This window comes from Mustela erminea, chromosome 9 (genome assembly GCF_009829155.1).
Source record: "Mustela erminea isolate mMusErm1 chromosome 9, mMusErm1.Pri, whole genome shotgun sequence".
In the NCBI taxonomy this organism is placed as follows: Eukaryota; Metazoa; Chordata; class Mammalia; order Carnivora; family Mustelidae; genus Mustela; species Mustela erminea.
In genome coordinates this window covers 60068468-60212646 of record NC_045622.1, presented here as the reverse complement: position 1 = coordinate 60212646, position 144179 = coordinate 60068468, and the positions used below count along the sequence as shown (strand labels likewise).

The 144179-nt window shown below is 40.8% G+C and overlaps 8 protein-coding genes across 18 annotated transcripts; 2 read left to right on the top strand and 6 right to left on the bottom strand.

Moving 5' to 3' along the window:
* Positions 1-1497: 1497 nt before the first annotated feature.
* Positions 1498-14190, bottom strand: TRIM22 (tripartite motif containing 22). 2 transcript variants are annotated; one of them, XM_032360381.1, is made up of 8 exons: positions 13979-14190; positions 9388-9859; positions 8522-8617; positions 7649-7879; positions 4969-4991; positions 3681-3781; positions 3365-3391; positions 1498-3114 (listed from the first exon to the last, which is right to left on the bottom strand). In XM_032360381.1, exons 2-8 carry the CDS (start codon positions 9796-9798, stop codon positions 2519-2521), a joined length of 1485 nt encoding a protein of 494 aa, XP_032216272.1. In that variant the 5' UTR covers positions 9799-9859; positions 13979-14190; the 3' UTR covers positions 1498-2518. The 2 variants fall into 2 exon arrangements, with proteins under 2 accessions (XP_032216272.1, XP_032216273.1); XM_032360382.1 differs by lacking the exon at positions 7649-7879.
* Positions 14191-21435: 7245 nt separating this feature from the next.
* Positions 21436-41874, bottom strand: LOC116600255 (tripartite motif-containing protein 5-like). 5 transcript variants are annotated; one of them, XM_032360394.1, is made up of 7 exons: positions 39534-41874; positions 31256-31742; positions 30276-30371; positions 29413-29643; positions 24484-24506; positions 22969-23069; positions 21436-21471 (listed from the first exon to the last, which is right to left on the bottom strand). In XM_032360394.1, exons 2-7 carry the CDS (start codon positions 31679-31681, stop codon positions 21458-21460), a joined length of 891 nt encoding a protein of 296 aa, XP_032216285.1. In that variant the 5' UTR covers positions 31682-31742; positions 39534-41874; the 3' UTR covers positions 21436-21457. The 5 variants fall into 5 exon arrangements, with proteins under 5 accessions (XP_032216285.1, XP_032216283.1, XP_032216284.1 ...); XM_032360392.1 differs by having other exon boundaries at positions 39563-41874; XM_032360393.1 differs by lacking the exon at positions 39534-41874 and having other exon boundaries at positions 31256-32890.
* Positions 41875-42945: 1071 nt separating this feature from the next.
* LOC116600251 (tripartite motif-containing protein 34-like) lies at positions 42946-60796 on the bottom strand. 6 transcript variants are annotated; one of them, XM_032360383.1, is made up of 8 exons: positions 60648-60795; positions 54522-55101; positions 53366-53461; positions 52283-52513; positions 46529-46551; positions 45201-45301; positions 44869-44895; positions 42946-44577 (listed from the first exon to the last, which is right to left on the bottom strand). In XM_032360383.1, exons 2-8 carry the CDS (start codon positions 54939-54941, stop codon positions 44012-44014), a joined length of 1464 nt encoding a protein of 487 aa, XP_032216274.1. In that variant the 5' UTR covers positions 54942-55101; positions 60648-60795; the 3' UTR covers positions 42946-44011. The 6 variants fall into 6 exon arrangements, with proteins under 6 accessions (XP_032216274.1, XP_032216275.1, XP_032216276.1 ...); XM_032360384.1 differs by having other exon boundaries at positions 54522-55010; XM_032360385.1 differs by lacking the exon at positions 60648-60795 and adding an exon at positions 60449-60630.
* Positions 60797-71244: 10448 nt separating this feature from the next.
* LOC116600254 (olfactory receptor 52B4-like) lies at positions 71245-72437 on the bottom strand. Its single transcript, XM_032360390.1, has one exon. It carries the CDS (start codon positions 72435-72437, stop codon positions 71475-71477), a length of 963 nt encoding a protein of 320 aa, XP_032216281.1. The 3' UTR covers positions 71245-71474.
* Positions 72438-84570: 12133 nt separating this feature from the next.
* Positions 84571-100382, bottom strand: TRIM6 (tripartite motif containing 6). The gene is given in 11 exon segments (XM_032360389.1): positions 84571-86162; positions 86164-86203; positions 86206-86229; positions 86232-86369; positions 86585-86611; positions 86889-86989; positions 88287-88309; positions 90800-91030; positions 91698-91793; positions 92270-92759; positions 100208-100382. Coding segments are annotated over 10 exon segments (1452 nt in total). The 5' UTR covers positions 92693-92759; positions 100208-100382; the 3' UTR covers positions 84571-85813.
* A 9715-nt stretch (positions 100383-110097) lies between these two features.
* Positions 110098-113408, bottom strand: LOC116599803 (olfactory receptor 52B6). The gene is given in 5 exon segments (XM_032359776.1): positions 110098-110246; positions 110249-110479; positions 110482-110499; positions 110502-111075; positions 113385-113408. Coding segments are annotated over 5 exon segments (996 nt in total).
* Positions 113409-126894: 13486 nt separating this feature from the next.
* Positions 126895-127845, top strand: LOC116599678 (olfactory receptor 52H1-like). The gene has a single exon (XM_032359663.1). It carries the CDS (start codon positions 126895-126897, stop codon positions 127843-127845), a length of 951 nt encoding a protein of 316 aa, XP_032215554.1.
* A 12527-nt stretch (positions 127846-140372) lies between these two features.
* On the top strand, positions 140373-141314 carry LOC116599537 (olfactory receptor 52H1-like). The gene has a single exon (XM_032359424.1). The coding sequence runs from the start codon at positions 140373-140375 to the stop codon at positions 141312-141314; it is 942 nt and encodes a 313-aa protein (XP_032215315.1).
* Positions 141315-144179: the final 2865 nt, after the last annotated feature.

The following is a 144179-nucleotide window of genomic DNA, read 5'->3' as shown; positions in this document are numbered from 1 at the left end:
CACAACATCCCCATCTGGTAAGTTTTAATATTTTTATTTATTTTATACAGGAGAAATTGAATCCCACAGAACTTATTTAATTTGATAAGGGCCGCAAAGGAGCTATATCATCATTATACAAAATTTGATCTGTTTTCAGCGTCCCGCCTTAGGACCTCCAATGCCAATGTTTACCATCTATACAAAGGGCAGGGATATTTTCTTCATGTCATCTGCAGTAACACGCTAACCATGAAGAAGCTCACCATAATATCGTCTATGGTTATGACCTACTTCTGTCTCATTTAGGCTAGATGCACTGAGCATATCAAATTGCATTTCATGGCACCTCCGGTTTTCCCTAAGATTCACCAAGCTTCCCCTACAGGTAACATTTCCAGGCTCTCCCTTCTTCCCCACACCTTGGGAGTCAGACTGCTGCCTTCTCTGTGGTGTGCTGCACAGGAGAGCCACAGGTGCTGGAGTAACACACAACTGATACTAATTCTGCCTCTCCTACTCATTAGCTGTTGGAACATAGGAGAAAATTTTAATGGCTTATAAACTCCTTTTTTTTTTCAGTTTATAAATTATTTTAATCTCCTGATATAAATTTCTCCCTCTTAGGATATTTGTTAGGATTAACCAGGATAACGTTAATATATGTTCATGTATTTACACAAATGACTCTATGTATATATACCCATATGTATATATGTACACCACATAGATAGACATGCAAAGATATGGACATTGCTCCCATGCCAGACATACTCATTTTCATGCAGCATGGCCAAGATTCTCATTTTTCTGTCATGTCCTGTAAATCTTGATTCAAATTTTGCATAGTGGCCTAGCCTGTCCTAATTTATAAAACGTGCTTCTCAAAGAACAATCTGTGTTTTCACTCTCCTAGGTAGTTCTATCGTTCATTCATATTCTCTAATGAAGGAGAAGGAGGAGAAGATGGAGGAGGAGAAGGGGGAGAAGGAATAGAAGAGGGAGAAGGAGTAGGGGGAGAAGGAGGTAATGGGGGAAAGGGAAAGGAGAAAGGGGGTGAGAAGGGAGAAGGAGGAGGAGGAGAGGGGAAGGGGGGGGAGAAGGAGAAGTGAGAGAAGGCAGAGAAGCAGGCGAAAGGTGCAGAGGGAGGTAAATGCAGTGGCATATTCATGTTTTGCTCCACGAGGAAAAAGACTGAGCACCAGAAGGCTGTCCTCATAAGGACAGATGAGTCTAGTCCTGACCCTCTCTATAGGACACATCATGAAAACTCATACTGTCTGCATGGGATTTGGGGACCTGACAAATGAGACTTCAATAGAGTCAATTATCATTTATTAAAGCAAGACCAAACCCAAACCCCCCCCCCAAAAAAATCCTCATCAATACAGCTTATATTTTTCCAGCAATAACAGATATTTATTCTTACATATAAGACTCTTAGGTAAGTGCTTCACCTCTTATAAAATTTGATTTCTCAATGTGACTCTACGAAATAGGTACAATCTTTAACATGAATTTTTTTTTTTAGGAAAATGAGACCAAGAGGTGCTAAGAGACTTGTTCAAAATTACACAACTTATAAGTAAAGAGACAAGATTTGACCTTAGAAACTCTGAGTACCAAAAATCTACTCTTACTATATATTTTACTTATGCACTTCTGCTTTAACTCTGTGATACATAAAGGGGTGTTATTGGTAAAGCAACACACTCTGAAGGATTCATTACCTACTGACAGATTCCTATGCACTCTTCTATGTCCCATGCACTTTGATAGAATTTATAATTTTTCCTTTGTTAATTCCCTTAAACAGAAGGAATGTGGATAGGAGATGTCCAAGGAGGTACAGCAATACTGCTCTTTCTATAAAAGGGATTAGATGTGTTCCCTTTGCAAGTAAACATTCTCTCCTAATACTAAGCAAAAACTAATAAGGAAAAAGAAAGCATTCTCCCCTAATGAAGACAAAATATTAGGAAGGAAAACCTCAAGCTTTCACTGCATGGTAGGGATGTATAAAAGACTGTTAAGTTGACTTGTGTTCCACCCAAATTCCTGTGTTACAATCCTAACCCCCAATACTTGAGAATGTGACTTTTTGGAAATAGGTTCTTTACAGGGTGACTAAATTAAAATGATGTAATTAGGGTGGGTCCTTTTCCAATCTGACTGGTGTCCTTAGAAAAAGAGAGATTTGGGAACATAAAAATACACATTGGGAAGATGAGAAGATAGGCGTCTACAAGGTGAGGAATATACTCTTCCCTCACAGCCCTCAGAAAAAACCAACTCTGCTGACACCTTGGTCTTAGACTTCCAGCCTCCAGAACTGTGAGACAAGAAATTTCTGTTGTTTGAGCCTCCCATTCTGCGGTATTTTGTGACAGCAGTCCTAGCAGACTATCTCAAAAACATTCTAAAATGAAAGATGGAGAAAAGAAGGAAGACATGTTCAGAATGGTGCAGATGAGCTCAGTTGTAGATGAACCCCAGGAGAAGGGGTGCTACACAGAAGTGGGTGAGGGATTGAGAAAGTTTAGGAACTCGGTGGGCACAAGGTGATGGGGCGTTGACAATTCCAAGGATTAAAATATGGATAAGCAGTATGAGAAAACTGACAATTAGAAAACCTGTAGATGAGTGACCCATGGTTTGTGACATTGAAAAATGAGACAATACGTGCTTCATAGTCAAGGAAAACCCCAATACGACAGGGAGGAACAGGTATGAAAAGAGTCAAGATCCTGGGATCAGACGTGGAAGACTCCTCAAAGACCTTATACTCAGATTCATTCTGTAAACCAATAACCCAGTAGCCAAACTGAGGTTTGTATCTGGAGTAAACATCTGGACGATTTACATTTGGATCAAAAACAAACCCAGAGCTCTCTTTTCTCTTGAGGTTTCTTGCTTTACTGTACACCCCAAGGATCCAGGCAATCTTTTCAGACACATCTACTTCCCAGTAATACTTCCCTGAGGAAAAATGTTGGTAGCCCAAGACATCAAAAGCCGAGAAATCACCTATAAATACATTTTTAAGAGAGAAGTTGTGCACAGTTGTCATTTGTCTTTTATCAGCAGAAATGGCAATATTCGAAATAGCATTGACTGGCTTCAGCAACACGTCCACTGTAAGAAAAAATGAGAGGGTCAGGTGATGGATATGGAGTAGGTGTGTCTTGTGACATTGTGAGGTAGGATGTAAGGAATGGACTGGGGGGAACTTATGTGGTGGGTCAGAGATGAGTAAAACACTTACGAACTGTCGTATGTTTGGGGAGGAATACATGAGGCTAAGACCACAGGACCTCATAGTACCCACAATGTCTAAAAAGGGATCATAATATGGTGATTTGAAGAACCTGTAACTCCTTCTTACCCCAGTAGCGTTGGACCTCTGTCAGCTCTGAAATGACAAAAGTTTCAATGATGTTCTTAGAAACAAAGGAGTAAACACTGATACCTATCTTCTCACTAGGATGAGGGTAGGGAGGGGAGTTCTGTGATGCTATGAACTGGTAAATGAACCAGACACCTTGCCCATTCCCCCTTAGGTCTTTCAGCATAAGAGATCTAGCTCTCCTTCTCAGGCCTCCATCTTCTCTCATCTAAAAACATCCTCCCCCTTATTGTGCCTTATTTTGCTTGATACTACAAGAATTCCACACCTACAATCTTCCTCTGATTCCCCTTACCTTTAAACACTTGCAGCATCCCACTCAGATCTGGAATTCGGAATGTACTCTTCAGTTTCTTGGGAACAATATTTGGCTTCTTCAAGGTCCACCTCTCACTCCTAGAGAAGACAAAAATTGATCACCCCATACTGCTGACCTTAAATCTCAGCAAGACCGATTCCCTCACTTTTTGCTCCACTGATGCACTTGAATCTCTTCCACTGGAGATCCGGGGAAGGGGGTTTGGGGAGATCCCAGATGCTGCACCCAGAGGGAATATGCTCATGTCTACCTTTCCATTTACCCTCTGTGTGATCTTCAGAGGGTCTTCACCTCAAAGAAACTCATGTTCTTCCTCCTAAAATGGAAAAATTAACCACATACTCTGTCTTTTCATAATAAAGCTAGATGAAATAATGGTGCCTTTATGAGGTATTGATACTCCTAAAAAAATTATTTGATATATGAAGAAGTCATTGCCATGTAGTGGTTCTACCAGGGACAGGCCAGAGATGTGAGTTCCCAGACATGTGATCAGTAAGAAGCTCCAGAGCTTGGCTACAGAAGGATTTAGGTTATCAAGTATGGAGCTCCTGTATTAAAAGTGTGAAGGGTCTCCAAAGCCTTTTATCCCAGTACAGATGTCCAGATAATAAATAATATTTAAGGTTATATTCTCTGGGGAAAATTACAAACATCTGGAAAAGAAGAAGATATGACAACCATCTGAATTTCATGTGTTTAGGAAGACCTTGATGTCACCAAGTGGGTAGGCAACATTAGACAGAAAAATGTATTTTCTACAAGATGTTAATGTATGTAAGCAAGAAGAGATTAATTATTGGCATTAGGATGAAGCCACTGTTCCCCAAGACTAGAGACTTTTTTTTTGGAAGTGCAAATAAAACCACTAGAAAGACCTTGTTTCTTCTAATATCAGGAAGAAAATAAATGCAGAGGAGCTGTCCTTGTGGAAAATTTGGGGGCTTGACAGAGGGAGGATAGGGTCTTCTCTGAAATAAGATAGGCACCCATGAAATATGGAAACAAACTGCAGCAGAGACAGGTTTGACCAGAATGAGTGAAATCATGATCTCATTGGCCCTAGCTCTGTGACCTCCCACCACCCCAATTCCACTGAAAATCTTCATCCGTGATCAAAAATTTGTAATGATATAATTCCCAAATTCCCCAGCTCGGTGACTTTTTTTTTTTATTATTATTCTGATTGATCCCAAGATAACTCTCACGGCTATAATTCTGTCTTCACATAAAAAAAGGACCATACCTGGTCTCCTACACATACCTTTTCATGACATTAATCATATCCTGGGGAGAAGAGAGAAAATATGAGTCATGTATAGGATTGCCATATTTAGAAAATAAAAATGGCTAATTAAAATTTAATTTAAGATACTTTAGTTTAAGTACACCTCCTGCAATATTTAGGATACCAGAATACCCTTCTACTATAAGAAAACAACTTATTATTTATCTGAAATTAAAATTTAATTATGCATCCTGTATTTTGTCTCACAACCCTCCAAGAGTTATAAGATCTCCTAAATTAAAACGTTTTCTCCACCTTAGACCCCTAAAGCTCCTTGGTATGAGGTGAATAAATAGATTATCAGAGTATGAAGAACAAAATATAGAGATAAGACTGAGATCAACCATCCCAAGGGCTCATGTAAGGATGTTAGAAAGATGATTTCGAGTACTTGGAGGTGTGATACATTTAACAAGTAGATAAGAGACTTTGACATTACAAAAAATACATTCATGAGGAGACCTCATTAATTCATCATGATTTTATGTATTCTAGAGAGAAATAAAGGTGAAACCCATATTAGCCAGACATCATTCCAGGCTCTGGAGAGTCAAAGATAATAAATTAATAATAATAGTTCTCCAAAAGTATATTTTCTTTCACTGCAGGTACAAGTAATAAAGAACTTCAAACAAATGTTTCTCTGGCTTCCCTCTACTCATTCTATATATGTCCTCTATGTTGCCGACAGTTACTCTCTCCAGTTTTTAAGCATGAAATAAGCCACAGGAACCAGAACCCTAGGAAGTCTAAAATGTAGGTTACTATTTCCCAACTATTTACATCCCACTGTCCAAAATGATACCAATGTCTACTCAGTCACTGCTTTAGAAATTATAATATTCTACTCTGAATTCTAATATTGTATTAAGCCAGTCCAGCTTATATCCTCAAAATCTTTTAGCCATCTTTTTATTCACAGCATAGCCGTTATTTGCCTAATTTGTTGAACAGAAATGTACCAATATATTTGGTTTCCCTCTCTCCAGCCTAACCCATTTATACCAACAAAGTCTTGACCATCAGTTGGCTCTAGGTCCTCAGATAAAGTTTTATTCTCTGTATTAGGCTTTTTTTTTTTGTTATTGTCTATGACTAAAACTGGTTTAAAGTTAAAAGAAAGAAGAATCATATTGCATGGAGCACTGGGTGTGATGCATAAACAATGAATGCTGCAACACTAAAAAGAAATAAAATAAAATAAAATGGAAAAAAAGAAAAGAAGAATAAATTCTGGGGCAGGTGTAACTTTAGTCATAGCTAGGTTTTTAAATGAAAATCTTGTCATCCGAATCTTTTCTTCTCAAATTCTATTTTCCACCTGCAATATTGGCTTTCTTTTTAGACTCTGTATGGAGTTAACTTGAATCTCCTGCTTTAAATGATAATATCTGATATATTACTTGCTGGAAAAGGGAACTTCTCTTTCTAGTCATGATAGTAAAATTCTAAGGCATAAAAGTCATTGACCTAAATTGGGTCAGGTCCCTATCTTAAAATAAGTACTGCATCATTGGTAAGCATATGGGAATCTCATATTCTGATTTACCTTGAATTGAGAGACACATACATGCCTGATGCTACTGATTTTATAAACCCTAACCAACTCCATGGACTGAGGATGAGGATGGTTCTTAATGGGTCAATCAAGAGGTTGTTACCAAGAAAAAAAAATGAATTAATTGAATTAAGATTGGACAGATGTCCCATACAACCCATTTCTTCACTGTCATCTCCTCTCCCTTTTTACCAAATTATTTCTCCCTAAAAAGGCTGAATATAATACAACAGTTACAATAATATTAAACATGGATGACTAATATCACATATAAATTATGATGTAAGAGCAATTAAAGATCTAAACTTAAGATCTGAAAGTATAACACTGAAGAAAAGAAAAAGAAAAATCTTCACAATATTGGATCTGTAATGATTTCTTGGATATGACAGGAAGAAAAGGACAGGGAATAAAAGAAAAATAATTAAGTTGGACCACACCAAAGTTAAAAATTTCTGTGCATCAAAGGATACCAGGAAGACAGTGAAGAGACAATGTACAAAAAGGGATAAGATATTTGCAAATCATATATCTGATAAGGTATTAGTATAGAGAACATACAACAAACTTCTACAACTCAACAATAAAAAGCAAACAACCCAATTGGAAAAATGGGGAAAGAATTTGAATAGATATTTCTCCAAAGAAGATATACAAATCTCCAATAAACCGCATGGAAAGATGTTCAACGTTATTGGTCTACACTTGGAAATGCAAATCAAAACCACAGGTTTTGCACAGTCTGGACTCAACAACAACAAGAAAATCAAACATAAACAAAGATTTGTGGTATTTGATTAAACTTAGTGAAGAGATGCCTTACAAATGCAAGAAGAAAGATAATGGGAGCTTATAAAGAATTTCTCTCCAAATTTTTTGCACTGCCTTTCATAAATTACAAACAATGGCAATTTCCTTTGTCATTCATACTTTGAATTATCCCTATGACCCTTGAAATGACACAGAAGGTATACTGAGGGGCCCAAGAGCCTTGAATGTCTCCATGAGGAAGCAAGTTTGGGGACCCAGCAGAGAAGAAAATATTCTCTCTCTGTTTACCCTGAATCTCATCATGTGGAGCTCCAACCCAAGCCTTACCTGCACTGTGTCTACTGATGACCGCCATATCTGATGTTCAATATCTGAGATGAGCTCCCTTAAGCACTGCTTCTGCTGGGCCAGTTGGTCTCTGGCCACTACCAAGTTATCCAGCACATTCACTTCATCTTCCTCCAGCTTTTGTAGCACCCTCTTCTCCTCGCTGTCCAGGGTTGCTCTCATGTCATTAAACCCTTTCAGAATCCTTTGTCTCTCAGTCTGCATATGATTCTTTGGGGATGAGAAGAGAAAGAGGCAGTCAGTCTGTCTGGCCAAGAGCTAACATTATCTGGGCCTGGGTGCCAAGACAAGAACTATTTTCTTCAGGGACTTCTCAAAGAGAAGGGAACAGTCAGAGAACAACTACTGAGAAAACCATTTCCCCACTCTTTTCTCCTGAGTTTCTCCCAAAGGAATATATTAAAGTATGCTTTAACGAGGCCCACCCCAAGACAAAAAGCAACACCTGGATGAGGCTAGGATTGCAGACACCTGTCCTGGGTAATCATGCCACACTGCCTAGGAACCCTTTCCACCCACAGCTCCTAAATAGGGAACACAGGGCTTTCCTTGGTGTGTTTTCTGGAAGTATTCGTGCCTCAGACATGATGATGGATACTGGACATGGGATTCATGAGTCATTTTTACATTGCTTTCCTCCATGTCTTCACCTCCAAATATTTGGTTTCACTTGTGATATGTATCCTCTCTGGTACCCAACCCTCAACAGGAAAGGAGCCAAATCAGGACCAGTTGAGAAGCCCCCAAACTCATTAATCTGAGGTAACAAAGAGGAAGAGGCCTGCTTGTGACTGGACTGAGGTGCTGCCAGTTTTCTGTCTCAGTACTCCCTCAGGAAATATCTCTTCCTGCCTTCCAGGAAGCTTTCTCCTCTCTGATGCTAGCTTCCAACTCCTCCACTTTCGGCTGCTCCTTCCTCAGTTTCTTCAGTGCTGCCTGGAGCTTTTCCTGTGAGAAAAGAATCACCAGAGTTAAGCTATGAGCTTTTGTAACACCTGGATAGAGGGAAGAAATCAGACTCATCTCAGAAGAGAACAGGTTACAGAAATGAAACTGGTGATTAGAATCTAAGATGTAGACAAAAATCTGAAGAGGTTAATATACTCTGCATCCCTGGATGATGCAAGCAACCATCCCTTGATCAAGAGTAACCTGAATCTCTCTCTTCTGAGAGGAAGAATTGATCCTGCAGCAAGGAAAGTCCTTTCATCTCATTGACAGGTTCCCCTCATCCAACCAACCATGTTCTCCAGAAACCCTTCTGCTCAAAGGAGAAATCAGATTCATCTTGGGGAGTATTTCTCCATTCATCCAAGTTCTCTTTGTAGCCTAGACTTATTTTTTTTTTTTTTTTTTTTATTTGACAGAGAGAAATTACAAGTAGATGGAGAGGCAGGCAGAGAGAGAGAGAGGGAAGCAGGCTCCCTGCTGAGCAGAGAGCCCGATGCGGGACCCGATCCCAGGACCCTGAGATCATGACCTGAGCCGAAGGCAGCGGCTTAAACCACTGAGCCACCCAGGCGCCCCGCCTAGACTTATTTCTGATCAAAAAATAGAGTGCACAAAAATTTCCTTTAAATCTCAGAAGCTAAACAAGGATATGGAAAGAGATCGCAGAGCTCAGTTCTACGATGACAAAGGGAAGAAAATAATTTTAAAAAGTGAAGGATTCACTTGAGGTAATTTTCTGCCACATCTACTTTCTCCTTTGGGCCTACCTGATAGTCCTTGGCCACCTTCTCCATGAAGAATATTTGATGACCACTGTGCTCCAGAGACTGGGCACAGTGCTGGCAAATGAATTTCCCATCCTCCTTACAGAAGATCAGGAGTTTTTCTCCATGGTGCTCACAGAGCTTTTTCTGCCATGGGCTCATGTTCTCTTTGACTTTCTTCACTATGTTGGCCAGGGGCTGATTAGGTCGGAGATTCCAAAACTGGTATTTGCACTGGCACACCGGGCAGTTGCTTTCCCCTCCTTGGTGGACCCCTGAATCCTGACTCTTTGCAGTGATGCAAGCTTGGCAGAAGCTGTGGCCACAGTCCAGACTCAGGGGCATTGTCAGAAGATCCAGGCAGATGGGGCAGGTCACTTCCATCTGTATGTTCATCTGTGCTGGAAAATTCATTGCAGTGCTCCCCTCCTTTCTTCTTGTCCTGACCGTGGAGTCCTGTCTTGCTCACAGACTCCTGCAGGGCAGAGAATGTTGAAAGCAGCATGATAAGAAAGGCAGAAATAGAAAGGATACTGATTATGTAGAGATTCCGAATGGGCAAAACATTAATATACAATAAAGGAAAGAAAACAAACAAGAGGAATAGGTCAGTATCAGAATGAAAAGGGCTCTTAGTAATAATTGCAAATACTTTCCTCTCATTTAATGTTTCATGACAAATTTCACCCCACCAGGGCAAGCTTGCTAGTTTCTCTTCTCCTCCTGGTATTGAAGCCCTTCCTACCAAGAATCTTGTGTAACCCATCAATTTTTTTCTGTCTTTTTTTCCCCACCCCAAACACATCCTCTCTGCTAAATATACTAAACCCACTATGGCCCCTGGGTTTTTGCACTGTTCTTCTCCTGTGTGGGTGATCCTACCCCTGATATTTGCATGATTCACCTTTTTTTTTTTTAATTAACATATAATGTATTATTTGCCCCAGGGGTCTGTGAATCATCAGGCTTACACATTTCACAGCACTCAGAATAGCCCATACTCTCTCCAATGTCCATAACCCAGCCACCCTATCCCTACCCTCCCACCCCCCTGCAATCCTCAGTTTGCTTTGTGAGGTTGAGTCTCTTACGGTTTGGCATGACTCACCTTTTAAAAACAACTTTATTGTCAATCGGAGAAAGATAATTATAATATGATCTCCCTGATATGAGGAAGTAGAGAAGCAACGTGGGGAGTTTGGCGGGTAGGAAGGTAATAAATGAAACAAGATGGGATCGGGAAGGAGACAAAACATAAGAGACTCCTAATCTCACAAAACAAACTGAGGGTTGTGGGGGGTGGGGGCGGTTTATGGACATTGGGGAAGGTATGTGCTATGTGAGTACTGTGAACTGTGTAAACCTGGTGATTCATAGGCCTATACCCCTGGGGTTAATAATACATTATATGTTTATTAAAAAATTAAATTTTTTTAAATGTTAATTCACCAACCAAAAAAAAACCAAAAATAAAAACAACTTTATCAAGTTATGTTTATATCAAATGCGTTCATTTTAAGGGTACAATACAATGATTCTAGCAAACTTAGGGAACTGTATAACTTTCCCCACAGTCCAATTTCAGAACATTTCCATGTTCTGAAACATGGTTTTCACTTGAAAACCAACTGAATGCCATTAGCGGTCATCCCCATTCTGAACCTGAGCCTTGGGGAACCATTGATCATATGTTTTTATAGATTTGCCTTTTCTGGTCAATTTGCATAAGTAGAATTATAATGTGATCTTTTGAGACTGAATTCTTTCACCTAGGATACTGCTATTGAGCTTCATCTAACCTGCCTTTCTTTCCACCGCTCTCCCATCTCAGCATGACTCACTCTTTTGTTTCATCAATCTCTTCTTCAGCCCTCTTATCAGGACCTGCTTTGACTTCTCTATAGCAAAACTGCTGATACTATTGCTTGCGGTACATTTGCTATATTTCTCTTATTTTTGCTATGTAATACATAGCATCTTTAAATGTCTGCCTCTTCCTCCTAAAAAGCAATCCATGCATACATCAGGCATGGTTTTGTGCACTGACGGAGCCTCAATACCTAGAACAGTGCATCATACACAGGAACACAGTGTCATGAATATATAAAGTTAGAATCTCCTTATCCCTCTGTACATGCTTAGACCTTTCTCATCAGCTTTTCATCTTTTCTTTCTATCTATTAGCAGTTCTCTAATGGTCCAGAAGAATTTATCTCCCAATTCACCTGTTCCACCCAGAGCCTTTCCATGTCCTCAAATTCAATCCCCAGAGACACCTACAGACACAGCAAGGGCCACAATCAGGAGGTAATTTCATCACTAACAATTTTATAATCAGTTGCAATTTACAAATCACTTAGACCTATTTATCCCTTATATAAAAATCCTTGAGAAATAAGAGTACTCCCTTTCTTCAAATGTAGAAATAGAATCAAATGACCTACAGATCATTCTTTTAGAGTTCATAAGGTATGGTAGGCTCATCCTTGTCTGTCTCAAATTAGATCTCATCCACCTGAGTCTTTTACCTGAATTCCAGGAAACGGTCCCCCACCAGTTTCCCTGATACTGTCATTCATCTCATACAATCTGCTCTCATCACTGTTCACACCACCAGCAAGAATGATTTTTTTTTTTTTTTTAAGCATCCATTAATCTTACTATTTCTCCAGTCAAATACATGTCGTTCAATTTGAGTCACTCTTTATCATGGTCAGCTTAGGTCCACATTATACATTCCCTCTGTTGCGTCATCCCCTCAGCCCAGCTCCTACTCCTTCCACACCCACACTGGCTGCCTTATGCGTTCCTTGATCACTACGGGGGGAAAAAATCCATCTTAAATCCATCAATTCCTTGAAAACTCAGCTGAAAATCACCTTCCCACACTGAGACCTAGCCTGAAAACTATTTTAAATTGCAAAGCCTGCACAGGTGTTACCTGTGACTAGTGAATCACTGAATCAAATATTCATGATGTACTGTATGTTGGCTAAACAAACATAATAATAGTTAAAAAAAAAAAAACTACAAAGCACTTTACCAGGGTACACCATAAATACTAAGCCCTGTGATGGGTCTTTTTCCTTTTTTAATGCTATTATTTCTTTATTTTTGTCTTTTCTTATACTGCATCATTCTTTTATTTTACTTTCTCTCCACTCACCCAGATTATAATCCTTTATAGATGCTTAATATTTACTGACTGTTCAGTAGGTGTTAATACAATTTTTTTTCATCACAGTTATATGCTTTTGCTCTTGTGAATTTAATCAAAAGTGTTTTAAAAAATTTAAAGCCCATTTTCTCCCATCCATTGGACACTGTACTAGTCCCCTGAGTAAACAATTAATATGCACCAGATATGAAACTTGTCTAGACATAAGAGACAGACCAATGACTTTTGAAAAGGGAGAAGAAAGGAAAGTACACATCAAAATATTATGTAACACAGAGATATGATACAAGGTGTTCAGAGGTAAGATTAAGATGGAGTCCTTTCTGAGAAATTACCGACTCCTTTCCTTAGCTCTGTGCAGAGAAAATGGAGTGAGGAGTTTAGCAATGGAAAAGTAAGGAGTTTAGCAATGGAAAAGTATATCTAAGATGATGGAGGACAAGTTCTAAATCAGGAGTGGACATCAGAGTGTCGTCGGGTGCTGCTGAGGTGAGAGTAAGCTATGTTCACTCAGAAGAGAACAAATTCCCTGTATCTGGAGCCCCAGAGAGACAAGTGATTGTGTGGGAGCTGGAGAGGTGGACATCAGTCTGATCATCCAGCCTCTCTCATCAGGCTAACCAAAAGTGGTGATTTATCAGGAAAGTTCTGGACAACTTTTCAGAAATTATCAGGACAAGAAGAGTAATAGGAGGAGTTACAAGAGTGTCTTCTCCTTGGCACAGGCCCTAAGATTCCTTTCCCTCCCACAAGTCCAGATAAGGACTCTTGTCTCTACTGGCTCTCTCAAGGAGCTTGGGCTTTTTTTTTTTTTTTTTTTAAGATTTTATTTATTTATTTGACAGAGAGGGAGATCGCAAGTAGACATAGAGGCAGGCAGAGAGAGAGATGGGGAAGCAGGCTCCCTGTTGAGCAGAGAGCCCGATGCAGGGCTCAATTCCAGGATGCTGAGATCATGACCTGAGCCTAAGGCAGAGGCTTTAACCCACTGAGCCACCCTGGTGCCCCGGAGCTTGGGCTTTTATGAAAAGGGAAAACAGGGCCCCATCTCACACACTTCACTGGAGGAAAAGAAAAAAAGATTTTTCTATTTCTGAAAAAAAAAGTTACTCTGGCTCACCTTAGCAAGGTAGAAAAGTCAAAACCTCAGAATAGAAAGAAGATGCGAGTAATTCAGCCTAAGAAATAATGATGATCCCTCCAAGAAGCAAACAAGTGTCTCAGTGTTCTTAAGTCTTCCTTTTTCAGCTGTCATGCCATCCCCAAACTCAATATATCTCTCTTCTGCAGAAAACATACAAGCAGTCTCTCTCCTTTAAGAGCAGCTTCAGAACCACAAATTAAATTTATCCAAATACATTCACTCTGTTCCTCCCAAACTTCCTGCCCTTTGCCTTCACAAACTGCCCCACAGACCTTTAGGCTGAAGTGGAGAAGTCTTTGCTCCGTGGAGATCAGAAGCAGGTATGGGCAAGATTGACTTACCAAGCCAGAAAACTGATAACTGAAAACAAGGAAGTTTCTGTTTAGGAACTGGGTAGAAATGAAACTTAAAATCTGAGAAGGGGAAATGAAAGAAAGGAAGCAGAATGGAAACTTAAAAAATAGCAGCGAGAAGACACCACAAGGGTGTCAGGAAAGGGTGTGTTCTAGGACCTGCACCAGCCAGGCACCCAGTCACTACATTCTTACTCCTACCCCAGCTTACTCCAGCATGAATATTTGAGTAAGAAAACAATGAGAAGTAAAATGATACAGCCTGAATACTCAGCATTTCAGTTCAATCCTATAATTATTTGTTGAGCTTATGCTATATTCAAGCCCCAGTCAAGCCAGGAAAGATAAAATAATCATCTGGAAAGGCTTGGCCCCTGAACTCTTGCAATGCAGACTGCAACGGGAAAGATAATCAGTCATAAAGCTCTGTAAATATGGGCAGACATAGTTACTATTAGCAGGTGATGAGTGAGCAGGAGGCTGGCTGAATATAGAGCAAGGGCTGGCACCTTGCACCCCCTCTCCATCTGCTCCCCCTCAGTAATATGTGTAGCATTCCTCAGGCACCCCTGACTGCCATAAACAATAAACAATCCTGCAAGACAGGAATCTCCCTTGCTCTACAGATGTCTTAGAGATCTACAAACAGGGAGGTTACCTTATCAATAGCACAAATTTCCATAAGCAAATAACTCTCCATTCCTTAAGCCCTAATATCTCCCTCTCCATCATAAATGAAACTGGAGGAGGCTGAGGTAGAAGGGAATGTAAATGATAGCAGGATCATAACATCCCACCAAGAATCTCCCAACTAACTATCTTGATGTTAATGGCTGGCCTAAAGACAACATTGATCAAGCCACAAGGGCAAGCCCTCCTCCTGGCACCTTTGTAGGCCCTCTTTAACATATGAAAACTCTGTTGAAACCTCCCTTCCCCTCACCTTCCCCCAACCTCAAGGTGTATAACCTGCCATCCCTCACAACCCGGGGCAGCAGCTCTTCCTGACCACGGGTCCTGTCCCCATGCTTTAATAAACCACCATTTTGCACCAAAGATGGCTCAAGAATTCTTTCTTGGTCACCGGCTCTGGACCTCAGCCCACTGAACCTCACCTAGGTTCTAGAACTTCATCACAGGCATCATTGTGGATAGTAAAAATCAAATTTAAAAGCTTCTTCAGTGTGAGCCGATGGAGAAAATTTTTCTAAAATGTCATTGAATCTTAGGAGTATACCAGTTAACTACCAGTTTCTATTTCTTATGCAGACAGGTCTGAAAAGGAAGACTTGCAGAAATTAACCATAGTAGAACCAAGTCAGTGTCTTGTAACCCAACAGCTAGGAGGCAGGTGAGAACATGGAGGTTAATACATGGCAGTATTCAAGCATAATCTTTTACTGAGTAACACACCTCCATAATTTTTCTTTCTTTACTTCCTTTGGGAAAAATTTGCCCTTTTAATCTCAGTCAGAGGCAGGACTGGAACATCTTGTATTTCCTACATGCACTTTTGTGCCATCATCTATCTTGTTCTGATGACATGTTCTAGATGGGGAATTGCATGGTGGTGGAAGCTCCACCATGGACCCTGACTGGCAGAATGGCAGAGCACAGCAAACTTCACACAAGAGCCAACATGAGACCCCGCAGGGCAAATTAGAAACCCAGCTTGGAAAATTAAAGCACAGATATTTTGGCATTGTTTGTAACCCACAGAAATGTAAGGTCATCGTGGCTTAGAAACTCTTTTTGAATCACTTAGAGCTATGAGGCAGGAACTGAAAATCATGCAAGCAGAATTACTGAGCCATACTGAAGTAAGTTTTTCATAATAATGAATAAACGTGTGATGCTTTTCAAGTGCAATCATAATCATCTAAATTTTGGACAAATTACATTCTGAAAGCTGGCATTTTTTAATCACCTTTGTCTTATGATCCTATCATCAAGTATCCTTCCTGCAGCCCCGCACCCAAACAACAGTACGTTTTATGAAGGCAGGAAGGGAATTTTCTATGTTGTTCCTTTTTGTCTCAGTTCTATTACAAGGCGCTGAACACAGGGAATGATTTTTCTTTTTATTAACATATAATGTATTATTCATTTCAGGGGTACAGGTCTGTGCTTCATCAGTCTTACACAATTCACAGCACTCACCATAGCACAGACCCTCCCCATCCCTCCTGCCCCAGTCCCTTCCAGCAAACCTCAGTTTGCTTCCTGAGATTAAGAGTCTCTTATGGTTTGTCTCCCTCTCTGGTTTCATCTTATTTCATTTTTCCCTTCCTTCCCCTATGATCTTGTTTGAATTTGCTTGTTTCTTGAATTCCTCATGTCAGTGAGATCATATAATACTTGTCTTTACCTGACTGACTTATTTCACTTAGCATAATACCCTCTAGTTCCATTCATGTCGTCGCAAATGGCAAGATTTGGGGGTGTTTTGTTTTGTTTTGTTTTGCTTTTGATGGCTGCATAGTAAGGAATGATATTTGAATAGAAAAACACACAGTTATACAGCTCTAGTATTTTTCTTTTTATTTGACAGACAGAGATCACAAGTAGGCAGAGAGGCAGAGAGAGAGAGAGGAGGAAGCAGGCTCCCTGCAGAGCAAAGAGCCCGATATGGGGCTCAATCCCAGAACCCTGGGATCATGACCTGAGCCGAAAGCAGAGGCTTTAACCCACTGAGCCACCCAGGCGCCCCCAGCTCTAGTATTTTAATTGCATTGAACTTGCTAACAATAATCATGGTTCTGTTCCACTGTTACTCTTGTAGCCAACTTAATTGCTGTGGTGCATGTGAATTCTGGTATGAACCCTGGTATCGGTTCCTGTGCAGAACATTAACAATTTTTCCTGTCTTCTCTGTTTTGTTTTTAAAGCGTACTCAGATACTTCTCAATTCCTGTTGTTTACCCATTCTGTACCAGCGCAATTGAACCACATTACTTCCTGTGGCCTGTGTTTGGTTTGGTTTTGTTTTTCAGACTGAAAACAGTTGAAATTCATGGGCCCAAAGTGGGAGAGCTTTCATTTAGATTCTTTCCCAGCAGGAGATATAGGAAATGGAGGGGGACACAAAGCCCTAAAGAGGACTTTTTATTCCCTGATCCCCGAGAGCATAGTAAACTGGAATGTGGATCACAGCAATGCGCTGAGCTCCAGAGAAAGACTTTGGGTGGTAGGAGAAGGTGGTTCATTCAGGTTTCCAACCACAAGCCCATGTTTCCTTGTACCCGCAAGCTCTGATTTCTTCACTGATTTCTACCACCTGAATCTCGCGTCTTACAGGTGGTTCCCAGGACATCCTCCAGAGCCATCGTCCTACCCTCCTACCCTTCCACCCGCTCATCTTCTCTTGGGTCTCCGCGTCCCTCCCACATTTTCCAGATGAATTTTTTGTTAACTCTCTCAGACAAGCTCAAAATCATCGGGTCCTCTGTGTACGTGTAATTTTCAAATTACAGACTGAGCCAAGGCTTTACAGCACAAAGCTACCCTATCTCAACTTAAGCAGAAATGTGTAACAGGTACTGGGATTTGGGTTTTAGAAGTAAGGGAGTTCTGGAGAGCTGAAGAGAAGAGATCCTTTTACACCCTGTACTGCCAAAAATCTCTTTCTTCACATTTCAGAAACTCTTGCCCTCACACAAACTTCTCACATGAAGTCTGGAGGGAAAGCTTAGGTGTTTGGGGCTAGGATATGAGGTCAAATCAGAGATTCAAAAGGAATAAAAGGATGGATATGGGATTTATAGGAGGCATGAGAAAGGAAGAAGTATTCGGAACTCATCTTTTTGGTCCTTGCAATCAGCTCACCTACCCTGTCCCTGTTCACACCCCATAAATATACACACACTTGGAGCCCTGCACTCCCCTCTAATTGTCAGCAAGATTTACAGAGCAAAAATAGACTATCCCAAAGTCAAATCTACTGTACATCTCTACTTTCGCCATGACATACGATATCATCCTTTCTCTTTTCTCATCTCTGATAATGAAAAAAGGGACAACCACTTTGAAAAACATGTGGCAGTTTGTTATGACATAAAATATGCATTAATTCTAAAAACCAGGAAATCAATTTACAGTATTCACTCAGAAGGGATGATTGGTTTGGATTTTTCGAGGAGTCAACAGATTCCATTCAAGCCTGCATGAGGAACCACTGCAGAACCAATTCTGGAAGAAAGGGAGAACCTGCTTTTATTCATTCCTGAGGAATATCAGAGTCCATCAGCTCCCTGGGAAGAATGAGGCAAACCAGGAGACATCGAAGTTTGGTCTAGGACATTGCTGAGAAATCCCATAAAGTACTCTGGACTCTTCCCATATAGTCATGAACAATAATTGAGTAAAGCCAGGCAGACAGAAGGAGATTTCTAGAGAAAAAGAATTACTGCAGAAACAGGGGAGGATATTAACTTTTCATTAGTATATTCAGTTGAAGAGGCTATTATAATTATGAAATAAGACTGGGCAGCTATGAAAGCAATAAGAAAAAACTCTTATAATGCTAAAATATTTATTTTGCAATCAGATGAAGTTCTTTAAAAAATCTGTAAGTATGTAAGCAAGTTATTCTATTAGTTACGACAAAGCAAAGGCAGGGGTGCCTGGGTGTCTCAGTGGGTTAAAGCCTCTGCCTTCGGCTCAGGTCATGATCCCAAGGTCCTGGGATTGAGCCCCGCTTTGGGCTTTCTGCTCAGTGGGGAGCCTGCTTCCCCCCCCCCCCCCGCCTATCTCGTTGCATACTTGTGATCTCTATCTGTCAAATAATAAATAAAAATCTAAAAAAAAAAAAAATGAAAAGAATTTGTTTAAAAACAAAGACAAAGCAAAGGCAATAATTTTGAAAGTAAACTAATATGTGTTTTTTAAATAATTTATTTCCAAGTCACAGGTAAAGGGAATGTGAAAACTAACGGACATCATTCTAAATCACTGCTCATATGTTACAAAATAATAACAATTATTTAAAATATTCTGTTACTTAATTTTAACCATAACTCATCAAGTGATTTTCATTGTTTTGTTTTGTTTTTTAAATGAGAAAGCGTATCTCATAAAATTTAGTTTATTTGATAAGGGTCAGTATGTGGCAACACCAGAATTATAATAAAAGTCCACCTGTGATATAGAGAAATACCGCATGATCTCACTTATATGCAGGATCTGCAACAGTTACACTGGGAACTAGATATTAGAATGGTGGTGGTCCAGGCTGAGCAGAGAAGGAAATGGGGAGACACACACACACACACACACACACACACACACACAGTGATAGCCATGTAGAAGTGATGCATATGTTTATTAGCCTGATTATGATGATCATTTCACAACATAAACATGTATTCAACCATCAAGTTGTATACCTTAAATATTTATAACTTTTATATAGCAAGGTTTTATATAGCAAAGCTGTTAAAAACCTGAAAATAAGTCTTCCTATAAGGGTGTGTGTGTATATCAAAAATAGAACTGGAATAATCTTGACAGTGGTGCCAAGGATCTGAAAAATGAGGGAAGTTGAGGAAAGTATACAAGGCATGTCTCTGTATTATTTCTTACAAATGTATGTGAAGTTACAGTTATCTTTTATTTTTTAAAAATGTAGACAATTTTGGAAATTCTTCTCTAGGGTGCAAGCTTTCCTTTGGTTTTGCATCCTTGGCTGAGCTTTGTTTCCAGGTGGCAGACAGGGCCTGGGCAGAAGCGTTGAGTATTCAGAAACCTATGGGTTTTTCAAGAGAACTGGGCATGGGACTCAAGAAAGACAAGTGAAGAGAGGAAAGGCTGCAGAACTGGGCAGGGACCCTGTCATCAAGCCTGCTTTACACAGGTGAAGGGCACTGGGAATTTCTCCATAGGATCACAAACACACTGTATATTTACAAGTACAAGAAGCAAATGGATTGGCTTTCCTAGATCCCTCCGGCTTTGAGATTATGGAGTCTCCTCATTTCCCTCTCCCTCCTGAGACAGGGCAGACAGGGGTATCATCTGCTATCCCTAACTACTACAGAAGTGACCCAGATGCTGAACTATCAAAAGGAGCACTGCCTCGTGTACTTTGGACACGTCTCATTTCATAATTTTGCACACTTTCATTATTACGATCCTGTCACATTTTCTGCTACTTCTAGAGGACATTTTTATATTCCTCAAATTATTCATTGTAGCGATGGGGTAGCAGGAAGGCAGAGGTCAAAGGGAAAATTTAGAAGATCAATTTCCTCCAGTTTCCATGGATGAGTCCTGAGATATAGGGGAGCTGTGTGTGCACACACACACAGTGTACACACACAAATTCTAGAAATATTCACCTTGGAATCCTTTGCGTCATCAAAGGTCATCCAAAGATGAGGCCCATAGGGTTCTGGAGACAAGCAGGAGTGAGAGCAGATACTGTTTAACCAGGCAGCCCACTTTTTTTCTCCTAGCTCTGAATATAATTAAAGAAGAGTTGAGAATAAAAATGCTGAAAGACATAGGGATGTCTTTTATGAACAAGCCCCAAATGAACATCCATTGTAGTGATAACACGGCTCCAATCTCACTGAAGGAGGAGAGTAAGTTTCCTCTACCTTCCTGAGAACTTCCAAGTCACTGCAAAAGGAAAGCTGATCACGCAAGCAAAACACTTTCCTACACCACTGTTAAATCCCACGATCACACCTCTTACTGTATCACTGTGAATAATAACCTTTAAAGCTGGGCAAACTGCCCAAATCGAAATTCAATTTCAATGAAATAGAATTACTGCAGAAAAATTAAAAAAAAAAACAAAAAAAACAGGCAGCTATAGAAATACATTAGCTAAAATTTAAAGAAAATTGTAATTCTTTAACCCAGTTATTTTATTTCTTAACACAAAACAAGAGTACCAAGGGTCTTAACACAAAACAAGAATGTAAGAACTTATATTCTTAATGTAAGAATACATTAAGCTAATATGTATTCTTGAAATCATTTGTTTTAGTCAGAATGAGAGGGGGCAAAAAACAGACACCTACTAGATCCCTTCTTATGTGCTAGAAGACATTCTGCTGGTTAATTTTCATAATTCTACATCAGGTACATTTTTTTTTCTTTCTTTTCTATTTCTTTCTTCCTTTCTTTCTTTTTTTTTAACAAATGAGAAAACTGAATCCCATAGAATTTCATGAGACACTGACACAGCTTGTATTTTTTAGTAGCAAATATTTATTAATAAATCAAGATACTCAGGGGTGCATGGTGGCTTAGTAGGTTAAGCATCTGCCTTCAGCTCAGGTCACAATCTTGGAGTCCTGGGGTGGAGCCTCATGTCGGGCTCCCTGGTCAGTGAGGAGTCTGCTTCTCTCTCTCCCTCTGCCCATCCTCCTGTTCTCTCTCTCTTGCTCTTGTTCACAAAACTAAATCTTTTACAAAAATAAAAAATAAAAACACTTAGATGTTTATAATGACATTTATTTTCTTACAGTAATCCTAAATATGCTGCAGTTTTCACACCAAGATGATTTTAAGAAAATAAACACAGCATTCATGTACATTATTCAAGATTCCACTGAATTGTGTGGAGAGACAGGACAGGAACCCAGACACTCTGGACACAAAACTATCACTCTTAGTTATTAATTTTGATATCTCCTCCGAATGAAGGGTGTTCAAATGGAGGGAAGGAAGGCAGCAAGGAAAAGATGGTGAGAATGGTGCAGATAAGCTTGAAGCATCAGCTGCACCCAAGGCAACAGGCACTACAAGGAAATTAGCAGGGGTGTAAGAAGGTTCAAGAGCTTGGTGAGCACAGACTACAGGTGTCACAGACTACATGTGTCATTACATTTCACAGGGTTGAAAAACGGAAAAGCTTCCTGAGAAAAGGAACCTGAAGAGAATTTATAGATGAGAAACCTGTGGTTTGTGACACTCAAAAATGAGACAGTGCCAGCCTCATAGTCTAGGAAAGCTGCAACACATTGGGGAGGGACAAACAGGGCCAGGATTAAGATGAAGGGATCAGAGAAGGATGACTCCTCAAAAGCATTATATTCAAGTTGATGTGTCACCTTTTAATGCAGTAATCACATGTGGTAGAAACACAGAATGAAGATGTTGATCATTTTAATCACGTCTATCATGAAATTTCACATTGGGTTCTGGGCATTTTCCTTCCTATACCTCCAGGATCTACCTCCCAGTAATGTTTCCCAAAACCCAATAACCAGGGAGCCCAGGACAAATTAATTGTTATTATATCCATTATTCAGTTTCCAACAGTGCATACGTCTCATTTGTCTTTTATCTGTAGAAACAGGCAGTATATGTTGTATTTTCGAGATGATTTGGAGTCATGTGAGCTGCAGAAAAATTGGGGCTGGGTGAAAGACATGACATAGCTTTATTCGTGACACTGTGAGAGGGATTTTGGGAATAACTTGAGTGAGAACTTGGAAGAATTCTGTTCTGTTCTTGTTCTTCTCAGAGACAGAATATGTATGTATGTGTTAGAAAGGAAAACATGGGTGTCGGAACATGAGACCTACTAGGAATGAAAAATTCTGAAAGGTGATGACAACAAGGTGGCTTGATGACACTGATTTCTCTTCACCTCAGCAGCACTACATATTGTCAGCTCTCAAATAATAAAAAAAATATAATCAAGATAAGCAAAGGAGGCAGCCCTGAAATCTCTTTCCCCTAAAGTATAGGGGAAGGACTGGGGACTATGGCGAGGTAGTGAACCGATGAAGGAGATTATGCCCCAGACACCTGGCCACTCCCCATCAAATATGACCATATCATCATGTGATGTCCTTTGTGTTCTCTCTCCATACCTAGAAATTGTACCCTTTTCTCCCTTAGGCCCCTGCCCACAAGACTCCCACAGCCACTTACCATGCTCTAGCATTCCTCACCTATAAACATTTGCATTATCTCTTTCAGATCAGGAATTCCGGACACTTTCTTTTGTTCCTTGAGAAAAGCTTTTTGTTTCTTCAGAGACAAGTTCTTACTCCTAAAGATGACAAAAATTGAAACCCACACTTATGAATTTTTGTCCTTCCAAAATGACTGACTTCCTATTCACCCCATTGAAGAGTTTGAACCCTCCTCTCCAGAGACCCTGAGAAAGAGGACAGCAGACTCCTGACCTTGGAGCCAGAAGAAATGTGTTTATGTCTACATTCCCAGTCTCCCTTTGTGTGACCTTAGGAAAGTCTTGAGGTCTCAGAGACACAGTTTCTTCCTTCAAAAATTAAATCAACCTCTCCCTCTCGATCTCCTAGAAGTTTACGAAATAATGGATATAACAAAACAAAACTTTGGTACCTTGAAAAAAACTTAATGTATGGAAAAGTCACTGCACGGATGTGGATTCCCAGAGCAGATTATCAGAAAGTGAGGTTGCAGAACCTGACTCCTGAGTGTCTGGAACATACCACGTGTGGAATATTATCTGGGGAGAACCAAGCTCTTTAAACTCTGCCCAGTAGGGAAGCCCTCAGAATAACACCTGAGCTTTTAAGTTTTCTGGGAAAATTTGCAAACACTCAGAACAGAGGACACAAACACCAAACTAATGATGGCCTGAATTTCAGGTGTTAGAAAAAAGCTTGATGCTGTGAGGTAGGTGTGCAAATTTAGACAAAAGGATGTTACCTTTCCATTCTGCCTTCTAAAGTATATGACCAAGATGGATCACTTGTGTGTACTAAAGCCAAAATATTCCCTGAGAGTCAAGTCTGTTTTTGGAGATCTAAACAGAGCCATATAGAAGGTCTCTTCAATTCCCAGGGCAGAAGTTTAAATATAAGGAAATTTTCTCCAATTTCAGGTGCTTGGCAGGTGAAACAGACATAAACTTACCACGATAAGACAAACAGCTATGAAATAAAAGTACCTGAGTTACATACGGGCATAGAGGTGGATAAAATTTAAGAGATCTGCCACCTCTTACCCCCTGTAATGCTACTGACCCACACTGTGATTTCCCACTACCCACATTCCCTCCTATAGTACCTGGTCCATTCTCAATAGTTACAGAACACTCAAACCATGATTTGTGAACAGAAATTTGGCATATAGGAGCGCCTGGATGGCTCAGTGGGTTAAAGCCTCTGCCTTAGGCTCAGGTCATGATCCCAGGGTCCTGGGATCGAGCCCCGCATTGGGCTTTCTGCTCAGCAGGGAGCCTGCTTCCTCCTCTCTCTCTGCCTGTTTCTCTGCCTACTTGTGATCTCCATCTGTCAAATAAATAAATAAAATCTTTAAAAAAAAAAAAAAAACAAAGAAAGAAATTTGGCATATAACTACACCCAAATTGTCTTGCCCTGAGAGATGTTTTATTCTAACTGATCATCACAAAACTCTAATGACTTTAAACCTCTTTTTACTGCACGAAAGGACCATCTCTGATTCCCCCCACATACCTTTCCATGACGGAATGCACATCCTAGGGAGAAAAGGAAAGACGTGAGTCAAGAGGTAATAGAAACTCCCCCTTACAAAGCTTTATCACATCCTCACCAACCCCATGGTAGGAGTAAAGATGGTCCCAATGTGAGAGCAAATAAGTAAAAATAAGATCCAGGCTAATCATTCCAGAAGACTCATTTGAGGTTTTCAGATTTTCTAAAAGGTAGAAACAGCTTTGAGCCTTGCAGAATTATAGCATGAAGTTTCTAGTATTTAGAAATGAGACTTATTGATGAGGAAAACAACAGTTCTGTAATTTTTTCCTAAATGCATGAGATGGTTTGAATAATTCATTTACTCAGTAGAAATGTAAAGTGATACACTATTATTTGCCAAACATCAGGACAGACTCTGGAGACTCAAAGATGAGTAAAAAAAGAAAAGAAAAGAGTAAATAACTGTAGTATCCCTCAAGAAGTTTAAATGGCTTTGAGGAGGATACAAGCAAATATATTGTTAGGTGTTTTCCAATTTTCAATTATCTCCTCATTTTAAACACTATCTACAGTTGACCTTGTCCAGTCTCTTAAATTCAACACACACATATGTGCACTTATTTCCAACTCTTTGCAAGTCTCTTAGATACTTGTTAACATAGGCAGTAGTAAAGAAGCCACAGGAATTAGTAGGTTAGGATGTCTAATATGTAACTTACCACTCACCTACCAAATCATCTCCTCTTATACTCCATTGTTCATAATGTTACCAATATCCACTCAACCACTGTCCTAAAATTACAATTTTTACCTGCACTTCAGTCTCTACTGAGCAATTTAATCCACGTTCTTTTTTTTTGTTATTGTTTTAATTTTGTGAAGTTTTTATTTAAAATTCCAGTTAGTTAACAATGTAGTATTAGTTCAGTTTAGTGCACATTCTTAACAGTTTTTAGCTATCTGATTTTCTTTATCCTCACAGGTATTGTTTTGGTTGTTTGAACATATATCTACCAATATATTTGGTTTCCTTTACCTCAGCCTTACTTCTTTCATGTCACCAAAAATAGGCCAATAGGTGGGTCAATAAGTGAAAAAAAAAAAATTGCTCTCTGTATTAGGGCTTTTATGTTGTATATGCCAAAAAAGAAAACCAGATTAAGTGGAGAAAAGGATTTGGGAGGGCAGCTATAACTTTAATCAAAGATGAATTTTGAACCTCAAATCCTATCATCATGATCTGGTCTATGTCCTCCAAATTTTATTTATTCCCTCTATATTGACTCTCCGTCCATGAAGGAAACCTGCATCTCCTGACATAAACTCCAGAAGAAAAGAGAACTTCTCTTCCCAGTTAAAAACAGTAACAATAAACAATAAGAATAAAAACAACAACAAAACACAAACAGAAAACAAAAACCAAAAAACTCTTATGCCTGCATGCCATTGCTCTGCATTGATTAGGTACCCATATTAAATTATGCCTGTGTTGGAGCTGGAAGGAAATGAAGCAATGTTGGAGGTGAGTTTCTGTATCTTACTGAAATTAATTTAGTATTAATCTGAAGTAGACCACGAGAGAGTAAGATGCATACCGTAATCACTAGAACCACCACTAGGGAAGGAAAAAAAAAAATGAAAAAAACAAACAACAACAACAACAAAAACCCCCACAGAAATAGGAAAACTTAACATTTTATACTCAAGCAAAGCAAATTAAGGAGAAAGGACAGTGGAAGCTACAGGTGACACATGGGGAAAAAAAACCAGCAATATGAAACATGTAAATACAGCTACATCAACATTAGCACTAAATGTTACTGTCTTAACACCCCCATTTAAAGGCAATGATTGTTGGACTGGATAAAAAGCAAGATTCAACTACTGTGATCTGTAAGAGATGATTTTGGATCCAAAGACACAAATATGGCCAAACTAAAAAGATAGGAAAATATACACAATGCAAGCAGTAATCATAAAATAGCTCAAGTGCCTATATTAATATTATAGAAAATAGACTTAAAGACAATAAATACTATGAGAGAATGAGAGGATAATTTCAGAATGATAAAAGGTTCAGTAAATCAAGAAGGGATGTAACAATTACAAATGTAAATGTACACAACAGTAGAGCTTCAAAATACACAAAGCAAAATCGAAAGGATTAAAAAGAAAAATAGAAAACTCAGTAGTTGTAGATTTCAATAGCTCACTCGAAATAATTGATAGAACCGTGTGTATGAAAATCATCAAAGATACAGAAGACATGGATGATACTATTAACTAATTTGACAAAACAGACATCTCTAGACTATTTAATCTAACAAATACAGAATACACATTCTTCTCAATTCACATAGGAAAATTTTCTGGACATATAATATTTTCGTCCATAAAACAAGTATCAATATATTTAAATACTGAAAAAATATGTGTTTTCAGATTATGAAGAAATTATATTTGAAATACACATTAGAAGAAAAAGTAAGAAATCAAGTATTGTTAAATTGAACTGCACACTTTATAGGTATTTAACCAAAGAATACAAAAATACTAATTCAGGGTGCCTGGGTGGCTCAGTGGGTTAAGCCGCTGCCTTCGGCTCAGGTCATGATCTCAGGGTCCTGGAATCGAGTACCTCATCGGGCTCTCTGCTCAGCAGGGAGCCTGCTTCCCTTCCTCTCTCTCTGCCTGCCTCTCTGCCTACTTGTGATCTCTCTCTGTCAAATAAATAAATAAAATCTTTTAAAAAAATACTAATTCAAAGGGATATATGCACCCCAATGTTTCCAGCAGTATTATCTACAATGTCCAAATTATGGAAATGGCACAAGTGTCCATCAGCTGACAAATGATAAAGAAGATGTGTTGTATATATATTATAATATATAATAATTTATTTATATATTTTATATATATGAGGCTATGGTATATATTTGTGTGGGGGACATGCATAGATAGATAGATGATAGATGACAGATAGATAGATAAAGATACATATGCCATGGAATATTACTTAGCTATACAAAAGAATGAAATCTTGCCATTTGCAACAACATGAATGGAACTAGAGAGTATTATGCTGAGTGAAATAAATCAGTCAGAGAAAGACAAGTATCATATGATTTCACTCATTTGTCTTCAAATTTAAAAAACACAACAAATGAGGAAAGAGAGAGAGAGAGAGACAAACCAAGAAAGAGACACTTAACCATAGAGAACAAACTGATGGTCAGCAGAAGGGAGGTGAGTGGGGGATGGGTTAAATAAGTGATGGGTTAAATAAGGGATTCAGGAGGGCACTTGTGATGAGCACCTGGTAATGTATGAAGTGCTGAATCACTATATTGTATATCTGACACTGATATTACACTATATGTTAATTAACTGGAATTTAAATAAGTAAATAATATAAAATTTTAAAATATATGGAATATATCTAAATCACTGCATTTATATCACTAAATACTGTATCAGAAATGATGGTCTCAAATAAGTAATCAAAGTTTTCTCTTTAAGAATCTAGGGAAAAGGGCGTCTGGGTGGCTCAGTGGGTTAAGCCGCTGCCTTCGGCTCAGGTCATGATCTCAGAGTCCTGGGATCGAGTCCCGCATCGGGTTCTCTGCTCCGCGGGGAGCCTGCTTCCTCCTCTCTCTCTCTCTGCCTGCCTCTCTGCCGACTTGTGATCTCTCTGTGTCAAATGAATAAATAAAATCTTAAAAAAAAAAAAAAATCTAGGGAAAAAATGGCAAACTAATCCTAATATACACACACACTTTTGTTCATATGTGTACACACTCATGTTCATGTATGCATACAGTCTCATGTTCGTACATTCATATACACATTCACTCACAAAGTAAACAATAAAGATGAGACCAGACACAAATGAAATAGAAATGTTTAAAAAAAAAAAAAAAAAAAGCGGGGTGCTTGGGAGGCTCAGTTGGCTGAGCAGCAGCCTTTGGCTGAGATGGTGATCTCAAGGCTCGGGGATCGAGCCCCTGTTGGTCTCCCTGCTCAGTGAGGAATCCACTTCTCCCTCTCCTCTGCCCCTCACCCCACTCAAATAAATAAAGTCTCTCCCTCTCAAATAAATAAAGTCTTCAAGGAAAAAAAAAAAGAAAAAAAGATTTAAAAAGTCAATGAAATAATGAAGTTTATTCTTGAAGAAAATTTAAAAAAAAAATTGACCAAAGACAACTAAACTGTCCGAGAAAAAGCACATCATCAAAATCAGTACTAAAAGAGGGGACATTCATGTGTGTGCTGTAGAAACCGGAGGGATTATAAGAGATTATTATGACTACCTTTATGTCTCCAGATCAGGCAACTTTAGAGTGGACAAATCCCTACAAAGACATTTATTATCAAAATCTGACTTAATAACGGTAAAATATATAAGTAATCCTAATACATATTTTTAAATATTGTTTTAACCCTTTTGAAAAAGCAATAGGATGAGATGGCTTCACTGGTGAATTCAATTGAATATTTAAAGACAAAATAATACTAGTACTTCACACTTTTTTGTTTGTTTTCCAGGAAATGGAAAAAAAAGGGAGAAAAATCTCAGTTTATTCTATGAGGGGGAAAAATAGGGTCTTAGAATGTGACATTCACTTGTTTGTGATCAAGCTGATTCATGAAGAGGTACCTGAGAAGTCCTTAGCACTAGATCACTGAACACAGAGGCCTCTAGACTATCCCTGGATACCATGCAAATTCAGCCTGTCAGATTTCTGCACTGCACTTGATAAATAAATATGAGACTGTCCCTTGTTATTTATTCCTATAACCTCTGTCACAGATACAGGAAAGGGGATACTGCAAGGCCAAAGGAACCTTAGTGTTATCATCAGGAAGTGCAAAGAAACGGGAGAGAAGGAAACTCGGTCTTCATTTTTTCTCAAATCTCAGATGCTGGGGCTTCTTCTTGAGTCTTACCTGCAGCATGCCTACTGTTGACCCCTGAAGCCGATGCTCTAGTTCTGAAATCAGGTCTTTCACTATCTGGCTGTGCTGGGCCACCTCATCCTCCACTGAGACAAAGGAATTGAGAATAGTTTCCTCCTCGTTGTCCAGCATCTGCACTATATTCTTCTCCTCACGCTCCAGCATAGTCTTCAGTTTTTTAAACTTTGTATGGATATACTTTTTCTCATTTTGCATATGATTCTTCAGGAATGAGAAAGAGAGAGTGGTAGTCAGGCTATCAGCCAGAGACTGGGAGCCAGAAAGAGAACTATTTTCTTTAGAAACTTCTTACTGGGAAATGAGAGAGAAGCAAGGGAGCAATTCTTGGGGATCCTGACTTTTCCCATTATTTTTTTCTCCATCACATTCCAAAATAATGGCCTCAAGTTTACATTATTGAGGCTAACCTGAGCCCAAAGAGGATCCTTGGGTGTGGCTCTGCTTTCACACAGCTGTCCAGGACAACCAAGTTCTCTTTGCTTTACTCCCTGACTCCATCCCCTCACCCTCAGCTGGAAGTTGAACAATACAGACAGAACCCTGAGTCACTGCTAACAGTCTTCCCCCAGGAGGGTCAAAGACTCAAAATCACAACAGGAATTTAACACAGAACTCACCAGTCATCCTCTATGTGAATACCTCTCTTTAAATGTCTGTGTTCATTTGTAACATGTTCATTTTTCAGTCCCTACCTTTATCAGGGAAAAGAGAAGGGACTAACCAAATGACTTTTGGATATATTGACTATCAGGAAACAAAAAGGAAGGGAGCTCCTTGTGACTAACACCCAAGGTCCTGTCTATATTTTTGTCTCAGGAAGGATCTCTCCCTACCTTCCAGGAGGTTCTCTGTTCTCTGAGGTTGGCATTCAACATCTCTGCTTCCTGCTGCTCCTTTCTCACCTTCTGCAGAGCTGTCTGGAGCTTCTCCTATGGAGAGGAGTCACCAGAGTCAAGCTGTCAGATTTCTAAGTATCAGCATAGAGGATAAATGGAGAAAATATTAGGCCAATGTCCAAAGAGACTAGAGTTTACAGAATCAGTGAGAACAGCAATTAGAAACTATGACCTGGAAGAAAACTTGACGTGATAAATGTGTTCTTTAAGACCCAGGTGATGAGCACTGGGTGTTATTTGCAAATAATGAATCACTGAACACTACATCAAAAACTAGTGATGTACCGTACTATATGTTAGCTAACTAAACATAATAATTAAAAAAATATTTTCAGCATCTACAGAAATAATCATTTTATATATAAATGTATCAATTATATTAAAAAAATTGCATTCTATTCAGAAAACTATATTAAAAGATTTTCCAATATTTAATTATTGTGTTTAAAAAAATAAACCAAAATTAATCAAGAGGGGAAAAAAAAGACCCAGGTGATAGACATCACCAACCCTCATCAAAAAGAGGGGATGATTCTGTTTGTATCAGGGCAACTATTAGAACAAACCAAGCCTTCCAGCAAAGAACGAAGTTACATCTCCTTCTACCTTCCTGTTCAACTCAGTGATGAGGGTCTCTCTTGGGCACTACATTTCCGCCCATCTAGCACAAGGTACAAAGTATCTACTTTTGACTAAATCTGTACCATAGGTTTATCCTTTTGTAATTTAATAGAATGCACAAAAATGTCCTTCAGACAAAAAAAAATTTTTTTTTTAATGTTCATCAGCCCTTTAGAAGGTAAGACATCAGAGGTCTCAGATCTATGATGACAAGGTAATGAAAGTTGAATGCAAAGTGGAGATTTCTCATCAAGTTCTATTTTCCGCCCTATATTTCCTCTATTCTGGTCTCTTACCTGGTACTCTTGGACAGCTTCATCCATGGGGACCGTTTGGTGACCACGGTGCTCCTGAGACCGCTCGCAAACCCAGCAAAGGACCTTCCCATCCTTCTTACAGAAGAGCAAGAGCTTCTCTTCATGGCGTTCACAGAGATTTCTCTTTTGCCCTTCCTCAGAGCTCACCTTGACCTCTCGGAACCTCTCCACTATGTTGGCCACATGCCAGTTAGGGCGCAGCTCCTTAGCACAGTAATGGAATTGGCACACAGGGCAACTGGTGCTCTTCTCTTCCTGGCTTGTCTTGGACTCCTTGTTTGCTGCAGTAATGCAGGCTTTGCAGAAGCTGTGGCCACAGCCCAGGCTCAGGGGTTCCTTCAAGAGGTCCAGGCAGATGGGGCAGGTCACCTCCTCCTTTATGTCTGTCAGGAGTTTAGAAGCCATAGTAGCTGCTCCCTTGCTCCTATCTCTCCTGACCTCAGTGGTTCCTCTTGATCACAGATGCCTGCATGATTGGGAAGGTTAAAAGGGGACAGAGTTGGAAAGGTAAGAATAAAATTACACTAATTGTGTAGAAATTAAGGACAAGCCCAAATCATAATATTGAAGGACAAGAAAGAAAAGGTAGAGAAGGGAGGAGTAGGGGACTCCATTTCAACCAGTTCCCTGAATTTAGCTGGATATCTACCAAACCATTCTGAACAACTGCAAAATCAGCCTGAGATATAAGAATGTACTGGGATCTCTGCAAGCAGAAAAGCAGGGCCTGTCACAAGGTGGGAAGGGCAGAGTCATGACTTGTGACTCTGTGGGAAGATGTCAGAAGATAAGCAGAAGGGGGCAGAAACCACCATAAGCTGGCTTCTGGAAAGAGATATAATACTGGAGCACAAAAGCATAGTGCGCCAGGGTCAGCAAAAACTTTCATAGCAGTAGCAGCTCAGAAGGGGCTTTAGAGCAGTGCCCAGACATGATCCAGGAGCTGAGGGTGCATGCACAAGCCCACAGCTCCTTGACATTTTAGAAGTACAAAGGGCAGGGACATGCAGGGGCCCCTAGGATGACCTCTGGGAGAGTCACTGTGGACATGCACCACAGGAGACTGCAGTTCTCAGCAGCACATACAGAAACAGAGACTCTGTCCTGGAGGGCTCCATGAAGAGCAGACTGCTATTTCTCTGTTCTGGGACAGAGGTTTAGATGCAGCCATTTTTTGCTCTGACCCTCTGAAAAGGTACAGAAAGCCATCAGAGAACAAAAGCTCAAATAAAAACAAAAGCTCCAGTGAGCCCATCCCATCAGGGGCAGCTCAACTCCTCCTAAGCAGGATTGCCTGAGAAACAGCATGGCAGGACCCTCCCCCCAGAAGACAGGATGGAAGAACAAAGGGACGACACCACTATGGATCTCATAAGATTGTAAAATCCCAGTATCAGGGGAAAATATATTAAGCTCCAGGCATTGCCTCAAAGCTTATTTATTTTCCAAATACAACTCTCTATTTTTTGTTATTCTTTCTCTTACACTTGTTTTTTCTTTTTACCTTTTTTTCATTTCAACCAGCTCTTTAATACAACAACTTGTATTTCATAGCAGTTGTTACTTTTTAAAAAGATTTTACTTATTCATTTAACAGAAATAGCACAAGTAGGCAGAGTAGCAGGCAGAGGGAGAGGGAGAAACAGGCCTCCTGCTGAGCAGGTAGCCTGACATGGGACTTGATCCCAGGACCCTGGGATCACAACCTGAGTTGAAGGCAGATGCTTAGCTGACTGAGCCACCTAGGCACCCCTCATAGTAGCTTTTTAACCTGTACTTGTTCACACCTATATTTTTTATATGCTTCATTGTAGTCCTTTTTTTTCCCTATTCAATATCACACACACACACACACACACACACACGTTATACTTTCCCTGTAATTTTGAGAAGTAGTGTCCTCTAACAAACAAACCAAAATATGCCCAGGTACAAATGAAACACCCTACTTTGTCCACACTGAGCGATCATAGCCCTCCTTCCCCTCACCCCACTTTAAAAAAAAAAAAAAAATTATTGTTTTAAAAAACATTTAATTTTATAAATTTTATTCTTGTGTTTCATTTTGGCTTTGTTTATTTGGTGGTGGCTTCCAACTGCTCTGGAGCTTCCTAGGGTGCATCTTTCTAGGGTCATGGTTGATATTTTGGATTCTGTACATTCTCTCAACCATCCCTCAACAGAATGAGTATGAGGAGGAACTCCCAACAAAGAAAAGAACCAGAGACAATGTCCCCTGCCACATATCTAATGGATATAAGCAAGATGTCAGAGATAGACTTCAGGGTAGCAATCATGAAGTCAATAGCTAAGCTTAAAAAAAGTATTAATGAAAATACAGAAACTCTAAGGGCAGAAATGAGATCTAATCAGGCTGAACTTAAAAATACTACGAATGAGGTGCAGTGAAAACTGGATTTTCTAACAGCCAAGGAAAATGAGTCAGAAGAATGAATTACTAATCTAGAAGATAGGCTGATAGGAGGGAAGGAAGCCAAGGAGGATAGGAATAGGCAGCTGGAAGCCCATGAGAACTGACTTAGAGAGATGAAGGATGCCATAAATGTTCCAGTGTCAGAATTACTGGTATCCCTGAGGAGGTGGAGAAAGAGAGAGGACTAGTAGGTGTATTTGACCAAATCATAGCTGAGAACTTCCCTAATCTAGGGAAGGAGATAAGCATCCATGTCTAAGAGGCAGAGAGGACCCCTTCCAAGATTAGTCATATAATAGTGGAACCAAGACCCAGTCATATAATAGTGGAACTTGCAAATCTTAGAGACAAGGAAGCTATGCTGAGAGCAGCTAGGGGAAGAGATTTCTTATGTATGGAGGGAGGAATACCAGAGTAATCTGAGACCTGTCCACAGAGACCTGGCAGGCCAGAAAGGGCTGGCAAAACATATTCAAGGTACTAAGTGAGATGAACATGTACCCAAGAATATTTTATCCAGCAAGGCTGTCATTCAGAATGGATGGAGAGACAAAGAGCTTCCAGGACCAGCTGAACATGAAAGAAGATGTGAAACATGAAAGAATATGACCACCAAGTCAGCCCTGCAAGAAATATTAAGGGGAATTCTATAAAAGAAGACCCCAAGAGTAATATAGATCAGAAATTTACAGAGTCAATCTGTAGAAACAAGGACTTTAGAAGCAGAATAATGGCACTAAATTTGTATCTTTCAATAGTTACTCTCAATGTGAATGGCCTAAATGCTCCAATGAAATGGCACAGGATTTCAGATTGATAAAAAGACAGTACCCACCCATATGCCCTCTACAAGAGGCTCACTTTGAACCTAAAGACACCCCCAGATTGAAAGTGAGGTGATGGAGAACCATTTATCATGCCAAGAGACCTCAAAAGAAAGCTGGAGTAGCAATTCTCCTATCAGACAAACTAGACTTTAAACCAAAGACTGTAGTAAGAGATGTAAAGGGACACTGTATATACTTAAAGGGTCTATCCAACAAGAAGATCTAACAACTGTAAATATCTATGCCCCCAAGTGGAAGCAGCCAACTACATAAACCAGCTATTAAACAAAATAAAGAATCATATTGATAATGACATATTAATAATAGGAGACCTGAGCACTCCACTCTCAGCAATGAACAGATTATCTAAGCAGAAAATCAATAAAAAACAAGACCTCTGAATGACACATTGGATCAGATGGACTTCATAGATAATTACAGAACATCCCACCCTAAAAAAAAACAGAACACTCATTCTTCCTGAGTGCACATGGAACTTTCTCCAGAATAGACCACACACTGGGTCACAAATCAGGTCTCAACTGATACCAAAAGATTGAGATTATTCCCTGCATGTTATCAGACCACAATGCTTTGAAACTTGAACTCAATCACAAGAAAAAAAAAAATGGAAGATTTCAAACATTTGGGAGCTAAAGAACATTCTGCTAAAGAATGATTGGGTCAACTAGGCAATTAAAGAACTTAAACAATTCATGGAATATAATGAGAATGAATACACATCAGTCCAAAACCTATGGGATACTGTAAGGTGGTCCTAAGGGGGAAATACATAGGCATCCAAACCTCTCTCATAAAATTAGAAAAACAAATGCACAAGCTAACCTTACACCTAAAGGACCTGGAGAAAGAACAGCAAATAAAACCTAAATCAAGCAAGAGAAGAGAAATAATAAAGATTGGAGCAGAGATCAATGAAATAGAAACCAGATGAACAGTAAAACAGATCAACAAAAGTAGAAGCTGGTTCTTTGAAAGAATTAATAAGATCAGAAACCTCTGATGAGACTTATCCAAAGAAAAAGAGAAAGGACCCAAATTCATAAAATCATAAATGAAAGGGGAGAGATCATGACCAACACCAAGGAAATAGAAACAATTATTAGAAATTATTACCAGAAACTATATGCCAACAAATTAAGCAACCTGGAAGAAATGGATGCCTTTCTGAAAACTTAAAACCACCAAGACTGAAACAGGAAGAAATAGATAATCTGAATAGTCCAATAACCAGTAATGAAATTGAAGCAGTAATCAAAGACCTCCCAAAAAACAAGAGTCCAGAACCAGGTGGTTTCTCAGGGAAATTCTACCAAACATTTAAAGAAAAAATAGTACCTATTCTACTGAAGCTGCTTCAAAAAATAGAAACAGATGGAAAACTTCCAAACTCATTTTCTTAATTGATGCAGAAAAAGCATTTGACAAAATACAACATCCTTTCCTGATTTACACTCTTCAGAGTGCAGGGATAGAGGGAATATTCCTCAATACCATAAAAACCATCTATGAAAAGCCCACAACAAGTATCATCCTCAATGGGGAAAATCTGAGAGCTTTTCCCCTAAGGTTAGGAACATGGCAGGGCTATTCACTATCACCACTGCTATTCAACATAGTACTACAAGTTCTAGTATCAGCAATCAGACAACAAAAAAGAAAAAAAAAAGGCATTCAAATTGGCAAAGAAGTCAAACTCACTCTCTTCACAGATGACATGATATTTTATGTGGAAAACCCAAAAAAGACTCTACCCTCAAATTACTAGAACTCATAGAGCAATTCAGTAATGTGGCAGGATACAAAATCAATGCACAGAAATCAATTGTTTTTCTATACACTAACAGTGTAACTGTAGAAAGAAATCGATTCCATTTATAACAGCACAAAACCCAAAACAAAACAAAAAACAAACAAGCAAACAAACAACAATGTAAGATACCCAGGAATAAACCTAACCAAAGAGGTAAAGGATCTATATCTAGAAATTACAGAACACTTACAAAAGAAATTGAGGAAGACACAAATGAGAAGACACAGATGAGAAAACATTCCATGCTCATGGACTGGAAGAATAAACATTGTTAAAATGTCATCCTACCCAGAGGAATCAACACTTCCAATGCCATCCCTATTAAAATACCATTGACATTTTTCAAGAATCTGGAACAAACAATTCTAAAATTTGTATGGAGCCAGAAAAGACCCCAAATCACCAAGGGAATATTGAAAAAGAAAAACAAAGCTAGAGGCATCATGTTGTCTGACTTCAATCTATATTACAAAACTGTGATCACCAAGGCAGCATAGTATTGGCACAAAAACAGAATCACAGACAAATGGAACAGAATAGAGATGCCAGAAATGGATCCTCAATTCTATGGTCAATTAATCTTTGACAAATCAGGGGGAAAAAATTGAAAAAAGACAGTCTCTTCAATAAGTGGTGCTGGGAAAGTTGGACAGCTACATACAGAAGAATGAAACTGGACCATTCTCTTACATTAAACACAAAGATAAACTCAAGATGGATGAAAGACTTAAATGTGAATGAAACAGGAATCCATCAAACTCCTAGAGGAGAACATATGCAATAACCTCTTTGACATCAGCCACAGCAACTTCTTTCAAGGCACATTTCCAAAGGAACATTTGGGACTTCACCAAGATAGAAAGATTCTGCATAGTAAAGAAAACAGTCAACAAAACTTAAGAGGCAACCTATGGAATGGGAGAAGATATTTGCTAATGACATTACAGATAAAGCGCAGGTTTCCAACATCTATAAAGAACTCCTCAAACCCAACACACACAAAACAGATAATCACGCCAAAAAATGGGCAGAAGACATGAGCAGACACTTCTCCAAAGACGACATACAAATGCCTAACTAGACACATGAAAAAAATATTCAACATCACTAGCCATCAGGGAAATACAAATCAAAATCATAATGAGATACCACATTACACCAGTTACAATGGCAAAAATTAACAAGGCAAGAAATAACAAATATTGGCAAGGATGTGGAGAAAGGGGATCCCTCTTATGCTGTCAGTGGGAGGGCAAGCTGCTATAGCTGTTGGGCTGGCAGGAAGGCCTACTAAAGATGGCGAAAGTTCCCGCCACAAGACCTGAACTCGGACAGGAGAACAAAGGCCCAAGATGGTGAAAGTTCCTGCCACAAGACCTGAACTCTGACAGGAGAACAAAGGCCCAAGATGGTGAAAGTTCCCGCCACAAGACCTGAACTCGGACAGGAGAACAAAGGCCCAAGATGGCAAAAGTTCCCACCACAAGACCTGAACTCGGACAGGAGAACAAAGGCCCAAGATGACAAAAGTTCCTGCCACAAGACCTGAGCTCGGACAGGAGACCAAAGGCCCAAGCAGGAATCCGAGACCCCCCGCCCTGGGCTCCTGTGGACCAATGGGATCTCGACGAGCAGGCGGGATATCTGAATAAGGGAAACTTGCCAAAAGACCCCTGAGCTTTCCCCAAGACCCCCTAAAAGCCCCCCACCCCTGCCTTGGGTGCGACTTCCCCCACTCTGCTTTCCAGAGTTGCAGAACCTCGCCCAAGAGTGCCCACCTCCTCCCGGTGCAACTCCCGGTGCAACTTTCCCGGCTCCCCTTCACCTGGGCCCTGAAACTTCACCGGAGAGAACCTTTAATAAACCTTGCCTTATACCCACTTCGCCTGGTGGTGTGTTTATTTCGTCGGAAAAAACTTTACAATAGCCACTCTGCAAAATCGTGTGGAGGCTCCTCAAGACATTAAAAATCAAGCTACCCTACAACCCAGCAATTGCACTACTAAGTATTTACCTCAAAGATACAGATGTAGTGAAAAGAACCCCAATGTTCATAGCAGCAATGTCCACAATAACCAAACTGTGGAAGGAGCCAAGATGCCCTTCAGATGATGAATGGATAAAGAAGATGTGGTTCATGTATATAATGGAATATTCCTCACCCATCAGAAAGGATAAATACCCACCATTTGCACTGACATGGATGAAACTGAAGGGGATTATGCTAAGTGAAATAAGTCAAGCAGAGAAAGTCAATTATCATATGGTTTCACTCATATGTGGAACATAAGGAATAGTATAGAGGACCATGAGGAAGGGAGGGAAAACTGAAGAAGGATCAGAGAAGGGGTGGAACCATGACAGACTATGGACTCTGGGAAACAAACTGAAGGTTTTAGAGGGGAGGAGGATGGGGAATGGGGTAACAGGGTAATAATGGGTATTAAGGAGAGCACATGTTGTGATGAGCACTGGATGTTATATGTAACTAAGGAATCACTGGACACTACATCAGAAACTAATGTTGTACTATATAGTGGCTAACTGAACATTACAAAGTAAGATTAAATTAAATTAAATTTAGAAAAGATACCACATTTGTAAAGTTATTCCTTTGCCCCTCATCTCTCGGGTAGCCAATATGGCCCTGGCAGAGGATGAGTAAGGTTAGTGACTTGGGCTTGCCAACTGTCACCCATCAAACTCCTAAGCATGGCCAAACCAAAGTGATGAGAATTTATCTCGAGTCATGCAGAAACGCTACAGTGTTACCGAGCGGGCACTAAAATGTTAGGATTCAAAGATCCCCTCTGCCTTTGTTCTTGCTGTGGAGAGAAGGAACTTTCTACCTCTGAAAAACAGAGAATTCTGGTTGGTCCTCAGCGACATGCAATTCAGAATTATAGAATGAGAAGGAGAATCTCCAGGGTAGATTCAACCTCTAGAAATAATGGTAACTCCAGAAAAGCACAAAGCCTTTCAAGCCATCAAACTTCCCTTCTTTGAGGACTGCCCTTCCCCCAACTTCCCCAGGCCTCTTCACACCCACCCACCCCCACACTCTTAGCAGGAAGCTTGCAAGCTGGTTGTTGTCCCCACCCACCCTTCACCGCAGCTGCTTGAACACACATTAAACTCACTCCAAAATTCAGTTCTCCCCACCTCTGCCTTCAGCAAACCAGTCCACACACCTTCAGGGACCAGGTGAGAAGTCGTGGCTCCTTGGGGAAAGCGTGGAGGCAGGCCAGTGTGGTCAGGATTCTCTCAGCAAACTAGGGGCCAATCTCCACCAAGCTCTTGAAGTGCTAAGTGAAAATGAAAATTAAATTCTCCCGGACTGGCAGGAGAGGAGGAGAGACACCACAGACCAATGGGAGGCCTGCGCATGGGACTCCAGGAAGTGACAAGACGCTCTGCCCAGGGCTAGTCCGATGAACCAGTGGTGGAACTCCTTGTCTGTTCCTCTCTTAGAGGATGCTCTCCTGTCTTTTCAAGGTAATCAGTCCTTTGGAGCACTAGGCTTACTTGAACAATATAATTTCACACAAATCCGCCTAACTTTTTATCCGAGAAATGGGCTTTCCTGTAGAGGGGAATAAAATTCCTCCTTTACCACAAGGAGGGACCCACGCTGAGGGTTGCCCTAAGGCAACCCTGTGGACATGCTCTCTACTCATATATATTCACCTAAGGTAAATTAATCCTATTAGGCATGTGAGAGGGAAGGGCTAAGGGACGCTAAAATTTCCTCCAGGGGACAGTCAGGCACCATCCCAAACTGGCAGCACAGTGAGGCTGACCTTCAGGATTTGGATTCAGTACTGCCAAAATAACCCTTCTGCTAAAGATGCTGGGAAGATCAAACTGTAGGCAGTGTCATTTGCTGGGCAATGCCATCTACTATTATTTAACAATCTTTATAATCTTAGCATAATAAAAAGTAATCAGGAAAATCATTGTGGAGTGGTGAGGAACAGAAGGCTGGCTGAGGACAAAGCAGAAGCTGACATCCTCCAACCTTCCCCCACCACCACTCCTGGTGGGACATATGTGACCTTCTCTAGGAAATCTCCCATCCACTAATACCTTGCTGGAGGGCAAAACGACCTTGGCAATGGCAAGGCCTTTGGTATCCAGTATCTTGTAGGTCCTCTTTAGAATACAAAAGTTCTGTTGAAATCTCCCTTTCCCTTACCTTCCCCCAACTCCATGGTATATAACCCTGGGGCAGGAGCTCTTTCTGCCCTCGGGTCTTGTCCCCATGCTTTAATAAACCATTTTGCACCAAAGGTATCTCAGGAATTCTCTCTTGGTCATCAGCTCCAGACCTCACCTATATTCTAGAACTTCATCATTAGGATCTTGTTATCATGCTACTACTTCTGAGGTCTCTTCGTATTATTAACAACAAGCATGCACCTCATTTTGTTGGTGGTGGTGGTCCTTGAGCCCTGAGATCAAGACCTGAACTAAAATCAAGGGTGGAATGTTCAACCTGCTGAGCCACCCAGATGCCCCTCCTTTTATTAAAAGTTGTCAAGACGTTCCTTATGGAAATTCTTCCTATGTGGTCTTCTGGCTGATCCCCCAGGTGAGGTCAGCTTCTGGGAGGCAGAAATGGCCCGAGGAGGAGGAGAAGGAGCAAGGTTAGCGTATTCGTTGTTGTTTTTTTCGTCTGCTGTAGATCCCTCAGTTTCAACTTGGAAAGCTTCTAAGACTAGGAAACACCAAATAAACTGCAAAGCAGAGTAACCATCACCCCATTAAGGCTTCCAAACCCAAGTAGGACAGGGTGTTAGGAATTTTTGTGGAGAGTCATGCTGAAATCCTACATTATTATACTGAGTCATTAAATTGGTAAGCTTCAAAAAACTTTGACTTTCCTCTGTTGTCTTCCTCAAAGTACCTTTTTCATCCCTGAGCAGAGCCAGGCTAGTTCTCTTCTCTTCTGCTCTCAGTGCAGAACCGATCCAGTAGCCTGGGATGTGGCCCACAGACACTCCATAGGCGCTTTGTCTAGGGCTTCCCCTGTTAAAATTTTTCTGGGAAATCATTGCCAAAACTAGGATTACTCTTAGAGGTGAGGACTCAGTCACTATTCTTCAATTAGAAATGAAAATGCATGAGTGGAAGGCAAGAAAGAGACGTGCATGGGAAACCTAGTGTTATTACTGATCTTATCAGTGGTAATCATCCCTACCTCACATTGTACCCCTAACTGTAAGTTTCATGAGGTCAGGGAGGGACTTTCTCTATTCTGTTGCTTGTTGCCTCAAATCTAATAGAAGCTATTGCATATAAGGATTGATAGATATGCAGATATGTAACTATGAAAATCTTTATAAATGAATGGAACATCTTGATGCTAATCATACATTCTTGCTATGAACACAGTTGCTGTCACATCATGTAATTCAGTTATTCTCGAGACACCTAGGTGGCTCAGTCATTTAAGCACCTGCCTTTGACTCAGGTCATGATCCCAGGGTCCTGAGATTGAGTCCTGCACTGGGCTCTCTGCTCCCCAGGGAGCCTGCTTCTCCCTCCCCCCGCTTTCTGCCTGTGCTCACTCTTTCTCTGTCAAATAAATAAAATCCTTTTTAAAAATTCAGTTATTCTTCTGGTATCAATAACATACATATAATTCCCCTTTGATACTTTTTTAATTTAAGTATAATTAACATACATTAGTTTAGGTATATGACATACTGATTCAACATTTGTATACATGGTGAAATGTTCACCACAGTAAATCAAGTTATCTATCACCATAGGAGGTCATGAGAAAAATATTTTTCCTGTGATGAGAACATTCAAGATTTACTTTTGTAGCAACTTTCAAATTTGCAATACAATACTATTTGCTACAGTCACCATGCTATGCATTATATCTCCATGACTTATTTTATAACTGGAAGCCTTTACTTCTTGATCCTCTTCACCGATTTTGCTAACCCCTAAACCCTGGCCTTTAGCAACCACCAATCTGATCTCTGTATCAGTGAGTTTTGTGTTGTTATTTTTGTGTTGTTAAGTACCAGACAGAGAAGAGGTCTTTGGCTAAGAAGTGCCTTCCTTCTGATCACTACAATCAATACCACTATGCTGTCCTCATCAGACAGTCGGACTCTGTGCTCTCTGATCCCCTTCAATTTCAACCAAATATACCGAAAAATACATCTATTCTTAGTATCTCTGCATTGACCACCCAACTGTATGCCATCATTGTTCCCTTCCGAATTTGTGGTAATCCAAAACGGTATAATCACTGAATAAAATCTATCAGTTTGTGTTAACAAAAAAGGAAAAAAAAAAAAACCACTAGAATTCAGCAACTGAACTTACAGCTTAAAATATCCAAAGCAAGCAAAGCTGAAGTTCTGTTTCCATAAATGGAGGTATTTATTTCAACAAAACAGCAGCTATACCTATAACCTACAGATCAACACTATAGACCATGAACAATTGTAAAAATGAAGCAAACAAACAAAAACATGAAGGCACTAGAGACTGACAAAACACTTAGAATCTAGGGTGTAACAGACAATTGGAGAAGGGAATACTACTGGACAAGTTTTCTGGTTTTATAGCTTTTTATTTGAAAGCAGAACTCAATTGGTAATGAGTGGGACAGTTAAAACTCAGCAGCATACAGATTTACTAGCTTGACGAGCAAGAATGATGATTTGTGGCTATCCCAACAGCTGAAAAATGGTAGGAAAATGTAAAGAGAGATGAAGTTATACATACACACTGACCAACTCTTTGAACTACATGTTTGACACAGATACCAAGCAGCCTAAATGGAGCTGAAGGAACTGACCAGAGATTTCAGCTTCTGCAAAATGCATGAGAGAATTTTGAATCTGATTTCAACCAAAGGCTTGAAAAAAAATATTCTTCAGAAAAATGAACAGAATCCAAAGTCTTTACATCTCATTCACAATTCTCCTGGGGGAATTTTAGATATATGTTAAAATTGTTTAACACACAAAGAAATTAATGAGGCCCCTACTCAAGAACAAAGGCAATCAATCAATGGAGATCAGCTCCAAAATAACGCAGATGTCGTATTTATGACAAGGATTTACAACAAGAAGACAAGACTTGAGAGCAGCTATCATATCCAGGGTAAATACTATGAAAGAAAATATGTTTATAATAAGCAGCAAATAGGAAATGTCAAAAAACAAAAATAGTTTCGTTGATTGAAATGCTAAAACTAAAAGTTATAGTCACTCAAAAAAATTATCTAGGACTGGCTTAAGAGAAATTCAGGATCACAAAAGAAAGACTAAGTGAACATAAAGATTAGATTAAGGGTAATTAACCTGTATTAAAATAAGGAACAGAACCTCAGTCATCTGTGGGGGGCGGGAAATCAAGGTACTAACAACATAGGCTTAACCACAGACTGACTACTAAACTACAATGATAACAAAACTATAAAGGTAGTTGAATTAGACGGAGAAAAGTTGCATGTTCATTTCAATACATGCAGAAAAGCATTGCACAAAGCCGTTCTGTAATGAGACAGAGAAAGGAAGGAAGAGGTGTTCAAAAGGGTGCAGGTAAGCTACGTGTAGGTGAGCCCCAGGAAAAGAGGCTCTACACAGAAGTGGGTGAGGTGCTAAAAAGGTTCAGGAATGTGGTGGGCACAGGATGATGGGGCCTGGACAGTTCCAAGGATTGAAGTATGGATAAGCAGTCTGAGAGAAGCAACATTTAGAAAATTTGTAGATGAGTGACCCATGGTTTGTAACATCGAAAAATGAGACAATGCCAGCATCATAGTCTAGGAAAACTCCAATACGATGGGGAGGAACAGCCATGGAGAGAGTCAAGACCATGGGTTGAGATGTGGAAGACTCCTCAAACGCCTTATACCCAAATTCATTCTGTAACCCAATAACCCAGTAGCCACACTGAGGTCTGTATCTAGAGTAAGCACTTTGATGATTTGTGCCTTGTCTAACACCAGACTTTTTATTATGGAAACGTTTTCTACAGTATACCCCCAGAATCCAGGCACACTTCTTGGACACATCTATTTCCCAATAGTGTTTCCCTGAGGAGAAATATTGGGACCCCAAGATACCAAAATTAGTACAGTCCACAGGCCAAATTGGCACAGACATCACTTGTCTCTGATCTTCTGAAAGGACAAGGTTTAAATTTAAGTTGATTGGATTCAGTGTGATGTCCACTGCAAGAAAAAAAAAAAAATTAAGATCAGGTGATTAAATATGGAGCAGGTTTATCTGGTGACATTGTGAAGAGGGAACATGGGAAGTGGCTAGGTAGAGCTTGTACTGATGGATTGGGAAGGGGGTGAAACACTGGGGAATGTATTTCATATACATACACACACACATAAATATATATATGAAATTTATGTATGTATATGTATTATATGTAAAGGCATGGACCTAAGATCATGACATCACACCGAAATCACAAGTTTCTGAAAAGACATTAGAAACACAGGGCTTCTTACCCCAGTAGCACTGGACATGTGTTAGCTCTGAAATGATAAGAAGATTCAATGATGTTGATTGGAAGCAAATGATTAAGCACCAATACCTATCTCTTCTCCGGAGTAGGGCCAGCAAAGGGGAGCCCTGTGAGGCTATGAACTGGTCAATGAGATGATGTACTAGGCACCTTGCCATTCCCCCTTAGATAGAACCACAGCTCTCACAGTAATATCCCTCCTTCTCTGAATACACTCCTCCTTTCTATCCTCTCTTTGCAACTATACCAGCTCCCCAGGTTAGTTGCTGACGTCACAGCAATCTCACTTCCGCCCTCCTGTCCTGCTCTCCTCACCTCTACACGTGCGCAGCACTGTGCTCAGATCTGGAGCATGGAATACACTCGTCAGTCTTTTGGAAACAGTTTTTGGCTTCTTCAGTGTCCAGATCTCACTCCTAGGCATGACAAAAAATGTTGACCCTACATCTCTTACCTTGTATTCTTCCAATACAACTACCTTTCTCTCTCCTTCCATGCCACAGATGCACATGAACCTTCCTCCCTGAGAAGCCTGAGCCGGGGAGTAGGGAGAGTTCTGATGCTGAAGCCAGAAGAAATGTGCTCATGTCGATCTTCTCATTTACTATCTGTGTAATCTTGGGAAGGTCTTTACCTCAACGAAACAGTTTCTTCAAAAAATGGAGTAATTAACCTTTTTCTTGATACCTCATGGACATAGTAGAAAATTTGATAAAATAACATGCAGAAAAAGCTTTTGCTACCCCTAAAAAAGATATGTAATATATGGGCAAGTCAATTACAGTGGGTCTTTCATGGCGGCCATATGTGTGTCTTCCCAGGCAGATGGATTAGTACTGAGGCTGCAGTTCCTAGCTATAATGTGAGATCCATAAGTCTCTTTTTGAGAGCCTGTGAGCTTGTGCTCTAGTCCAAAACCTAAACCCCACTGGTGAGCCCTGCGAATAACATTCGAGATTTCAGTCGCCCTTGAAAAAAGTTAGAAAACACTTGGCAAAGGAGAAGTTATGGCCACGGAAGTACAAATGGTTAGAATTCCATGCATTTCTAAGGAACTTAATTGTCAGATGGGTTAGCAACTTAAGCCACAAGAACTACAGTTTCCCATGTAGGTTTCTAACACGTGACTAGAAAGAGATTAGTTATGGCACCAAGGTCAATGTCACTAACCCTGAGGTTCAGGTTTTGTTTTTAGAAATCTAAACAGAACACTGTAGAATGACCTAGTCTTTTGTATTTCCATGTAAATGAAATAAATATAAAGGAGCTGACCCTATAACCTATTTTGGGGCCTGATGAAAACTTCCATGTGATAGCACAGGCACCTATAGAATACAGGAATGAGCACAAGGGCAAAGTCAAGTCACAAGAGTCTAATAGTTGAAATCCCTGGTCCCTATTACCCTTACTGTCCCTAATTCCATGAACCCCAACCACTGAATTTACTAGCACAGATTCTGATCTACTCTCCATAGATAGGGAACACTCAAATCATTGCCCATGACCAGCGATTTAAAAGAATACTACAACCAAATATATCTGATTTGGAGTATTTTTCATTCTGATTGACCATCAGAACACTCTTATGGCTACAAACCTTTCTTCATAACACACAAGCACCACTCTTGGTCACCCAAACGTACCATTTCATGATTCCACTCATGTCCTAGGAAGAAGAGAGAAAACACGAGTCAAAGCGTATATAAAAATTAGAGCAAGATTAATGAAATAAAGAACAAAAAAGACTAGAGAAAATCAGAAAAATCTAAAGTGAACTATTTAAAAATATCAACAACTGACAAGTTTTTATGCAGACATACCATGAAAAAAACAGAAAATACAAATTATTAAAATCAGGAATGAGGGCACTTGGGTGCTTCAGTAGATTAAATATCTGCTTTAGGCTCAGACATGAGCCTCAGGTCATAATCCCAGGGTCCTGGGATCGAGTGCCACCTCAGGCTCACTGCTCAACAGGCAATTGTCTTCTCCTTCTGTCCCTCTCCCTGCTCGTAAACTCTTTTTCTCTCTCTCAAAAATAAATTTAAAAAAAATCTTATAATAAGGAATGAAAGTGAAGACTTTACTGCCTACTTTTACAAAAATTAATAGGAATATAAAGCCTATGAACAATTGTATGCCAACAAATTAGATAATCCACATGAAATGGACAAATTCCTAGAAACACAGAAACTACCAATACTGATTCAAAAAATAATAGAAATTCTAAGTAGTCCTAAAAACATGTCATGATTAGACTGGAAATCAAGAACTCCCTGGAAAGAAGTCAGGCCCAGATGGCTTCACTACTGAATTCTGCTAAAGGTTTAAGGAGGAAATAACAGAAATACTTTACAAATACTCAAAAAAAAAAAAAAAACCCAAACACCAGAAAAGGAGGTTAGAGTGCCCAACTCATTCTATGAGGCCAGTACTACTCTGATGCTAAAATAAGACAAAGACATCACAAGAAAAGTGAACTACCAGCAACTATAGATGTAAACTTCAACAAAATACTAAAAAACTGAATCCAGCACAATATGAAAGAATATATATATATATACACCATAGTCAAGTGGGACTTATCCCAGAACTGTAAGGTTGGTTTAACATAAGAAAAGCAGTTAATGTAATTCACTGTGTTAACAGAATAAAGGTAAAAACCACATGACAATTTTAATAAACACAAGGAAAAAATTGACAAAATTCAGTATCCCTTCATGATTGGGGGAAAAAAAAATAAAAAAGGAGTAACAACAGAAATAGAGGGGGACAGAGGAGAACTTTCTCAGGCTGATAAAAGGCATCAAACTCGTGGCTAACATCATCCTTATGATGAAAAACTGAATTTTCCCCCCTTAGATTAGGTATAAGACAAGGATGCCTACTCTTACTACTTCTATTTAAAGTGGTTCTATTTAAAGAGGTTCTAGTCAAGGCAACTAGGCAAGAAAATAAAAGGCATTTATATTGGAAGGAAGTAAAACTGTATTTATTTACAGAATACATAGTTTATATATAACAAAGCTCTGCTCCAAACACTACTTTTAGGTAACCTCTTCCACTCCAGAAATTTCAGCTCACACTTTCCACATCTTTAACTTCTTTTGGTTAGGCTGCATTTCCACATCACCACCACTGTGGATTTATTTGTTTTTAACAATATATACCAATATTACTTGGCCTTACTCTTAAATGCAACCAGCTGGATTTACAATCAAAACAAAGGAATGGTTTTGCTTCTCTGTATTAGTATAGTTTGGTTGTACATGAAAAAGAAGCCAACTAACACTGCCTTAAACTACCCCCCCCCCACACTTGCCACCCCCTCTAAAAAAACCCATCTGGCCAGAGAAATACTATTTCAGTCACGGATGGATCTGGACAGGGATTTTCTTCCCTGTCTGTTGCCTTTATTCTCAGGCTTTAATTGATAGCAACTTGAAAATCTCCTGGTTTAAATTATTTTCACTGATGTAATTCACATGCAAAAGGAAAATTTTCTTCAATGTAGTGACAATACAATTCTGATGCCTCAAGCCACTGACCAAAATTGTGTCATACGCCCAACTTTTAATGCCCAACTGTGTAGTTTGTGGAAATACAGGAATTAGGTAAACTAATTTATGTAAGATTAACCTATCCATCTTCCATAATGCTGATTATCTCAGCCCCAAACAAGTACATGGATAAAAAAAGACATGCTCCGTTTCCTCAGAAAGAAATCCCAGGTGTTGTTACCAGGACAAGAGTGAATGGACACTGAGCAGATAAAAATAATTGGTGCCATCCTCACTCCATCATTTAACTGCCTATTGTCATTCACTCGTGTCATGATACAAAATCTGAAAAACAAAAATGGCCCAATGTAATAAAACTGTTACAAAAACATTAGTAGCAGAAGTGCCTCCTTCCTAAGGTAAATAACCTAAAATCTCATCTAAGTTTTTATCCATTTTCAAGTTTGGCATTTCTCTGTTAGCTCTTTCTTCCCAGTCAGTGTTGAGTGTAGCCTTCATGCAAACAGCCGCCCCTCTAGCAAACAAAAAGCCTATGATAAAATGACCCACCCCAATCACTACAGTGAAGATCCAGATAAAAGAAAAGCTGTTTAGGAACTCTTGGGAGAAGGTTAAGGGACACCACTACTATCAACAGCATGTATCTTTAGAAGTTGGAAAGGAACAGCCAAACGCCCTAATCTAGTTAAAGAGTAAGTCCCTTGGTTTAGCCCATTTGTCATTCTTTGAAGCTGTTACCTAAATAGGGGAGGCTAATCCCACAAAATTTGTAACATTTATCTACTGAGCACAGTTTTTATTACAAGTAACCAGTTACCAACTTAAGCTGGCTTAGTGGAACAGATGCTTGGAAAAGTGACATAAACACAAGAGTCTTCGTGAAGTTGACAATTCAAAGAGTTGTGAAGAGCCTGTGGATGTTCTACAAACCAGGCACAAGGAATAAGCCTGCAAAGTTTTTGTTTTTTACTCAGATATAATAAAATATATAAAAAAAAATGACCTAGCACTATAAAGTGCACAATTTAGTAGGTTTTAGTATATTTACAATGTACATTTACCATCAGCACTATTTTATTTCAGAACATTTTTATTATTGTAAGAAAGAAAGAAACCTTACCCTCAGTAGCAATCATTTCCTATTGCCTCCTCTCCAGTCCCTGGCAATTCACTAATCTAATGTCTGCATCTATGGATTTATCAATTACAGACTTCGTATAAATGGAATTGTACAATAAGGGCTTTTTGTGTCTGCCCTCTTTCACTTATATTTTCATATGGTAGCATCTATTAGTGCTAATTTCTTTTTAGAGCCAAAAAATATTGTATTATTTGTAATATATACATTATCTTGACTCTTCAGTAATGGACAATTGCCTTATTTCCACTTTTGGGTTTTTATGAACAATGCTGCCATGAACTTTTGTTTACAAGTTTAAGTGTGGACATGTTTTCATTTCCAGGAATGGAATTGCTGGGCCATATGGTAACTCTAACTTTTTGAGGAACTGCTGAAACAGCTTCATCATTTTACAACTTCACTAGCAATACACGGGAGTTCTAATTCCTGACATCTTTGTCAACTCTTGGTATTGTCCATTTTCCTGATAGTATTATCACCGTGGTTTTGATTTTACATTTCCCTGGTAGGTATCAATCATCTTTTCAGGTGCTTATTTACTATTTATGGATCTTCTCTGGCGAGACAGCTATTCAAGTCCTTTTTAAAAGAAGATTTATTTATTTATTTGAGACAGAGCAAGTGAGTGGGGAGAGGGGCAAGGAGAGGGAATCCCAAGTAGAATCCACCCTGAGTGTGGAGCCTGACTCAGGGCTTAATCTTTTGACCCATGAGATCACAACCTAAGCCAAAATCACAAGTGAAAGCTTAACAGTGTGAGCCACCCAGGCACCCCTCAAGTCCTTTATCTATTTTTAAATTAGGTTGACTTTTTACTGTTTGTTGTTTTTTTTTTTAAGTTATGTTTGAGAGAAAGAGCAGAGGCAATGGCAAGCCAGGAGGAGGGGGTGGGGAAGGAGCAGGGAGAAGGCCAAGCTAACTGCTGTGAGCACAGAGTTAGATGTGGTGCTTGGATCCAAGACACTGAGATCATTGACCTGAGGTGAAACCAAGAGTCAGATGCTCAAATGACTGAGCCACCAGGAGCCCCAGGTTGTCTTTTTATTGTTCAGTTGTGAAAGGTTTTCTATATATCATGAACACTAAACCTTAACCAATATATGATTTGAAAATATTGTCTCCCATTCTGTGAGATGTTCTTTTCACTTCTACATGGTTTCCTTTGATGTACAACAGTTCTGAACTCTGATGAGCTCCAATTTATTTTATTTTTGGTTGCTTTTTGGTGTTTTTTTGGTGCCCTATCTGTAAAGCCTAATGCTAAGTCACAAAGATTGATTATCTATGCTTTCTCCTAAGAGTCTTAGAATTTTTGACTTTTAACTTACACTTAGGTTTTTGATCTACCTTTGAGTTAATTTTTATATGCAGTGTCAAATAGGAGTCTACCAGCATTTTTTGGCATGTGGATCTTGTTTTCGTAGCCCAATTTGTTGAAAAGACCTATTGTAGTTTTTATTAAAGTATTTGGTGTTATAACCACTTAGAGATCCTGGTTTAAAAAAAAATGCCAAAAGCTATGTTACTACAATGTGTCTTAGGACTTCAGGTTTTTATAGTACTCCAGGTGATTTTGATACCAAAAAAAAAATAGATTTTGTGACCTCTATCCCAAAGTAATCTGAAATAAAAAAAAAAAAAAAGGAAAAGAGTAAAGGGAACTGAAAAAAAAAAAAGAGAAAAGGGAAAAACTTAAGATACAAGCATCAGAGACAAAGGAAAGCAGCCAACATGTGAAATCAATTATCCTGCTTTCTGCTTGACATCAAGAAAAAAAAACAAAAACAGCATTTGGAAATCCAGAAAAGAAAAGGGAGAAGACAGATAATCAAGCAAAAAATATAAAAAATCCGGAATTCTCTACCATGCCTCAGGATCATAGTCACAATATTAAGGCTTAAAAAAAAAAAAAAGAGAAAACCTGTATGAATTTAAATTGTTCCTTCAAGTGTCTATAGATTTGCACTAGCATGCTTTCCTGACACCAGCGGACTTTCTGGCACACACACTCACATACACACTTGCAGACTCTCTCACCTCTCAAGTATAATGCCTCCTATCTATATATTTGCCCATCCTAAGAAAAGACTCAATGTTCTATCTTTCCATGTTTTAAAAAAAATCTAACAAGAGAAGTTTATAATAATAAATACAGATTTGGGGCGCCTGGGTGGCTCAGTGGGTTAAGCCATTGCCTTCGGCTCAGGTCATGATCTCAGGGTCCTGGGATCGAGTCCCACATTGGGTCTCTGCTCAGGAGGGGCCTGCTTCCCTTCTCTCTCTGCCTGCCTCTCTGCCTACTTGTGATCTCTGTCAAATAAATAAATAAAATTCTTAAAAATAATAATAATAACAACACATATTTTTAATTTTTTTAAAGGATACATTTCTTATACCTGAAAATGCATGTATTTGCCTGTGGCTAAGATGAATGAAAAGAACGTGACAACTGTCCAACATTGATTGAATCACAGATAACAGGGATCCAGCAAATATCACTGGATACCATGGATCTTCTCTCCACGTATTCCCTTACTTCATTAAATAATAAAGTAGAACACTCCCCTGGAATGTTTATATTCAATGGTCCATGATATCGTGAATGGATGGCAAAGAAGGGTTCCACAAAGCCAAAGGAACCTCTGCGAAAACATGAAGATTAGAGCCCAAGGACACAGAAAAGAAGGTAGCTTAGACTGGGTTTCAAGAACTCCAGATTGGGGCATTCCTCTTACCTGTAGCTGGTCCACTGCTGACCATTTACAGCGATGCTCTAGATCTGAGATGAGATCTTTTACCAACTGGGTTTGCTGAGCCAGCTCAGCCTCAGCCTCAGCCAAGGTGTCCAATATCCTCTTCTCCTCCTCTTCTAATTTCTGCAGTTCTCTCTGCTCTTCACTGTCCAGAATGCTTCTAAGCTGATTGAATTCAGCCCATATCCTTTGTCTCTCAATCTGTATCTGGGACTGCAAGGTTGGATAAACAGAAGAGGTAAAGAGTCTATCTGCCTGAAAACCTGATGTATAAGGGGTTAGGAACTAGGAAAAGAAATATTTTTCTCTGAGTTCCAACCAAGAGGGAAATGAAGGCATGGGGCCAATTTGGGGGAAAGCTGGACATTTTTCCTATTTTCCCTTTAGCACCCATCAAAACAGGCCTCAGACTATCTTATCTAGGCCAACCCTGGGATCAAATGTAAAACCTAAGTGAGGTTTAGGTTGCAGGTGGCTGTACTGGACACTCATGCCTCCCTGTATTACCACACTTCCAAGTTTGAACTTTGGGGAAAATCTTAGTCCTTTGCCCACTGTCCTTCACTGGAGGTTCAGAGAATCAGAGGAATGGAAGACAGAATTTTCCATCCTTCCTCACCGAGAGTCTATCTTTATTCCCAATTCCAAACACTTGTGTGTGCTTGTAACATGTCCGCTCTATAGTCCTCTGCGTAACAGGGACAGGACAGAGAGGAAAACTAATCAAATGGCTTCTGCACGCATTCTGTGTCAGGCAGCAAAGAGGAAGGGGCTTGTTATTTGGACTGAAGATCCTGTCAAGATTCCTGTGTCAAAAAACCCTTAGAAGAGTCTCTTCGAGGGGCGCGTGGGTAGCTCAGTGGGTTAAGCCGCTGCCTTTGGCTCAGGTCATGATCTCAGGGTCCTGGGATCAAGACCGGCATCGGGCTTCCTGCTCAGCAGGGAGCCTGCTTCCCTTCCTCTCTCTCTGCCTGCCTCTCTGCCTACTTGTGATCTCTGTCAAATAAATAAATAAAGTCATCAAAAAAAAAAAAAAAAAGAAAGAAAGAAAGAGTCTCTTCCTACCTTCCAGGAAATCCTCTCTTCTCTGATGTCTGCTTTGAACTTCTCAGCTTTCTGCTGTTCTTTCCTCAGTCTCTCCAGAGCTGCCTGGAGTTTCTCCTGTGAAAGAGAAGTCACATCAGATAACTCACATCAGGACTCATCATCACTCTATGGGCTTTCTCAGCAAAGAATAAATGGGGAAGGGACGCCTGGGTGGCTCAGTTGGTTAAGCAGCTGCCTTCGGCTCGGGTCATGATCCCAGCGTCCTGGGATCGAGTCCCACATCGGGCTCCTTGCTCATCGGGGAGCCTGCTTCTCCCTCAGCCTCTGCCTGCCATTCTGTCTGCCTGTGCTCGCTCTCTCTCCCTCTCTCTCTGAAGAATAAATAAAATCTTTAAAAAAAAAAGAAAAGAATAAATGGGGAAGAAATCAGGCTGATGCCTGAAGAGACCATTTATAGAAACTGTGATTAGAATCTATGATACAGAAGAAAAGCTAAGGAGGATACATTCTTTGTTCCTGGGTGTCACCATCCCTCACCAAGAGTAGCCTAGTTCCCTCTTTTCATAGAGAACGGACTCTGATGTCATGAGAAAAATGCTACACTCTTAGTGACACTCTTTCCAAATCCAGTCCACAATGTTGAAGAGCAACCATCCTGCTGAGGGGAAAAATGAGAGCCAAGCTCTCTACCCACATAACAAAAGGGGCAAGAAAAGGGAAAATCTCTCACCCTTGGCCAAGAGTAAGCTCAAGACTCCAGGCTCATCTTTTTTTTTTTTTTTTTAAAGATTTATTTAGAGAGAGAGAGAGAATGGGAGTGAGGGAAGGGACAGAGGGAGAGAGAAAGGGGAAGCAGACTCCCCACTGAGCAGGGAACCCCATGTAGAGCCAGATCTCATGACCCTGAGATCACAAGCCAAGCTGAAACCAAGAGTTGGCAGGTTCAACTGACTTAGCCATACAGGCATCCCAAGGCTCATCCTTTATGTATGTGGAAAGAATACGCAGAAATGTCCTTCATGCATTGGAAGGTGAGCATAGTGTAAGAGACAAACATGGAAGCAGATTACAGGATTCAGTACCGTGGTGCCAAGGTGTGTACAGAAGGATGGAAAGGTGAGATTTCCCACCAAGTACCACCCTCTTCTCTTCCTCCCTCCATCCTGGGCCCTACCTGATATTCCATGACTACTTCCTCCACAAGGAACGTGTGGTGACCACGGTGCTCCTGAGACCGCTCACAAACCCAGCAAATAACCTTCCTATCCTCCTTACAGAAGAGCAGGAGTTTCTCTTCATGGCGCACACAGAGGTCTTTCTTCAGCTTCTCCTCTGCGTTCAACTTGAACTTTCTGATTCTCTCCATCATGTTGATCAGAGGCTGATTCGGACATAAGTTTCTAAGTGAGTATCTGACACCACACATGGGACAGCTGCTTTCCTCTCCTGGGCTGATCTCTGCCTCCATGGTATTCACAGCGATGCAGGCTTGACAGGAGCTGTGTCTACAGTCTAGAGTCAGGGACTCTGTCAAAAGCTCCAGGCAGATGGGACAGGACCCCTCATCTTGTATGTTCAGGGTTTTTGAAGCCATAGTATGTCTCCCCTGGTTTCTTCCAGTCCTTAGTCCTGGAGCTCTTCTTGCCTAAACGTTCATGGATGGCTGGGCAGATGGAAAGGGGATGAGGTAAGAACGACAGGAATAAAAAGGATTCTAATTGTGCAGATACTAAGGATTGGCCAAAACCAAAATGCTGAAGGACGAAAAAGAAGAGGGGGAGAAAAAAAAGAAGAAACGAAATTCAGTGGCCTGCGTAAACTGCTAATGCCCCAGGCTTCTCATTTGCTCTTCTTTAAGCCTGGAATGATCCATCCTTTGATCTGTGCGTGACTTCCTCATATACTTCATCCAACAGTCTCCCTAAGTATCATTTCATCAGAAGGACCTAATGATTATTTTATCTATAGCACAATTACCAATACATCATTCACTACACATTTGCCATCCTTTCTTATTATCACTCTATGGTATCTTTTTCTTAAATGCCCTATGCCTAAAATATAATCCACACAAAGATCAGGCCCATTGTTTTTATTCACTGCTGTATCCTTAACGTTGGAAGGCACAGGAACACAACCTTTGATGAACATATAAAGAACCTCCTTGGGGCAGCTGGGTGGCTCAGTTGGTAAGCGGCTGCCTTCTGCACATGCCCTGCGGCTGGCTCCTTGCTCAGCAGGAAGCCTGCATCTTCCTCTCCCATTCCCCCTGCTTGTGTTCCCTCTCTCACTGTCTCTGCCAAATAATAAATAAAATCTTAAAAAAAAAAAAAAGAACCTCCTCCTTTCTCCATAGTTGATTAGACCTCTTTTTTATATCAGCATTCCATCTTTTTGTTCCATTAATTATCTGTTCTCCAGTAGGTAAATGTTGGTACCACAGATAGTTTCCACATAAGAAAAGCTTACCTCCACATATTATCTGTCCCATACAAAACCCTTCCATTACCTCATATTTACTCCCAGAGACACTCACAGAAACAGTCAAGGCCACAATAGGGAAAGAATTTTACCACTAAGAATTGTAGAACCAGTTACAATTTATACATCACTTTGACCCATTTTGAGAAACAGAGTACTTTATTGAAATGTATAAATTGAATGAAGTAGTTTATAAAGATTATTTCATTCAGTAAGTTGAATTAGGGTGAAAACAATGTCCTCAGAATTCTTTTTCAGAGGTCCGGTAGGTGTGATAAACACTATCACCCAGAGGTCCCTGTTTAAAGGGAACTAATGATTTGCCAAACAGGAGAATATCAAAAATATCCTCCTTGATTAAGTAAGGACTGAACTAAAAGTAGTGGGAAAGGATATGGAATGAGGAAGAGGAGAAATACATTTTAGAGAGAAGTCGTCACATATATGCATGCCCTGTTGATGGAAGGCATAACATCTTCCACAGGTTTTAAAATGCCCATATGGCTGGTGTGCAGAGAGCTGCTAGACTTTTGGCATTAATGTGCCAGCAGAGACCAAAAAATGTGACACTTTCTGAACAATGTAAAAGACACAGTCTCTCTCCAAAGAGTAGGGATCAGTGACGGAAGTTTGTAGGACAAGCTGTTGTAGGGAATGGAGAACTAGATGAGGCTGACAGAGATGGTAAGATAAAAGGGACAGGACTGGGAGTTAGGTTGGACATATGGAAACAAAAGGGTCATCATCAGGCTTAAGTCCTTTCTTCCCATAAAAAGGACACTGACATTACCTTCTCCTACCACTTTGTCTTATTATTTTCAGTAAGCACAGACCTCCACTTCCACAAGTGCATTGTGGCTCCTGTAATGAAATATTTGCCTATAGGGTCCTGGAAGCTATGCTCATGGCTCTTTTGTAAGGTAATCAGCCTGTTGGCGCAAAACTCACCCTAAGCTATGCTAGTTTCATACATACCACATGGTCTTGTTCTCTCATAAATGACCTGACGAAGGGGATAAAGTATCTCCTACACCATATGGACCTTCACTGAAAGCTCGTATGAGGAAGCCATGAGGCTTCCATGAGGAAGTCTCCAGTCCTGTAGGCTCCAGCTGAGCTGTGTGAACCTGATTGGTTTCTGCCCTGCTAAGTCACATGAGTGGGAGTGGCAAACCAAACCTAAAATTGTTGCTGGTGGTCAGTCAGAAGGCGTATCACAATGACAGCATGGAGACATTGCTGATTCTCAGAACCCAGACTTATTATAGACAAGAACTGTGAAGCAGATAAAAATCAAAATAAAAAAACTTTTTAAAAAGGAAGCTTTCAGTAGATATTAGTCACGAGACTTTTTTTTAAATGTTTAAAAATATTAAATGTTTTCAATTAAATCATGATCCTCCTCAAAACTCTTCTTCAATAATTGAACTCTATTTCCTACATCGACGTTACCTGTGTGAATGTGACCTTGTTTGGAAATATCTTTGCAGACATAATCATGTTAAGATGAGGCAATGCTGGGAATAGGTGGGCTCTACGCCCAATGACCAGAGTCCTTAAAGGAGAGGAGAGGACACACCACATACAGAAAGCTGTGTGGGAATGGCAGCAGAGACTGCAGCAGTGCAGCAAGAAGGCAAAGAATGCAAGGATTGCTGGAAACCAAGAGAAGCCAGGAGAGAAACGTGGAACAGATTCTCTCTCCGTACCTACAGAGGAAACTAATTCTGCCAACACCTTGACTTTGGACTTCTGGCCTCCCGAACTGTGGGAGAATACACTCCTGTGGTTCTAATCCATAATTTGTTATAAAGCCTTAGGAAAAGAACACAGTTGAAAAGCTCTGATAATGAAAGAACTGAGGTTTGTAATAAACTATAACCTTCCCTTCGCTCTAAAGAGAGAAAGGAGAAGCATGAGGAATGCTGTATGGAGATCAATGTAGGTCTAGAAATATGCTCACTTCTCCCATCATCCATGAAGTGGACCTGGTGAAAAATAAAGCTGAAAGTGGGCTGGTCAATGTGATCTAGCCAACGATACAGGAACTGAAAATTGTCCAAAGGCCACATGCTGTCAGCTCCTGGCTGCAGTGACTGTGGTCAGATTAGGCTTTATTGACTGGCAAGAGCACGGTTTTATACAACATGGTAATACTGTAATACCTACTTATAAATGAAGCTATAAGCCAATCACAGGTGTGGGGTTCTCTATTATCCTTCATTCTGTTCAGTATCCAACTAATGCTGAGAAACATCTGAAGTCTACAGGGGAGTGGACCACGTATTCTACTATGAGGTTATAAACCCTGTATGTTCACAGTGGGGCTATAAGAAGTTGATGTTAAAGCAACCGTCATCACATTGGCCCCAGGAGGAGGAAGGTACAAAGGAGCCAGAGCCCCCACACAGGGTCAGTGGCCCCATCAATGCCCAAGAGTGACCCAAGAGCCTGGCACTGATCAGGAAAATAAGAAGAGAATGCAAGTAGTATCTGCCTGATGGAGTCCCAGGTCAACTGGCTGCCGCAAGTGTCAGATAATGGTATCCTACACTGGAGTCTTCTCCTAACATCTGGACTCTGATAATGCAACTCTCTGCCTCTCCGCAGGTCACACAGTAAAATGAAAGTGTCTCCAGGAAGTGGTGTGGCAGGAAGGATGTTCTTAGAAGTTTCAGACAGCATCCTAGACACTTCTCATGGTTTCCTAGGCCAAAACTGCCTGTGGGGAAAGTCGGACCTGATTTTTACATGGAGACCCCTGGGGAACTCAGAAATAATGCAATTCCCCCTTCCCATAACTCTATATTGAATAAAATTCCTGCTTTAGCAAGTCCTTAGAATCCAGGACTAAGTTTGCACCTCCCCATCTCCAGACCTCCATTCATGACCCTCTCTCCAAGACACCTAGCTCTCCGGTAAGTATGCTTTTAGAAAGTAGTGATTTTTAAAAAGTCATTTTTTAAAAAGACTCATTTTATAACATGGGATCACTTTTATTAAATTGCTCCTGGTCTCATTGGTTCATCAGAAGATGCTAAGAGTGTTTTCTTCAAATCAGTCCCAACCATTTCCACTACCATCCCCCTGGCAGGAGCCACCTCCATCTCCGGTGTGGATTCTGGGAAATGGTTCTCCCTGAAACTATCATTGCCCTTCCTCACTGTGCGGCCATCGGTGTTCTCACATCGCTGACTCGAGTGCTCCTTAGAGCAGACACCAGTCCTGACACCCTTGTGCTCAAATCCAGGTCGTCCAGCGTGAGCCGGTTGTCATCACCACTAGTCTGGGCCACAAGACACCCCTTCTCCTCCTGCCTCTAACCTGAGGTCAGCTCCTCCTCCTCCTGGCCTACTCTGCCCCAGCCCATGTGGGACCTTCTTTCAATCTCCAGAGAAAACCCATGCTAAAGCCTTTAAATCTCTCACATTCTTAAGATTCTACTGAAGTATCTCCTCAAGAGGACGCCTTCAGGAAAACAACTACAGTTGCAAGGCCTTTACCAAGTCATTACATTTGACACTTAAAAACTGTTACCCCATAATAACTAGTCCCCTTCTTGTATATGTTATCAATTATTTGTTTACAATCTCTCCCCAACATAACTGTAAGCTCCTATGTATTTAACATTTACTCCATGTTGAATGCATATTCGTTGCTTTTTTTCTTTTTTTTACACCAGCAGCTTTAGTTCCTATAAATCAATAGTTCAAATACATAAAGTTCATGCCACGTGTTGGGCCTTGTGTTGGACCCTGGGGGACATCAGTATCTGCGCAGAAATAGACCCTATTCAGGAGTAAAGCATAGACCCCAGGAAGACAGCAAAAGAGACTTCTGGAAAGTAGAGGTACTGGAGGTACATGTGTCAGAAGGTATGTAACCAACCCATCAATGTGAACATTGCTCCCAAGTGAGCTCAAGATGGGATGTCATCAGTGTCAGTCATGACGCAAATTTCACAGCAAGACCACTGATCTCTGGGCTCCTTCTGAGCAATAATCAGCTCCTCCTGTTCATTAGCTCTACATGAAGAAAAAATAGTAAGGAACTGAGGTAACCATGCAACGGTGTGTCTGCAGAGGAGGAATGCCAAGCCTCCTGCAAGCCAGAGGACAGGGACCTATGCAGGGATGTGCAGGGAAACCCCTGAGACTGGCACTTGGAAGGACACAGGGTGAATGGGGGCCACAGAGGCAGGTGGCAGGCACATCACCCTACAGGCCAGCAGCTGAGACCTCTCAGGAAGGCCACAAACAGCCCTTCAGTTGCTTCCGGGCAGGGGGCAGGGAATGAGAGAATCAGCTTCGATACGAGCCCTTCCATGCTTGCCCCCCAAACTCCATTCTGTCTGGTGCTCCGCTCTAGAAGCCTAGGTTTTCGAACGTTTAGAACACAGGGACCTCTTCTACCGGCTTTTCTTCAAGCAGAAGAGCTGGGCAGAACAGAAGATAACTTTCTGTTCATTTTTGAGACAGAGGAAGAGAGCGTGACAGAGGGAAAGGATTCCAGTTCCCCCCTTGAGGTAGACAATTCAAACTACAGAACAGGAGGGGATGAGGGCGGCGGATGCAACCTGGAGAAAGAAGGGCCCCTCCAGCAAAGAAACAACGCCCCCACCTCTTGGGCGCTCCTTTTTCTCCAGGCCGTCCATCTCCAGAATCAGGACTCTGCACTCACAACACAAAGTCCACAAACTGGCTCTTCTTCCCTTCAGACCGAGACTGGGTCACACACTGAACTCACATACCTTCCCATGGTACCTTCCTTCTGGCGTCTCCCACTGCCTGCCCCCCCCCCCGTTAACTCCCCCACGCACCTTGAAGCCCCCTCAGAGAAGTCTTGGCTCCAGATTTAAGTGATGAAGAAAAGCCAGGGCAGGCGCGGTCAGCATTTCTTCACCAAAAAGGCCGCTGGGTCAGCCTTTAGCCACTCCTCCTGAGCCGCTGGTGGGGAAATGAAAGTGAAATCCTCAGCGCTGAAAGGAAAATGAAAGGGGAAGGAGCTTCTAGAACCAATGGGCAGCCGACCCGACCGGGCCACTGAAGAGAATTGTTTCAGCTCAACAATTCACAAGTGGGAGAGGAAGGGCTCCTCCCAAGGGCGTTCGGCAAAGCCAAGAGGACAGGTTTGGTTGTCCTACCTGGGTTATGCTACTGCCATCTAGTGGGTAGACGCCAGGGGGACAGCTAACCACTCTGCAGGACACCTCCCACAGCGAAGGATGAGCTGGTCCGACATGTCCTTGGTGCTGGGTGCTGAGGTGGAGAGGCTGTTTTAATCCTCTCTGCTTCCCAGGCCAGCTAGGCACCAAGAGTCTCCTCCCATTTTATGGTTGTTCACAGACTGTCAGTTCAGCCTACCAATTTTAAATTATCCCCTCAGGTCCCCTCTTCCATTTGTCCCCGAAGAGCACGCCATGGCCCCCTAGGAAATAGCCAGGAGTAGGGCAGACCAGGGAAGGAGGTTGTTGGAAGAGCTGGCTACAAAGGACCAAGACAACTTTTTGGAGTATCATTTTCTAATTCCTATTCGTGCAGTAGTCACACAGATGCAAAACTTTGGCTTTTTAAGCTTTTGGCTTTTTTAAAACTTTTGGCTTTTTAAATTCCGGTTAATTAACATACAGTATGTAAGGACCTATTTAGCAAGAGGCATTCATTAAAGTTAAACTGTCTCTGCTTCCCTTCCCCCAGGGGATTCACTTTAAAACAAGTCCCCGAAACCAGCTTCAGTTAACAAAGCCCAGACACAAGGGTGGGTCAGGCCAGGTGGAGACATCCGAGCAGTAGAGGGTTGCATACTGTCTCCCGAGCTACCGAGGAGTAGGGGCCCCCCACCCTTTGGGAACCCTTTTTGGCGCCAATCCTAATCAAGGTGTAATAGGTTGGGTCAGATGTCTACTAGGGTAAATTGTAACTCAATTGGTCACCTAGCATCACTATGGAGTTTCCTGTGTGTGTTACAATCTCATTGGTCAGCTGTGCGTGGCCAGACCCGACCACATGGCCCTTGTCCTTAAAAGCTGGACTGTGAAACAGAGAAGGGTCTCCCTCTCTTTAAGAGGTGCGTCCCCGAATGTTAAGTTAAATTCTTGATGCTTGGCGCGAAATAAAGCTTTGCTTGACCTTTGCTTTGTATTAGTCTCGCTCCTTTAATCACGGACCCATTATTGGGGCATAACAAGTATACCATAATTAGTCTCGGGTGTACAATACAGTGATTCAACACTTCCATACATCACCCAGTGCTCAATCACAAGTGCACTCCTTCTTTTAAGATTTTATTTGAGAGAAAGAGAAAATGGAGAGAAAGCATACGAGGAGGCTCCCTTGCTGAGCAGGGAGCCTGATGCCAGGACTCCATCCTGGAACTACTCCAGGATCATATCCTGAGCTGAAGGCAGTTGCTAAGCCAACTGAGCCACCCAGGCGCCCCACAAGTGCACTCCTTAATCCCCAGCACCTGTTTTACCTGTCCCCTTACCCTCCTCCCCTCTGGTAACCATCAGTTTGCCCTCCATAGTTAAGAGTCTGTTTCTCGGTTTCTCTCTCACTTTGCCGCTTCCAGTCGGTGAACGGGAGAAGAATGAGGCACAAACAAGTCAGCTGCAAGAGAAAGGGAGCAGCAGACACAGCAGAAAAGACTGGGGCCACGAGCAAGGCCTCAGTCTCACTTTTATTAGATAGAAAGAATAACCAACAGCAGAGTCGATGAAGGTCAAACATTAGTCCCGTGTCTTGTGGACAAACAAGAAGGAGGGTAAAGTTTATAGTAAACAAGAACATTCAAAGGAGTCATCTAACTAACAACAGGTGCTTTTGGGAGGAGAAAGGGGAGATAACAGAAAAGGGAAGCAGGCGGAGGTCCGCCCTGAGCCGGAGGACGTTCCCAGCTGCTCAGCTTCAAGGTCATAAATATATCGTCCTCTCCCCCCAAAGACCTGTTGCCAGTATGTGTTTTTCTTAAATCTCTATCTAAATGTCCTTGGTAACTAGTAAAATCTTCCAGGGGTTATATTTTAAGTAATACATTGTTCTGAGGGGCAGTTGCATCTCTTTGCTTTTATCTTTGCTCATTTGTTTTCCTTCTTAAATTCCACATGAGTGAAAGCAGATGGCATTTGTCCCTCTCACTGACTTTGCTTAGCATTATAGTCTCTAGCTCCACCCACATCATTGCAAATGGCAAGATTTTACTATTTTTACGGCTGAATAATATTCCATTGTAGATATATATTACCTCTTCTTTATCCATTCATCATTTGATGGGTACTTGAGCTGCTTTCATAATTTGGCTATTGTAAATAATGTCTCTGTAAATAAGGGAGTGCGTATATCCCTTTGAATTAGCATTTTTGTATTCTTTGGGTAAATTCCCAATAATGTGGTTCCTTGATCATAGGGTAGCTATATTTTTAACCTTTTGCGGAAACTCAATTCCATTTCTCAGAGTGGCTGCACCAGTTTGCATTCCCAACAACAATGCACGGGTGTTCTTTTTTCTCCACATCTCACCAACACCTGTTGTTTCTTGTTGATTTTTGGCAGTCTGACAGGTTTCAGGTGATACCTCATTGTAGTTGTGATTTGCATTTCCTTGACAGTAAATGATGATGGACATCTTTTCATGTGTCTTTTGGCCATTTGTAGGTCTTCTTTGGAGAAAAATCCATTCATGCCTCCTGCCCATTTTTTAGTTAGGTATCTGTTTTTTTGGGTGTTGAGTTTTATAAGTTCTTTACAGATTTTGGATAGTAACCCTTTGTCAGATATGTCATTTGCAAGTATCTTCTCCCATTCCCTAGATTGTTTTTTAGTTTTGTTGATGTTTCTTTCACTGTGCAAAAGCCTTTTATTTTGATGTAGTCTCTCCAAGTGATTCTTATTTGAGTGTCAGGTTGAGAACCACTGGCCTGGAATGGTGAATTATGCCTTTGGGGGCCTGGGGAAAAAAGGACTGCTTTGAAATTGAGATAAGCTTTGACACCACACTTGATGGGACATCATTTTGAACAGAGGTGTCCCTGTTAGGAGTCACCACCTTTTCTGGGTGCAGGATGATCCCAGCACACATTGTGCCTCCATGAAGAGCACATGAGGAGAATAAATTGATGGATTATATGTTGTACTCAGCAAGGAAATCCTAGTTTCCTGGGCTCCTGGAGAGCAGGTTACATAAAAAGCACCACCTCTGGAACTGCTTTCCAAGGTACCATTGTTCTTTCTGCTCTACTTCATCACCTGGCTCACTCTTGCGGCCCAAGGGCAAGCCCCAAGCAGAAAGACAATTTAAAAAATGCTTTGAAATTTTTACAACTTTCCCATAAAAATTTCTGTATCCATTCTATTTAGACATATGCTTTGGCCACTTTTAAGGAGTCAATAATTGCTCGTTTAGGCTTGCTTATCCTTAATTCAATATTGGTAATTTACATCATTCAGATAACAAGTCATTAGACAGTTTTGTTAGGTTAGGTGTGTTAATCACTAGTTCGGGTGTGTAAATTACCTCAGCACTGTCCATCACTTCTGTGTGAGTAACATCCGATTCTCATCACTAATGTTATTCACTTTTTTTTTTTTCCATTTTTCTTATACCTGATTTCTTTATGAATTCAGTGGGCTTGCAGCCATGCAATGACTTTGCCATCTTTTTATTATTTCCTTAACATCCATCTACCAACATGTAATATATTAAACATAGAAGAAAATGGCATTTTTGAAAACTCCTCTTAGGATATCAAGAGTTTCTCTGGCATGTCACTGTCAGTTGAGCTATGCTTCCAGGAGACGAGAATGGCCTGAAAGGAAGGACAAGCAAGTTTGGTATATGTGAGGAACGGACTGCAAGCTGACGGGGTCCTTGCAGTCATGGGAGTTTTGCCAAGGGCTAGCTCAGCAAATGCCTGCAGGTAACTCACTATTTGCTTTGGCTTACATAAGCGCTCTGGGTCAGGCTGACAGGGTCCTTGAGTCTCTCTGTAAATATGCTCAAATAAACTCTTTTGTTTTGAAGCAAGGCAGCTGTGTGGAACTTGTGGTCATCTGACCTCAAGTTCCTTGATAAACATTCTTGTTATTGAACTATAAAATAGAGACTCTCAGGCATGTTGGGACTCCACTGGGTTACCAGCTCATGGAGACCTCCTGATCCCAGCTTCCTAACTTGTCTTTCTTAATTCCCCATCCATCTCTCTCCATCTTCCCTTGGACTTCCCATGCTGGCGACAAGTGGCGCCTCAACAGGGACCCACAAAGGAGAAGACGCCTTTAAAGTGAAAGTGAAGAGGTTAAGGAACTCCCATGCACGCGCAGTAGGTTCTTATTGTGGGGAGACGTTTAGTTAGGAGTAATAAATTATGGGACAGTTAGGCTCCAAGATGAGAGAGCTTTTAATACAAATGTTGAAATCAATACGTAAGGTTCAAGGCTGTCGGGTTCACACTCCACAGCTGGAACATTTTTTACAACATGTCCAGGATGTTTGTCCCTAGTTTCCAGAGGAGGACACAGTTAATTTGGCTACTTGGGAAAAGGCTGGGCATTGTTTTTGCGAGCTCACTATACCGTTCACGACCCCTTGTGCATGCCAGTAGACACCTTCCCCTTGTGGAGGCTGGTCCATGAGTGTCTTGATCCGAAGCATGGAAAGCACAGTAGGCCTATGGATACATGGGTCAAGACTTATGCAGAGGCTCAAATGGAGCTCTGGAGCCAATGCTAAAGGATGAGCCTCTGCCAGAGGAATACCAAAGAGAATTAGAGGATGGAAGGAAAGTATGAAAAGGGAAGGGAATTGCCTCCTCCCTCTGATACTGAGGAGGAGGAGGATGAGGACGACTTTGGTGAGGCTTTTGTTACCTTTTCAAAATTAGTTGTTACTGTTGCTCCCTCTACACCTTCCTGCCACCCTGGCACTGGCTTGCCCTTCACGGCCTCCTCCTCCGCTTCAAATACCATGGGCTGGAGCTTGTCTCAAAGCTCTGGTCCAGTCTCCTTTACCGTGGGCACTTTGCAGGCACAGGGACGTGCGGAGGAGACCACGGGCTTTAGCTGCTTCCCAGGAGCCTGTCCACACTCAAGGTCAGGTCATTCAAGAGCATCAACCAGTACCTTCTAAGACTCTTAAATAATTAAAGACCATTTGGTTCAGCACGGCCCTAGAGCTCTTTTTACTTTAACTTTGGTGAGTAGCCCTGCTACTGAGGATATTCCTCCTAAGGATGGGTGATGCTTTGCTGTGCCTGCCTCTTCCCCGGAGACTATTTGTTATGGAAATCAGATTTGTTCGGAGAAGCTTCCCAGCAAGCTGAACAGAGTCGCCAACTTAATCCAACTTTTTTTTTTTTTGAAGATTTTTATTTATTTATTTGACAGAAATCACAAGTAGGCAGAGAGAGAGAAAGAGAGACAGAAGGAAGCAGATTCTCCGCTGAGCAGAGACCCCGACATGGGACTCGATCCCAGGACCCTGAGATGGTGACCTGAGCTTCATGAAGGCAGAGGCTTAAACACTGAGCCACCCAGGTGCCCCCCACCTTTTGATAGGTTGGTAGGAGAGGGTCAATGTGCACATACGGATTCGCAGCTCACGTATCCAGCTGCTGCTTAATCACCAAATTAATCGCCTCGCCACACAAGCATGGAGGCGACTGCCTGACTCTGGCAGAAAGACAGAGGAATTGAGTAAAACTAGACAGGGATGTGAAGAGCCTTATTAGGATTTTGTTTCTCGCCTCTTGCAGGCTGTTGGTTGGGTGAGCGGAAGACAGAGGCTTTAACCTACTGAGCCACCCAGGCGCCCCACCCCTTCAATTTATTTACAGATAGTAAATACATGCTCACTGTTCTTATGAATATTGAAACTGCAACTTTTGGCTCTACCCCCGATGCTACTCTCCTGCAACAATTTCTAACCTTGCAAAAACCTGTTTGAACTTGCTCAGCTCCCTGTTTCGTCAGTCACATTCAAGTTCATTCACTTCTCCCACATCCCTTGGTGCGTGGAAGCTCAAAAGCCAATAGGACCACGCATTCACTTTTCTTACAACTGTACAGGTCGGTCAGGCCGTTCAGTCTCACGCTATTCATCATCAAAATGCTTCCGCTCTTCACAAACAGCTCTCTCTCGCTGGAGAGAGTGCTCATCAGATCATGAAGTCCTGCTCTACTTGCCCTGACTTTCGCCCTGTCCCGTCATTTAGCATTGACCCTCGGGGTTTGTTAAGGTCACCGTTAGCAGATGGCTATTGCTCAAGTCCCGTCTTTTGATAAACAATCTTATGTCCGTGTTATTACCAACACTTATTCTTATTTCCCTGTTGTTTCCCTGGGAGAAGCAACTAAGCATGTAATTGCTCATTGCCTCTATGCCTTTTCTATTTTAGGTTTTCAGAAAATTATTAAAACTGATAAGGCCCCTGCCTGTTCTAGTAAAGCCTTTTTGTCCTTCTGTGCTGCTTTTCAGGTCACATTACAAACAGGCATTCCCTACAACCCTCAGGGTCAAGTTATTGTGGAATGTGCTCGAGGTACATTAAAACACCAACTTCGGGGTGCCTGGGTGGCTCAGTGGCTAAGCCACTGCCTTCAGCTCAGATCATGGTTTCAGGGTCCTGGAATCGAGCCTCACATCAGGCTCTCTGCTCTGTGGGGAGCCTGCTTCCTCCTCTCTCTCTGCATGCCTCTCTGCCTACTTGTGATCTCTGTCTGTCAAATAAATAAATAAAATCTTTAAAAAAAATAAAACGCCAACTTCAAAAAATTAAGAAGGGGGAATTACATCCCCAAACACCTGATAACATATTGAATCATGCTCTGTTTTAAATTTTCTCAATCTTGATGATCAGGGGCCTTCTGCAGCCAAACGATTATATGCTCCTTCTTACATGGAAAGCTCCCAAAAGTGTGCTGGAAAGATTTTTTTTTTTTTTTTAAAAACGTCGTCCTCAGACAAAGGGAAGATCGTATAAGAATCTCACACAGGCGTGCAGATCCTAGGTCTATTCCAGTGAGGAACTCAGGTTCCCAGGGTTGAGAAACTTCTGATCGCCCTCTGGTGGTGGTTCTAGTTACTGCTGCTTGCTCACTAACCATGGACAGTCCTGCAGACTGAAGGTTCCTTATGCCCTGAGTTTCTCCTGAATCCCCCCAAACTTTCATGGTGGACTTGTTATCTCCAACTATGGCCCAGCGTCGTCCTAAGGCCCCAGAAATACCGGATGGCATTCCTGTCACATACACTTTCATAAATAATGAGAAGGAGAAAGTCCTAAAACTGATTTCTGGGTGGTGAGAATCTACACTTGGTACCCACAGGATTTTTTTTTTTTTTTTTAATTCATATCCCTTCTCTGGTCTTTGCCTGAAAATGGAACAACTGGAAGCAGCTCGCAGACTTCCTGGTATTGTCAGCAGAGGGCGCCATTTCTAGGGCTGAGGGCTCTGTAGAAATCAGAGCAGGACCCTTAACTAGCAGAACTTTTTGTTGGGGTTTGCTATTTCAAGTCTTTTTTCTTTTCCTTTCTTTCTTTTTTCTTATTTATTTTTTTCTTTTTTTAAACTCTGTAACCACTTTCTCATCTCGAACTGGGGAATTGGGAATTTCAAAGAATGAAAGACCTGATTGTCCCTGGAGAGTTTTTTTGTCAATAATTCAAGAGTCTGTGCTGCATTGTGGTGATAAGCTGACTGGTATGCAAGGGTCTAAAGGAAATAGATACAAGCTGATTGCTGTCAGTTTCCATGGATGAGTGCTGGAGATAAAGTGTGTGTCCATGTGCAGAGAGACTGGCTGTGTCTATTGGATATCCCCTCCCTCAGCAAAGGTCATCCACTGGGAGCAGCGGGACTGAAAAATTCCTGGCAGAAACAACTTAGTCAAGCAGCTCATTACTTCTATTTGTGTCAGTTCAGAAGTTGGTTAAGGGATAACCCGCAGTGAAAATGCCGGAAGACCTGGGGATATTACCAAGTATCGTGATACCATCTGACCTCTGTTGCTGGAGGCACAGAACAGGCCTCACCTCATTCCTGACCGGAAAGAGTGAGGCTCTTCAGGCGAAAGGCAATGCTGACCCACCCACCTACACGGCTGCTGACAGCACCCATCCCAGCACTCCGGAACCTTCTTCTGCCACTGTCAGTCAAAATGTGAGCAAGCAAGCTGAAAAATGAACACTTAGCTGGGCAAAGAGAATAAGAGTTTCTAGTGAAAGAGAACTACTGAGAATTAGAGAAGAATATCAGAGACTTGCAGCTTTAGTTCCAACATGCATGGAACATGAAAGTCATTACTTCCAATGTTATAGCAAGAAAAAAGATGAACAGAATGACTAAAATCAAAAACACAAAAACAAACGGTTGGTGAGGAACACTCGTGCACTGTTGGTAGGAATGCAAACTGGTGCAGCCACTGTGAAAAACAGTATGGAGCTTCCTCAAAAGACTAAAAATAGAACTAACCTGAGGTGCCTGGGAGGCTCAGAGAATTGGGCTTCTGCCTTTGGCTCAGATCACAATTTCCAGTCCTAGGATGGAGCCCTATGTCTGGCTCTCAGCTCAGAGGGGAGTCTCTGCTGCTTCCTCTCCCTCTGCTTGTGCTCTGTCTCTGTATATCTCTCAGATGAATAAAATTTTTTAAAAAAGCTTTAAAAAATAAAAACAAAAAATAAAAAGAGAACTACTCTATGACCTGACAATTGCACTACTGGGTATTTACCCAAAGAAAATGAAAATACTAATTCAAAAAGATACATGCACCCAGTGTTTATTGCAGTACTTGTGGTGAACGGAGAACAGTGTCTAGACTTGTGCAATCACTATGTTCCACACCCAAACCTAATCTAATATTGTGGGTCAACTACACTCAAATAAAAAAAAATGTAAAGAAAGAAAAGTACAATAAAATGCATAGTTAAAAACAGAACACTCCAAATGTCTAATAAAATGTAAAATGTTTTAAAAAATATATATGCAAAGAACAATGAATGTAAGGCAATATACCAAAATGTTACCAGTGGTTTTCTCCTGACTAGGGATTTTCTCTATACATTTGTTGTTTTCCAGCTCTCTTACACTGAGTATTTGCACCTTATATTGAAAGATAATACTTAAAAATAATTTATCTAAATGTATCTGGACTACATACTTAAACAGCAAATAGAATTCAGCCTTGAAGTTGTAAATATATAGTCATAATGCCGCACAAAAAGGGCTTAAAAGAATAATGTTTTATAAAATACAGTAAAACCCTGCAGTAAAATACTACGCAGGCACAGTAATTGATTATATAAATGCATATGTATTAGAAACAAACAGTGTCAACAAGTACTGCCAGAGCAGAAAAGTAGTTATAGACCATATGCATAGTACAATCAGTATTTTATATATGTATCATATAATATTTTCCAGGTAGATAAAGGAGTAGATCAAGCTATAGATACAGATGGAGAAAAAAATACAGACACAGATATAGATACAGATGCAGATAAAGATATGTACGTATACAGATACAGATCTGTAACCATAGAGGACAAAATTTTAACAGTAAAATTGCTTAGGGGCTGTACGTTTATGGTGTTATGAGTTCTATGTCATGTTTGTCTTTTTTCATAATTTCTAATATTTCCTACAAGGGACATAGATTTTTAATTAAATGCATATTTAAAAAAGAAACATGGACAGCACACGATCTTTCTCTGAGAGGATGTACCAACTAGAGAGCACACTGGGAAGGAGCTGTGGTTGGAGAACGTGTCACAGAGGAGACCAGGTGAGAACTGGGTGTAGAAGGAGGAACAGGCGTTTCCACAAGCCGATGGAGGTTATTCCAAGGCAGAGCAGGGACATGGAGAATGTGGCATGATCTGGAAATGGTGAGATCTCAATGGCCTGGTGTCCGATGGAGGTGACATGGGCAGTGTTTCAGTAAAGGACATCAGGAGACAGGTCACTAAAGGCCTTGAATGCCCCACCGAGGAGGGGATCACTGAAGAACATGGCCTGACATTGAGATTGGAGGACCCCTTCCTCATCATCCCCCAAGACACATCACCCCTCAGAAACCGCAGGAGGGACCAGTGTCCATTCCCTCAACCCTCAGAGGTTGTTCTGCCAAATACAAAACACACAATTCATTTACATTCTCTTATTACAGACATGCATGTGGACAGGATATAAATTATAATGTAATAGGAATAACTATAAAAACATAGGAATCACTGATTCTAAGAATATCATTAGCCAAAATGAAGGGCATTAAGGGGTATATGATTGCTTAGAGACATCACAAGACAAGACATCTCAGAGCTTGAGGAAGCTCACTGAGGAAGAGTTGAACCAAATCCCAGCCCAGAGCACAGCTCTCACTTCATCTATTTCTAAAGATCATGTTAGAGTCATTAAGGATATAAGACTTCTGCAAATCAAACATCCTGTCCCAGGGTCTTTGCGGGAGCAGGCTTGCTCCTTCCAACGGGAGTGCTGTGCTCAGGTTGTTTTGACGACAAGAGTAAGTCCTGCAACACCGTGGTGAACTTGCCCCACAGACAGAACTCACTGAGCCATTTCCGAGTATTTCAGCAGATTCTTCCCACCCTCCACTTCCAGAGACCACCTCACTGATGGCTGGAGAATCCAAAAACTCAGATTTTAAACCGAAGTGATTTCTGCTTTGTAAACAACACATGGACCACCTGCTCCTGGATTTGCTTGGTCTTGATCCCATAAATGATAGGATTCAGCACAGGTGGGGCAAGCATGCAAACATTAGCCAGCAAGATGTGCATATGAGGAGGAATGTGGCGTCCAAACCTCTGAGTAAGGGTTGTAAAGATCCCAGGCCCATAAAAGAGGACAATGACACAGATGTGGGAGCCACAGGTGTTGAAAGCTTTGTGGCGAGCATCTCGGGATGGGATGTGGAAGACAGCATGGAGAATCAGCGCATATGAAACAAAAATTAACACAACATCTAAAACCAATGTTAACATTAGAATGGAAAATCCATACCAAATGTTCACACGAATGTCATTACAAGCATACTTGGCCAAACCAATGTGTTCACAATAGGTGTGTGGAATAATATTATTTTGACAGAAAGTCAATCTTTTCAGAAGAAATATTACAGGGAAAATTGTACCGTAACTTCTCAGACAGACAGTCACTCCAATTTTCCCAATCAGAGCAGGTGTAAGAATAGTGGTGTATCTCAGGGGGTAGCATATGGCAATGTAGCGGTCAAACGCCATCACCAACAAGATCCCTGACTCAGAAACAAAAGTGGAAGAAAAAAAGAATACCTGAGTGATGCAGCGATCCAGGGAGATCTCCCCAGCACGGAACCAGAAGATGGCCAAGGCCTGAGGTACGGTGCATGTGGAGAGCACGAGGTCTGCTCCAGCCAGCATGCAGAGGAAGAGGTACATGGGTTCCTGGAGGCTGCGCCTTGTGAGGATCATGCCGATGAGCAGGCTGTTCCCAAGCAAGGTGATGACATAGGAAATGAAGAAGGGGATGGAAATCCACATGTGCTGGTCCTCTAGCCCGGGGACACCCAGTAAGTGGAAGACCGTGTGGCTGACACCAGTGTGGTTTAAGGCAGCCATGCCTGGAGCAGATGGCCTGGGATCTTACTTTCTGTTTACAAAATACATATTCTTAAAAAAGAGAGAGAGAGAGGTTTTATTTATTTATTTGAGAAGAGAGAGAGAGAGAGTGAGCAAGAGCAGGAGGAGGGACAAAGGGAGAGGGAAAAGCAGACTCAAGGGCAGGGAGCCTGACACAGGACTCAATCTCCGGACCCTGAGATCATGACCTGAGCTGAAGGCAGATGCTTAACTGACTGAGCCACTCGGGCACCCTGAAAATACATATTCTTTTTAATATATTCTCAAGGGGAATTACTCTAATATTCTTTGTGAATAGTAGAGCTTTTGGCATATCTCACACTCTTCATCTTCTCGGAACATGCAAATAGAAAGTATGCAAAGCTGAAGGATATGGTCTGTGCCTCAGTGAGTGACAGCCAATTATACTCACCTCCAACTAACCAAAGTCAGAAACATTACTGTATGTATTTCACTTTTTTTTTTAAGGTTTTATTTATTTATTTGATAGATAGAGATCACAAGTAGGCAGAAAGAGAGGAGGAAGCAGGCTCCCTGCTGAGCAGAGAGCCCGATGTGGTGCTCGATCCCAGGACACTGGGATCATGACCTGAGCCGGAGGCAGAGGCTTTAACCCACGGAGTCACCCAGGCTCCCCTGTATTTCACTTTCAAACAGAGGATTATACATAAACAGGGAAACTCACTATGCATGATCAGGAAGAGTGTAAAAGACACGTGAAATTGACTAATTTATCAGAAGGGAGGCAGCATAAGAAAAGGTGAATATACAGATCCCTGCATGAATGTTCATGAAACATTTCCAGCCGAGGATGACAGGTGCATAGGCAATGCTTGAGAGGCAGGGAGGGGAGCACAGGCAGTGAAGAGCCTTGATCATAACTTCATACTTAGACGTCACCCTTTACCCAGGGGGCGGCCATTACCTGTCTTGAAGAGTTATTAGACTAGTAATTGACTGAGAAACTGGATGCTAAAAAGTAAGTTGTGTTCTAGGAACTGAATGTAATACAGTCAGAGAGGAATTAAACTAGTATTTACTAGTCATTGTTTTTCCAGGAACTATAGTATCCACATTGCATGTAGCATCATGTAGCAAGCAGACCTCTACACTAGGAAATGAATATTTTCATTGTGTCCATTTCACACCTAAAGAGAGACTCAGAGAATATGAATCACTTGCCAAATTTCACAGCAGTAATTGATGGAATGGGTTTGAAATTTCTTGGACTTCATCACATACATTTTGATCACTTGGGAAGATGATCATGAGAACTTTCAGAGGTAACAGTCAGGACTTCTGTGTCTCAATGTTCACACCCCGGGGAGCTAAGTGTAGAAATGACTGAAATTGGGGACCAGTCAACAGATAGTTCGACTTTTGATCTTGAGGTTGTAGGTTTGAGCCCTGTATTGGGTGTAAAGGACACTTAAAAATTTAAAAAGAATTAAAAAATAATAAGAAATGACAAAGTTGAGGGGGGGAAAGGCATTATTTCTGGGGGAGGGTGTGCAATACTTGATATTTGGAAGATTCTTCTGCTAGAAACTAACACGTAATTTTACTATTTGCTTCCTAGCAGACTTTCCTTCATTCATTAGCGTAATCATTCAGGAAGCTTGTTTGGAGTGTGGGCTGTATTTCAGGCATCTGTCCTAACTGGACGTATGGGTTGAGAGAGTGTTGGGTATGTACATAGACAGGATCAGTAAAATGTTCCAGGTGTGGCTCAGAGGGCAGCTCCTGAGAAGAGCGCCATATCTCATCCAGTTTTCTCCAGAATGAAGAAGAAATGGAGCCAATAATAAAGTACCTTCTTCTGAAGGTACTTTAACTAATTCTTAAGATATTAGATGAAGGGGTATCTTAAAATATCTAGCTCAGGGGCCAAGAAAAATCGTACACTTACTAACATTATTTCTTCCACTCCAGCTCCCTCTCTTCCTGCCTTGATTTTTTTCTTTCTGGGAAGGAAAATTGGCTCCTAGTTCTCACACCTGCAGAGATGCTCTGGCTCCTTTCCCAGAGTCGCCTCCGACATCCAGCTTGGGGCAGGTGGCCAGCTTGCTGCCATTCTCAGGGTTCCTTGCACGGTTTTCCAGGAGTCTGTAGTCTAAGCAAATGCATTTTCTGTTTGCTCATCTCTAGTGTGTAATTATTAGGACATCTGCCACCGACAGGATGGCTTCTCCTGATTTGCCACTTGTCAGGAGCTTCCATCTGGCCCATATACTCAGCTCCCCTCCCAGACCTCACTTTCCGCGTCTGCTAGAACCAATCAGATTTGCCCCTCGGGTCTTTACCATTTTGTCCACATGTATAAATAGCCTCCAAGAGTCCTGTCACCTCTGGTCTCTTGGGGACAGAACACCAGCCCAGTCCTTACCTTGATCCGGAAAACTTCCTACCCTCAGATGTCTAATTCACTCACCAGCCTTGGGCTGACTCTCCAGAGCAGGTGGCATAGCTCCATAATAAAATTCAGGTTGTGGGTCTGGAGTTGGGCTATTTATCCTCTTTTGTGGAACAGTGGAGGGAACACTTCCACTCGGGCTCCAGGGACAGAGCCAGTCTCCACCAGCCTCCCCTTCTTCCCAAAGAGGCTGGCTCTGTCAAACCCTTTCCCATCTCCCCTCCTCTCCTCTTGAGAATCTTCTCTTCTGGAAGCCTTTTCCACCTAATCTAGCCTTCCTAGAGGCCTATTTAATGAATGTTAACTCACTTTCAAAGGGAATATAAATATAAAAAATATGTACCAATGATTTCTATCTGTAAAGTTTTGTTCCTCATAAAGATTTAGGTTGAAGTTATATTCATCCCCTGGATTTTAATAAGTTGCAAATTTTAGAATCATAAATAATGATTTTAAGATTTTATTTATTAATTTGTCAGAGGGAGAGCACAAGCAGGGGGAGTGGCAGGCTATGGGAGAAGCAGGCTCCCCACTGAGCAAGGAGCCTGATGCAGGACTCGATCCCAGAACCCTGGGATCATGACCTGGACCGAAGGCAGATGCTTAATGATTGAGCCACCCAGGCATCCCTGTTGTCAAGCTTTTGACCATTTGTCACTGGTAATTTATCTAGTGTGGTTGGTCCCTCTGCAAAAATGGCTGACAGTAATTCTTTCCTCTGCAGCACGCATAAGCCAGTTCCCACCATCATGATGTGCAGTCTATTCCCCATCCCCTTGAATCTGGGATGGCCTTATGACTTGTTTTGACCAGTAAAATAGGGTTGAAATGGTCTGTGAGTTCCAGGGCATATGGACCTTGCAATTTCCATTTTGCCCTTTTGGAAGCCAGCAGCCCATTAAAAAGCTCAGGCTTGGGGCACCTGGGTGGCTCAGTGGGTTAAGCCGCTGCCTTCGGCTCAGGTCATGATCTCAGGGTCCTGGGATCGAGCCCCGCATCGGGCTCTCTGCTCAGCAGGGAGCCTGCTTCCATCTCTCTCTCTCTGCCTGCCTCTCTGCCTACTTGTGATCTCTGTCTGTCAAATAAATAAATAAAATCTTTAAAAAAAAAAAAAAAAAAAAAGCTCAGGCTAGACAAATGACTAAGAGACCAGGTGGAGAGACACCTGGACAACAGAAGCACACCAGCTGCCATAAAGGAAAGGGTTTTGCTATAGTTGCAAGAATTACTGTCAGCCATTTTTGCAGAGGGGCCAGCCACACTAGATAAATTATCAGTGACAAATGGTCAAAAGCTTGATAACAGGGATGCCTGGGTGGCTCAATCAGTTAAGCATCTGTCTTCGGTCCAGGTCATGATCCCAGGGTTCTGGGATCGAGTCCTGCATCAGGCTCCTTGCTCAGTGGGGAGCCTGCTTTCTCCCTTAGCCTGCCGCTCCCCCCTGCTTGTGTTCTTTTTCTCTGACTGATAAATAAATAAAATCTTAAAAAAAATCATTATTCGTGATTCTATGCTATTCCTCATAGCATAAACCTGAACTGTTCTTGGCATACAGTAGGCACATGATATTCATTGAATGAAATATGAATAACTTTTATCTGAAGGATAGAAATATTTCAGTCGCTGGGTATATTTTTAAGGTTCTTGGATACCCTGAAACCTGGTGATCCCACATTCAGGGACAGTTTGGTAGTTTTAGAATGTTTGATTGGTGTTAGATGATGCCAGGGAATGGGATTTGAGAACTCTCACTATTTGATTCATAGGGAAGTTTCTCAAGAATTCCCACCTCCGGTAGTTAGGCATTTGCTGCAGGTTACTTTTCCAGCAATATTTCTCATTTCATCTTTCATAACTGTTCCTCAGACACAGTGCATAATTCATCATTCATCCCTCCTTAGTCACGCCATGTGCTTCTACTACTTCTGTGTCCATATTATCATTGATTTTGTTCTTCCAGGAATAGCCTGTTTCTTTGACTGATGGGTGAACCTGTGCTCAGATCTCAACCGTCTAAAATCTTAGCTTCTTTGTAGACCGTGTTATAAATCATTTTCCCAATGCAGCATTTTAAAATCAGACTGTCTTGATGAGAAAACAACATGTTCACATTCCTCTTTTTAAAAAATATATTTTTTTAGTAAGGCAGGTAAATGTAGAACAATTTGACAAGAGTCCAAATAAAGTGTTTATCATTATCTACCATAGCCAAACTATGGAAAGAACCTAGATGTCCATCAACAGATGAATGGATTAAGAAGATGTGGTATATATACACAATGGAATACTATGCAGCCATCAAAAGAAATGAAATCTTGCCATTTGCAACGACATGAATGGAACTAGAGGGTATCATGCTTAGCGAAATAAGTCAATCGGAGAAAGACAACTATCATATGATCTCCCTAATATGAGGAAGTGAAGATGCAACATGGGGGGTTAAAGGGGTAGGAGAAGAATCAATGAAACAAGATGGGATTGGGAGGGAGACAAACCATAAGTGGCTCTTAATCTCACAAAAACAAACTGAGGGTTGCTGGGGGGAGGAGGCTTGGGAGAGGGGGGTGGGGTTATGGACATTGGGGAGGGTATGTGCCATGGTGAGTGCTGTGAAGTGTGTAAACCTGGCGATTCACAGACCTGTACCCCTGGGGATAAAAATACATTATATGTTTAAAAAAAAAAAAAAGAACATAAGCTACTTCTTTAAAAAAAAATCATTATTTTTTCAATGTAGAGATATACACTACTATCATTTCAGATAATATTGCTAAATATTTTCTGTGTTGTATGTGTTCTATCTAGATACATATTTGCCTTTAAAATATACCAAACACAATTCACTGTTCTGGAACACATTTTCCTCACTTAAACAATATAAGTGGACAAATAACCACGACAAACATATGGACTTCTGCATGTATACCCATGTATAATTTAGCCAAGTTCACTCTTTTTTTTTTTTTTTAAGACGTTATTTACTTATTTCACAGAGAGAGGGACACAGCAAGAGAGGGAACACAAGCAGGGGTAGTAGGAGAGGGAAGCAGGCTTCCTGCAGATCAGTGAATCCGATGTGGGGCTCAATCCCAGGACCCCAGGATCATGACCTGAGCTCAAGGCAGATGCTTAACAACTGAGCACCCCAGGTGCCCCCAAGTACACTCTTTTAAAAAGCATTTCTCACACATCATTGTAATTAGTTATTTATTGTTGTGTTTGTAGGGAACAAGAGTATGCTGCCCCAAGATAAGGTACTTTGTCATGAATATTATTTTGAGTAAAAAGCAACCAAAACCCAGCAGATTCAGGAAAAACTCTTTACCCTCCTTCAACAGCCAGCTTTACTAGGAGAGCTATTAACAGAGAGATTCCTCTTTACCTAAGAATCTCATCTGCATAAAGGACAACCTGTTTGCCAAACTCCTCCTTTCACCTACTCGCTAAGGGTCTTTCTCTCCTTTGTATCCTCAGACCCTTATCTCTCTCCTTAGTTCATATAAGCTTCATGTTGCCTCACGGTCTGGGATTTCCACGTCTGTGTGGATTCCCCATATCTACACTACTGCTATTAAGCTTGATTTTGTCCTATTAATCTGTCTCATGTCAATTTGATTCTTAGTCCAGCTAGGACTTTGAAGGGTACAAGAAAGTCTTCCTCCCCAACATGTCCAATTGACAGGAGGTTCAGAGTTCCATATATATTGCTCCATTAGTCTATTAGATCATCTGACAGAATAGGCACTACATTAAGATGCTTATAATATTTTTCTTTTTAAAGCATATAAAATCATGAAATTTTCACTTTAAAATAATAAGAAATAATGAAATAGACAGCTGTTGTTAGTATGGCTTAATTTATTTTTCTTTGCTCTTTTCTATATATTTTTTATATTCATAAACAATCTTTACAGATACTTATAATAGTTATTATATTTCAAACATATTTTTCTGCAATATATATGCAAAATATGTAAGTTTAAGATAAAATCATATTTTACCTACCCATTTCATAATTATATTTTTACATTTCAATAAATTTTAATTGTAGTAAATACGTATAACATAAGTCACTCCTGGGTGGCTCAGTTGGTTAAGCATTCAACTCTTAATTTTGGCTCAGGTCATGATCTTAGGGTTGTGAGATCTAGCCCCACATTGGGCTCTGCACTGGCCATGGAGCGGGCTTGTGATTCTCTCTCTCCTTCTGCCCCTCACTCTGCACCACTGCTCTCTCTCCCTCTCAAAAAAAAAAAAAAAAATATATATATATATATATGTGTGTGTGTGTGTGTGTGTGTACACACATATAATAAAAAAAATTACCATTTTGATCATTTTTAAGTGTACTATTCTGTAGTGTTAAGCATGTTCACACTGTTGTGCAATCAAACTCCAGAATTTTTCATTTTGCAAAACTGAAACTCTATACTCATAAAATAACTACCAATCTCCCCTGTCCTCCAGCCACTGGCTAACGTAATTCTACTCTTTGTCACTATCAATGTGACTATTCTAAAGGTCTCATACAAGTGGATCATACACTCTTTGTCTTGTGACTGGCTTATTTCACTTATAATAATGTCCTAAAGATACATCCATGTTGTAGCATATGTCAGAATTTCCCTCCTTTTGAAGGCTCAATAATCTCTTCTATGTATATACCACTTATTTAAGCATTCCCAGACCTAGTTCTAGCATGGGGAAGATCCTCCACACAACGCCAAGCAATTCTAGGCCCCCACCAGGGTGTCAAAAAAATCCATTCAATTCTGACACTACATTCCAAATAATAACGTCAGCTTCCACAGAGTTAAGTGTTCAGTCCTACAAGACCAAAAGACTACAAGACTACTACAAGCCCCACCCCCATTTCTGAAGCCAGGTGCAAGCCCCAGGCTGTTACCCTGGCTTCTGACTCATACAGCCTCCTCTTTAGGGTCCTTTAATTTGCTAGGGTGGCCCACAAAAGGCAGGAAAACACATGTAACAGCTTAAGGATCAAGTCAACAGCCAGATGGGAAAGATGCAGAGTGAAGTATGGAGAAAGGGCAAGGCACAGCCACGCTCTCTGAGCACAGCACTCTGCTTACATTTCCACAGGTTCACCAAACCTGGAAGAGCCAAGGTCTTAGTCTTAGGGTTTTTACAGAGGCTTCATTCATAGTCAGGATTGACTAAGTCATGGCCATTGGATGATTTAAACCTCCAGCCCTTCTCCCTTCCAGAACCAAAAGTTCCAACCCCTTAATCACAAACTGGTCCTTAGGGGAACCAGCCCTTGCTCCTGGGTGGAGTCCTAATGTCACCTTTATTAACATAACAAAAGATACCTTTGTTGCCCTTATCACAGGAAATTCCAAGGATTAGAAAGAGCTGTGAGGCAGGAACCTCAAATGAAGACCAAATACGTATGAGGACTGGGTTTTGGGCCTCTGGGTGACCAGATACATGTATTTCTTATAAATTACAATACTGCAACCACATCATGTTTATCCATTCATCCATTGATTACCACTTAGTTTGCTTCCACCTTTTGCCCATTACAAATAATGCTGCTGTGAACACAGGTATACAAATAGATCTTTGAGACCCTGTTTTCAATTCTTTTGGATATATATACCCAGCATGGATTTGATGAATCATATGGTAAATCTATTACTAATTTTTCAAAGAACCACCGTACTGTTTTTTGTAACACCTGCACCATTTTACCTTCCTACCAGCAGTGCCCAGGGGTTACATTTCTTCCAACATTTACAATTTCCTATGAGTTACTTTGTTGTTCTTCTGTTTTGTTTTTTTGATGACAGCCATCCTAATAATTTTGGCTCATAAAGGTAGCATAAATAGATTAAGACAAAATATCAGTATTCTCATGTAAATATTAAAACATTACTATCAAAAATGCCAACGTTTAAATGACTTACTTAATACGGTATGTATTTAAGTTCATGTTTTTCCAAATTATGAAGGTATACATTTTTTGTAATTCATGTTCTAAATATTGATTTTTTGTTTTGTTTAAATTAACTTAGTTAACATATAAGATATTATTAATTTCAGGGGTAGAATTTAGTGATTCATCATTTGCATATAACACACAGTGCTCATTACATCAAGTGCCCTCCTTAATGCTCATCACTCAATTACCCCATCCCCACCGTATATATGTGAGAAAGAGGTGGGGCTGGGTTGGGAAAGATAGGAAGGGGGGCTCCATGATCAAGCTCACAGAAATACCAAAAAATGTGGAGATATAAGGAAACAAGAGATAAGGAACTCTTCAGACCACCCACCCCAGGTGTCCAAGGAGTAAGTCTTATGACCATCTACTGTGGTCAACAGAAAATAACCAGACCCTAAAAAAGAAGTAAAGATGTTTTATCAGTAGTCTTTAATCAATGGTGCTGCCAGCAGAGAAGCCAAAATGATTTAAGTTCCCTGGTTAACTTTCTATAAAAGACCAACCCTTAAAGCTCTCAGCAGCGACACTGTTGGGACCCTCTGTATCCTTGCTTAATAAAAGGTTGATTTACTCACTCTCCATTGTCCACAAGATTCATTCTTCAACTCTGAGACAAAAAAACCTGCTTTCCCCCTTCATTTACACCACATCTTCTTTATTCATTGATCCATTGATGGACATCTAGGCTCTTTCCATATTTTGGCTATTGTGTACATTGCTGCTACAAACACTGGGGTGCAGGTGCCCCTTTGAATCACTTTTTTTTTTTTTTGAAGATTTATTTATTTTTGAGAGAGCGAGGGAGCAGAAGCTGGGGGGAGAGGCAGAGGGAGAGGGAGAAGCAGGTTCCGCGCTGAGCAGGAAGCCCCATGCAGGGCTGGATCCCAGGACCTCAGCATCGCGACCTGAGCCGAAGGCGGCTGCTTAACTGACTGAGCCCCCTCAAATCGCTATCCCTCATCCATTTTTACTTCATTTTTTGTATGGTATACGAAAGTGGTCCCGTTTCATTCTTCTGCCTGTGGCTGTCCCGTTTTCTCAACACCGTTGTTGAAGAGACTTTTTCCATTGTACATTCTTTCCTGCTTTGTCGAAGATCAGTTGCCCACAGAGTTGAGGGTCCATTTCTGGGTTCTCTATTCTGTCCTACTGATCTATGTCTCTGTTTTTGTGCCATAACCATGCTGTCTTGATTTGTAATACAACTTGAAGTCAAACTGGGATGCCTCCAGCTTTGGCTTTCTTTTTCAATACTATCTTGGCTATTTGGGATTTTTTCTGGTTCCATACAAATTTTAGAATATTTATTAATTCCCTTTCAAGTGGAAATTTGATGCACTAATGCTAACAATTCATTTACTGGAAATAACACATGTGCAACCCTCATTTAGGGATGGTACTGTGGAGGGATGTGCAGGTTTAAAAAGCCATAAATATGTAGCCCCTGTATGTGGGTCACAGGGAGAGATATTAAAAAGATGGTTCTACTTCTGAGCTTCCTGGCAAAATAGCTGCCCCTGAGACCTTCAGGCCATCACACTGTCATCTCTCAGTATTACTTCTCTAAGTTTTTCTCTCGGTATTACTTCTCTAAGTTTTTCTAATGTTGTAGGTTTGTCCTCCTATCAACCATTTTACTGTTATTGGTGAACAGAGGTTCTACCTGTAATATGGAATTATCACATCAATAACTTAAGGGAAGGCAGAGGAAGTTTGACCTCTTATTTTCTTTAGGTAAACATGTCAATAATTTATTGACATTCAACTTCTTCTGATTATTTAACAACTATTTCGTTCCCCTCTAACTTCATTATTCAGTAACTAATGGACATCTATTTCTTTTTTAAATAAATTATTCTATCCATCCATGTTTGTTCCTGCAGTTCCTTTTGAGTATTTCATCTCTTTGTGTATGTCCACAGGCACAACCTCCTCAGCTCAGCTCTCACTAGATCTCACTTCAATCTCTGCAAAATCTTTCCTGAAAGTAACAAGGTAAGAGACAAAACCCATTTGCAATCTGTTTAGGGCTCCATCCAATCAAAGCAGAGCATGCATTCCAAATTTGGTTGTCCTCCAACCTCCTTAAAATCCTGATACACTCTCCACCAGTTCCATTCCTTTTGTTCTGTCTCCTTTAACTTATTTACTATTTGATCTTAGCTTGGCCTTTAATTTAAAAAGATGGCTGTTACTTAGCCTATGCCCATGTGTATGACAGCAAAACATCTCATTTCTTCCCCTTTCTTTCACAATTTTAGGCTACAGGATGGAATAAACATAGTTCTAAAAAAAACCGCTAAGGTTCTGGGTCTTCTATGAGAAAGAGGAATACCCTAAAGTTCCAGGTGCTTCTTGTAGCCCATGTAACCGACTACTAGGTCTCCACAAAAATCTGTGCACTCTCCCTTCCTTGAAATTTAATTGTACATAATTGCATATGGCTAGACAGTTCTACAGTTTTCCTTGCCAGTAGGTATTGCCCTGTGGCTATTCTCAGCATAGAAAGTAAGCAGAAATTATGAATCCCATATTTAAGAGAGGAATTTAAGAACCAAACTGCCTCCCCAGGTTTTTTTTACCCCTCTGCAGGCTTGATGCTTAAGACAATACTGTCTTCGGGGATGGCACTCAGATGAAATTAAGCTTGGTACATAAAACCCACATGGAACAGTGCCACACAGCACTCATGTTTGATTTTTATAAGAATTTTTTTTTTTTGTATTTGATCCATTGTTTTTGGGTTTACTTTTCGTGGCAGGTTAGTCTAATGTCAAGGCCACTATGCCTCAGCCCAGACCCACAGGAGAGTCAGGGCTGCAAATTCATTCCTCCAAATCGCACTGGACAACTTTCCCCATGTCTCACCTACACAATCCCAGCAAGTACTCTGTCTTTCCTTACTGTCTAAGGCCATTCACTGAACACCTCCACTGGCAGAGGACAGTTGGGCTAACTCCTTTTTACCTGGAACTTATTACATGGGAAATAAGTGGAAGGGAGCAATTACTCAGGCAGATTCTACCATCCCTCATCCTCAGACCCCCACCAGCTCTGTAGGCAACGAGTCGCCTGCTCTATCTCCTTTCATAGATCTAATTGAAATGCATGGTTTGTCTCCCCCTCTGATATAAATGTTGGGTATTCATCCTTTCTGATGAAGGCATAATACTCCATTGTACATATGGACCCTATCTTCTTTATCCATTCATCCACTGAAGGGCAAATCAGGATGAAGAGTGCATTTGGCCTCTGGCCTCCCACAAATTTCATCTCCCAAAGGGAATTCTGCCCTAGAGCAAACCAGTATGGGGTTTTTACTGTAACCTGTACTTCATGTCCCCATAGACACCAGAGCTGAGCCCTGAGGATGAACTAGTTACTATTTCCTCAAACCATGAAGAAACATCAAATGTCCAACAGACTGAGGGCTAAAGACAGGGCCTGGACTAGGCAGAATCATTTTCTCTGGCCATGATCCCTTTCTATGATCTTCCACCTCGTAAATTTCTAAACATGTTGAGATCTTCTTTTCTCTGCCATTACCTTCTACAAAAATACCTCAGCAGGGTAAGGGGTCTGTATAGAGATGAACCTATCTGCCCCACACTAGGGCCCTGGTAGGGATAGAGACTGCATTACAGAAAGAGCTGTCCAATACAAAGCCAATATAAGCCACATGTAATTTTAAATTTTCTAGTATCTAAAAAGCAAAATGAAACTGGTGAAGTTAATATGTATTTTTTAATCCAGAATATGCAAAATATTATCATTGCAATCTACAACAGAAAAGCTAAAAGGTATTTTACATTGTTTTTTAAAATTAAGTCTTCAAAGTCAGGTGTATATTTTATACTTAAAAGCACAACTTCGATTCAGACTAGTCACATCTGAAGTACTCAATAGCCACTGATAGCGCTTGGCTACCATACTGGACAGCAGCTCTAGTCGACTCCTTGATATTTGTTTCCACACTCACATCCACCTCCTAATTTCTTCTAGAGCTGGCTCAAAAGCATACACCACCTCTAGCAAAGTCATAGCAGCTCACCCACCAGCTGTTCACATTTGAGCATAAAGATAGGCCGTGAAGCCCGAAAAACTCGTTCTCTTCCTAAAAACCACTTTATATTTTCTTGGTACGTTTCCCTCCCATTCTGGGAGAAAAATCTTGGATTGATCATTTTCTTCTCTCCTTTATCTACTTCAGTGAATTTGGGAGATTTGTTTAAATTTCAATTACTACCCTTAAATTTTTAAATCCATGAAGGTTGCAGTAAAAACGGAAGTTAAGATTTCTTTCTTTGAATTTAAATCCACCAAAGTTAACTTGTATAATGCTTTTTAGCACTCTATCCTATATATACTTACACAGAATACAGTAATTTCTTTGCTTATTTATTGCATTTTATAAAACCTGAGAACAATGTTACAAACGCAGGTCAATTTTTTTCATAAATGGAGATAGAAATGAAACTTAAACAATGTATTAGCAAAAACAAATTCAGTATTGAATATGAAGAACAGTGATTTATTCCAGGGCTTGGTGTTACACTTAAAAAATGGAAACGAATCAATATATTCCAGTTATAGAATAAAAATGACAGAGGATTATCTCAATAATTATATATACTATCTGCTAAAATTCAATTTTCCATTCAGTACCAAAAAGTATAGCAAATTAATAGAAAAGAATTTGCTGAATTTGCTCCCATGAATCAGCAACAACAAAAACTCTGTCAAATATCATGCTTAATGCTAACATGTTGAAAGCGACCCCCCAACCTATCCCAAGATCTGTAATTAATTAGGGATGTTCACTATCACCTCTGGGTATATTTTGGCGCTAAGCAAATGTCTGAAGGGAAGGATGTAAGAATATGAGAAAATGGAAGTTCAGAAGGAGAGACTGAGGTACAGATGAATCTCAGAATGAAGGATCCTGCTCAGATGTGGAGGCAGACAAAGGAACGTTCAAGGGCTTGGCCGACGCAGGGTCATTGGGACTACACAGTTGCAAGGATTAAAATATGGAGAAAGGGTGGTAGGAAAGTAGTATTTAGAGAAGGTATAGATGGGAAAGCCATGGTTCGTGACATTATAAAAGGAGACAGTGCCAGCCTCATAGTCTAAGAAAACCCCAACACGGCGAGGGGGCACCATCATGGAGAGGAGCAGGGAAGTGGAAGACTCCTCATAGGCTCTATATTCATGTTTATGATGCAGCCCGATCACCCAGTAGCCACTCTGAGGTTGGTATCTGGAGTAAACATTCCGTTGTTCGTAACTGGTTGAAACATGTAGAGTCAACTGAACTACAGCATACCCCTAGGATCCAGTCAGTCTTCTTGGTCACATCCACCTCCAGTAATGTTTCCCAGAGGAGAATGCTGAGAGCCCAGGATACCACAGTCATAATGCTCTTCCAGGTAAGACCCAGCCAGCTTGGCACCCACAAATCTCACCTGTCTTCGGTTTTTAGACATGACAAGATTTAAGTTAGCTGTGTGTGGATTCAGAGTCACGTCCACTGTGGGAAAAGGTACAAAATCAGCAGATGACGATGGGTACAAGGGTCTTAAGACACTGAGAAGAGAAAACACAGAAGTGGAGGAATTGGAACTATGTGGGGCGATGGAGAGATGGTATTAACGCCTTGTAAGAGAGTGTGTGGTATGTCCAGGGGGGAGCATATGAGGAAGGATAAGGACATGTCAGCTCAAAGATGCCATGGTTGCTACTTACCCCAATAGCTCTGGACATCCGTCAGTTCTGTAATGATAATAGAGTCAATTACATTGTACAGAATGGACATAGGTCAGGTCTGCTTGGTTGAGGGGGTGAGGTAGGGAGTTCTATAAGGATGCAAGCTGGCCCTCTTGCTTCCCCTTAAGTATGAACTGCATCGTCTTCAGCATTGAATGTCCCTCTCATCCCTGTCCTCTCTCTGCACCACTACTCCCCAAACACCAACTCTATACTCTATTCTATTTATTGCTTATGTTACAATAATTCCACCTCCAAAAAGCTGTCCCCTGAATCTCCTCACCTCTGAACACCCGCAGCATCCTTTTCAGATCTGGAACTCGAAACATACTCTTCAGCTTAGTAGGGAGAGCTTCTGGCTTCTTTAAGGTCCAAAACTCACTTCTAGAGAGAAGAAACCTTATGAATGTCCTACACTGCTGGTGTTGGGTTTCTCCAATATCCATCCCCTCCCTCATCGACCAAGCCCCTGGAAGAACTTCAGCATTCTTTCTTGAAGAAAATTAGCATCCTTCTTCAAAGAGCTCTGGCACTGGGACCAGAAGACCTAGACTAGAAAATAGCTTCTCACCATCTGAAAACTTTGATAAGATCTAATCCTGCAAAGGATTGTTTTGTTTTTGTAAAATGCCATTTCCCCTTCTCTCTCTCTACATCCTAAGATTATATAAAATTAAACAATCGCTGGGAAATCTTTTGCTAACTCTAAGAAAGATACTGAATACTTACAGTCAGTGCCATCTTAAGGGTCTAGTGTAAGGGGCTGGAGATGTGTGTGTTGACAGGGAGAACACCAGGAACCTGCTTGGTGGGGCTCTGAGAGTACTGAGTAAAGGGCTTCCTCTGAACAGTGAGGTTAGGCCTTAAGATCTGTCAGAGGGCCTAGGGACAAAGGCCTCCAGAACAGTGTTTGAGGAGGCAGTCTCTGGGAATATCATGCCAGTTGGAGAAAGGAGACATCTTCACCTCCAAACCATGAGTGAACACTTCAGAAGTGACAACAGGCTCCATATTTCATGTGTCTGTGAGAAGCTTAAAGGTGCCAGGTGTGTGGGGAACCTCAGAGGTCACCTTGATGGATGAGAATCTAGAGTATGGGACAGAGAAGAGAAAATGTTTTGTTCCAGGGCCAAAACCAATCTTCTCAAGACCTCATGTCTATGTTTTTACAGGAACTGAGAAAAACGGGATGTCTGAGGAAAAACAAGTAGCAAGGCAGGACTCTTCTAAAGCCAAGAGAGAAAGGGTAATTGAAAGCAAATGGCCGAGGTGCTGATTCTTGGACCTTGGAAAGACAGATGGGAAAGTTCCCCAATAAAATACTAAAAGCTCCTAAAATCAGGGCTGGAAACAGGTAGTTTTGTAGCAAAGGGTAGCATCATGGGCTACCACAGGAGTTAGTGATGCTGCAAATTTTATTTTAAGAACACTACTGTCCCCAATTTGTGACCATCCCCCCCAAATTACCCCAAATTCTCTTACCATAGAAACTAGGTAATTCCCTTTATTTCAGGGAACCCAAAAATTCTCAAGATAAGCAACTCATGACATCACAGTCCTAAACCTTCCCTGCCTTGTGATTTTTCTCCTTTTCTTTTCCACTGACCATAAGATAACTCTATGGGTATAGGAATCTTTTGTCAACCCAAGGGAACCACCCTGTATTCACTCCTAAACATACCTTTTCATGACATCACTCACATCCTAGGAAGGAAAGAGAAATGTTAAGTCAGGGAGTAATAGGTTCATCCATGTTCCTTATCCCAATCCCACCACCCCATGGTATGATGGCAATAAAGATGGACCCTACTTTGGAGGCCACAAAGTAGAATACAAACTCATAGTAGACTGTCCCTGAGACTCCATGTAGAGATGTTGGGAGATGACTGAACTCATTCATTGGTACCCTTTATTTTGATGATAGAGTGTGTATATGTGCATCATCTATTGCACTAGAGAATCCCACATTATTAAGTCATAATTTCTGTCTTTGAGATGCTGCCATTCTCAAAGATGAGATGTTGCTGAGGATTCAAGAGCCTTAAAAGTGGTTATTTCTCAAACTTCACCTCTTCTCACCGTTTATGCTACCCTTGCTGACTTCATCCAGTTTTCTTGATTTCAACACACCCATGTTCATGATTCCAAACCTGTCCTTCTGCTCAGATCTCTCTCACATATTCTAGCAAATGAGCCACAGGCATCACAAAATCAAGATATTTAAAAAAAACAACACAACACAAAACAAACAAAAAACCCTTACTTTTCCTGCAACTTTGAGGTCTCTTTCCTTTAATCTCCCTCAGTGCTGCCACTATCCATTTAGTGACTAAATTCAGACAAAGCATGAGCCTAAAAACTACCTTCTAGTCACCCTGATGTCCCATCTCAAACAAAGCCAGTCCCCATCTTCTAGCCACCTGCGCTTCACTGTCATTACTGCCACAGCCAGCCTCCCTGGAGCAAAACTACCTCATGGCCTCCCCCTTGACTTCTGTTCTACACACCACACCGAATGAAGAAAAGGCTTGATCTACGCAACACAGGAATAACTATTTTCCCTGCGTTAGGGCTATTTTCAGCGGCATTTGACAGAAACACAGGTCAAACGGCTTGAATACAGAAAGAAACAAAGGGAGTAGATGTGTCAATTTATACTGAATATCCAGGATGCATCAGCCTTCAGGCATGGTTGTACAGAGGAACTCAAATGACCAAATCTGGGGCCACTCCTTGGCTCCTTCTCTTGCATTAACTTTATTCTCAAGGGTCACACTGAAACTTGAGAGCTGCAGACTTCCATCGGTTATCAAATCTTAATGAGCAACAAAGTCACAAAGATATGGAGAAGAGGAGGAAGATAGTGTGCTGGATGAGCTCTAGAAAACCTGAGTGTGAAACAGTCCTCAAGTTAAAAGACCCATTGGGCAGTCATATGAAGAGGTGTGAGGGTCTCGACAGGGACCTGGGTGAAATCATACAAACTGATGATCTCCGTACTTATGGAGCAAGTTTTTACAGCTTGAAAAATCTGTGGAGGGGCTAGAATGGGGCAGGGAGAAGTGTTAGGGTAACCCAATACCCAAGCTGAAGAAAAAGGGCAAGAGGAATAATAAAGATTGGAAACCAGAAGCAACGCGTGAGAAAAGCCCCAATAGGTAGAGTGTAGCTTCTGCATGACCCCGACGCCAAGGCTCAAGAATAAGTCAAGAAGTGATTGTTCTACCAACAAAGGGAGAGCAAGAGGAAAGCAAGAAAGTAAGGAACAGCCTGAAGTTTCCAGCATGTTACAAAGTACATCCTGTCTCCACCATCAGTCACACCATTCACTCTATGTAGAAAGCACCTGCAAAGATTTCACTTCTGTTCAAGCTCCTGCATCAAATCTGTCCAAATTTGACACCTTTGCACCCTCCTAGCGCACACATGTGTACACACACACCCCAGAGCCCAGCCTTTTTGTGCCTTAAAAAAGACCTGTTTATACTTCTATTACAACACGTTAAATGTTTCCGCCCAAGAGGAGAGAGTGAAAGTAAAGAAGGAATGATGATGACATACAGAATCTCTAAGTACTCGAGCCTGATGTGTGTTTGTCTGTGACTAAGCTGGGGTAAATGTACCCGACAAATCCCAACACAGCCTCAGAGACAACAGGTACCCCATGGCCAGTGAATCCCAACAGCGGGAGAGAGAATTATGTACCTACCCCACAGGGACATCTGACAATATCTGGAAGATTCTGGGTTGTCACAGCTGAGGGGAGATGCTACTGACATCCATCCAGTACGTGGAGGCCAGGGAGGCTTGCCAAACATCCTACAAGGTACCAAACATCCTACAAGGTACCTCATAGCAACAAATTTCCAGCTCAAAGTATCGGTAGTGTTGAGATTCAGAAATGCTGCTCTAGAACATCAGTGGGTATAACAGATCTCCACGGTAACAAATAAACTTTGGGACTACACATTGTATTTAATAAATAAAAATGAGACAGTCCCCAAGCATTTGTACTTTAATCATCCTATGTTTTACCCATGACCTCCATACAGTTTAATAGGCAAGGAGCACACCAGGGCCAAATAAATCTTTTTCTTGCCCCTACCAGGTCACGAACCCCATGCATGAAGGGAAGGAATGCTGGTCTCCCTTTGCCATGACTCTCAGCCTGCGGGGGCTCCTCATGAGCCTTACCTGCAGCAGCTCCACTGCTGACCCCTGACACCGAAGCTCCAGATCCGAGATGAGCTCCCTCAGTGACTGGCTCTGACGGACCAGTTCATTCTCAGCCTCTTCTAAAATACTCAGCCCTTTCCTCTCTTCTTCCTCCAGCTTTTTCAACTGTCGCTGCTCCTCTTTGTCCAGGATGCTTCTCAACTTATTAAACTCTGTCTGGATCCTGTGTCTCTCAGGTTCCATCTGATTCTTTGGGAACATGCAAGAGAAAAAGCCTGCTCATCTGCTGAGCTAGGGTCTCTGCTCTCGAACTGGGCTGGGGGTGGGCAGGGGTGGAGGGTCAGGCTCAGCCCCGCTCTCCTGGCCAGGTCTCACCGGGAAAGGAGGAGCAGAGATGGGAAGGAAGTCGCTCAGAACCTGTTCTTTCCTTCTACTCTCTCTTCAGTTCTTCCCAAACCATGACTCTAAGACATAGACTGTGGCTCCCGGGGGAGGTCTAGATTTAAAGCTGCCTCCCCAGCCTCCTGGGCCTCTGCATCCATCTCCCCTTCCAATTTTGAGTACTCATGTGGGAATGATAAGCTGGTGTGTGACCTGTCTTTCCAGGAGCTTTCAGAACTTCCAACTGTAGAACAAAGTCTGGAGTCAGGAATTGCCGGCTGCCAATGGCCACAGTTCCCCTCCTATGTAAGTATCTTTAAAAATCTGAATTCCTTTTGATATGTTCATTCTCTAATTCCCCCTTCTCTATCCTTGTGCTATGAATTAACACCCTGTTGGGAAGGGCTGCAGTGAAGGGATTATGCAAGAGAAGCTCTGCCAGCCAAATTAGGAAGAGATAGGACCCAGACTCCCATGCCCTGCCCCAATTCTTCTCCCAGGACACCGTCAGAGCTTCAGGAAGAATCCTTCTTACCTTCCAGGATGTCCTCTTCCTTATGATAACCGCGGCCAGTCTCTCAGCTTCCTGCTGCTCTAGCCTCAGCTTCCTCAGAGACTCCTGGAACTTCTCCTTAAAGAAACATCAGGGCAAGCAGGGTCAAGCACTACCTCATCTCTGTGCTCAGAACGTAGTGAATGGGGGGAGAGTATGCTGACCTCGGAAGCCTGTCCTGCTGGACCAAGAAATAAGAAGGCCTAAGGCTCTTTTACGCACAGGGGGTGTGCATGAAAAGCCAATGGGTGCAGGTCGATTCTCTTTCCTCCCAGGGAACCTGTCCATGCAGGACTTTCCACTTACCACCACCATATCCCCCACACTCAACCACCGAGCCCCCTAGTTACCCTCCCCAGCAACCTGTACTCATGCGGAGCAGGTCTTGAGCAGCAAGGAAGAGATAAAGTCTCTACTCTTGGGCAGGAGGGCATTTTCTAGGTTCATCCTCTAGGCAAATGGGAAAACCAAAGAAATGAGATTACAGCATGGAGAAAAGTTACACTCTCCTGCCAAGGGCCCTGCTCCTCCTTGCCTTCCCTCTGGAATCCTACCTGGACCTCGTGGACAACCTCCTCCATAAGCACCGTGTGGTGACCGCGGTGCTCCTGAGACCGCTCACAAAGCCAGCAAATGAGCTTTCCATCCTCCTTACAGAACAGCTGGAGTTTCTCTCCATGGTGCACACAGAGAATCCCCTCCAGCTGCATCCCGGGGCCCAACACCACCGCTCTGAGCCTGTCCGCTATGTTGGCCAGGTGCCGATTTGGCCGTAGGTCCCCAGGCTGGTAGCTGGTCTGGCACACAGGACAATTGCTTTCCCCATCTTGGCCCATCACCGATTCTGTGCTATTCCCCATGATGCAAGCCTGGCAAAAGCTGTGGCCACAGTCTATGCTCAGGGGTTCTGTCAGGAGCTCCAGGCAGATGGGGCAGGTTACTTCATCTCGTATGTCCACCAGGAGCGCTGAGGTCATTGTAGCTTCTCTCCTGGCTCCTGCCTGCCCAGCCAGAATTTCTAAGGTGTTTCTTGCTTACAGAATCCTGGGTAGGTGAGGGGGGGGGAAAAAAAAGGGTTCAGGGTAAGAAACAATCGTCAATAAAAGGTTGCTGAGTATCCTGGACAAACAGGCCAGATACCTGGGTCACAAGGGCTTCTTATTCAAGCTTCAAACATGTTATTCATCCCCAGCTCATATTAGACATCAATTTGTACCCTCATCAGAACAAGGGTTGATTTTCCTTCACTCTTGGTGGATGGAGGGACCAAGTGAAGCCCGTGAGAGAAGTGGCCTTGAGTGAGCCACCATCTGTTTGATCTTTTCTCATACAACCTTGGTGTTAAAAGCACTGAAACAGTTTGGTGATCATGGACATTGCTGCTATGAACATTGGGGTACATACGGCCCTTCTTTTCACTACGGTTTTTCACTTACTTGTGGAGCATAAGGAATAACATGGAGGATATTAGGAGAAGGAAAGGAAAGTGAATTCAGGGAAGTCGGACGGGGAGACGAACCGTGGAGACTGTGGACTCTGAGAAACAAACTGAGGGTTTTGGAGGGGAGGGGAGTGGGGGTTGGGTGAGCCTGGTGGTGGGTATTAAGGAGGGCACGTACTGCATGGAGCTCTGGGTGTGGTGCATAAACAATGAATCTTTGAACACTGAAAAAATAAAATTAAATTTAAAAAAAAATTTTAAAAAATGGCACCAGGACACAGTGCTGCCTCCAGATATTTATACTTGTTGTTACTTCCTCAAGTAAGACCCTTCACCCGAATCTCCGCCTGACTCAGTGACTTCATTCCACATCCCCTTACCCACACCCTTATTGGCAGAGATGGCTCTGTGTAGCCTAACTAAAGCTTGGCCACCCACACAGTCACTCTTCCATATGCTTGATTTTTCTTTTTATCACTACCTAATGTATATCTTTGTTGCTTGAATCCTCCCACTAGAATATAAACTCTAGGAATCAGAGACTGTTCCATTTTTGTTCAGTACTGTATCCTCAGAAATAGCAGTATCTACACACAAGTCCTCAACTTCTTCGGTATTACATTAGTTTCAAGTGTGTTAAGGTCCTCAACTTTTGAGGAATGACCATCTAGAACCTTCTTTGTCATGAGCTTTCCCGTGAGAATCCTTTTACTGTGAAGACACTTGCAGCTTCTCAGAGTTCTGCTCCTCACCGGGCCCTCTCATCCATCATGGTCACCTTCCCAGACACACTGAAAAAACAATGACCATAATAACCCTGAGGTAATCTTTGATACCTAGTTGTGATTTAAAACTCCCGTTTCCCTGTTTTCCTTATCCCTCACAGAAAAACTCCAAATAAATAAGAGTATTTGTGGCTCTCTGATAAAACAATAGATATGAATGACATTATAAAATCAAACATCTTGTAAGTCCCAGAGTTAGCAGAACCTAACATGTCCAGTCCTAGCTCAAGGCCCCGTCCTCAACCTCAGAACTCTGACCAGACATTCAGTGGTAACAGTAGTAAAAGTCAAACACAGACCCAGGGCTTTAGGAGTGTGGAATGAGAAAGGTTCTGTTTGATGAAATTTCAACACGGCCCATCATACACTTTGACAGGGACCTGTGCGCTGGGGGGAAAGGGGAGAAGGGAAAGGTGTGGCGGTGAAGGCCACAGGCATTCTAGTGTAGGACCCCAGGAAGATGTGTGCTTGTGGGAAAAGACTAGAGAATCAAGCATGGCTCTGTGGCTCCCCACCATTATCTGTGGTGTGGGGAGATAATGATGTATGAAGGTATTTAAGAACAGTAATGGGGGACGCCTGGGTGGCTCAGTTGGTTAAGCAGCTGCCTTCGGCTCAGGTCATGATCCCAGCGTCCTGGGATCGAGTCCCACATCGGGCTCCTTGCTCGGCAGGGAGCCAGCTTCTTTCTCTGCCTCTGCCTGCCATTCTGTCTGCCTGTGCTCGCTCTCTCCCCCTTTCTCTCTGACAAATAAATAAATAAAATCTAAACAACAACAACAACAACAAAAGAACAGTAACAGGAAGGTGGAAAATCATCATCAGTACCATTTTCTGATCACTTCTTAAGTGCTAGGCAATGGATGAACTGTAAAAAAAGATACTGCAAAAAAAGCAAATCCCACAATAATTCTATAAGGGAAGCTTAATAACACCTATTTTATGAAGGTGAAAAATGAATCTTTTTTTTTTTTTAATTTTGTTTATTTATTTGACAGAGAGAGATCACAAGTAGGCAGAGCAGCAGGCAGAGGGAGGCGAAGCAGGTTCCCCGCAGAGAGCCTGATGCGGGGATTGATCCCAAGACGCTGAAATCATGACCTGAGCCAAAGGCAGAGGCTTAACCCACTCAGCCACCCAGGCGCCCCCCCAAAAATGAATTTAAGAAGGTATTTAACTGCCCAAAGTCTCAGAGTGAGTAAGTGACAAAATAAAGATTACAATCCAGTTTTATTCACCTCCCAGTCTCAGGTTATTAACCAGGAACCCATCTGGTTCTTAAAGGGAATGTTTTCTTCACACTACCCACACCACCTGCAAGGGTGCTCAGGTCGTGATGTCGCTGTGCTGATTCATACGGTAGCTCTGTTCTTCTTAGCACTGAAAAGCACCCTACAGCTCTTCCTAAGATATCTGTAGGCTCCCTCCACAGTCCCGCTCTGCTTCCTTCCTGGCAGCACATCGTACAGACCTAAGCTGCTTTCTTTTCCCTGGCAGTGTAGGGCAGAAAAGGCACTGGTGCTAGAGCAATGTAGAACCAGGTCTAAATCCTAAATATATTGATCTAGTTTTAGAACACTGGAATGATTCCCCATCTGAGATGCGGCTCCGTCTTTTGTGCATTGCTGAGATCAATTCCTCCCTTAGGAGTTTAGTTGTGATAATTACCTAAGCCAATGCAGAGAATAGTCTCAATAAAGATTAATTATGGTTACCCTTACGCTGGAGCTGCTCTCTGATCCTGCAGTGCTCTTGCCTGTCACCAGGAGGAAAAGGGCCTCTTCGTATTTTTAGCGGGGAAAAAGCAAAGTGTGGTGGAGAGATAGCTCTTCATTTATGAATTACTTTCTTACCCCTTTTCATTTCTCCTTACTTCTTTTGGAACTAGGAAAAAATCCAATATTAAAATTCATAACAAGATTTAACGAGATGGCACTTAAGGACAGTGTGAAAGAGCTTGACCTCAGTTGGTTGTCTCCGTGTGCCTGAGGAAAGGATCAGTTAAGAAGTGTGGAGATTCCTTAAGGAATTAAAAATAGGGCTACCTTATGACCCTGCAAGTACACTGATGTAGTGAAAAGGGCCATCTGTACCCCAATGTCCATAGCAGCAATGGCCACGATCACCAAACTGTGCAAAGAGCCAAGATGCTCTTCAACAGACGAATGGATAAAGAAGATATGGTCCATATACGCAATGGAATATTATTCTTCCATCAGAAAGGATGAATACCCAGCTTTTTTATCAACATGGACATGGACGGGATTAGAAGAGATTATGCTGAGTGAAACAAGTCAAGCAGAGAGAGTCAGTTATCATGTGGTCACTTACTTGTGGAGCACAAGGAATAACATGGAGGACACTGGGTGAAGGAGAGGGGAAGTGAGTTGGGGGAAATCGGAGGGGGAGACAAACCATGAGAGACTGCGGACTCTGAGAAACAGACTGAGGGTTTTGGAGGGAAGGGAGATGGGGGTTAGGTGAGCCTGGTGGTGGGTATTAAGGAGGGCACGTATTGCATGGAGCACTGGGGTGTGGTGCATAAACAATGAATCTTGGAAGACAGAAAAAATAAAATTAAAAAAAAAAAAAGCTAGAAGCTTCTCTAACTATACAACTTGAGATCCTAGAACTTACTCTAACTTTACTGTTTGTGCTGAATTTAGATGCCCTCATTGAAAAACACTATTTTATTCTCATTATTAGACATTTTCAGTTATGCAATTGTATTACCATTGTCTTAAATCAAAATGAGAATTTTTTAAAGACATTTTTTCTTATGTATGTATCTATGTATGTATAGAGTGAGTGAGTATGTGTTTCTGCATTTAATCACTTTCCTTGGAAGCCATTTGCTCTGCTCACCTAGCTGGACTCTTCTTGGGGACATTAAAGAAGAGCCAACTCACAAATGCACCACCTCACTGAAGGCACACTAGCCCTGGGGTATCAGTTGTGTCCTTCATGTACAGGACAGGACACAGGGCATTTCTACCTCATAGATGCAATGCAATAACAGCCCCAAACTGGAAATAATCCATAAAACCATTAACTGGTAAATGAAAAGATTGTGGTATATTCCATACAATGGTATATTACCAAACAATAAAATGGAACTGATACTTACACAAGATAAATCTCAAAAGCATGATACAAAAGGAAAGAGGCTGAATATCAAAAGTTATTGTATGGTTCCATTTATATGAAATCCTAGAAAAAATAAAACTCTGCTATTTGAAAACAGACTAGTGGATGCCAAAGTCCAGGGTTGTGAGAAGTGGATTAACTGCATCAGGACACAAGGAACTTTTGGGGGTGATGGAAATGACCTTTATAAATGGTTGTGTTGGCAGCTGCACAACTGTATACGAAACAAAACTCACAGAATTGTGTGCTTTAAAGTTGATTTTTTTAAAAAGATTTTGTTTGTTTATTTGACAGAGAGATCACAAATAGGTAGAGAGGCAGGCAGAAAGAGAGAAAGAGAGAGAAGGAAGCAGGCTCCCCACTGAGCAGACAGCTCGACCACGGAACTCGATCCCAGGACCCTGAGATCATGACCTGAGCGGAAGGCAGAGGCTTAACTCACTGAACCACCCAGGCGCCCTAAAATTGATTTTATAGATGTAAATTATAGCTCATTAGAGCTTATTACTACAAAAACAGAACAAAGAAACACATTGAGAAAACTTAAAGGCTTGGCTTTCTGATCTTCTCAGCATAAATTAGAACTGAGCTGTCTAATATTGTAGCCACCTGAAATGTGGCAAAAAAAAAAAAGAGATGTTTTAAGTATGAAATACACACCAGATTTCAAAAGATTTTGTTAGAAAAATAATCTAAAACATATCACTAACACCTTTTATATTGATAACACATCCTAATATTTTATATTATTGATGCACTGAGTTAAATAAAATATATTCAAATCAATTTCACCTGTTTCTTCTTTCTAATGAGGCCACTGGAAAACTTAAAATGATAAATGTGGTCCCGTTATATTTCTGTATTTCTTTTCCATCTAACGCAGTACTATAGATATTCAGGACAGAGAAAGATTTTTGCTGAAAGAGTTCATGTGTCTTGTCAGAGGGTATAAAGTTGAGGCTGCAGAAAGGAAGAAATTGTAGAGGGACGCATACAGCTAGCATGTCTAGTAGCTGTTGCACACTACCCAAGACACCAGACCGCAGCCCAAAGGAGCCAAGTGGGTCAATTCAGTCTCCCAGGAAAGCCTGTCTGTCTCAAGAGCAGTGTGATCAGAGATGACAACCTGGCTGTGGGAGGAGAGCAGATCCCAGAGGCTGAAATGCCAGAGCCCTGTGGATCAAATCTGCAAATGAAAGAGCCCAAATTCATGTCCTGGTGAACTATTAAATCAGAAGCAGATGCCTGAAAAAGAATGTCTGGTGGTCTGCTGACTATCAGCATTGGCATCCCTGGAGCTCTTTATGCAGAATCTTAGCCTCATCCTGGACAATTCAGTTTCTGCAAGTCAATAAAGATCGCTAGGTGACATCTATGCATAGCAAGGTTTCAGAAGCCCTGTCTTACGTAAAGGCACGTCCTTCCCAGGCAGATGCAATCTGGGGGCAAAAACAGCTAGGAGGAGGGGGTGGGGTGGGGAGGAAAAAGAGGATAAGCTCCTAGTTAGATCAGAAGCATCCACTCCAACAGAAGCTTACAATTCAATATCAAATGGCTTCAGAATAAAAGTCAGTGACAGGGCAAGAAATACTACAAGCTAGCCTAGGATGGGGCCTCAGAATGAGTTAGAACTAAGATGGGCAGTCTACCCACCAGCTGGGAGATCTACTGAAAATGTGGTAAAAAACCTAAACAGGTAGAAGCTGCATTTGTAAGAGAGTTTAGTTTCTTGTACTTAGGGAATAACAGTATTTTTTTTTAACCTTTGTGAAGGGTTATAGCCTATTTTAACCTATTATCTGGAATGGTTATCTAACAGGTGACACTTCATAAATATTGGAACTGGAACAAAATCAGTCCCAAATTCTTTTCAAAATTTACTTCAAAAGAGTATCTCTATCCCATCCATTTCAGAAACGTACAATTAAGTAACTTTGCAAATTCTTAAAATACTGTCTTGCACAAGTTTTCTTTTCCCTGAATTTTAGACAGTCCACTGAGTGTTTTTTTTAAATAGCGAATTCACAAAATTCTTATTTTTCCCCCTGCATTTGTGATATTCCACTTGCAATTCCAAATTTTTAAAACTCTTATTATACTTTCATTTGTTTAGATGTTGGTTATACTCTTCTTTACTATAGTGCATTTTAACACATTTTATTCCCCGCTCTATTTTTGTAAAAAAAAAAAAAAATTTGGCAATTTTTTAAAAGCTCAGCATTGATTTTTTCAAGAGTAAAGACTTAATTTACACTTTGTCAGGCAGTCGCCCATGTTAAACCTCTCCCTCACTTAATTTTCACCAAAACTCTAGGGTATAAATATTACTGGGTCCATTTTACAGATGGAAGAAAAAACTGAAGCTCCAAGAGATTAGTGTCAGAAGGATGAAAAGGAAATAAAAATAAAATGATCTATATCATCAGCTCGGAAAGCGAAGGGACCGCATCTTTTACTGCTCTCTCACCTCTGCCAGGAGCGACAGTTAGTGGCCCGTCCCAGAAGGGCGGACGTCTCCCTGTGACCGGCATACCGACAGAATGAGAAGCCCTAGAGGATCCAGATGAGAGCAGCCCCAGGTGGTCAAGACTCCCAGTAGTTTTGGGTAGACTGTGAGGACCTGGGGCGCGTGGGCCTGCTCCTTTCCCTGAAACGCAGGGCTGGAGGATCCGGCCTTGGAACAGACCCTCAGGTCCGGCGAGGGCGGAAGCCTCACCCTCCTGCTCCCCGGGGAGAGGTCAGGCCCTCCCGGGTGGAGGATAAGCGGTGTCACTTCCTGGGGCAGAGAGGCAGAGATGGGGGAGGGGATGCTGACCTCGGAATCCACGCCAGTCCCATGGTTTGCACGCACTCCCGAACTCAAAAAACTTTCAGGACTGCCTCCCCTACCTCCTGCGGTCCCTTGTCACGACCCTTTGCACAGACCACGCCCGGGACCCGAGCCAAGAGGAGCCCGGCCTGAGGAGCTCCCAAGCAAAAGTGAGTCAACTCAAAACCGCAGAGGTCTCCCTCACTCCTGTCCACCCGCGAACCCCGCAACCCAGCCTGCAGGGCGGGTCGAACTCCCAGAACCTGCGCGGACAGCGGTGGCCGGCCAGAGAACAGAGCGGCTCACTAACCTGGGCTCTGGGGCCTGGATCGGAGCCGAGGACACACCGCAGCGGCCTCCTCCACCCCAGCGGAGAGACTCCGGGCCCAGAGGCGGGGCGAGGGAGGGCGAGGGCTGCTGATAGGGCCCGCCAGTCCAGCGCAGCACGGGTCCGACACTCCAGGGGTGTGGTCCCGCGGGCCCCACCTGCCGGCGGGGGCGCTGTTCCGCCTACCTGTGCGCCGCACGTCCTGGGGCCCGGGAGAACACCTGAGCGCCGCAGACGGCGCTTGCAAGTGGTCATCCCTTGGGTTTTCCGATTTCGTGTCGGTGTTGAGGAACACTGAAAATACGCCTGATTAAAATGTCCGAATAAAGAATATCCAAACTTAAACGAGTAGGTAAAGATAACCGTTTCGCATCATAATGGTATGTTTTGCAAAAACATCGTTAACTTTAAAAATTATGCCAAGATTTTAACCTATATGACCTATGAACCCTATGAGAGACCGTATATATGGGTTTTTACGTCCTTGTGAATACATGCAAAGCTTATGAAGCCTGAGAGCTGAACTATAATGTTTCAACGGCACAGCGACTTTTGAGAAGAAAAGGAAGGGCAAGCTTTTGACCCAAGGGAACCTAGGAAATGAACCTGACCTGGTCTGGGAAAGTGGGTTGCGGGAGGAGGGCCTGCAGAGAGGCTGACTGGGGGCGGGGGATGTCAGGATAAAAGTCAGGACAGAAGAGTTGGGCAACATGAATTTTTTCACTTAGTATACTATTTTTACAGTTCATTATTGTTGCATGTGTGTGAGTACTTTATTCCTTTGATGGCTGAATAACATTCCATGGTATGAATTTTCCACATTTTCTTTACCATTTCGTCAGGTTTTAGGTATTTTGGATTGTTTCTGCTTTTTGATTTTTATGAATAATGTGACTATGAATTTTCTTTTACAAGTTTGTTTTTTGTTTTGTTTTGTTTTTAACGTAGGCTTTTTGTTTTTCTTGGGCATATATCTGAGAATAGAATTGCCAGATTATGTATTTACTCTTGAGAATCTTCCAGACTGTTTTCCACAGTGACTGCACCATTTTACATTCTCACCAGCAGTGTAAAGTGTTCTAATGTCTCCACATCCTTGCCAGTATTTGCTATTATGACTTTTATAGTCATCTTGGTAGGTGTGAAGTGGTATCTCATTGATATTTTAATTTGCATTTCCCAAAGGACTAATGGTGTTAAGCATCTTTTCATATACTTTACTGCTATTTGCATATCTTTTTTGGAGAAACATCTATTTAGCCCCCCCCTTTTTTTTTTAAAGATTTTATTTATTTATTTGACAGAGAGAGATCACAGTAGACAGAGAGGCAGGCAGAGAGAGAGAGAGAGGGAAGCAGGCTCCCTGCTGAGCAGGGAGCCCGATGCGGGACTCGATCCCAGGACCCTGAGATCATGACCTGAGCCGAAGGCAGTGGCTTAACCCACTGAGCTACCCAGGTGCTCCAGCCCCCCCCCTTTTTTAAACAGGTTATTTGTCATTTTATTATTTTTTTTTTAAGATTATTTATTTATTTATTTGACAGACAGAGATCACAGGTAGGCAGAGAGGCAGGCAGAGAGAGAGAGAGGAGGAAGCAGGCTCCCTGCTGAGCAGAGAGCCCGATGCAGGACTCGATCCCAGGACCCTGAGATCATGACCTGAGCCGAAGGCAGAGGCTTAACCCTCTGAGCCACCCAGGCGCCCTGTCATTTTATTATTAAGTAAGAATTTATATATTCAAGATAAAAGTCCTTTGTGAATTCTGATTTCTAAATATTTTCTCCCATGCTGGGGGGTTGTCTCTTCATTTTTTTGACTGGATCCTTTAGAAGAACAAATTTTGAATTTTTCTGAAAGTCATTTTTTGTCACTTAGACTTTTGTTGTCGTATCTTTGAAGGCTTTACATAATCCAAGGTTATCAAGATTTACTCTTACATATTTTTAAAAAAGTTTTATGATTTAGCTCTTATACTTAAGTTTATGATCTAATTTGAGTTCATTTTTATTGTGTGAAATAGAAGTCCAATTTTATTCTTTTGCATATGGATATCCAGTTGTCCCAGGACCATATTCTTGCCCCACTAGGTGATCTTAACATCACTGACAAGCCACTAAAGAGTTTTATTCAGGTGTGTGTGTGTGTGTGTGTGTGTGTGTGTGTGTGTGATGTGAGATGGTAGGAAGCAGGTGAGGAATGACATGTTCTGAATTTGTAAATGACACATAAGAGATCACCTGGCAGCAGTGAGCAGGGTACAGAGGTCTGCAAGTAACAAAATGCCTTGATCCAGGGAGAGTGAATGTCTAGCTATTGCTTTAGTACAGAGGAAAGCATGCTTAACCAGATGCTCTTGAGTTCAGATAAAAGAGAGTGGATCTATGAAATAATTTGTTTTCTCTCCATACAAATTGGTGATAATGTGTACATGAGGATTAAAGATATATAACTCTAGATATACATCCAGATTTCTTACTTTCACATCTTAAGAGATAAAGAATACAAGTAAGAAGATATATGAAGTGATATTCAAATGAGTACACCGAAGGCACCTCCTTCCAGGCAAAACACCGTGGAGAAACAGAGCAAAGGGCCAAAGAGAAAGCTCAGGGGAACCCCAATATTAAAGAAGGCCTGGGGTGTGTGTTCGGTGCGGAGCAAAATAGGTAAAGGGAATTAACACACTTCCAGTTACAAAATAAATGTCACAGAATGAAAAAGTACGGCATAAAGAATAGTCAATAATATATAATAACATCCTATGGTGGCAGGTGATGACTATACCTATTGTAGTGAACACTGAGTAATCAATACAATTGTTGTACTATGTTGTACGTCTCAAACTCATACGACATTGTATGTCAACAACTGTACTTCAGTAACAATTTTTTTTAAGGAAAAGTCTGAGATCTACATCTGGAAAAGATACAAAGGAAAGATGGTATCTAGCATAGGGATTAGCTCGAAACTCTTTTCATCAAAATCTTTTTTTTTTTTTAAGATTTTAGTTATGTGTTTGAAGGAGAGATGAAGAGAGAGCACAAGTAAGCAGAGTGGCAGGCAGAGGGAGAGGCAGACTCCCCACTGAGATCATGACCTGAGCCGAAGGCAGCCGCTTAACCGATTGAGCCACCCGGAAGCACCATCCTCAAAATCTTTTTTCCACATGAGGATAAATAAATCAGAGCGGATACCTGATTCCATTTGATACAATTTGCATTTCTCTTCTGACTTGTATTTCTCTCAAGGGACTAGCTACTCCAAAATTCCACGTCAAATGCCACACTGCTTTGCTCTTTTTAAAAATATCTTTTTATCTTTCAAATCAGTTTGAGTTCTCTTAACAAGTTTTCCTTGAACTCTCTCATTTCCCCACAGTGTTGAAACCTACTTCATGCAAGCCCAGTCCACCCACCCTCACCCTTCACAGGCCTTTAACAATTCAGTTTTTTCCCCTGAAAATTCAGCTTATCACAGAAAAGATAGTGAAAGATGGAAATATGCTTTAGAAAGAAACCCTAAGAAACTCAACTTACATTAGTTTGCCTAAAATTAACTGGCATGTCAGGTACTAAATAGGTCTTGTCCTGTAATGTGTCTGCTAGTTTACTTTCCATTCAATAAATACCTTCTATGGGTTGTTTTTCTTTTGTTTTGTCCATGTTTTTTAGATTTTATTTTTTTATTTGAGAGAGAGAATAAGCAAGGGTAAGGGCAGAGGGAGAAGCAGACTCGCCACTGAGCAGGGAGCTGGAGGCTAGGGCTCGATCCCAGGATCCTGGGCTCATGATCTGAGCCAAAGGTAGACGCTTAACTGACTGAACCACCCAGGGGTCCCTATGGGGATTGATTTTATTATCCTATAAGCAATGGAAAGTGTACCTCCTTGTATTCTGGGTAGATCTTTAAGGTGTCCGGCGAAGGTGGCACTAGGAGGAAAGAGAGAAACTGGGCTTACCTCCTGGAGAAGGAAGAGGAAGAGAAATGTGGGCTGTGGGCCTCTCAGTCTCTCTCATCTGATGGCCCCATCCCTTTATTCAGGGCTTCAGGGCTGCTTCTCCTCTTCCATTTAGCTTTCTGTATCAGGGTCTGCTGGACAATGGCCTTTCAACAGCTACTTTGGGCCCAAGATCAGCTTTTCTGTGCTCTCTCCCCAAGCTCAGGTCACAAATAAAACTTGCAAAATCCCCTACACTTCTCCACTTCTTCAGCCCACATCTGAAGTCTTCCAGGGGAGGTGAAACTCTCTGGAGGGAGGATGAAGGACACCTGGTTTCATTCACCTATACCTGTATATGCAGATCGGGACAGAGAGCAGGGACAGCTTCCGGGGGTAGGGGAGGGATAAAAGAGGAAAGAATGGGATAGGATTGAAGGAGCCCGAAATCCTGCTATAGGGAGGCTTTCAAAGTATGTCCAGTTATTTTCAGTGTGGGGTTTTGTCAGGAATGCTGCAACATCTATGGTAAATTTGAAAGAGGAAGAGATGCCTGCCTCACTGTGACAGGATCTTGAAGAACAGCAAATACAAAGGACTTGGGTATTATCAGAGGTTAGGAGATGGTGATACTGAGGTCTTGGCCTCAGGGATGTTTATTTTTCCTCCATGATTTAAAACAAAGAAAAAATGCCCACATCCCACATGTTCAAAATAATTAACTAGGACAGTCGAATTGAAACCTAACAGCATGGTTAATAGACAGTTAAGTATTGAATAATTTTGTTTTTAAAGCTTACCCCTCCCCTATATTATAGGCAATATTGTTTTTAAGAATAAAATATTTTGTTAACACCTAAGAGGTCCAAGTCTAACATTGTGCATTTAAGGCTGAAGGGAGCCTTGGCGAACTCGACTGCTTTGTGGAAAACAGATGATGTCTATCTTGTCCAAAAGGGACATGGAATGTTGGAGTAATGCCCCAGAAATCAAGACAGTGACCCTCTGCCTCAGAGAAGACCAGCCCTTCCCAGCCTCCACATCTCCAGAGGTTGAAGCAGACAATGATAAGTTCTCCTGTACTGACCTGTCACACCTCCTTCTTCAGGATACTCACCACCACTCACTGGTTTGAGACCATTAGGAACAATGTCACTATGCATTTTATCCCTGTTATGTCACATGCAAGAAGCTCATGATTCAAAGTCATTGCACAGACTCTCATGCCATAAGACCCTGGATATCCCTAGTTTTAATTCCATAGTCCACACCTCTCCAACTTTTGAAATTCTCCACTGGACAATCTGAGACTTATAGTCATCTATCTGTAAAATTCCCTGTATTTTCAACTTCTTGGAATATTATCTTTACATTCTTGGTCTTGCTTCTGGCTCTTTGTCTCTCTCTTTATATATATAACTCTCTTATCATGATTTTTAATATTTCTAGTCACAGAGGATCCTTGCTTATATTGACCTTCATTCTGTTCACTGTCTTTCCTAAAATAAGCTTGTCTTCCATCCTTTCTCAGTCCTTCTTTCCCAAGGTCATGCCGCATACCTATTGTCACGTAATTACAAAACCTCTATATGACCTCGATTTCAATTATTTCACTCTCTGTCTCTAGGTGCCATCACCATAATTTTCTTTAATCCCACCTTAATGAAACTGGTTCCTGCCTCTGTCTACAGTACTCTCTCCCTGTCTACAGTACTCTCTCCATGTCTGTACTACTCTTTAATATTCCCAGTTTAAATTCCACTATTATAATCACTCTTTGACATGTTCAAAGACTTTGCCATTCTCCATCGTCTTTGTGGCTTCTTAACAAAATTTGAATCCTGTTTTTACTTGACTCTTTGCTGCTTCTCTCTCCAGTTATCTGACACACATGCACCCCTCAAACATGCACCCCTTCACGTGAGTTTTTAATGTCACATAATTCTTTCTCTCCCCCTCATCCTCCTAGGTTCTCATCTCCTTTCTCATTAAAGGATTTAAAACAGAGATAAAATGGGCAACATTTACACAATTATAAATAAACACATGTCAAAGATTTACTTAATTCGGGCGCCTGGGTGGCTCAGTGGGTTAAGCCGCTGCCTTCGGCTCAGGTCATGATCTCAGGGTCCTGGGATCGAGTCCCGCATCGGGCTCTCTGCTCAGCAGGGAGCCTGCTTCCCTCTCTCTCTGCCTGCCTCTCCATCTACTTGTGATTTCTCTCTGTCAAATAAATAAAATCTTTAAAAAAAAAAAAAGATTTACTTAATTCATTAATTAAGGAAGGAGCCAGTAAGATACTAAAATCAGTTCAAATAAGACACGACTTGTGGAATGAGAATGGAAGCATTCTACATCCTACATAACTTACTCTCTACATTAATAAAAACTTACTATTCCAACATGATTTTGCTATTTTAGGAGGCTCTTGTCCAGGAAGGTAAAATTTTCAATAAGTTTATTATTCAACCTAGAAATACAATTATATGTGATCAACTTTAATAGACAGCATTTACTCCTCAAGACTTTTCAAGCCTTCTTACCTTAAAATTCTTCTTACCTTACTGTTTCCATCAGTCTTAAACTGTTATCCTCACCCAGTCTTAATTAAGCCCCTGAATGGCAAGACCTATTTTGAATAGAAGTCTAAATTTTCATAAATATCTCAACTTTACCACTCTCCCTTTGAAGACACTGGTTCCTTTCTTATATTAAGACTAAACTTTGCCTTGTTTTATCAGCAGATTATTTATGGGTTACTCTGAAGAAGCCAGCAGTTGACAAGAAATTTGTATTCTCAGCAGACAAAATTAATTTCATTTGCCATGAACAGAAATCATTTGCAATGCCAGACAGAAAACATTTGCTTTGTTAACATTTTCTATAATTTGCAGAGTTTCAAAATAGCCTAGACCCCAGTCAAAGATAATCACAGTAATACATCCTTATAGAACCAGATAATTCCCAGAGTCTGTTAGACAACATCCAAAATTCCATTCCAAGAGCACCAATAGTCTTTTTCTCCCATTTCCAAATCTTTGCCAATGTTTCTTGACAATTCTTGTGAGGTTTTTTTCTAGGACCCAGCTTCAGCGCCCAGTAGTTTTCAGCCAGGATGGCCAGATGGAGAAAGGGTAGAGTGTTCTAGGTTGGAAGATGATCCAATCATGACATACAGTAATATAGGCTTGGCTTTTTCCTTGGCTGACTCTTACTTCTCCCAGATTCTGAGGATGCAGCCAGCCTCTCTGGATGCTGGGGGCATAGTTGGTGCTCAAGGGTATTGTCAGAAGGTCCAGGATGGTGATACAGGTTGTCTCTTTCCTTGTTCTTCATTAGCAACTGTTTCCTAATTCAGATTGGTGAGATTCTGTTTCTGTCAAGGCCTTTAAGGCTCTCAATTTTTTCAAGGTTATTCAGACTGAGGGGTGAAGGACCAAAAAAGAAAAAAAAAAAAAAAAGAGAATGCATTACCAAAAGTCACTAAAACAGTTACGAAGACTTTGCTAAAATAGAACAGATACCCTAGGGTTGTTTAATTCAAGTCATAATTGATATGAACAAAAATATGTGAATAAGGCTTTTTAAAAAAGCCTTCTTAGTAATAAAAGTGATGTACTTTATTAGAATTTTAAATATGCATAATCTATCATCCAACTGTTCCACTTTGAGGTATTAAACCTATAGAAATACAGTTCTCCGAGAGGTGCACACAAATACACCTGAAAGGAGGTGTATTTCCAGCTATTTTATAATAGTGACACCTATTTAAATAAAGATTTACTTGTTTATTTTAGAGAAAGAGGGACACGAGCAGAAGGAGAGGGAGACAAAATCTTAAGCAGACTCCCAGGTGAGTGCAGAGTCTGACACAGAACCCTGAGACCATGACCTGAGCCAAAATCAAGAGTGGGAGGCTTAACTGACTGAGGCTCCAGGCTCCGCAATAGTGACAAACTTGATAGCAACAAAATGTCCACTTAAAAACCATTTATTTTGTTATGTCAGGCTAATCTCCTTAATAATCAAAACAACTCTGAAGTGGCTGTTACTACATTTTACAGAGAAGTAAGAGAAGTTTAAAGAGGTTCAATATATTGCCTAGTGACAAATGGCTGGTATGTATTGAATATGGTGAATTTCTCTAAGTCAAATCTGTGTGGTTTTAAAGTCTTTGTGGAACTTAAAGAATGTACCACTCCTAGTAAGCACCGGAGCCCAGAATTCAGACTCCATTTAAGTGTCTCAATTACTGTAGTATTATAAAAATTTTGCCATAATTACCAATGTTGTGTATATATTGTTTTGCACCTGTGAAGATATGTCTAAAAGACAATTTCCTGTGTGGTTGCTCGATCGAAGGATAAATGCTTGAGAATTTTGTTAAGATATTTCCAAATTCCACAAAAATTTGTCATATTTTATATTCATGAGCAATGAATGAGAGAGCTTGTTTTCTTAAATCTTTGCCAACACAGTGTTAATCCTTTTAATTTATGCCAATCTGACAAGTGAGAAATTGTATTTTGGTGTAGCCTTAACATTTTCCTTTGATAATAGTTTAGCATATTCCAATTGACTTTGTCTTCTTTCATTAGATTGTTGATCTTTTTTCCCCTACATTTTATGGACTCTATATATCTTAGGAAAAATTAACCATTCATCTGTAATATAATTTGAAAATATTTCTTCCCAGTTTGATATTGACTTTTGGTTTTGCTTATGGTATTTTATTTTGGGGATTTTGGGGGGGAACAGCTTTTGTTTTGGTTGTTTTGCCATAAAAAAGGGGAAGTATTTATTATTGGAAGATCATAGGAATATCTCTGAGGAAGAAACATATAAACAGAAAACTGAATGAAAGGAGGGATTGAGTCATGTAAAGATCAAGGAAGAGGGTGTTTTAGGCATCAGACTGACAGGTAACCGGACCTGAGAAGGAGATGAACTTGGTGTGTCTGCAAAACAGCAATAATGTCTATGTATTTTGTAGTAGGTATACTTAAAACAGTGTCTACAACAATTTCTAAATATGGTTAATTTTTATATTTAAAAATTATATTTGGTTGAATTCCCTCATTATAAATATTAGATTATTTCTTTTTTAAATCTTATTTTCTCTTTCCTATTCCTCTATGTAGAGATAAAACTCATGTATGATTCTGCTTGGGTCCCAGGACTAATTTTTTAAAAAATTCAATTAATTAACATATATTGTATTATTAGTTACAGAATTAGAGGTCAGTGATACATTAGTCGCATATAACATCCAGTTCTCATTACACCACATGCCCTCCTTAATGTCTATCACCCAGTTACCCCATTCTTCACCCACTTCCCTCCAGCAACCCTCAGTTTGTTTCCTATGATTAAGAGTTTTTATGATTTTTCTCAGGACCACTTATTATTAATTATGAGGTAATTAGCTATTAATTGAGTTGGATGAGCTATTACTTAAAACAACAATACAAATAAAGCTATATTTGCAAAGCATTTATTATATACCAAGCACTGTATATATATAGTATATGATGTATGTTTTTCTAGATTATATGCATTATATATATAATAGGAATACATATAATACATATTCTTATACATATTCAGGAGAAGATACAAGTGGATGCTGAGAAAAGTCTTATTTGGATGGTAGATTCAGGTAAGTTATCACATTTCCCCTAATCAGTTTTTCTTAAGACAGTGGGTTATCAAAAGGTATTTGAATAACAGGTAGAAGAAAGTGGCGTGGATATTACTGTAGATTTCTAAAAAAGAAATCGAAGGTGGGTTTGAGTAGAGTGTATATTTAAATAAATTGGGACATAGATGATATTAGCTCTGCAATATCTGGGAGATGTAGAGATAAGGATAGGGTGACTATAGGAACAACCGATAGATACAGAAAGGATTAGGTTGAGGTCAAGTTGAGAACATTTATTTAGATTCCTGGGAAAGATGGGAAAACCTCTGTTTAGCCCCTTCCCAAATCTGGTTGGTCCTCACTCCATAAATAATGGGATTGAGCACAGGTGGGATGACCACATAGAGGTTGGCCAGGAGGATGTGTACATAGTGTGGGATGCCCTGTAGGCAAAGACAGAGAAGAGGGCAGGGATGCAGAAGAGCAGGATGACACAGACATGAGAGCCACAAGTGCTCAGGGCCTTGGACCGGGCATTGAGAGAAGGGAGGCGGAAGACGGCTCGGAGGATATGAATGTAGGAAACAGTGATAAGAATGATGTCTAGGCCTGTGGAAAGTAGAGCAGCTGCCAACCTATACCAGACATTGATGGAGATATCGGAACAGGACAGACGGCGATGCCCATGTGCTCGCCCAAGTGTGTGCAATGACGTTGATCCGGCAGTAGTACAGGTGCTTGAGAAGAAAGATGGACAGAAACATGATGATGAAGCTGCGGGTCAGGGCAGCAGCCACAATCTTCCCAATGACCAAGCTCGTGAGGACTGTGGTGTATCTCAGCAGGAAGCAGATGGCCACAAATCGGTCAAAGGCCATGGCCAGCAGGACAGCAGAGTCAGCCACAAAGAGAAAGTGGATGAAGAACATCTGGGTGAGACAGCCATCGAAGGAAATGTGGCTAGAACCTAGCCAGAAGTTGGCCAGTGCTTTGGGCATTGTGGAAGTGGAGAGCAAGATATCAGCACTGGCCAGCATGGCCAAGAATACGTACATGGGCTCATGCAGACATGGCTGGGAGAGGATGACACACATTAAAATGCCGTTGCCTGCCGGGGCAACTTCATACGTGGTGCAGAAGGGGATGGAGAGCCAGATGTGCAGGTGCTCCAGCCCAGGGATGCCAGTGAGGAGGCAGCCTGCCACGCGAGTGTCAGAGTCATTCCCGGCAGCTGTGTTGCTGGCAGATGAAAGGGCCATGATTTTCTTCTCCTGTACCAAAGGGGAAACATGTGGCTTCAGACTTCATACACACCAGCAGAATGCATGGAGAGGCTTGCAAACAGCCACAAGGTCTGCACACATTTAGAGGTCCTACAACCACTCTGGGCTCTGCGAAGGCGTATTCTCTCTAGACAATGACCCACAGGGTCTCTGCACAAAGGGCACGGCTATAGACCCTGCCCACAGAAAGGGTCTGTGTTCTTATTCCAAGGCTTTCAGTATCATTCTAGGACTTTCACAGGGCTCAAAAACATTGCCAGACCCAGCACAGTGCCACAGGTTCTGAAAAGAACAGGAACAGCTAGAACACCAAAAGCAATCTCGGTAATCGCTATAGGTATGTGAACTGTAATGAGCTCTGCGAAAGCCCCAGGCTCTGTACAGAAGGGCTACAGCTCCACACCAAGGAGCAATTGTCTCTGCTTGGTAGACCATGTGGGAGAATGGTATTGGGGGCAGTGGGCACTGAAGACACTGCATCTCTTTTCCCCCCATCACAGATGCTCTGACAAGTATGGAGGCAGTGAAGTCTGCTGTGGAATTTAGAAAGAGCACTGGACATTATGTGGGGAAAAAAAAGAAAAGACCCGGATCTGCAGGTCCCATAATTACTTTCATGTGTGTGTGTTCTTAAACTATTTTTAAAACTAGCTGTGTAAACACACACGTACACATATTCCTGTGCATGTGCCTATGTATATATGTGCATATGTGTGTAAGTATGTATGCATCTCTGAAAGAATAATTTCCCCATCTATTCTCTGAATCCTCTTTTTTTCCTACCTCCTCTGGGACTTTGTTCCATCAATTATTTCTCTCTTCTTTTTTTTTTTTTTTTTAAAGATTTTATTTATTTATTTGACAGAGAGAAATCACAAGCAGATGGAGAGGCAGGCAGAGAGAGAGGAAGGGAAGCAGGCTCCCTTGCTGAGCAGAGAGCCCGATGCGGGACTCGATCCCCGGACCCTGAGATCATGACCTGAGCCGAAGGCAGCGGCTCAACCCACTGAGCCACTCAGGCGCCCTTATTTCTCTCTTCTATATCTTCAATTTCTCCTAATTTTTCTTGGATCGTCTTTCTTAGATCTTTTGCATTTATAAATATTCATGTCTTTAGAACCTTGAAAACAAATGAACAAAACAACAACAGCTCTCATATAAACATCTTACTCAGGGAGCCTGGGTGGGTCAGTGGGTTAAGCCTCTGCCTTCAGCTCAGGTCATGATCTCAGGGTCCTCGGATCGAGTCCCACATCAGGCTCTCTGCTCAGCAGAGGCTCTCTGCCTGCCTCTTTGCCTACTTGTGATCTCTCTCTGACAAATAAATAAATAAAATCTTTAAAAAAAAAATCTTATTCTACTACCTGTTCCACTACTTACTATTCTTTCTTCTTCCCTTCAAAGTCAGTCCTTCCATATACACCTCTTTAGGTTTTGATTTCTTTATCTTCCACTGGTTCTTCTCTTGTCTCCTGGCCTTGCTTTCCAGTCCTCATCAAGGCTTAGGCTGTCCCAGCAGGACTGTGGGTATTTCCTCTGGGCTGTCTGCAACCTCTCCTCACTCGCCCACTTGCCCTGACTGATCTGGCCCACAGCCTGGGCTTCATTCAGTGTACTTGTGCTAATACCTCCCACCCAAATCTGTATTTGTCATCTACCCGGTTTACCAGGCTTCAGATCCACTTACCTGAACAACTGCCCCCACTCCCACCACCTAGTCTGCACTTCTTCCAGTCTCTACAAGAGCCTCCATATGTAAATTATGTTTCCTAAAGATAATTTTGAGCACAGTACTGACTTGATTACAAATCATAATCTCCCTCTGCCTGAAAGATTCACCCAAATATGTTTCCTGCTTCTCCTGCTGAAACTGGATCAAATACTTGTCTCTGAACCTGTTCTTCTTTCTCTGTGGTCTTTCATATATTCTGTTTCTTCTACCTCCGTCCTCACTTTTATTTACCCAGTTTATATTTCTCATTCAGGAAGACTTTCCTCATCCCCCAAGGGGGGCTGTGCCCCCCCTCAAGGCAGCTGCATTCCCTTGCAAGCACCTATCTCCCTCTAGAACTTACCACACTGAAATCTTTTCAGCCCCAATATATTGCGAGCTCCTTAAGGGTTAGGGCTGCTGTCCTATTCACCGGTGTCTGAGACAGAAATTGACATGTGGTGAGCATTAAGAAAGATGAGAGAATAGGTAAGGCTCCACTCACACGGCCACAGAAGTTCACACTGTTAGGGGCACACACTCATGCCATAAAAACCATGGGTTTGCACAGACCCTCTGTTCTCACACTCTCTTCTAGTCTACAGCCCATGCCAATTGTTGCCTCTGTTCTCCCTCCAACATCACTCACCATGTGCTCCGATGGACTCCATGCACTCCACTATGTGCTCCCACTTTCCTGGGTCCCATTTGTCTGAGTCAACATTCTTCTCTGACTTCAGTTCTCCTTCTCCATAATCAGCCTCCAAGACAGCCTTAGTTTACAGCAGCTCCCTATTGCTAATCCATGGGGCTTGTGTTTTCAGTCCAGTTGAGGCAGCCTTGATGTTGCTGCACCCCCAAACTAGGGAGTATCCCTAGGAGCTCCACTCACAATTTTCTCTCTGGAAGCCCCTGTTTTCAGATCTCCCACTCCTTCTATGCCCAATTCTCTTGCCCTCTGGTTCTTGCTTTTCTCAGCTTTGGGGAAATTACCAGAAAAAGTGTTCCTTCTATTTCCAATTCCCACCTATTTTTGAGTCCTTTACCTGACTGTTCCATCCAGGAACTTTATCATTTATAAATGCCCCCCCCCCCATTGCAGTAAAATAACATTTTCCCCATTTTTTCTCAATGTCAGAGGATCGTGCTTGTGTACCATTTATGATTCTACTATCTTTCTTACAAGCCAAGAATCAAATGCTGATCAATCCTCACCTGTATTAAAGAGACCCTTTATAAAAAGTGACCCTTCAAACGGCTCTTCCCCCCTGCAGAACAAAATTCCCTCAGGTGACCTAGTGCACTCTTCCCCTTCATCGTTCACATCTCCTTGAATGTTGCTAAGAGCTGTCTACTTATCTTGTACCCATTACCCATTCATTCCCCCATATTAATAACTTCCTCTCCAACTTGAAAATATATGACCCAGACTTACTTCCCTGAGGCCACCTTCTCAGAGTCACAGTTTTTCGATTCAATGTTTCTTACACAGCTCAGCCTTCCTTAATATATAGAATTGAATCTAGGGCCTCGCTTCATATGGTCTTTGTTTCCTCTTTTCCTTTGGGGATACGGATTCTCCTCCCTTTGTATGTCCTTTCCCCACTTAGTTTCAAATCCCTCCCCTGACACTTGGGCCAATATACTTCTGTTCAACACAGGATCTAAGGCACACACGGAGATGCTCTGGCATAGAGCCAGAGAAAAGAATCAGTTGATAGAGACTCTGAGAACCAAAGGAGTGTGATGCAGTGATGGTCAGCACCAACTCAGAGGCTCTTACTTGGTGTGAGAGTTTCCATTGAACTTGTTTTTGCATCTCCTTCCCAATACTAGCTCTTTTCCATGCCTTCAATCCCACTCTCTCTCCTCTCTTTCTCTCATCCTTTTGTCCTTCCTAGAGCATTTTCCTCTTGGGCTTCTTTCATTCACCATCTGTCTAGTGTCTGTCTTCAAACCTCTGCACCTTTCTTACCTTAATGTTCTCTCTTCACCCCTTCATTGCTAAAATCTGTTGTATTCAAATGTCGTCCTGAAGGAAAGGATATATAGGGACTATTGTTCCTATCTTGCTCATTTAAAAACTGGAAAAGTCAAGAGTGAACCCTTCTTTAGTAAATATTTAAGGTCTACAGGTAAGGGAAACATGTCCTCTTACAGTGAGCAGCTACGAGTAATTAAGTAAGACAGTGGGTGTAAAGACTTATGGGAATCCAGAGGCTAGAAGTATAACTCTGCTTGGTAAAGTTAGGGTGGCTTCAGGGAGTGTCCAATTGCACTTGGGACTGAAAGTATGTGGTGTGCACAGATTTGTGTGTGCATGTGTGTTTATGATTTTATTGTGACAAGTGAGACAATGAATGTGAAAGAACTTTGTAAATTTCTGTTGATTTAAGTGCCTATTCTTGCATTAGCATCACACTTTCTTGATCACTGCTTCATTATAAGTTTTAACTCAGGAATTATGAGTCCTCCTATTTCACACTGCTTTTTTTTCAGAATTGATTTGACTATTCTGGATCCCTGAGACTCCATATGGATTTTAGAAACAATTTGTTAATTTCTATGAAGAAGTCAGCTGTGATTCTGATAGAGATTGATTTGAATCTGCAGATCAATTTAGGAAGTATTTCCATCTTCACAGTGTTGAGTTTTCCAACCCATGAACATGTGATATTTTTCCCCATTCATTATGCAGAGCATGTCTCCTTTAATTTTTCAACAATATTTTCTATTTTTCAGAGTATACAATTTATACATCTTAAATTTATTCTTTTTTTTTTTAAGATTTTATTTTTTTGACAGACAGAGATCACAAGTAGGCAAAGAGGCAGGCAGAGAAGGGTGGGGGAGCAGGCTCCTCACTGAGCAGAAAGCCCAATGCGGGGCTCAATCCCAGGACCCTGGGATCATGACCCCAGCCAAAGGCAGAGGCTTTAACACACTGAGCCACTCAGGCACCCCTTAAATTTATTCTTAAGTATTTTATTCTTTGTGATGTTCTTATGAATTGAATCATTTTACTAATTTGTTACAAGATTGTTCATTACAAATGAATAGAACTATAAGCAATTTTTATGTATTGACCCTAAATATTGTGTAATTAACTATACATGCTGAACTCATGTATAGTTCTAATAGTTTCTTATTTTTATTTTTAGTGGATTCCTTGGGATTTTTTATATAAAGATCATGTCAACTATAAATTGAGATAGTTTAACTTATTCTCTTCCAATCTAGATGCCTCTTATTTCTTATTCTTACCAATTTCCTTGGCTAGAACCTCCAGTACACTGTTGAATAAAAGTGACAAGAGCAGACATCCTATCTTCTTGATCTTAGGGAGAAATCATCCAGTCATTCACCATCAAGTACGATGTTAGCTGTGAACTTCACACAGATGCAACTTATTGAGTTGAGGGAACTTCTATCCTAGTTTGTTGAGTGTCATCTGCATTTCTAAAGAAGAGGCTTTGTCAGATATAGAATTCTTAATTGAGTTTTTTTTTCTTTCAGTCCTTTGAATGTTACTACATTGCTTTGTCACCTCCATGATTTCTGATGACTTATCAGCTGTCAGTCCTATTAACAAGTCCTTGTACATAATGAGTTGCTTCCCTCCATGTTTTTTTTTTTTTTAAGATTTTATTTATTTATTTGACAGAGAGAGATCACAAGTAGACAGAGAGGTAGGCAGAGAGAGAGAGAAAGAGAGAGGGAAGCAGTCTCCCTGCTGAGCAGAGAGCCCGATGAGGGACTTGATCCCAGGACCCTGAGATCATGACCTGAGCCGAAGGTAGTGGCTTAGCCCACTGAGCCACCCAGGTGAACCTTCCCTCAATGTTTTCAATACTCTGTCTTTGGCTTTCAGCAATTTCCTTATGAACTATCCCATTGTGGATTTCTTTGTATTTGTCCTACCAAAAAATAATTGAGCTTCTTGAATGCATGGATTCATTTAAAAATTACATTTAGGAAGCTTATTGCCATTTTTCTTTATTATCACCATCACTGTTTATTTATTTATTTACCTATGAGAGAGAGAGAGAGCACAAGCAGGAGAGAGGAACAGAGGGAGAGGGAGAAACTGACTCCCCACCAAGTGGGACTCAATCCCAGGACCTGAGATCATGACCTAAGCCAAGGGCAGACATTTAGCCACCTGAGCCAGGCAGACACTCCATTATTTCTTTAACTATTCTTTCTGCACTGTTCTCTCTTTCCTTTCTTTCTCAGACTCACATTATGTATCATATGTTGGTACATTTGGTAGTGTCTCATGTCTCTTAGGTTCTATTCATTTTTTATTACTTTTTAAAATTTTAGTCCCTCAGATTAGTTGACCTCAATTGACCTGTCTTTTCATTTGGTGAGTCTTTATTTTGCTAGTTCAAATCTGCCTTTGAGCCCCTTTCAGTTTGCTTATTACAATTTTCAACTCCAGTATTTATATTTGTTTTCTTTTTCTTTTCTTTTTTATAATTCTAATCCTATAGACATGGTTGGTTTTAGCTCTTTGAACATATTTAAAATAGCTGATATCAAGTCTTTGCATAATAATTCAAATATCTGGGCTTTTCAAGAACAGTTTCTATTGATTATTCTTTTTCTAGTCTGTGAACTATATGAAACATGCAAAGACACTGAGCAGTGGTTAAACTGTGGTAACTCTGAAAATTGGATTTTTCCTTATTCCTAGGGTATGCTTGTGTTGCTAATTGTTCTAGCTGCTATTTCTTTAATCACTTTCTTGAACTAATTCTCTAAAGTTTATATTCTTTGTCTCATGTGATCACTGAAGTCTCTACTCAGTTATCCTAGAGGTCAGCTAATGATTAAACAGAGATTTTCGTAAATACCAAGAACAATAAACCACCCAGTCTTTACTGAGGGGCTTTGTGTGCATTTTAGAGCACATAGTCACTACTCAGCCATGCAGTTTACAACCCTGCCTTAGCCTTCATTTCCAGCTTTTGCAGAGCCTGAGGTTAGCAAGAGGTGAAAACTTAGAGCATTCTTAGGTCTTTCCTGAGCATGGTCACTGCCCTCACATATCTCTGAGCTTCTTGATTTACAAGGATATGTCAGTCTTTTCCAAAGCTTCTACAGATGTCTCATTTCTACAGCTTTAACATTTCAGTTCTTTTGGTTAGTTTACTGTCTACTGTAATGGTCTATGTTGCCTCAAGCAGCAACAAAACTAAAACACTTGCCAGCTTTGTTTTCAATAAATGTCTCCTTCTTTGAGAAACCTTTTAATACTGGACAAACTTTGTTCAGCTGTGTAAGTCAGGTCTTCCAAGGAACTACCAGACAAGTCAGATAATGAAAATTCTTTGGGAATGAGGATTGGAATGAGCCCAGTTTCCATTTTGCTTCCTCCAGTGGCTGCCAAACTTCTCTGGGAATGTAAGCTTTTATTTTAAAGGCTCTACATAGCTGGAGAGAGGAGAATAATTTTCAAACAACTTAAAACTCCACAAAGCTCTTTGTTCTTGACTCTGTTGAGCCATTTTTCTTGAATAAATGCTCTGCAAGTGGCTTCAAGAATTTGATTAACTCCCAGAATTATGAATAAGTTGACCCTAATTATTTATCTAATTTTTTTCATAACTTTTACAGAGGGCAAACTATTGCAGGTCTTTACTCATCCATTTTTCCATGTCATCTCCTTAATTTGGTTGTCTTAATATTAAAATGAGATTGAAATTTCAGGACATAATGATAAGCCCTGGTCATAGGTCTTAACAGATTTTCTCATTATTAAAATAATGGTAAATGGTGTTCAAATAGCACTAACCCAGTATTCAGCTCTCTGTTTTAAGGTGGGATTCTTTAATTCTCCATGAACATCTAAGCCCCAAGCAGGTGTTGTTCTTTCAGTGATGAAGAAAAGACAAAATAAAAATAGAAACAAATAGAAGCAAATAACAATCAAATAAACAGATGTAGTCTTACTAACAAAACTTTGAAAAGATTAGCCTTGTGCCATTTCACACAATGGAGCTATTCTGACCCTTTATGTACAAGATTGCCTCCCTTAGGGAGAAACTGTGAACCTATAGTAAACTTTCATCATAATTTTACCTCATTTGGGACACTGGGAGGAGAATTCACCCTATTTTATAATATAGATATGGAAAATAAAACCACATCCAAATGGAATAATTTTTAAAAGCATTCTTTTTTTTAAAAGATTTTATTTATTTATTTGTCATAGAGAGAGAAGCAAGAGCAAACACAGGCAGACAGAGTGGCAGGCAGAGTGGCAGGCAGAGGCAGAGGGAGAAGCAGGCTCCCCACCAAGCAAAGAGCCTGATGTGGGACTCGATCCCAAGACACTGGGATCATGACCTGAGCCGAAGGCAGCTGCTTAACCAACTGAGCCACCCAGGCATCCCTTTAAAAGCATTCTTAAACATAGGAGCAGAAGTGTGCTTGAGTTGGCTTGAAAGAGTTTCAAAAACTGATTGTGTCTTTCTCTACCATATCCTTCTTTTTAAGTTTTGTCATTTTAAAAAGGGAGGGGTGTTTCATATTCTATGCAAACATGTAAAATATATAGAATAAAATATAGGAAAATAAATTTATGACAACTGGATAAGAACCTATTTCTTATTAGAACTCAAAAAGTACAAATAATAAAATTAATGCTTAACCAATTGATTATACCTACATAGAAAATGTCTGTATAGACAAATATAAAATAAGTAAAATGATAAGTATCAGCCTGCAAGCAGTTTTTTAATAATGGGAAAATAACTATGAGGCAGTCCTATAAATAAATAAGAAAAAAGGACAAAAATTGCAATAGAAAATGGGTCAAATAAAATAAGTAGGCAAAGAAAAGACAAAGACACCTGTATGTTTAATATATATATTTGAGAATATATTTGCCCTGAATTCTGTCAGTTGGCTTTTTAAACTTCCATTTAACATTCCTTCTTCTTTTTTTTTTTTTAAAGATTTTATTTATTTATTTGACAGACAGAGATCACAAGTAGGCAGAGAGGCAGGCAGAGAGAGATGAGGAAGCAGGCTCCCTGCTGAGCCGAGAGCCGGATGTGGGGCTCAATCCCAGGATCCTGAGATCATGACCTGAGTCGAAGGCAGAGGCTTTAACCCACTGAGCCACCCAAGTGCCCCAACATTCCTTCTTTTTGAAAAAAATTTGGAACACTATAACTACATCTGAATGAAATTTAACTTTCTTCAGTTGGATGTATTCTTAAAGATCTATCAGGAAAGAGTAAGTCAGAAATCATGATTTCCTTCTTTTTTTTTTTCCCCAAAAAAGTTCAAAGCGAAGGTTTTTTAATCTGTTTTTTTAAATTTTTATTTATTTTATTAAAAAAAATTTTTTTTTTAATTTCTTTTCATTGTTCCAGAGTTCATCGTTTATGCACCACACCCAGTGCTCCATGCAGTACGTGCCCTCCATAGTCCACAGTCTCTCATGGTTTGTCTCCTCCTCCAATTTCCCCCAAATCCCTTCTCCTCTCCATCCCCCCATGTCCTCTATGTTATTTCGTATGCTCCACAAATAAGCAAAATCATAGGATAATTGACTCTCTCTGCTTGACTTATTTCACTCGCATTCTTCCAGTATGACTAATATGTTGATAGCCATTGATGGTGGTGTCTTTGGTGACTCCTTGATTCTAACTTGTGACCCCTAGATTGTAGGGTATAGAGGTTTATTCTGCAGCCCTCTGTTTCTCTGCCAACTAACAGTCATATGATTTTATATGTACACTGTATGAGAGCCCTCTTTCCTCTAGAGTCAAACACTATTTAGTCAATAATATTTGTTATTGAGTACTTACTGGTGATAACCAAACAGATAAAGTCATTGCTCTCATGGAAATTATATTCCAGTGGAAATATGTAGATAATAATAAGTGAATAAATAAGTGAATCCATAATTATGGCAGGTTGTGATAAGAGAAATGAAGAAAAATAAAGTAAGGTAGGATCAATCAGGAGTGATGTCATATCAGATACTTTGATTAGACGATGAAAGCAAACATTCAGAGTTTTGGTTAAAGGTCATCCCTAGCAGAGGTATAATTAAGAGCAAGAACCTAGAGCCATGAGCTTGATGGGTGTGTCTGAAGAATAGGTAGTGGTATATTATGACTGGAGGATTGGTGGGGATAAGTGATTGATTGGGTGGGGAAGAGGCCGCATCATTCAGGGGCTTCAGTAAGTCATGCAATACAGATTTTATATTTTATTCTTAGTGAGCTAGAAAAGCACAGCAAGAGGTCTTTAAAAACTATTTAAATTTTGACGTAATTATAAATTCATAGACGTCACAAAGAAGCATACTAGGAAATCTCATGCACCTTTATTCCAGCCTCTCAATGTTGATGCCTTAAGTATCTATCACAAAATATCAAACCCAAGAAATTGACAAGGACCCATAGAGCTCATTCCAATTCCACCATTTATACATGCACTCATTTGTGTCTGTATGTATATTTCTATGCAATTTTATTACATGTATTGCCTTGCTAAACTACCAACAAAATCATGATCTTCAAATGGAACATTGCCATAAGATTCCCACATTTTACTTCTGTATAGCCATGACTATCCCTTCCCTCTTTCTAACCCTTGACAGCCACTATTCTAGTCTCTATATCTATAATTATATTTTACCAATGCTTCATGAATGGAATTATGCAGTATGCACTCTTTTGAGAATGGCCTTTCACTCTGCATGGTTTCTTTGCGGTTCATGCAAGTTGTTGAGTGTGCCAACAGTTCGTTACTGTTTATTGCTAGGTAGTATTTCATGATACTACAGTTTGTATAACCATTCATTTTTGAAGGATATTTGTGTAGTTTTCAGTTTGAGACTGCTATGAATAAAGCTTTATGAACATCCAACTATAAGTTCATGCACGAAAACAAAATCTCTGTTTCTCTGGGATAAATGCCCAAAATCTACTGCAAAATGTGCAATAGCTGGGTTATATCAAAAGTCTATTTTTAGTTTTGAAAAGAACTGTTAAATGATTTTCCATAGTGGTTGTCAAAAAGATTTTGAAGTGAGAAACTACATGTTATGGCTTACATGTTTAGAAATATTATTGGCTTTTCTATGGTAAGTAAACTGAAGATAGACCATGTAAGAAGCTATTTTGATTTTCCAGATCAGAAATTATAGCCACATGGACTAGGGATGGAGAATTAGAGGTTTTGAAAATAAATTTTGAATACACTTTGATAGTAGAGCTAATAGGATTTAATGATGATCACACAAGTGATATAAGAGAAAGAATCAAGAATGATTCAAAGGTTATTGGTCTCAGCAACTGGAATGATGGAGTTGCTATTTACAGTGATAAAGATGGTTTAAGGAGGAGGAAGAGTCTGATTTTGAACATGTTTTGCTTGAAATGCCTATACAGCATTAGGTAGATGTGCTGAGAAAGCAGTTGAATCTACGAATCTGGAATATAAATTTAGGAGTCATGAGTGAATAAATGGTGCTTAATACACACACACACACACACACACACACACACACACTTTGTGGAGTAAAACTAGAGCAAGGAGAGCTGAAGACGGAGCACTGGAGTAATAAAAGATTCAGAAAAAGGAAAGACAGAGGACATAGGGAGAAAAAAAGAATCAGCTAATGAGGTAGAAGAAGGGACAGGAGAAAATATAAAAATCAAGATATGAAAGAAAAAAATTGGAGTATGTGGAAGTGTTCATAGTTTTCAAATGCTGCTTATGTGTTGAGTAGATAGACAGCTGAGAATTACTCATAAAACTGGACGTTATAGAGGTCCCTGGGTACCAGAGAGAGGGCAGTTTTAGTGGGTGGTAGAGACTGGAGAGTGTTCATGAAGGAGTGGGAGGAAAGAAATGAAAACTATAATGAGGGGAACATTTTTTCTGTCTTAGGACTATGTAAGAGAAGAGAAATGCTGGTGATTTTTTAAAAAAACATTATCTTGTATCCCTTTACTGTAATAAGCTCCTATCTTAGCAGTTTCTGGTACAGAAAACTTACAAAGACTGTACAGAGATTTCCTATAATTAATAATAAGATATCACTAATATCTTATCTAGAATGGTACATTTTATAACCAATATACCAATATTGACACATTATTATTAATGAAGGTAAAGTGATATCAACAAAGGTTCATTTCAGATATAATTTATATCAGAAAGACTTACTTCTGTTTACATTATATTTACAGTAGAAATACCAGTATATAACTAAGATTATTTGTACAGAAAAAATGATGATATAATTATAGGTGATACATACATACATGTATATTCTTTTTTATTTTATTTTATTTTATGTCTCTTCAGTGTTCCAAAACTCATTGTTTATACACCACACTCAGTGCTCCATGCAATATGTGCCCTCCCTAATACCACTACCAGGTTCACCCAATATATTCTTTCTTATATACAAGAATCAATTATAATAGTTAAACATCTTTTGAACATTTACTGTATGTTTTGTAGGTTCAGGAAACAACCTTGTTAGAAAGAGCTATAACTCAACACTACTTCTTTTCATATAGCATCCTAGAATGGTATATATCTGTTTGTTTACAATGTATCTTCAGCTCTTTCCTTAGTAAGCAGATCTGTTACACTGTCAAGACAATTCAAGTGTGAAATGTCCCTGTAAGACACTAAGACCTGTGGTAGGTTGTTGTTTTTTGTTTTGTTTTGTTTTGTTTTTGGCAATACATTAACAGAATCAATAAAATGAAAATAAGAGAAGTGAGAGAAGAAGTGGTTTCAAGAATAACTTCAAAGTTTCTGCCATAAGCATCTGGTTGTTAATGATAATCACGAGCAGTAGGTTAAACATTCGATAATATACAAAGACCTAAAGGAGTTTTTAGGTGAAAGATTAACTCATCTTGCTCAGGAGTCTAGAGTTTCTTCAAAGTACCTCAAAGCAGTTACAAGGAGAGACCTGAAAGCCCCATTTGGTGAAACCGGTGATACTCGTATCTGTCCTACAACCATATCTGGAATTCACCTACATCCCTAATCAATTGATTGTTTTTCTCCAAACACTCACAAAAACATCTGGGATCTGAGTTTAAAGGGTTATTATCACACCATTCTTCAGAGTCAGAACCTGGAGCCTAGCTAATTCAAATTGGTTTTTTCTTTCAAAAAAATTATTTCTTGAATTTTCTGTAAATGACTACTCTATGCAGGCTGAAGTATTCCAGCACTTCCTGGTTCCTCCTCTCTGTCCCAAATGCTGAATCATACCATGTTTCTAGACCAGGAAAACATTAGTGCAAACATTTATATACTAATACTAATAGTATTGACTGGTGACTAGACTCCCTGGAGTCCCCCTAGAATTTAGACACCTCACTTCTCAGTCTTCCCATCCCCTGAGAAAATCAGTGAGAAATAAAAGGTTATGCTGTCCAGGTGTGTCTGTCTTTCTTGGCTGGAATTAAATTTCTTTGTTCCTATGCTTCACTTCTTGTTTGGGTACCTTTCTCTTTATATGTTCTCCCCACCTGTGTTGTGTTACCTCCTGTATCTCTCTGTTCTTATCTTGGAATTATCCTCTTCGAGTCCTTTATTGGTTTTCTACCATCAGAATAAGGTGCCTGTGAGTATACTCTGAGCATGGTAATGTTGGTAGTTGTTTTGGGGAGGCAGACTGGAGAAGATCCTGGGAAAAATCCAGGGAAAGATTATAATAGCTAAAATAATGAATGACCCCTCAAAGATATGCATATCCTAATTCCTGGAAACTGCACATAAGTTATTTATATGTCAAAATATATTTATGACTGCTAATCACTTGACTATAAAATACTACATTGGGTTATCTGGGTGATTCTGATATAATTGCAGTAGTCTTTAAAAGCAGAAGAGGCAGATAGAAAAGTTCAGAGTCAGAGAGAGATATGTGATTGTAGAGGTTAGAATAAGGAGACTTAAGAAAGACTCAACCCCCTTTTATTGTCTTTGAGGATGGAGGATGAGACAATAAGCCAAGAAAATGTGTGTGTGGTGTATGTGTTTGTGTGTATTCAAGCTATAAATTCAATATTTTCTGGCCCAAACAGGACGCAATGAAAAAATAAGTAAAGAATGACAAGCTTGAAATATCAGTCTACTCCTGAGATTGTATGAACAGTTATTCTATGTGAAATCTTGCCTTCTTTTATTCTAGAAGAGATCCATGAGGACAGAAAGTTTGTCCTCAAGAGGAGTTCCCAATCATTAACAGAGGATGCTCATATATCTATAAAAGAGAATCCAAGATAACAGGCATGAAAATAATGTAAAAATGCAGTCACCTGGTAGTCTGGTAAAATTATTAAAGTGGTTTTACAAGCAAGGGAATGGACTGCTTGGTTCAGAAGGTGTGCTGGAGACATCAGTGTTGGTAAGGATCAAGAGCAATGAATAGAATTTACACATGTTGAGAGAAAACAAGATTACACTGATGGAAAAGGCAGCAATCTAAGCAATGAGTTGTAGGAATGAGGAGAAATCTATGGATGTCTACACAGACATCCACCTTATGGGGGAAATGTGAGACACATTCACATAGGTAGAACTAAAATATATAAGAAAACTACTGACTGGCCAAGCAGGAGATAAAATATATTCCGTAGGTATAATGGGGGCAATGACAAGCTTTTATTTTTTAAAAAAATATTTTTGAGATTTTATTTATTTATTTGTCAGAGAGAGAGAGAGAGAGAGAGAGGAATGCACACGCGTGTGTGAGCAAGCGAGCACCAGCAGGGGGTGCTGCAGGCATAGGGAGAAGCAGGTTCCTTGCCCAGCAAGGAGGCCCATGTGCGACTCAATCCCGGACCTGGGACCATGACCTGAGCAAAAGGCAGATGCTTAACTGACTAAACCATCCAGGCATCCCAATGACAAGCTTTTTTTTTTTTTTTTTTAAATATTTTATTTATTTATTTGAAACAGAGAGAGAGAGAGATCACAAGTAGGCAGAGAGGCAGGCAGAGAGAGGGAGAAGCAGGCTTTCCACTGAACAGAGAGCCCGATGTGGGCCTTGATCCCAGGACCCTGAGATCATGACCTGAGCCGAAGGCAGAGGCTTAACCCACTGAGCCACCCAGGCACCCCCAATGACAAGCTTTTAAGCAAGTTTGTGAATGTTCTAATAATTTCATATTTTTAAGAGAGCAATCTGGCAGCATGAAATAAAGAAAAAAACTCCCAAGATATTGGAAGAACTGGGATTCTTATTGTATGGCTCCAGTTAATGACTAATGACTTGAAAAGGTAAGGAAATAGAAAAGCACAGTAGGCAGATCAGACAGGCTTTCAAAGAGGATCAGAAGAGCTGGCAGATGAGATATAGGGACTAAAGGAGGAGGAGCCTCTGTCAACCCTTTGAACACCATGCTCCAGTGGTGGGAGAAGGATGTGATGACAAAGTGAGGGTAGCTAGTCAGGAAACTGGCCGGTGGAAGAAATAATAGGTTTTGGAGAATTGTCGATGAGTTGACAGAAGAAGAATATTTAGAAGGAGATTTTCTTCCAGATATTAAAGAAGTGGAACAAATAGGCAATAGTAGATTGGCTTGCCAGAGTCCTAATGATTTATTGGCAATGAAGAATGCAGATTTACTAATTCGCATCTGGTCCCTATTATTTCTTTGAATGGATACCTCAGTGAAGATATTATTGAGACTCGTGCCTGGTAGGATATTCGGTACTTCCATCTTTGGGAAATCTCAGACCGAATTACTTGGTGAGGACAAGATAATCTTGGAACTTCAGCTGACAACACAGGCCCATTAATAATCCCAGGTCATAGATCTGGTGGGACATGGTCCCAGTATAGTAACAATACTGTGTTATTGTAATGTCTATAGACAGGGAATTATTGGTTTAAATAATGTCTCTTGGCAGCCTGTGGTAAGTGCTATAAAAATTGTGACAAAAGGTAGGTTGTGTTTGCCACAGTGCTTGTCATTGCAAAGAGAATGAAGGGATCTTAGCTCTGGAAAAGTCTTACAGGGAATTCATGGCCAATCAGTTCCAGAAATAAAATACGATATTTTTGTCCTCAAGGAATTACAATTACCATGATGGCTACACTGAATTTAACAAGTTTCAGTCCAGGCTCCTTCGTGCTCATGGGGATCCCAGGGCTGGAGCCGTTCCACATCTGGATTGGGATTCCTTTCTTCGTTATCTACCTGGTGGCCCTCGTAGGCAACGGTATCCTTCTTTACCTCATCACGATGGACCACAGCCTCCATGAGCCCATGTTCTTCTTTCTCTCCATGTTGGCTTCTGCAGACCTCATATTATGTACCACTTCTGTGCCCAAAACCCTCGGCATATTCTGGTTGAAAGCTCAGAAAATTACTTTTCCTGGCTGCCTTACCCAAATGTTCTTTCTTCACTTCAGTTTTTTTCTGGACTCAGCCATTTTGTTGGGTATGGCATTTGATCGTTACATGGCCATTTGTTCTCCTTTGAGATACACAAGTGTTTTGACACCTAGGGCAATTGTCAAAATCATGGTGGGCATTGTTGTTCGGAGCTTCAGTGTCGTTCTGCCTGTTGTTTTCCTGGTGAAGCATTTGCCCTTCTGCAAGTCATGTATCATCCCTCACACATACTGTGAACATATAGGGGTGGCCCGGCTGGCCTGTGCTGACATCTCCATCAACATTTGGTATGGTTTTGCTGTGCCTGTAATGACCGTTACCTCAGACCTGATCCTCATTGTTATTTCCTACTCTCTCATCCTTCATGCTGTTTTCCACCTTCCATCCAGAGATGCCCGAGAGAAAGCCCTCAGCACCTGTGGTTCCCATGTCAGTGTCATTCTCATATTCTACACACCAGCCATATTCTCTGCCCTCACTCATCGCTTCGGTCACAATATCTCTCTCACCTTTCATATCATGTTTGCCAACCTCTATGTGGCCATCCCTCCTGCACTCAATCCCATCATTTATGGTGTAAAAACCAAGCAGATCAGGGACAAGCTCACTTTTCTTTTCTTTTCTAAAGGGATGCAGTGACCCTTGGCTGAGAATATGGAAAGAAAAATTGTGGGAAATTAAGTAATCATATTGTTTAATAGCATTTGTTATGTAAATCACTGGCAGGATGTCCTCCAATAATGGACTCAATGCCTATGAACCTCAAGACTATAATTCTGTTGGAGAAAATCAATGGTAGGATTACAGGAAGAGAGGTAAGAATTTTTCCAATCCTTAAAAAATGATAGACATCAGAGGGAAGAATCTTAATTTTCTACAATCAAAAACTTAAATGCAAAAATATTTACTCTTCCTTTGGTCTTTTTATCCTGCTTCAATGTCCTCCTTAAATAAATTTTAAAAATAAAGAAAAGAAAAAATAGTACTTTTTTCATAGGCTTGTTTAGCACCCATTAAACTCACAAAGTGAATAACCATCTTCATGCTGAAAATTTCACATCTAAAGCTCTACTCCCAATTCTTTCTCTGTCCCACATAGCCAGCTCTGTATTTGGCAATGCCTCCTGGTTATCCCACTGAAACTCCACAATTGACATAAACTAAAATTCATTTATTCAATTACATCCTCTGAATGTCCTTTAAACTCATTCATGTGCCATATTAAAAGACGATCACCTCTCTCTCTCTGTCTCTTTCTGTGTCCTTGGTCTATTCAGCAGCCTCCTTTGGAATTTTCTCACTCCAAGTTTTTCTCTCTTGCATCCATTTTTTTTTTTTTTTTACTCAGAAACCAGGGTGGTCTTACTATATCCCAATTAATGAGGTCAATCCTTTACTTAAAAATCATTCAAGTTACCCATTTTGCTTGGAAGAAAACTCAAGTGCCCCAACATATCTTCAACGCCTTTTACAGCGTGGTTGGTGCTAACCAGTTGTTGCTTGGTGTCCACTGACCCACCTCTCATCCTTGCTCTCACTTTGGCTCACATGCCCTTTATGCTACAATCACCTTGTATGTCTTATGCTTTTTCAAACTACATTCCCTTTCCTTCTGGACTTTCACACATGCCATTTCCTCTGGAATTTGAAGCTTAGCTTGCACTTGGGTAGGAAAAGGAGTGAAAGGAAATATTTTTTCAATCCCCTTTTATTGTTCTAGTTCACACCCACCAGGATTAATGTAATTAAAAGAAAAAAAAAACCAAGGGGGAAGTAATAAGTGTTGGTGGAGATATAAAGATATTGAACCCTGATGCTTTGCTGATAGGACTGTAAAATGTTGCAGCCTCTGTAGAATACAGATTGGCAGTTCCTCAAAAGGTTAACTATAGCAGCATTGTCAAATGACCCAGTCCTCCTCCTAGGTATATACCAAAAAGAACTGAAAACATGTTTGCACCGAAAGTTGTAAATAAATGTTATAATGGCATTATTTATAATAAACCTCAATTAGAAACCACTCATATCAAATGCATATCAACTGATAAATGGATAAAACAAATATGTTCAATCTCAACAATGGAATCTTTTTCAGCAAGAAGGTAGGAAGTTCTCATACATGATATCACATGGATGAAGCCTGAAAACACTATGCTAAGTCAAAGAAGCCAAACACAGAAGGCTGATGTATCGTAGGATCCCATTTACGTCAAAAGTCCGGAATAGTCAAATCCATAGACAGAAAGTCAATTAGTACTGGCTAGACAACTGGGGAAAGGGAAGTTGCAAGTGACTGCTTGGGGAGGATGTGGTTTCCATGTGGGATGATGAAAATGTTCTGGAATTAGATAATGGGGGTGATTGTACAACATTGTAAATATACTAAAAGCTATGGACTTGACCACTGTAAAATGGTTAATTAAGATGGTGAATTTTTATGTTATGTGAATCCTACCTTAATTAAAAAATTAAATAGTATGTTCGGTATCATATAAATAATATATGTTGAGCGTAAAGCTAATGAGTCTGTATGATTTCAAAGTATTTGCTCCTACGCACTAACTGTCCTAGCTCCCACAAAGGCAGGATTTCTCCAGTACAGAGACCTCACTCTTTTGAATCTCTTCTGAGCTAAACCAAAGCTGCAATTTTCAAGTTCATTCTAAGCCCAGTGTATCAGGCCTAAGAAGGACTGCAATTAGTGGGGTGCTGAATGAAGAAAGACTCTTCACACCGAAAGCCACGTATTAAATTTTCAGGAATTTTGCAAGAAGTTCAACATCATATCAGCAGCTTGAAATCAGTTATCGTGGGAGTATCTACACCTCAGGAATCAGCAAATGTACAAACCAAACCCCCAAAAGACAGTTGCTGAGCATTCAGTAGCACATCACTGACTACAGTCCCGTTGAGACCTAGCTCAGAGGCCTGAATGTGGCTGGGCCATGACTTCAGTCTTTTAGGACTGCATTTGAACTTCACCCATGGTTGGGCTTTGTCTTCTGAACTCTGATGTTTATACCCATTTGGCCACTTTTTTTGGCCCAAGACCTGTCATCTTCCTAAGCTTGGTAGTATTGTTGAGAGGGTGGTTAGCACATTATTTTATTGTGATTGAGATAGGCTCTTTTAGGTACTTGGATTTATGCGGCAATAAGCAATAAAGTGGGAAGGAGAGACAGGGATAGGCACAGGGACGGCAGCCATCTGAGACTTACAGGGTTGAGTGTTATGGAAGTAGAAGACCATTTATATTGGAATGTTGTGTTAAGCATGTGTGGCCTTGTAAATACTCATGTCATCAGTTTTGTCCTGAATGCACACACAAACTGTTCTAGATCAGGAATAGATTATCACTATTCCCTTAAAAAGCTAGTGAAAACCGTGTGGTTTCCCATACTTGATTCTTATCACTAGGGCTATACAATCAAGGCGAGGTCAAAACCAAACACTGAAGATAAATGTATTTTCTCTGCTTGTAGAAGACAGAGAGACCATTTTTGCTCCATCTGACTCCCACTTCTTTCGGGGAAAGTTTCTTTGGAATCTGATAAGAAATAAATCTCTCCAGGGAAAAGATGAGACACTTGTCTTCAGCTCTAAACCCAGCCATGTGTTTGTCCTGGAATTAGGTAAATCTGGAGATTTCTCGCTATCCTTAGTTATTTCACTATCATTGTAAATTAACTTCCCAAGGCTTGCTCTTAGTCCAGGATGCCAAGATTTTGGTAAAAGTTATTCAGAAAACCCAACTTAGGGAAAACACAAATATATTTTCTGTATACCCTAAACATGCCAGGAGTCAGAGCACACAGCTGAAAAGAAAGTTCTATGGTTATGGAGCAACGTAGAATTTCCTTGAAAATTCCTGTAGGTGCTTGTGAAGGAAGTGCAGACCCAGCCCACACTGCCTAGAACAAGGGCGGTGCAGACTGAGCACCCAGAAGTGTGCCTGATCATCCCACAGCGCAAGAGGGCTGGGCATGCCTGATAAGAAAAAGCTGTGACAGGACACCTCCCTGGGGCTGGATTAATCTTGATGGAAAAGAAAGGAAAAGATAAGACTGTGCTGTAGACAAAGGACAGGTTTTTGCCTTGTTTTGTGACTATAAGGAGGGTGAAAGCTCGTGCTGGGGAAGATAATGACCTTAATTACAGTGACACATTTGTGTAGCATTTTATAATTTCTTAAGTGCTCTTGCATCCAACTTCTCTTTGGATCCTCGTACCACAAGCCTGTGAAATAGATGTTAAGGAGTCTGAAAAGAGGGTTGCTCAAGCACAGATTAGGAGGGTAGCACAGGACACATAGCATGCAAGCAGTTTGTGTTTGCAAACATCTAGTGGTCTTTTTTTTTCTCCCAAATTATATACTTACAGCAGTAAATCTCATTTCATTTGTGCAGATCAGGCTATCTACTATCATCAAATATTATCATTTGTGTTACAAGATTGTGAAGGTGGTATTCTGTAAATAAAGGTAGAAGGGAGAACCTCCACATTTCCCTTATTTATACACAATTTTGGGGTGAACTCTAATTTGTATTCAATATAGCTGTTGGGGAGGACACATAGATATCTAAAAGTCTGAATAGTAGATGGAGACGTGTTCTATAAATCTTATTTTTGTTTGGTAGAAATGGAAATGTCTTATTAAATACCGAAGAACCCTGTAGACATTTAAAATAGTAGCTTTATGCTTAGGGGTTTTCAAGAACATATTTACCTTTGAAATAAGGGACACAAACAATTTGGGTCATCTCTAGCGAATAAAAAAACACTACTTTCCTAACAAGTAGAGTCTATCCAAAATGACAACTTATCTGTCCTTTTTTTAAATAGGACTCTTCCTACTTACCTCTAAAAAAACCACAAGAATCATTTATCCTTGGCTACATTTCCTTTTCAAAGAAAACACAAGGGCCACTAGGTCACAAATCTGCTTGATCTTTACCCCATAGATAACTGGGTTCAACATGAGGGGAACAAGAACATAGAGATTGGCTAACAGAATGTGGACTTGCTTGGGGATTTTTTGGCTGAAGCACTGAGCAATGACAGTGAAAATCCCTGGAAGATAAAACATGAGGATGATACAGACATGCGAACCCCACGTGCTGAGGGCTTTCCTTCATGTATCATGGAATGGCAGCCAGAGGACTGCCTGGTGAATGAGCCCATAGGCGATGTCTATTGTCACCACATCTAGCATAACACTGAGTGATGGTACAGAGATTCCATACCAAATGTTGATGGTATATCAGCACAAGCCAGGTTTGCCAGCCCCATGTGTTCACAGAATGTATGGGCAATTATGTTTGTCTGGCAAAAGGGCAGATGGTTCACTAGAAAGATAATGGGAAAACAGTTGCAAAATTCCTGAGTGCTACAACACCCCCTATCTTGCCAATGACACCATGGCTAAGAATGGGGGTATATCTCAATGGGTAACAGATGGCCACATTAACGATCATAAGCCATGGCCAAGAGAATGCCTAACTCCCCTATGAAGGCATAAAGCATAAAGAAGAGCTAGGTTATACAACCCATGAAAAGAGATGTCCACGTCATCAAACCAGAAGATGCTCATCCACATACTGTGGATGTGGATAACATTAGATCCCAAAAAACCAACAGGGAGAAGAAGAGAGAAAGTTTGAGAGCTAGCCTGTCACAATCAACTAGCAAGATCAAAAGGCTCAGACATCTGCTATGTAAAATCTCAGGAAGTTCCCTTCTACTCAGAAGTGGTAAGAATGGACCTAAAGGTTTGTAATATTTTATAGCGAGGAGAAAGATTCCAAACATTCAAAGCAAGATCAAAGAATTTCAGGGGTGCCGGGTGGTTCAATCAGTTAAGAGTCTGCCTTTGGCTCCGGTCATAATCCCAGGGTCATGGGGTCCAGCCCCACATCTGGCTCTTTGCAGAGCAAGGAGACTGTTTCTCCCTCTTCCTCTGCCCCTTCCCCTACTCGTGCTCCCTCTCTCACTTACTGTCTCTCAGATAGATAAAATCTTTAAAAAAAAAAAAAAGGATTACACAAAGATGGTCCTGAGGAAAATCCCGAGGCTGGTACTGTTTTCTCACAGAATGGTCATAATTTTAAAATGATAGTCATACAATTTTAAAACCTGTAATAATAAATTGTATTCTCTGACTAAATACTTTAAGATGGGGAGGAAAGTTATAAATTTTTGTAAAGTATATAAAAACCAAAAAACTTTTTAAAAATTTTATTTATTTATTTATTTAAATATTTTATTTATTTATTTGTCGTACCGAGATCACAAGTAGGCAGAGAGAGAGGAAGGGAAGCAGGCTTCCTGCTGAGCAGAGAGCCTGATGCGGGGCTCTATCCCAGGACCCTGAGATCATGACCTGAGCCGAAGGCAGAGGCTTTAACCCACCTAGCCACCCAAGCACCCCAAAACATTTTTTTTTAATTGTTAAACAAGAATCCTGTTATCTGGTACATATATTTACCTAATCAACTATTGATCTTTTTATCAACTAAACACCTATTAATCACCTACAATGAATATAGAAATACCAACATGTGCATAAAAGGAAAAAGGATTTCAAGACCTATAAAATAGAAATCCCACATATCAAGGTATAAGTTAGAGAACCGTGGAGCCAATATGGTATTTTCTGTTTAATTAATTATTATCCACTGATTATAGATACCTTTGTTTTGAAGTTTTGATAGTGAAAGATTTTAGTAAATTATGGACAGCCATCATCAGAGGTAGGGATAGTGCTACTTGAGATTGGGTGGAGGTGGTTATAGCACACCTCACTCAGGATGAGACTCTGTATGAAATTTACCTAGATTATTCAAAAATAATGTTTCTCTATATCAGAGTTTTCTTTATTTATACATCCCAGCTTCATTACTTTTTTCCACTAACTTCTTTACTTTAAAGAAGCATAATCAGAAATAAGTAACTTGAGGAAGTTGAAAATGTAAATCATAGATATAATTGGATTCTGCTACCAATCACTTATTGAAATTCCTTTAAAAATGAATTTCATAATTTCTTTCTTTGTTGGTTTTTTAATTCTTTCAAGTTTTATCTCATGTGTGTGCAAGCACTGAATAAAATTAGTAAACAAGAAAATTCTATCCTTTGGGAAATATAATACTGTTGACTTTTCTCAAATCTTACCTCAGACAATTTTGTGAAACCCTCTACCTTGTGTTAAATGAGTTTCATCACTGAAAAGGTAACATATAATGAATACTATTCTCTTGAAAGAAAATAAAAATAAAATTTCCAACCCTGCCATCATTGAAGATTTCATTATTATTTTGAGACAGGGAAGGGGTAGGGGCAGAGGCAGAGGGAGAAAGAGAATCTCAAGCACACTCCATGCCCAGTGTCTGTTGTTCTTTAACCTTTTCTCATCCCTGAGACTCCTAGTATGTTACTTTGTTGCTCAAGATCTTTTCTGGTCCCTAGGCTGTGGTGTGATTCCTCCACTCAGTGTCCACTGACACTCTTGGGTTTCCTGTGACTCTCATTCTGTATTGAAATTTCATTTTATAAGCCTGTTGACCTTAGCAAGTTATGTCCTCTAGTGGAATACTGATATTTATTTCTGAATATCCAGGGTCTAGCATAAAGTCTAGTTTCTGGGCCCGACATATTATTCTTATCTTAATAAATGTTTGTTGTGTGAAAAAAGTGATCTTGAAATCCTTTGACAAATATCATGCCTGCTGCTTACTGTATTTCACATGTGCGGGTGTCTCTGTTGAGATTAGTTTCAAATGGGGTGATTTAAGTAGAATTATAGTGGATTATCTTTAAGTGACCCAAGTGGCTAAGAATTGCAGTTACCCTACCCTGCCCTTCAGTTCCTTATCCATATGTAGGACTACATAGAATAATCTGTGTTCCTTTTCCTATCAGCTCTCTACACTGTGTAACAAGTTACCCCCAGAGTTAACTTAACAGTAAACATTGATTATCAGAGTCTCTGAGTGTCAAGACTTCAGGACTGGCCTATATAGAAGGTTCTGCTCTGGGTCTCTTACTGGTTGTAGTCCACAAGTTATTGGGGTTACAGACATCTGAAACCTTGGGTGGAGCTGGAGGAGCTAGTTCCAAGATGATCACTATAGGTAGTGCTATTCATTATCAAAGAGGTTTCAGTTCCTGCCCACACAGGCTGTTTGAGTTTCCTCGTGGCATCAAGGCTGGCTTTGCCCAGAGTGGGCGATTCAGGAGAGACAGCAAAGAGGAATCCTCAATGCCTTTTATGACCTAGCCTCAGGAAGCATGCATCCAACCATATGCTGTTTTTTTAGAGATGAATCACTGAGCCCAATCCAGACTCAGTTGGAGGGGAATTACACACTATCCCCTAAAGACAGGAGTATCATAAAACTTGTGAACATATTTTGAAACCACAATACTTGTTTATATTTTTAATCACCAGAATTCTTTATCTTTGTGATGTTTCCTCATCTCACTTGAGGGCCCCTATATTCACCTGGCTATCCGCGTTAAAATGCCCTAGGCTCTGCATACAAATCAAAATCTGCACCATTGATGCTACTCAGAATAGCAACTATTTCCCAAAACACAGTATATGAATAAATGAAACATTTCTATAAAACAAGGCAGACACTTCCTCAAAGACAAAAGTAAATCAAGAGCAGCAATTAGATGCCACAGTTCTTTATTTTCCTCCCTACTAATCATGCTTGTCACAGGACATACATTTTCCAGAAAAAAGAATTTGGCTGGGGTAGGAGTGTGAACTGAGAGAAGGCTATAGAAATGTTACAATAAAAAAAGAGGTTTGGGGTGCCAAGTCAGTTGAGGGTCTAGCTCTTGATTTCGGCTCAGGTCATGATCTCAAGGTCCTGGGTTCAAGCCTTGCATCAGGGTCCGGGCTCGGTGGGAAATATGCTTGAGAATTCTCTCTCCCTCTCCCTTTGCTCCTCCCCTGCTCATGCTTTCTCTCTTTCGATCCCTCTCAAATAAATACATAAATCTTTTTTAAAAAGAGAGGTTTTCATGGAATGTACACTTCTGTAAAAATATTCTGCTTTAATCTGAGTTTGTGATATCACTATAAACTAATAAATTGTTCCTTAAGATTCAGCAATGGGAACTATTTCTTTTCTTTTCTATATTATGCTGTAACTTCAGGAAGACAATGACCATAAACAATGTGTGAAGAGGTGGGTAATTAGATTTGTAAACATACAGGTATACATTTCAGGTTTTTTCCAAATACAGCGTAAAATTATTTTCTAATTGGTATTATACTAGTAATCTTATAAAATGCTATATAATAAATATCATACAAATAGATGCTAATAATATTGATTTTTCTACTGGTAATTGAGAACACAATTCTGAATGCCTACTTTGTGAGCAACTATAGAAATCTAATGCCTAACATTAGGAATAAGGTCCTTGGGGCACCTGGGTGGCTCATGGGTTAAGTTGCTGCCTTCGGCTCAGGTCATGATCTCGGGGTTCTGGGATCAAGCTCCACATTGATCTCTCTGCTCAGTGGGGAGCCTGCTTCTCTCTCTCTCTGCCTGCCTCTCTGCCTACCTGTGATCTTTCTCTGTCAAATAAATAAATAAATATTCTTAAAAAAAAAAAAAAGAAAGAAAAAGGTCCTTGTCATTGAGAAACTTGCCTTCTAGAAGCAGAAACAGAGAGCTAGACAGATAATTGCAATACAATGTGATTAAGGCTAAGGCAGGGGTAAACTCAAGGAAGAATAAGGGGTGACTTTCCAAATAAGTGATGCTAGGTTTTAAGCTGAGTCAGATAGAAAAGGATAGGAAAGATATTCTAGAAAGAGGGACTGCAATATGCCTAGGGATGATGCTTGGAAGATTATAATGTGTGTTTGGAACTCCAAACAGATTAGTCTGGAATTTAGGGTGTTTGGAGAAAAAGGGGCATGAGGTGACCCTGCAGAGGAAGTCAAGGGCTTGAAATGGCTCCATATTGTATGTGTATATTTATTTATACAAAAGGCTTTTTCAGGGGCACCTGGACGGCTCAGTGGGTTAAGCCTCTGCCTTCGGCTCAGGTCATGATCTCAGGGTCCTGGGATCGAGCCCCGCATTGGGCTCTCTGATCAGTGGGGAGCCTGCTTCCTCCTCTCTCTCTGCCTGCCTCTCTGCCTACTTGTGATCTCTCTCTCTGTCAAATAAATTAATGAAATCTTTTTTAAAAAAGGCTTTATAAACTCTGCAGAAATGATGATCCCGATCTCTATTTTAGGAAGATGAGTATGGCTTGGTGGGAAAGAACTGAGATCTTCAGATCAATGAGGGTCCAATAGCAGAAATAACAAGGGACTGAAGTGTTGTGACAAAAAAAAAAACAAAAAAACGTGTTCTAAAAATATCTTAAAGTCTGTGTAGCTGGGGCTGGCAGGCATGTGTGTAAGGAGATTTACATGACGGTTCAAGTATTTGATCAATAGGACTGATTCATGATAGCAAAGGCATTCGCTTTTAGGCTTGAATCAGAACAACATGTACTCTGTTTCATAGGTCTATTTGCGTTTTCATGCTAAAATCACTATTACATAAAGTTATACAAATTATTGAATATTTATGACATAAATGCAGTTACCTACAAAGACATGCAATTCCTCTCTCTCCCTCTCTCTCTCTCTCTCTCTCTCTCTCTCTCTCTCACACACACACACACACACACACACACACATTTCTCTGCTGATGGCTTCAGCAGTGGTGGAGAGGGCATCTGCCATTTCGTAAGCCCCAGGGGACTCTGCCTGCCCAGGATACTGCCTGTTCTAGAAGACAAGAGTCCTCAGGGACTCAGTCTACCTCGGCCTTGGGACCTCAGAGCCTCAGGAGCTAGACCCCTGGGAAGTGTTCCTGTGCAGGCCACAGCCACTGATTGGGTTTGTGGCTATGGTCTCTCAGGGGCCCACATGTTTTGAGTGCCCTGTCTGAAGCCCAGGAAGAGAAATAAGAGGACAGGTTGCTTGACGGTGCCATTTCTGTGTATCTTTGGTCCTCACCAAGGACCTAGGTTTGGTGAGTGTTGGGGAATCCAAAGGCAGAGCTCAGGGTCCTGGGGTACCTAACAGAAGGACATACAGAGGACCCAGAAGGATGGGGTCTATTTCTGGGCTCTCTATTCTGTTCCATTGATCTATGTGTCTGTTTTTGTGCCAGTACCATGCTGTCTTGATGATGACAGCTTTGTAATAGAGCTTGAAGTTCGGAATTGTGATGCCACCAACGTTGGCTTTCTTTTTCAATATCCCTTAGCCATGATCTTTTTATGTTAAGTAGAAATGCCTTTAGCCCTTTTCTGGTTTAGCATATTATTGGCTGCCAGTTTGCATGGGTTTATTTTCCTTTGTTTAACAGAGTAACAGAGATCTCATGATTTTAAATGTATTTTAGAGAAAAGGTGTATATTCTTGTCCGGACTCAGCAACAACATTCAGTTCCAGATATAGTCACAGAGCACTTTTTCACTGCCACTGTTGGGCAGCTATTGAAAGCATTACTGAAACAACAGCAGCAGCAAGAACAAAAGCGGGAAAAACAAAACTGACACGCTCTTTGCCTCTGTAAAGCCTGCGGTCTAGCCGAGAAAATAAGCAATAAATGGGGGTGGCAAGTATGGTGAATTTCAGAAAAGAGGAAATACGATTGGGAAATGGAATTTTCTAACATAGATCAGGAAGCCCGTTTGAGGGGAGGTGATATTTCAATTGAATGAAAGGGGGCTTTGTTGAGTCCTGATGGATAAGTGGAACCTAGCACGGCTTGGAGACAGGAAGAGGGACAGGGATGCTTGTTCTAAAGTCAAGGAGAAAATAGGTGCAGGGTCTCAGAGTCAGGAGACCGTCACACTAGGGAGTGTGAGCTAGCTTACCTGTATTTAGAATGGCACACATGATCTGTTTAGACTTTTATTTATCTGCAATGGCCATTGTTCAGAGAAGTGCAGCATCAAGGTGTGGCCACTCATGGTCTCTTGTACCTCTTTGAATACCTCGCAGTGTAATAGTTCCCCTGTAAGGAGTCGCGGTGGTCTCATTTCTCTTCATCACATGGCTTTCCAGTATCTCTGACCTCATTTCTGTTCATCTGCGGAGAAGAAGGGTGAGTCTCAGCAGATGTTTCAGTCAAAATTTGAGGAAATAACTAAATATTATAGTTGGAACCCTGGAAATAAAGTGGTAGAGGAATTTACTATATGTCTTCTATGGAAATTATGTTTAACATACAGATTTTAAGAAAAAGCAGGACTTGGTTTTCTGGCAAACATTCCTGGAATGTAACAAGAATACTGAAGAGGTAACAAGACCAGATTGTGGACACTTTGTTAGCTATGTTGAAGATTTAAAATTTTTATTCCAAAAGGATTAGATCAGTGTAATCAATTGCACATGGGGATTTAAAGAGAGAAAAGTATAAATGCAAATCAGGTTTTTGTTTTGGCTTATTTTGTGGATGATATTCCACTGGGAAATAGTCTGTGAAATACTAGACAAAAGAGGGAACAATGGGTTTCTGAAGAAATATGATGGGTCTTAATTTTAATTTTTGAAAATTAAACTTGAGTGCTGTGAGATATCCATAAAAGGATATCCAGAATGGAGTTGAATGTATGTGTCTTGTGACATATAATAACTATAAATGATGTTGCTGGACTGTAACATTTTCCAATTGTACCTCACTTTCTTAGTTTCTTTCTTTCTCTGCATGTGGTTAGACTGTTTTTCTCTATACTCAGGTCTATGTAGAAAATTGTTACTTTGACCCAGAGAACACTCAATCATTACATGGAAATAAAATAGTATGCAAGTTGAAGATTCCAGAGTGATGAGTACCAGGAGTGTTATGTCTGGGGAGCCTGCCTGCCTGCCTTTCCCTCTTTCTCTCTTTTTTCCTTCCTTCCTCCCTCCCCCCTTACCTCCCTCCCTCCCTCCGTCTCTCTCTCTCTTTTTCTTTTTTCTTTCTCTCTCTCTCTCTTTCTTTCTATCCTCCTTTTAAATGGGGGATCACTTTTCGAGACATGAATATTGCCCTTACTAGTACTGGGAGGTTGTTCTTGGCAATTTATTCAGGTTCATTACAGAAAAAAAAATTTTTTTTTCAGATACAGAAGCTATTCTTCAGACCACACTGGCCATGTACAACCTGAGTAGCTACCACACAGAAGACTTCACCCTTTTGGGCATCCCTGGCCTTGAGCAGTACCATGCCTGGATCAGCATCCCCTTCTGTTTTATCTATCTCGTGGCCATTGTGGGCAACAGTATCCTTCTCTATCTCATTGCTGTGGAGCGGAGTCTTCATGCACCCATGTTCTTTTTCCTTTCCATGCTGGCCATGACAGATGTAATATTGTCTACCACATGTGTCCCCAAATCTCTTATCGTCTTCTGGTTTGGTCCCCAGAAAATAAGTTTTCCTGGTTGCCTCACCCAATTATTCTTTCTGCACTGCAGCTTTGTCTTGGACTCAGCTATACTCCTGGCCATGGCATTTGATCGCTATGTGGCCATCTGCTCCCCTCTGAGATACAACACTGTTCTGACCCCCAAGACCATCATCAAGATTGCAGGGGGCATCTCTTTTCGAAGTTTCAGCATTATCTTGCCAGTTGAATTCCTACTCATACGCCTGCCTTTCTGCAGGACACACATCATCCCACACACATACTGTGAGCACATAGGTGTTGCCCGGCTCGCCTGTGCGGACATCTCCATCAACATCTGGTATGGCTTTTGTGTTCCCATCATGACAGTCATCTCAGATGTGGTTCTCATTGCTGTCTCCTACACCCTCATCCTCTGTGCGGTCTTCCGTCTCCCCTCCCGGGATGCCCGCCAGAAGGCCCTTGGCACCTGTGGTTCCCATGTCTGTGTCATCCTCATATTTTATACACCTGCCTTTTTCTCCATCCTTGCCCATCGCTTTGGACACAATGTCTCCCGCACCTTCCACATCATGTTTGCCAACCTCTACATTGTTATCCCACCTGCACTCAACCCCATTGTCTATGGAGTGAAGACTAAGCAGATCAGAGATAGGTTCATACTTTTGTTTTCTACCAAGTGTACAGAATAATGTTCCAATGTGCTGTGGGAAAGCTAACATCACTTTATAGGGGATATTAAGGTAGCAAGACAGAGAGAAAGGCTCTTTCTATTTATTTACTTACTTGCTTGTTTTTAGAGAGAGAGACAGAGAGTGCAAGTGTGGGGGTGTGGAGCAGGAGGGAGAGAGAGAGAATCTTAAGTAGGCTCCATGCTTAGTGTAGAGCCAGAGCAAGAGCTCAATTTCATGAATCTGAAATCAAGGCATTAGCCAAAATCAAGAAACAGGCACTTAACCAACTGAGCTACCCAGATGTTCCTAAAAAAAAAAAAGCTAATCCTATTTAAAATGAGAAACTTTACAGGTCCTTTTGCATACCAGGAAAATGGCATGATCTATATGAGAAGATGGTTCTATGTATAAAAAATTCCTGATGACCTGGTTATGTGTAGAATGTGAAGTTGTAAAAGACATAATGAGGAAGAAGATGTAAAAACAGAAAGCTGACATACTTTTTTTTTTTTTAAGATTTTATTTACTTTTTTGATAGGCAGAGATCACAAGTAGGCAGAGAGGCAGACAGAGAGAAAGAGGGAAGCAGGCTCCCTGCTGAGCAGAGAGCCCAATGCAGGGCTCGATCCCAGGACCCCAGGATCATGACCTGAGCCAAAGGCAGAGGCTTTAACCCACTGAGCCACTGAGGCGTCCCAAGCTGACATACTTTAAATGGACAAAGCAATGCAAATTTGCAAACTGACATTTGCAGCCAATGAGAGGAAAAATGTGTTAAAGCAGAAATACAGAAGAAGAGAGACAAAAAGTGAAAATATCAATGAATAATTCATTATTAAGGGGATGTATAGATGGATTGAGGAAATTTATGGTACTATTCAATACTTATTACTATTCCTGGTGTGTGTCTAAGGTTTCCATTCAATGCCCCAACACATGAAATCCTTCAGTTAAGTTCTATGAGCAGTGAGGTCTACCAGCAGTGCCACACTGAGGAGGAGCATAGCTTAGAATTCTCAATGCCAGCATTGTTAGCCCTGGTGCTTGTGGAGGAGGTAGCTTCTAGCCTCCAAAACACACTGAAGAAGGGAGCTGCAGAGATAGTGTCAGGAGATGTCGAGCCAGTTCACTGGGACAGTAAAGTATAGTGTCAGGAGATGTCGAGCCAGTTCACTGGGACAGTAAAGTAGACATTTAACTCCACTGGATGGAGGCTGTGGGGCCCTTAGCTATGGGTGTGTTTCCTGAGCTGGAGAAAGAATTGATTACCAGACATATCAGTGCAGCACAGGGGGGATCAGCAGAGGAACTCTATAGGAAAGTAATGCATGGATGATAAGATACATCCAATTGCACAAAGATTTCACTGGAGACAACACTATATATCATATTTGAAGAAAGATCTAGAGTTTATACAAGAAATCTTTCATTTATTGACAATTATCTATGGATTTGGAATTGTTTGTTGAGTATGCACTGTACTGCAATAAGGTTGAAAGTATTTGGAATATTAAGGTTAATGCAAAAAACTGTCACACTTCTATGGAGCTCATATTCTGAGGAGAGAGTTTCACAAGAAACAAGAAAACAAATTCTTTACTTTCAAAGGGTAATGTAACTGATAGAAAAATGAAGTGAATACAGTGATGCAACACAAGTGGGCAACAAAGATTGTAGCAGAGAGTGGATAGCATAGGCAAAGGCCCTGGGGCTGGAAACACTGTGACATGACTGTGGACAGAACAGAGATCAGTGTGTCTGGAGCACAGCGAGGTGGGGATAGCAGAAGAAGGAGGTGGATCATGGCCAGGTCTTGTGGGACTGGAATCAAGCAAACTTCATTTTAAGAGGAGGAAACTGAAGCCTGCAGAGTGATTTTTCCAAGGAACACCACAAGGCAGTCATAAATGCAGAGCTAGAACAAAATCTGCAAACCCTCAGTTCAGAGATTTTCCCACTCAACAGAACTTCACTCTTGTGAAAACAACTTCAGAGGGAAGAAAAAATATGTAAGAATATCAGAGCCTGTTTTTTGCTTTGTTTTCTGTTGGTGTAGTCCATTTGTCTTAAATTAACCCCCATTCTACTAAATGAGGATTCTGCTCTATGTACCAGCTTGCTAAATGTGATGACAAATATCAGAGGAGATGACCCCTTAGTCTCTTCTGATTATTTCCCTCCTGCTGAGAACATGGAGCAACCAAGGGCCAATATTTTTAAAAATTTATCGAAGGAACCTAAGTAAATATATTCTGAGGTAATTGATAGGTACTTCCTCATTTCATTGTGGTAGTAAGTCAAACCCATGTTCACCAACATACAGGAATGACTCCTGCATGATCTAGAACAAGCAACACAAGCAGCTATTGTCTTCTGCACAGTGTTCACTTTCTCCTACCCTTTTTCTTTGGCCCATTTATTTGTTCTATTTCTGCCATTCCTCTCCAAGGGGGTTCATTTATTTCTGTGACTTATGGCCTCTTTGCTTATAACTCTATATCCTCATGTTCCTATATGATCTTTCTGATAAATCCTAGTGTCTGCATTCCTAACTACTAGGGCCAGTATTAGGATTAAACAAATAATGTAGATCCTGTGCTTAGCAGATTGTAAAATACTAATCTAATGTTAGTTGTTAGGTTAATATTCTACTACTTATCACTGCCATTCTCATCTGGGAAGAGAATCTCATCAGCATGTTTAACTCTGAGCTCATCATCGTCATATAAAATCCCTCTTCCACTGGAGGGTGTTATGCTAAGTGAAATAAGTCCGTAAGAGAAAGATAAATATCACATGATTTCACTCATTTGTGGAATTTAATAAACGAAAGAGATGGACATAGAGTAAAGGAAGGAAAAATAAAAAAAGATGAAAATAGAG

Excerpts from the sequence above, each read along its gene's own strand:
- TRIM22 (XM_032360381.1), bottom strand. The coding sequence starts at position 9,798 with ATGAATTTTCCAGCACAGATGAACATACAGATGGAAGTGACCTGCCCC. Across the intron at positions 3,392-3,680 it reads GATGCTGCAAGTGTTTAAAG|AGCTGACAGAGGTCCAACGC; the intron begins GTAAGGGGAATC and ends TTGTCATTTCAG. Across the intron at positions 3,115-3,364 it reads AGAGGTCCAACGCTACTGGG|TGGACGTGTTGCTGAAGCCA; the intron begins GTAAGAAGGAGT and ends TTTTTCTTACAG.
- LOC116600255 (XM_032360394.1), bottom strand. The coding sequence starts at position 31,681 with ATGGCTTCTAAACTCCTGACAGACATAAAGGAGGAGGTGACCTGCCCC. Across the intron at positions 30,372-31,255 it reads AAGCTGTCCAAGAGTACCAG|GAGAAGCTCCAGACAGCTCT; the intron begins GTAAGAGACCAG and ends TCCTCTCCATAG. Across the intron at positions 24,507-29,412 it reads CAACAGTAGGCATGCTGCAG|GATGTGCATTCCGTCATGGA; the intron begins GTAAGACTCAAG and ends TTTTCTCCCTAG.
- LOC116600251 (XM_032360383.1), bottom strand. The coding sequence starts at position 54,941 with ATGGCTTCAAAAACCCTGAACATACAAGATGAGGGGTCCTGTCCCATC. Across the intron at positions 52,514-53,365 it reads AAGAGAGGATTTCCTGGAAG|TCCCAGATACAGATTGAGAG; the intron begins GTAGGAAGAGAC and ends CCAACCTTGCAG. Across the intron at positions 45,302-46,528 it reads ATGAGTGGAATCATGAAATG|GAGTGAGATCTGGACACTGA; the intron begins GTACGTTTGGGT and ends TGTCATGCCTAG.
- LOC116600254 (XM_032360390.1), bottom strand. The coding sequence starts at position 72,437 with ATGGCTGCCTTAAACCACACTGGTGTCAGCCACACGGTCTTCCACTTA.
- LOC116599678 (XM_032359663.1), top strand. The coding sequence starts at position 126,895 with ATGATGGCTACACTGAATTTAACAAGTTTCAGTCCAGGCTCCTTCGTG.
- LOC116599537 (XM_032359424.1), top strand. The coding sequence starts at position 140,373 with ATGTACAACCTGAGTAGCTACCACACAGAAGACTTCACCCTTTTGGGC.